Raw genomic sequence first — 144,179 nt, forward strand, 5'->3', positions numbered from 1 at the left:
CTCAAACTGCAGTTTGAGTGCTGTTTGCAATTTCTCTGCCCCTTTGTACGTTGCCTTGGGCTGACTGTTCTTTTCATGAATCTAAATAAATGTACATTCACATTACATTTACATTCACTCCATTAGTAAATGCTTTTAATCCAAAGCGATTGACAAGACTCTCAGCAACTGGTAAGTAGACTCTGGGCTACCAGCTCACATCACAGAGCACTAAACAGTAATCATATCATAATAGCACTATATGAAGTAGAAATTGGAGTAAGGGTCGTAGTACATGTGCTACTTAGGGATTATAGCACAACAAGGAGTGCACGTCACACTGAGGGCTTTAATGTGTCTCTACCACGAGGTGGTGAATAGGAGTCTAAGTAGGTTATTTTCTTGCCCGGACTTCTGAGGATCTGCACACTTCCGGATCCCACCGCTGCCACCAATGTAACCAGTTATTTTCTTGCCCGGTGCGGGATTCGATACGAGGTGTACTGCACCGCAAGCCGACATCACTAACCGCTCGGCTAAAGGGTCAGACCCGTTAGCTGGGGGCTAAGGTGTCTTATTAGTAGTTTACAGTCGATTTAAATTGCCACATATCAGCATAACAGGTAATTTCCCCTGATAAGAGCTTAATAGTAAACACCAATGATAATGATGTTTATAGTAGTGAGGGCACAACAGTCACAGCCGACGCCAACAGCCGTATTTAGATGATTCATAATAGCTGCAAAGTGCAACTATAGAGATCATTTAAGGTTTAAGGCCGGCCCGGAGGAGGGCCGCGTTTAGGTCTTTCTTGAAGGAAAATGTCCTCACTTTCAACTGATGTTTCACTGGTTTCGACAGTGTGGATAAATCTGCAGTGCCTGTCGGCAAAGCGGGACGTCAGAAGCGGAAGGACAGGAAGCGTCACAGGGAGAGACGCCTTTTCTTTTTCTTTTTTTTTTACGGGGAGCGAACACGTGACTCATCACCTGGCAACCGACTACAACAAAACCTCAGGAGCGGCCGGGTCCAGCTACAGTACACGGGCAGTACACTGTTGCGTTTTTTGACAAAATGGTGAAACAGACGATTCAGATATTTGCTCGTGTGAAGCCCACCAAGAAAACGTCGGCGGTAAGTAAGACAGTCGACGTGCTGCGTCGCTGAATTTCAAAAAAATAAATAAATCTTGACGATCAGGCCAAAAAAAAAAAAACCAATCATACAAAACGGTACTTCTCGTTACTTGCAACTAGCTACCTACCGCTAATTGTTTAGAAATAGGACGCGGGAGTGTGTTGAAGAGAGGAGCAGAGCAGTTAAAGTTGTTTGAGCTGGATTTATAAAAATCGGCAGTGAAGTCCAAAGGATGCTTCACTTTAAATCAGTCAGTTAATCAGCCAAGTCAGCCGAGCCATGAAATGAAGTGCGGTGCGGTTGACATGAGGTCATCGTGCACAGGTAAAAAGAGAGTTAATTGTAAAATTAGAATACACCGAGAATAAATAAGTTAGAACTAAAAAACAACTCTCCGTTAAGTTAAAGAAAAACGATATAAAACAATGATAAAACAGGATGGCATAAAACAAAATAAAACTGATTTGATTTGGACAGACAGACCCCATAATGATTATATTAGATTTAGAGCTAATAGATAAAAGTGGAAGGGGTTACCCAAGAAAGGTCAAAACAAAAGCACCACCTGCTTAATGGTGCCCCCCCCCCCACCTGTTTTATTATTGGAAGTGCTGTGTTACACTTTAGCTTACCTTCAAGCACATCTTGGTTGGCTGCAAGACCAGCCTCACCCGAGGCAGATACACCTGGCGACACAATCAGGTGCTCAGGTGCTTGGCAGCTGAACTAGAGCGCATGAGGGTTTCCATCAACGCCCAACCCTTCAACAACGAGGAAGGGCCCCGGCATTCCCCAGCTTTCGTTCGGGAGGGGGATAAACTGAAGGCCAACCCTTCACTTCCCGATTTAGGCTCACTAAACTCAGCCAGGGATTGGGAAATGCGGGTGGACTTGGACCAGAAGCTCATCTTCCCGACAGAGATCGCAACAACCACCTTGCAACCAGACCTCGTCCTCTGGTCCAGCTCTTGCCAGCTCACTTACATCACTGAGCTGACAGTCCCCTGGGAGGATGCAGTCGATGAAGCTGCGGTACGCCAACCTAGCAGCCGAAGCAGAGGACAGAGGCTGGAAGGTGAAGGTGCGCCCTGTGGAGGTGGGTTGTAGGGGCTTTGTTGCCAGCTCCACAGCAAAACCCCTGAGGGAACTAGGAGTCAGGGGGCAGGCCCACAGGAGAGTGATCAAAGAGCTAGCCGACACTGCTGAGAGGACTAGCCACTGGATCTGGATCAAAAGGAGAGACGCCATCTGGGCTGCCAGGGTGAACAGCTAACCACAGGTCACACACCCAGGACCGATCAACCTGTGGTGGGCCTGCCTCAGCAGAGGGTGTCTTGTGATAAAAGGCCCGAAACACCCTGTGATGCTGAGGTACACAACTGATGATGTGTCCTGGTGGTGGCAATGTCACCTTGGCAGACATCTCCAGTTTATTTCCCACCGAAACTGTTGCAGTGCAAACACTAGGGATTTTAACAACCAGTCCTTTTTTGAATCGAGTTTACTTAACGGAGATGATATTATTGCATTTAGACAGTCTGCTAGTTGAGAAGAATATTGCAAATTGTCACTCTGCTTTATTACATCTATTTGATCTAGTATTCTCATTATGTTTCAGTCTAGTTACTTTGCAGTTTTCTGTGGTGTACATATAGCGCACCGATGTGCTCCTGGGGACTGATATTCCCCATGTAAAGCACAGTTATGCTTTATATGAGTAAAGAGCCTATTTTCACGAGTGAGCCCCCCCCCCCCCACACACACACACGCACACACACTTTGTCTGGGTACACATGCTTATATAGGAAATAATCAAATTATGCAAAAGGTTTCACTTGTACTTCAGCACAAGTCGTTGTTAACCAGATAACTGGATGAGTACAGCAATCACCTGGGGGCTTTTTGAGAATCTGCTATCTGTGAGTAGACACCCCAACACTGTGATAGTATAAGGGCAATACTGCAGCCGTCGCGATACTGAGAAACAATCCAGTCACTCTGGCCTTATCTTTAATATCTCAGACGATGGAGACTTAATGATAAAATCAGTGTATGTGGGAAACATATGCCACAGCATATATTTGAGCTCAAAAAGACTGTGAGAGTGATCATAATCAGGAAAGCTCAGTTTAATTGTCCACCACTGTTCAAGCTGAGAGGGTATTGATTGTGGGTTCTACAGGTTATCCTCTGTATGCTGAGCGATGGCTTTGGCAGTAATGAGAGGTGGTTAATTCCCAACAGTGCCTCGGCAATGATACCAATCTCAGAGTAGCTCAATATAATGGAAAGTACATTTTAAAAAAAGACCATATTTTCCTCTTCCACTTTGCTGACATTCACTAAAATACATATGACCAAAATTGTATTTGAGACCTTAGGAAAATGTATTGTGTCCCATATTAAGTTGGGGCCACAAAAACCATGTGCATTATAGCACTAATAGTAGTCCATATTTTCAGGACACACAGTAGATAAATTAACATGTTGGTAGTCTAGATCCTCAGACATCCTTCTTTGGTCAATCAACAAGTTAGGCTACCCATACTCAGGATTTTTATATTTCCTTGATGCTCAAATGTTATGTGCCTAGTAGGCCTGGTTCCACTGTGGTGCTGACTCTGATGTTGTCTCTGGCTCCCTCAGGTGTACTCTGTGGACAACGAAGAGCAGACCGGGGCTTCTTTGGAGTTTGTGGTGCCTAAAGACCTCACAGATGGCTTCATTAACAACAAGAAAGAGAATTACAAGTTCAGGTGGGTGAAACCTGTGCCACTGCTTCCACAACAGTTTTCTTTACCTTTAGTTTCCAAATGAATCAAAATGGAAAGTAAAATGGGAAAATCAATAAGCCTCACAGCATAAAGGAATATACATAGCAAACTTATATTTAAACCCCCAAGGTTGCATAAGAACTCTTCCCATGAATAGTTCACCAGACAATTTTGTCTTTGCAAAGCCAAAACATCTGTTTTAGGCTGGTGGTGAAAGCTGCAGCCCTTCATACCCCTCTGGGCAGGGCCGTGCCACGCTTCCAAGCCCTAAATTCACAGTTAGGGAGTCAGACAGCAGTGGACACTGAGAGCCTTGTAAAACCACTGAGTCTTATAATAGGCTGTGGAGGTTCCCTTTTGCCCATATAGAAATAAAATTTCCACATTTAACACTCTTGTGGGGCAGATTCCTTTCAAATCACTCTCCTCTTTCTTTCGGATATTACATGACGGGGTGTGATTCCCCTTGAAGACAGAATGACTAAAATCTTCCTGTTCCATGGAATACTTAATGCCTTGTTCAGTACTGATGTGGGTAACTGTGTTAAGCTTTAGATGTTTGAAATGAGTAAGAAACTGAGCAACATATGTTTTAGCTGCATGCTTTGTTAATAGTGGGCTAAACAAATAGACCGGAGTAGGATGTAAGCAATTCTTTTATTTTTTTGCTGTTTTGTTTTTGCCTTTGAAGGGCCTTGATTTTGCATCCCCCTCAGCTGCTGGTCAGCTGTTTCTAACCTCAGGACTACTTACCACAGCACTGAAAAGTCAAAATGCTGTGAGGCATATGGGAAAGCACGTGTGTCATCGTGGTAAAGACTTTGTTCTTCTCCTTTGTGTCTAGATTCCAAAAGGTGTTTGATCAAATAGTCAAACAAGAGGAGATCTTTGAAACCATCGCCAAGCCAGTTGCAGACAGGTAAACTTACGGTAACTAGTGCTGCATTTTTCAAAATGGTAAAATATATATTTCCAATATTATTGTGATGTCAAAAAATGTAAATATATAGTATAATTGGAAATTATTCCTAGTAATACTTCAATTTGTCATTGATCTGTAACCTTTCGTCGAGTTTTGTTCTCTTCAAGTTACAAATGTGGAAACAGAGTTTCAATCACTTACACCCACAACTCCTTTCTCAGTGTTGTGGTCCAGCTAGGCCACACATACTGCACCAGTTAGTCTTGTTGACGGGAAGACAGTAAAGCTTCGCTTACACTTAAGACAGAAATTGAGGGAGCCTGCTCTGTGATTTTTGGCCTTTTTTCAACATTCAAACCACTAAGTGGACTGAACTGGCATGCAGGATGGCACACTCTGCCATCATAAAGCGTGTTAGAAGATTTTGTAGCCACAAAACAGTGCTATGCCATAGTCACTCATTTTGAGCGTTGTTTATTACTCTAGGCAATAAGGACTGTACACTGTAAATTGTACTCAAGCCTGGACACCAATCTTGTCTTTTAACTCAGCAGGGTATGCTAACAGTTGCCATCCAGTTCTGAGCTGATTCGATTTAAACCTCTGCAATGGAAGATGAGTACCTGATATCTAATTCCAGTGAAATACCTAACTTCAGCCAGCTCCCTTTCCATTGATATCAAAGTCATATATCTGTCTAGTTACTCATCCCAGTTTAATACCATGGACAGTTAAATCAGATTCTGTTTATTGATAAAATGTGTTTCTTATGGTAGCCACTTACAGAAGAGAATGAAGCAATCTGTAATTCAATTCTTCGCTCTTCCATCTGCCTCCATGATGGAATTCAGTTGCTTACTTCTCTAACCTCCAAGGTACCTCTGCACCTTATGGGAACTTGTATGGTGTCTGACAGAGCCTCACCCCTGCCCAGAGGTTAGTCTAAATTAGGACTGGCTTCCCAAAGGGAAAACAGCCAAGAGTAGAGGGAGATTTACTTGGAATTTCCTGTGATCAAATGTTGGTTGTCTTGCTGTTATCTGAGAAAGACTCTTTGTCTCCATCTCCCCCACTCTGTTACTCTGTCTTTCTGGCTCAGGAGTTCCATCTCCTCAACCCCCAATCCAGCCCCAATTCCACTTTTTAGTCATAATAGGTGCTATTTGGAGAATCCCACAAGTGCTTTGCATTATCTTTGCTTTTATAAAACAAGTAAACAACATAGTGAGACGTCTGGATCGGCTGACTAAGGACTCAGATATCTTTGATCTGATTCATATGGGTTCACAGCCCTGTGTACTGGGTTGGCATCCCCAGCTAACGGATTTACAATAACACCCCTTTTTTGTGGCATATGGCTGATATCAAGTTGATGTCAGCTACACTATATCTTGCCCGATCAGTTCGATCCAGACGTCTCAGGCTTTAATATGACTGTGACATACACAGCCTAAAGGGTACAAGTCATCATGTCTAGCCATGAACAATCTGTCCACATGGTCAGACATTTCTTAGTCTGCTGCCAGTTCTGTGTACCCTTTGCAGGATGCCCGTTTATAGTGTTTTAATGGAATGTTCTGAATTCCACAAGGTCTTAACCTTGTTAAACTAGTCTTACCACAGTGGCTGAGGCACAGGCGTGAGTAATTTCAACAGTGCAGCTCCCATTTCCTAGTGGACTAAGTTGCCTTGAACGACAATTAAAGGAATAGACTAGGTCCTAGGCCGCAATATCCTTGCCACAAAGGCTATTGAAAAAGATTATGGAAGACATTTGCGCTTGGGCTGACATAGGCTAAATTACATGAGAACCAGGACTCAAATAACGTATCCAGTTGGTTTCTTGATGCTATTTAGCTTGTGTTGATATTGAAACGATCCCAGTTACAGTAGCAAGTTTGGTCACCATAATCAAAAACAGAATCAAAATTGGACTGACATACAATGATTTTCCTAAAGCCCCCGTTGTCAGGAAACATTTGCATTCAGGTTTAGTCGGGAATGAATATGAAGAACTGCAATTTTACTGTTGGGACTATCAACGCCAACAATTCTATGCAAGCAAACACCTATCTCCTCAACTAGCAATAACTGTCTATTGGTACTCCGCTATACTTGGCATAGCTCTGAAGTTTATCCAGAAGCTTTAACTTATTCATTTGAACACCGATCTCTGTCTCTACTGTGGTGTAACCAAAACCATGCATTTCAACCCCAACACAGTAGTTTAAAAACAAACTAGGATTAATGGCTCTAATGGAGAAACAGCTGACATAATGATGCTTGGCTGGCAAGCTTGCCCTCAGTCTGCATTGTAGCCCCATTTCACAAAGCTGTATCTGGATGGGCACAGTAGTGTGAAATCTGCGGTCCATCTTTAGTGAAGGATGGTGGGGATGGGGGGGGGGGATAACAGGATAGAGCAGTGGCTAAACAAGAAGAAAAACGCCTCAAAGAATAAAATTGATGTGTGCCCAGAGATGGTGTGATGGTCAAGATTTGTTTACGCCTCTGTTGAACTTGTGTTATATCTAACTAAAAAAATCATTTTTTCCTGATACCTTTATTCAGTTTTACCATAATTACCATCTCGGTGTCTTTTGGATGATTTTAAATCCAGACTTGTCATTTCCATTTAAAATCTGCTCTGGAAAAACAGACATCTCAAGTGTCCTGGACAAGTATTGCCAGTCTCCAGGCAAGCTGAGGTGTAAACAGGAACAAGCATGGGGAAACGCCCAGGCCTCGGTGGCATGGCCCCGGCCGCATCATTAGCACTGACATTAAACCAAACACTGTGTCCTATCCCCTCTCTGCCAATCACCACCATGACTCATGCTGGATTAAGTGGCTGACCAATGGCCATCCAAAGTCAGAATAACCAACCTCTATTCTCGTGAGCGGACGTAATTTTTTATACAAACTGACATGGAGATTTTTCCTTTACTCGCTGCATGCAGGGTGTGGAATTGTACAGCACAAGGGGAGGGAAACCCACACACCGCTCAAATACAGGGTTTGCTATTCCATTAGAAATAGCTGGAGGCTGGACATTCTTTAGTTTGTTTATAATTTATCATGGAAAATACCATGTCAAGATGATACCCTATTTTCTTGAAATAGTCAAGTGAGAGTGCGTTTATTCTCACCTTTGATCCCGGTTCGTGTGTCTGGCTACTCTGTCATTTCACAATTTTTCCCTGGTTGTCTTCCAACACTATAGAACAGGAGAATTTTGCATGGCCAATTTATCATTTCTTTTCGTTTTCATATATTCAGCACCATCCTTTGGTTGTGCGTTTCATTCAAAAAGAGGCTAAGTACTCTCGAAAGAATGGGTCCCATGGCCCCTGTGCACGTGTGGTGTCCAGTTCAATGCCAAACCAAAATTCAACAGGCGCTGCCTATTTTGACTGGGTTTGGTCTCTTTCTTTCAATCAAACTCGTGAGACATTCTTCCCTCATCGGCAGATGTCTGTCGCCATAGCCGCTCTACGCTTGCTGCAGTCTTTTCCTGCGGATTTATAGTGTCAGGTTCAATTCGCTCAGACTTTTGGTGTCAGCTTTGGGCTCGAGCTGGTAGTCTACCCACACTCCTGCAAATTAATATGGTGAAGTCAAACCAAGGCACATTATGCAAATTAACAAGAAGTTGGTGATAGTTAGTACAGTTTTCTGCAACTTCTTTCCAGTGCATCTCGGTCTATGAAGGTACCATGGCTAAGGCTATATTTTTTTTCTTTTTTTTCTTTTGGATCTTTCCTCCTTTTTCTCCCCAATTGTACCATGGCCAATTACCCCGCTCTTCCGAACCATCCCGGTCGCTGCTCCACCCCCTCTGCTGATCCGGGTAGGGCTGCAGACTACCACATGCCTCCTCCAATACAAGTGGAATTGCCAGCCGCTTCTTTTCACCTGACAGTGAGGCATTTCGGCAGGGGGATGTAGCATGTGGGAGGATCATGCTATTCCCCCCAGTTCCCCCTCTGCCCCGAACAGGCGCCCGGCCCGACCGACCAGAGGAGGCGCTAGTGCAGCAACCAGGATACATACCCACATCCAGCTTCCCACCCGCAGACATGGCCGATTGCGTCTGTAGGAACACCCGTCCAAGCCAGATGTAACACGGGGATTCGAACCAGTGATCCCCTTGTTGGAAGGCAACAGAATAGACCGCTATGCTACCTGGATGCCCTAAGGCTATAATTTTAACAATTAAACAAACATTAATAACATTAAATATTAATAACATTTATGGTAACTAATAATTCTACTTTGAAAAGCTTTTTATAATGTAGTTCTGCATGGCTTAAGATCAATCAAATGTTTGTGCTTTGACACAAAGAGAAATTAAGCAAACCCACACATCCCTCAAACACAGGGGTGGTCATTACATTAGAAATAGACATTCGTGAATTTGTTTATATCTTTGTGTGAAAAGTATATATACAAACCTTTTCCATTTGTAGAGGCTGCAAAGACCAAGCAGAAATTGATGTTGATGTATTGGTGTCCTTGTGTATGTTTGTCTGGTCAGTGTGTTGGCAGGATACAATGGCACCATCTTTGCTTATGGCCAGACGGGAAGTGGGAAGACTTTTGTCATCACGGGAGGGGCAGAACACTACAGTGATCGTGGTATCATACCTCGCACCCTCTCCTACATATACCAGCGCTTCAGTCAGGTTGGCATAGCATGGCTTGCATCCCTATAAAAGGAAATCTGAAGAATTAGATATACATAAATATTTTTACTTAAACATGTATCTAAAATTTTTATCATAATTTTAAGACTGTATCTTCTCTGCACTATCATTTATTATCTCATTCTGACAATGCATGTGTTCTTACCTGTTGCCATAAATTGGTAAGGGTTTTAACCCTCAATTATGGAAGAGTCAATTATGACACTACCTAGAACGAATGGCATTGTACCAGGAGATTAAGATTTTAATGAGCCCATTTAATTTACTATAATTGTCAATCCACAGGATAGCAGTATGGTATATACCACCCACATCTCTTATCTGGAGATCTACAATGAGGTGGGCTATGACCTTCTGGACCCCCGTCATGAAGCATCTAATTTGGAGGATCTGCCGTCAGTATCTCCTTTCTTAGCCTTTGATGTCAGCATATAGGCATTCTAAACTAACATACTTTATTTTCAGGCCAGCTAATTGTGCTGTGTTTTTCTCCCTTAAGACATTTTACTCACGAGTAATTCATATAATTTCAATAGAAAAGACAAATCACCACTGGCTCCATTGTTCCTATTAAAACTTGTGGCTTCAGCCTTGCTGTATTCCCAAACTTCCATTTGTCAACCTGGTGTTGACTCACTGTGTGGTGAAACATGGAGACACTACTCTTAGTATTTACTGTTCTACTACGAGCTGCCAACTGACATAATGAGCCTGTGGGACAGCAATGAATGTGGTCATCATAATAATACATTGGATTTAAAGCGCCTTTCAGGAAACCCAAGGACACTGTACAGTAATATAGAACAACAAGAAACAGTAAAAAAAATAAATATATATATATATATATACAATAAACAGTAATATAAACATTAAAAGAATTATTTATGAATATTATATCTAAGAATAGTAAAATATATGTAAAGGAGCATGCTACACTGAGGGGAAAGCCAGCTTGGACAAGTCAGTTTTGAGTCTGTTTTTGAAGGTGGTGATGGAGTCCAAGTTGCAGGTTGCTGGGGGGAGATTTTTCCAGAGCTTGGGGGCAGCAACACTGAAAGCCCAGTCCTGCATGGTACAGAGTTTAGTTTTTGGAATGGTGAGGAGTCCAGTGTCAGTGGAACGGAGACTATGGGGAGGGGCGTGTATGTGGAGGAGGTTGGAGAGGTATGAGGGGGCAAGGCCATGGAGGGCCTTGTAGGTGAGGAGCAGGTTCTTATAGTCTATGCGGAGCCTATCCAGGGCTTTGCCTGACACCCAAAATAGTCTAGGCGAGATGTAACAAAAGCAGTATGATGAGGGTCTGTGAGGGATGGGTGGAGTCAAGAAATGTTACTGAGGAAAAAGAAGGCAGATTTGGTGACAGAATTGATGAGAGGCTCAAAGGATAGAGTTGAGGTCTAAGGCAACGCCTAGATCTCTGACCTCAGAGGATGGGAAGATGGAACAGCCATAAATGGACAGGACCATCTTCTACTTTATTGTGCAGAGCCTTTGGAGCCACCAACATCACCTTAGCTTTATGCTGTTGAACTTGAGTAAATTTGAAGCCATCCAGTTTTTGATGTCCTTAATAAAACCAATCAGAGATAGGGGAGGGAGTGGTGAGATGGGTTTGGAATGGATGTAAACTGTGTGTTGTCAGCATAGCAGTGGAAGTTTAAACTGTGATTTTAGTTAATTTGGCCGAGGGGCAGGGGCGGATCTACAGGGTGGCAAGGGGTGGCAGCTGCCACCTCTGGGACGCAGTCTTGCCAGCCCTGTTGCCACCCCATTTATAAATCAGATAATATGTTTTTAAAGTATATTTTATGTACATGCATGGTGAAGGTCAATGAGACCCGCACCAAACTCATCTCAAACAGAAGTCGCCGATTTAGAATCCCCCTCCCCCTCACAGGCACGGATCTACAGGGTGGCAAGGGGTGGCAGCTGCCACCTCTGGGACACAGTCTTGCCACCCCTTTGCCACCCCAGGAAAAAATCTCTAGATCCACCACTGCCCAGGGGTAACATGTATATGATGAACAGCAGGGGACCAAGCACAGAACCTTGAGGGGCACCTTGGTTGACAGGGGCTGGCGGGGATTTTGAGTCCCCAAGTGACACATACTGCTGTCGGTTAGTTAGGTAGGATCTGAACCAATCCAGTGCTATTCCAGTGATACCCAGATCTGTTTCCATGCGATCAATGAGAATGGTGTGAAAGATGGTGTCAAAGGCAAAGCAATGCAAGTTTATTTGTATAGCACCTTATCACAGAGCTCATTCAAAGTGCTTTACAGGCAAAAGATAAAAAAACGCATAACAAAGGCATAAAGGCAGCAGAGATGAGGATGTTAAGATAGCGGAAATCAGCGGCAATGAGGAAGCTGCTGTTAATAACTTTACAAGGGCCATTACTGTGCTATGCTTGGCCCAGAAACCCGATTGGAGAGGTTTTTATAGGTCATCGTTAGTCATGTGACACTGTAATTGGGTGGCAACAGCCCGCTCCAGAGTTTTAAGCAAGAAACAGGAGGTTGGAAATGGGCCTATAGTTGTCTAGGCAATTTTGGTCCAATCCTTGCTACATAAGGGTGGGAATGACTGCAGCCAGTTTAAGTGAGGGGGGAACAGCACCAGCCAGCAGAGATGAGTTCACAATACTCACCACAAGAGGGCACAGAGAAGGTAGACTTGACCAAGGAACATGGCATTGGATCCAGTAAGCAGGTGGTGGCTTTAGATCTGGTGATCAGCTCTTCAGTGTGGGCTGCATCAACAGGAGGGAAAGTGGAGAAATGGCAGTTTGGCAGGGGGGTTGAGAGGGCAGTGCTAGTCACACCCTGAGCTTAGGCCGTGATGGCAGATAATTGGAGTTGCTGGTAGATGAATTTGATTTTTGTGACTGAAAAATGTCCAGAAACACGTTGCAGCTTTGTACAAAGCTGGTGATGGGAATGGGATTCAGGGGCTGACATAGCCTGTTGATGGTGGAGAAGAGGAATCCAGGATTTCCTTTGCTGTTATTGATAAGGTTAGTATTGTTAATTGATTTGGCCTGAGAGACGGAATTCTTGTAGTCCTTGACATGATCCATGTAGGCCTCCAAGTGGACTGGAAGACCAGATTTAAAATTTTTTTTTTTTTATAAAGCCTCTCCAGTTGCCAGCAGAGTTCAATGAGTGCAGCACAGGGGTAAACCAAGGAGCAGACAGAGAAAAAGATGGTCTGATTTTTCAGACTTTTTCAGAGTCAAGGCTGGAGGTGAGGAGTGTGTCCTAGTGAGACACCAACTCCTCTGTTGAGGAGGTAAGAGGATCTGGGTTATTTTGTGTTTGAAGTTTATTTCTTAGAACAGTTGTGCTGGCTGATTTTAATGTTCCTTTATATAATGGTTTTTGTTAGGGGAACAGCCATATTACAGAGGATATCAAGATGGTCAGAGATGGTAACAGCCAGTCCACGCAGGTTGGAGGGGGCAAAACCCGTTGAGCAGACAATGTCCAGAACATGGATGCTGAGTGATGTTGAAACAGTCAAGGAGAGACAGAAACCCAGCAGCAAATGCACAACTGTTGGAGTCATCATGGATGTTAAAATCACCTAGCATGAGCGTAGTTGGTGACATGGAACAGGCAAGTGTAAGGACCTCTGAGAGAAACATAGAGGATGGTTTTGGAGGGCAATAGACAAGAACAATTAGCAGACGGTGAGGACCAACCAACCCAAAGGCCAGACATTCAAAAGATGGGGTAAAATTTCGAGAGGAGAAGTGACAGGGTGCTGGACAGCACTGGAGGGAAGAGCTAGCTGACTGTGTGGAGGAGTTTTTCATAGCTGGTGGCTGTTTCTGTCCGAGGCAATGTTTCTCGTCCATCCATTTCTTCTGGCTGTCTGTCTTACTTCTTGTCCCTGCCCCACCCTTATCTGATGAATGTCTCTCGATTTTCTCTTTCGCCTTTTTAAAAAAATATTATGTCTGTCTGTCTGTCTTGCCATTTTGCCAGAGTTTGTTAGAAAAAAAAATCACTGAACTGAACAAACCAGTCAGAGTCGACCCTACTGATGACTCTACTCATGTGCTGCAGTGGAAACAACTAATATTTTTTACCTGTTATTTGGATAAGCCCACCTTACTACTGGACATCATATTTTAAGTAGGATTAAATATTCGTATATATATATATATATATATATATATATTTATTTATTTATAGCTCAAAGTTGTTAAATTGCAGAACAAGCTTGTTTCGTGCTCAATGAACTCATCAGCTGCCTGATGAGTGCATTGAGCTCATCAGGCAGTGTGGCATTTTATATATACACTACCGTTCAAAAGTTTGGGGTCACATTGAAATGTCCATATTTTTGAAGGAAAAGCACTGTACTTTTCAATGAAGATAACTTTAAACTAGTCTTAACTTTAAAGAAATACACTCTATACATTGCTAATGTGGTAAATGACTATTCTAGCTGCAAATGTCTGGTTTTTGGTGCAATATCTACATAGGTGTATAGAGGCCCATTTCAAGCAACTATCACTCCAGTGTTCTAATGGTACAATGTGTTTGCTCATTGGCTCAGAAGGCTAATTGATGATTAGAAAACCCTTGTGCAATCATGTTCACACATCTGAAAACAGTTTAGCTCGTTACAGAAGCTACAAAACTGACCTTCCTTTGAGCAGATTGAGTTTCTGGAGCATCACATTTGTGGGGTCAATTAAACGCTCAAAATGGCCAGAAAAAGAGAACTTTCATCTGAAACTCGACAGTCTATTCTTGTTCTTAGAAATGAAGGCTATTCCATGCGAGAAATTGCTAAGAAATTGAAGATTTCCTACACCGGTGTGTACTACTCCCTTCAGAGGACAGCACAAACAGGCTCTAACCAGAGTAGAAAAAGAAGTGGGAGGCCGCGTTGCACAACTGAGCAAGAAGATAAGTACATTAGAGTCTCTAGTTTGAGAAACAGACGCCTCACAGGTCCCCAACTGGCATCTTCATTAAATAGTACCCGCAAAACACCAGTGTCAACATCTACAGTGAAGAGGCGGCTGCGGGATTCTGGGCTTCAGGGCAGAGTGGCAAAGAAAAAGCCATATCTGAGACTGACCAATGAAAGAAAAAGATTAAGATGGGCAAAAGAACACAGACATTGGACAGAGGAAGACTGGAAAAAAGTGTTGTGGACGGATGAATCCAAGTTTGAGGTGTTTGGATCAAAAAGAAGAACGTTTGTGAGACGCAGAACAAATGAAAAGATGCTGGAAGAATGCCTGACGCCATCTGTTAAGCATGGTGGAGGTAATGTGATGGTCTGGGGTTGCTTTGGTGCTGGTAAGGTGGGAGATTTGTACAGGGTAAAAGGGATTCTGAATAAGGAAGGCTATCACTCCATTTTGCAACGCCATGCCATACCCAGTGGACAGCGCTTGATTGGAGCCAATTTCATCCTACAACAGGACAATGACCCTAAACACACCTCCAAATTGTGCAAGAACTATTTAGAGCAGAAGCAGGCAGCTGGTATTCTATCGGTAATGGAGTGGCCAGCGCAGTCACCAGATCTGAACCCCATTGAGCTGTTGTGGGAGCAGCTTGACCGTATGGTACGCAAGAAGTGCCCATCCAACCAATCCAACTTGTGGGAGCTGCTTCTGGAAGCGTGGGGTGCAATTTCTCCAGATTACCTCAACAAATTAACAGCTAGAATGCCAAAGGTCTGCAATGCTGTAATTGCTGCAAATGGAGGATTCTTTGACGAAAGCAAAGTTTGATGTAAAAAAAATCTTATTTCAAATACAAATCATTATTTCTAACCTTGTCAATGTCTTGACTCTATTTTCTATTCATTTCACAACATATGGTGGTGAATAAGTGTGACTTTTCATGGAAAACACAAAATTGTTTGGGTGACCCCAAACTTTTGAACGGTAGTGTATATATACGTATATAAAATGGCACACTGATTTTATATATATATATAACATTTAGTTAGTCAAGTAAATTCTGTATAAGACAGTACAAGCATGTTTCATGCTATAAGCAATCATCAGCATGAAACATGCTTGTACTTTCTCATAGAGAATTTACTTGATTAGCTGGTAGGGAAAGTGCTCAACAAATAAGGAGCAAAATAATCCAGTGAGTTAAGTAAATTGATTTGACTCACTGGATTTTATATATATATATATATATATATATATATATATATATATATATATATATATATATATATATATACACACACACACACACACACACGTACTATATATGTAGGAAAAAACGTTTAATGCATATATATTCCATATACATTGATATTCCGCTCCTCATTAGTTGAGCACTTCTATCAACACCATTGATTGTTTCTGAGGGGGTAAAAAAATGCTCTGTGTATATATATATATATATATATATATATATATATATATATATAAAACCACCAATGTGTTACACAGATGCCTTAAAATGATATGAAATTGCTAAAAAGAAAAAAGAAAAAAAAATAACAAAATATATAGGAATTTCAAAAGGTAATGTAATACGTGGTTTCAGTTTGTCTCTACCCAGTGCATATTGAAAAATGCCAGTTGGGTGGAGTGGGGTGGGAAAGGGGGTGTTTATCTTAAGCAATGGGTATAGAGATGGCCATCGAACCCGACAGTCTGTTATCTTCTTTTAGTGTCTGACTTCTAATGTCACATTACCTAAAAAACTCCTTTACTGCATGACCAACTGGGGTGTGAACAGCATAGGTGAAACTTTAAAGTGAAAGAGGGTGGCACAACTACAATTTCTTTCATAAGAAGCATTTCAGTAAAGTTATCTTAATTGATGTTTAAATTGGCCAAGATGTGCAGTACTGATAGGTTTCATGAAGGCTTTCGGACATCTCTACAGCTCAAAATGTATGATTTGGGGTTTAATTAGGCTAAACTTTAGTTTTCTGATATATTTTTATTATTCTTCTGTGTTCATGCTTTGAAAGTAGACACAGGCACAAGTCTTGGTCCATTATGTTGCCATAAGGATTTTTGTCCTATATTTTTCTGTGCAAGTTCTAAAGTTGTTCTCCACTTTTGCAGGAGATCCAGCTCAAGGTTTAAGTACCCACAAATCACAGTCTTCTGTAAATAGACAGTGCCCACTGTTGACCATGCTGTGGCCATACTTGCTGATTCAAGGAGAAGCTGTGGCACTGACAAATCTCTTTTTCACTGTCTTGTCTGCTTCTTTCTTTCTGTCTTCTTCTCTATATCTTTCTCCAATCATTTCTCATTCTTCCCTAGCTCTCTGTCTTCTTTCCACTGTGCCGTCAGAATCACACCCTAAAATGACAGGAAGCGCCAGAACAAACCAAACAATGCATAAACTCTGTTATACAAAACATTCATTTGAGGTCTATATTGGTATACAACTTGGGTTTTGCTTGCTGTTCCTTTTTCACTCAGAGCTCCTCCCCATTGATAAATCTTGTCCTGTAATTTGTGTTGTGTTTGAAGATGTTTTCCATCCATCCTCCCTGTCAGCAATGTATGTTTTTGCTCAGCTGAAGCTGGGAGGTCTGGCTTAATGCATTGTAGCATCATGCCACAATGTGTCCGTTCTCGCTGCTGGTCTCCACCAATTTAGTGTGCCCGACCGCAAAAGTTCCCTCTTTTTCTACCAACCACATGAATCATTTCGAAAAACTTTCATGAACATGTGATTTTAAATTACGAGTAAAAACGGATTCTGTTTCCACCAGAAATGTTGTGTTTTTTAAAGAAAGTATTTGAATAATATTAGGGAAGGGGTTAGGGTAGATAGGAAAATGTGTATTCCACAGCACAGGCCTTTGATCACATGAAGACTGATTTTGTTTTATTAAGCTACACAATTGCCCATGTGTTAGCATAATTACCCCATGTGTTACCCAGTCATTCAGCCCCCTTTGACATCTCAATTCAGTAGCGTGCTGTCACTGCCCTGGTGGCATGGGAGAAATGATGTGGCAATATAACAACAGCCCTTTCAGTCCCTTCTGTCCAAGCCAGCTCTGCTTTATATTGCTTGATGTGGGGAGAGGCTAATCCCCAGTTTGTTTTTAGAAGTGAGCCCTGTCTATTATCAAGTTATGAGCCCCTGGACAGATAAAATGCACGTTTCAAACCAGGTCTCTGCACACACCGAGTTGCATATGTGATTTATTTGAGTTTCGGGCTGGGGAAGGCCAAGGCTATGGGAGAGAAATAGATGATGTAACGTAATTAGGTTTGTAGAATGACTACAATGTTGGATTATTTGGGTTTTGACCAGACTTGGGGGAATCTTACTCATTTATTATACATGATTTGAAGTGTAACTTTGTTTATTGTAGTGGCATGGCCCCAAAATCCTGGCATATGTTTGATTTTTTTTTTTTGTGTTATTTCTTTTCCAGTAAGGTAACAATTATGGAGGATCCAGACCAGAACATCCACCTCAGGAATCTGTCACTTCAACAGGCTGCAAATGAAGAGGAGGCACTCAGTCTGCTCTTTCTGGGCGATACCAATCGAGTGATTGCAGAAGTAAGGAGTGCAGAAACACAGATTTTCATAGGGATTCATCTTCAGAGATGGCAACGATTTGCAGTTGACGTTTGAGGGAGTAATGGCAATGCTTATCTACAACATCAATTAATATACTCGGCATTTATTGCAAGGACTTCTTAAAAAGGTTTTTTTTGTCATAAATGCAATATGCACCTTAAGATACTTCTATAATATAACTTTGGTACCACTGTGGTCTTTTTATGTTTTCCACAGCATAACCAAACATTCCCTTTGTAATTTCTGTTGATTTTGTGGCAGTTCTTTTCCATGCTCGGCCACTCAGACTCCCCACACCGACGAGACGTTCACGGTTGGGTGAGCTCAGCTCGGCAACCTGAGGTTTGGAAAAAAGAGCGGATCTCACCTTGTTTACTTTTGTCGAAAATTGGTTTATTTGTAAGTAAATAGCAGACTGTAAAAGTGAATGGGTTCATGAGGTTTGAATCAAGGAGCTACCCTTTATATTTGACAAGTATTTTGAATTCATCTTTTGATGTAACCAAGATGACCTTGCATGAAAAAAAAGTTTTTCAGCCCAAGAAGTGTTTTTTTTTTCTTCAACTCATTTTACCTCTCTATTGAAATGAAATGGACCCAACGCTGCTTTGTGTCATAAGTCCTGCAGCACAGGTAAAGGTATAATTACAAATTTGCCTCAACTATCAAGTACTCTCCTGATCTAAATAAGTTCTACTCCTTTGCCTAATTCCTTTGCTTGAACAATGTTATACTGTCTTCATGGAGACACACTCCCAGTGTCAATTGCTGTATAACCAGGGGAGCAATTATTTGTGGAAAACACACTCTTGTATATTTACATTGCACGATTGACCAAGCATTGTGGGAGTTGCGTGGTTCAGCAGGGATTCTTCAACAAAGTTTTTGTCCTGTGCAACAGTCCACCCACTTGTAGAATTTTGTTAACATAACCTTAGTGGGACTCACTCTGTTTCGAAAAAGTCTCCTTTGAGCTTCAGACAAACAAAGAACCATCAACACTGTCAATTCATCAATGCCAAAATCATCCCAGAACTGCTTGTTCCACATAGAATTGCAAGCAAGTTCACAGAATTGGTTTCTTTCTTCTTTTGCTCCCAGCCATATGGAAAAAATGGGGGGAAAAAAGCATATTCATCCACGCCATACCCCAAAGACCATGAGCTCATTTGCTTCGGGACCCTGACCTCCTCCTCCTTCTCTATTTTATTGGACAGGAAATGAAATAAATCTTCTCAACTCCTCATCCTTTCCTCAGCAGGAAACATTTCCACTCATCTGGTCCTCTCTTCCTGTCCCTCCACCTGTACATCCTTAACCTCTGTTAGGCTCACATGTAGGACCTTGGCTTGGTTTCACTCTCTCCACATCCCACCTTTTTCCCTTCCTAACTGTGCCACTTTGGTAGTTAAGGGGGTGGGTGGGGTTGAACACATTGCATGCGATCCATATAAAACGGCCCTCAACTACTCTTGAATTAGGGATTTCTCTTTTGGTTTCAGGGGGGTCAACCCCCCTCCCCCGTCCCTTTTAACCTTGCTGACTCACTGCAGTACCATGTGTGGTCAGCATATGGTCAGCGTTAGATCAACATGTGGAGGTCACCTCTCTGAAGAACAAAGGAAGCAGCTCTGATGAGGATATGCTGTCATACTGCTGTTTTAAAGGGGGTGAGAACGTGGCGAAAGAGAGGCTCAAGTGAGCGAGGAAGGAAAGGTGTGAGTATGGAGATGAGCAGAAGAGTTAGAAGTGGTGTTGAAGATCAAAATGAACAGACAAACTGGAAAGAAGCTAGGTTGGCGCATGGTTCTGAACTCGAAATGGTTGTAAATACAATTGATTTTCCATTGACTTCAAAACCATCTGCCAAGGTTAGTGGAATTCACTAACCTACCTGTTTTACCAGTATTTCGTTGCCAGTCTCCAACCCCAGCACCTTTTGATGAGGACCAAACTCTCAAATGTAGCAATTATTGTGGAAATTGGTTTATCAATACTAAACCATGGTCTAACCTTAACCCATCAAGCAACCCTGTTATGTACGTACTTGATGCCTTGTAATTGTGTAAGGGCGGCTTCACCTCACTTTGATAGTTACCCAGAGGAGCAATCGAAGAGAGGCGAAGAGTGAAAAGAATTTGTAGTGAGGCGAGGGATGACAGCGAATGGTTAAGATACTGAAAGATCTGTCATGAGCCGTCATGGCCCTGACAAGCAAGTGTTGGCACATTTACGCCAGGCACAAGTCAAGGTCAGAGCCCCTTTGTAGAGGCGTAAACTGGAATGTGTATGATCTTCCTTCCATGACAGCGGCTGAAGTGATTCATGCGCATGCATATCTTGGATCAATGGCCGTGGATTATCTCTTTTAAAGAAAACTCAAATCTCTTCCCGTCAGTAGCTAATTAAAGGCATGATATATTCTGTTATCGAGGATAACCTTTCTGCACTGATTAAAACCTATGGCCATTCACTCCTACTTTCTTTCATTTCATTTCAAACTGCCTGTGGTTGTTGCACAAACAGAAAAAAGAAAAAAAAGCTGAGCTTGTTGTAGCACACATAGCCTGTGACTATTCACCTCCTCTGTATATTTTAGCTCTCTGTGAAGACCGTGAGCGACCCATCCTGTCTGGTGATGAGTCACAATGCATTTCTATTTCTGTCCGCCCCTGGTGTCAACCTGACTTCAACTGTTACTGTCAACATCTGAAAACCCGACATCGGCTTTTATAAAGCTGCCGCCACATGTTTACTGCTCATCAGTCACACACGGCACAACTTGGATCTTCAGAGCAGCCAGAGAGAGAGAAAACAGGGTTTTTTTTTTTGTCTGAATATGGAAAGTACCCCGGATGACCAACAAAATCCCCATTATACTTTGGCGTCTACTGGATGCTTTGTTTTCTTGTCAGAGGATATTCTGTAACCGCCAGACTGATGAGAAAACTCATGCTTCTACGAGATAAGATGAGTGATCGGCAAATATCAAATGTTTATACCAGTCAGTTATGCTTGCCCCATATCCCTTTTTAAAAAAAAGATCAGTGTCTTAAAACCTGTTCCTACAGTGTGGCTCTCAGCATTTTTGTTTTTAACATTCTGTTTTCCCCGCTTCTTTTTATTTTCTCCTTTTTCCGTCTCCCATCCTGCAGACACCCATGAACCAAGCCTCCACACGGTCTCACTGTATTTTTACGGTGCATCTGTGCACACGTGAACCAGGCTCTGCAACCCTCCGACGCTCCAAGCTTCACCTGGTGGACCTGGCCGGTTCAGAGAGGGTGGGAAAGACAGGTGTTGGTGGACAGCTACTCACCGAGGCCAAGTACATCAACCTCTCCTTGCACTATCTGGAGCAGGTAGACACTTCTGGTTCTGAATTCAGACCCAGTTCTAATTGATGGCTCTCATTTATAGACAATATAGGAACAAGTGTTGAAATCTGTCGTTGAAATATTCTTATGTATGTACTGAAACACATTTCAGCAGTAAATCGTACTAATTTAAATGTCTTTTTAGGCACACTGCATGTATTTAACAAGTACAGGCCAGCATTATTAATATTCTTTTTCATTTTCAGAAAGATGCATAACAAAACTAAATTTCATTCAGGTCGCCTCATTTGGTACACTTCAGCTGAACTAATTTCACATCAAACTAGCTTTTCATTTTGATATATGGTAATCACACAGTCACTATATTAACTGTGAAACTGTAATCGCACCATCTCTCAGACGTTTAATTATGTTAGAATGAGTTTTGAAAGCTACCGCTGTCTGCCTCTCTTCAGTAGCTTTCGTACTGTATCTGTCTCTTCATTGTCTTCACGTCTCTCTGCCTTTTACCAGGTCATCATAGCTCTGTCAGAGAAGAACCGCTCCCACATCCCCTACAGGAACTCCATGATGACCTCTGTGCTGAGGGACAGCCTGGGGGGCAACTGCATGACCACCATGATCGCCACCATCTCGGTGGATAAGCGGAACCTTGAAGTAAGACAGGGCTGCAGAAAGCCACATTTTGATGAATTGTTCTCATAGTATGCAAAAAAAAATAAAAAAAATAAATGTGTTGATCATTTCAAATGGGGCTACGGTGTTTGATTTGCCAGTTTCCTAGCGTAGCTGTTGTTACTAGCCTCATTTGTCTCTGGGAACAGTTAGATACATATGTATTCACCTAAATCATCTACTGCAGGCTGTGGCTGCAGCTGTAGAAGCATTCTGTGTTCTTCTTAATCATCAGTGTTTATACGTATTCATCTTCATCATCCATAATTTTTCTTGTCCAAAATGAAAATGGGTTTCAACTCAGAAGGATGCATATAAGGTGTGGAATGTTAAGGCATCTTACATGGCCTAAATATATTACCTTGAGCCTTAGTACCAGCTCCTGGGCAATGAATGAAAAACTATTGTGTGCTATCACAGTAAAAAAAAATAAAATCCTGTGGTCTATATTTGCTAGTAACTAGAAGCAATACATGAATACATGAATGAATGTTTGTGTGTGTGTCAGCCCTGTGATGGCCCCGCAGCCTGTCCAGGGTGTCTCTCCGCTTGCAGCCCAATGACTGCTGGGATAGGCTCCAGCATCCCCGTATTTGGATAATGGATGGATGGACTGATGGATGGATGGATGGATGGATGAATGAATGAATGAATGAATGAATGATTAGTATGGAGAAATATCTCTGCCACACAGAAAAACAAACATTACAGACATTCTCAAACTGTATTGATGTTTGAATTGGTCTGATAAAGAATCTCTTTCAATCATTCTTTCTCTTCAGGAATCCATCTCTACGTGTCGCTTTGCCCAGCGTGTGGCCCTGATCAAGAACGAGGCTGTGATGAATGAGGAACTGGATCCAGCTTTGGTGAGACAGACAGACAGTTACAGTGTTAAACTATAGACGATACTATAGACGAACCACTCAATGACACCCCAACAGAACGAGTTGATTTGTTGTTTCGGAGCCAGGCCCACCTTGTGGGCAGACATTAAATTGATCAGTGGGTAGTCTGCAGTGATGATCAAACTACGAGTTCCAACTAAGTGTAGACTATGTCCTTGTGTGTTCCCTTTAGGTTTCTATTTCTACATTGCTTTTTCCAACATCAAATTGAGGAAAATAGCATTTTTCCACCTTCAGAACGTGGATGTGTGTCCGTTGCGTTGTATTTAGACAGCTGGTAGAGGTTGTTTGCATTCTCTCTCAGCCTTGTTTATGTAGCCCCTGGTTCTGTTATGGCACATTTTATCCAAGTACTTACAGCCTCTCTAAAGATGCATCCAGCTTGATACAGGTGTGCGTATGCTGTTATGCACACACACACACACACACACACACACACACACACACACACACACACACACACACACACACACACACACACACACACACACACACACACACACACACACGAATGCAAGCACCCAGATACAGAGATCAATTCATTCTGGCACCCAATGCCGCAGATGTGAAGAAACAAAGCTGGTCTGACTGTTCGTTCTCATAACTTTTTTTTTTATCTATTTCTTAACTCTGCATTCTTTCCCACGGAGACACACACACACACACATCTGTTTCTATTGATGTCTTTTTAATGGCGATGCTGAGATGATATGCACTTTTGGCTATGATAGTATGTGATACTGAAATGCAGTATTGTCCAGTTACTTTGTAATTTGAATCTTCTATCACTCTTTTTGGATTATGTAAGGCACAGATTTCGCTTGACATGACATGCACTTTTGCCTATGACATAATTACTATCTAGTACTCTCTGGTGACTGTTGGTGACACACAAATTTATCTGCTAATTGCTTTACTCTCTTGTAAGTCATTTTGGATGAAAGTGTCTGCTAAATGAGAAAATGTAATGTTTTTTTAGATGCTGTGAGCAGTTGAGCGCAACTCGCAGCGTGTGTGATGTCCCCAACACAGCAAGATGTACCATTTCCTCCTTCCCTTCCTCCTGGTACCTTTCACGCCCTCCCTTACCATAGTATGCAAGGAAAAGCAGACTTAGCAGTTGCTATCCATGCTCTTTGGGAGATATACAGTAGTAAATTATCACCGGAATACTCCCTTCCCTCCGTTCCACCGGGATCAGTAGCTACTGTATTACTGCACGGGGCTTGGCTGGCCACTTCCAAACCCTGCAGAGGTATTTTTAAGAGAGTCTGCGGCCGGCCCAGTAATTGTGCCGGTGTCTGGCTGCTCCCAATTGGGTCCGGCCCGGTTACAGCTCCGGGCAAACCCAGCTCCACGGGCAAAATCCCTGTCTCTGTTTATGACTTCTTGGAGTGTTTCATATTCCTGTTTTTTTTTTCCCCTCTGTGTCTCAAATTCTCTCTCTGTATAGCTCTGTCCTTCTCCCTGGGGTACAGGGGAAAAAAATGAAGGCAGCGTGCAGATTCAAATGATGTCATTCATCTCGGTCTGGAGTGACAGTCAAACTTGCGTTTCTGGCCTGCCATGTCTGACGACACACTGTCTGCGAAGTTTGCCTTCTCTGTTAATGGATTTGAAACCTGCAGTTTACCTTTCACAGTCCCGCAGTCATTGTTTGAGACCACACAGATCTTTCATTGACCTACACTGTAGCTTACAGGCTATAAAGTGCACTTTAAAAGAAGTGTTTCTTTGAAGGTACATCTATTTCAGGGGCCTGTGCAGCAGGAGCCCAGCAAGACCTGAGAAAAACATTAAACCAGTCGGTCATGGATGGAGAAGAATGAAGTGTTAAAAGTGACCCATATCAGACCAAAGTCGGCTGCAGAGTCCGGACCATATTACGTTGGTAGGTCCTCCAACAGCAATGAGACTGGGGTAATCCTGGTCCCCAATCCCGGTGGAGAGAGTCAGCAGTGGTTACGTCTGGTACGTCGACCATCTCACTGTAGCATTTCTCTGGCCCCAACTTTGCCAAATGTGCACTTAAGTGAAAAATGAGCAGATGAGCAGCCATGCTTGGTGGTTGTTGAGTTTAGCTGAATTGCAGTCTGCGACGCCATGTTTCCTTAAAGGGTCAAGGTAGTTGATCTGACAGTGTTGTCAAGCAGTAAAGCGGAGGCTGTGTGACCCTCCTGAACCTATACCCTCCACTGTCTCGTGTGTAGGCCCGCATACAGACACACATCATCCTGCCCAAGGAGACAGCCCAGATTAACGCATACCTGTGAGTCAAACAGAAGCCTGTCTCTAGCCCACCGGAGAGATGTGTTTGGGAAGTGGGTGTGAAAATTCCTGTGGTCAGTCGGTCTCCCTGCCCCCCCCCCATCATCTTCCCCTGTCTCGTCAAAGCAGCTTGTAGTTGTTAGGACCAAGGGGAAACAGCAGTGCTTTTTACTGTAGTAGTGGTAGGTACAGCGTAGGCACTCCTCACCCTTGGCTGTCCACAGTGTCTAAATTATACTAATTATACTTAACATAGAATATAGTTCATGTGTTATTTTGTTGTGAGGGATAAATGACCTCTATTTTGCAGAGTAAGGCAACATGCCTTCTAATCCCCCATTAAAAAGGGGCCCCATCGTAACACCTCATTTGTGAGTGGCGTGCTGTATAATACATGCATTTGAAGTTTAATGTGTAGTCTTACTGCAAAGCTGTGGGTGTTTTTCTGCACATGATGGTTTATCTGACAAAACAACAAGAGGCAACTTAATCCCCCCCCACTTTTCTCCCCAGTTGTACCTGGCTAATCACTGATCATGGTCCCACTCTGCCGATCTGGGGAGGGCTGCAGACTACCACATGCCTCCTCCGATGCATGTGGAGTCGCCAGCCGCTTCTTTTCACCTGATAATGAGGAGTTTCGCCAGGGGGACATAGCGTGTGGGAGGATCATGTTATCCGCCCAGTTCCCCCTCACCCCTGAACAGGTGCCCCAGTCGACCAGAGGAGGCGCTAGTGCAGCGACCAGGACACATACCCACATCTGGCTTCCCACCCGCAGACACGGCCAATTGTGTCTGTAGGGACACCCGACCAAGCCGGAGGTAACACAGGGATTCGTACCGGCGATCCCTATGTTGGTATGCAACGGAATAGACCACTACGCTACCCAGATGCCTGAGGCAAATTAATTTTGCATAATTGTTGGAACAGAGATTTGTGATGCCATGTGTCTGCTTAATATTCCTCCAATGAGTCACATAAATATTTTCAGCAGAGACCCGTGCAGGGTTTGAATCTCAAATGTCTTTACCAGCACTTCACTATCTTTGTTATTGCAAGTGCCACTGCAGCACTAGTTGAGCCCGACTGGATTTTTTTCTTTTCTCACTGCATTGCCCTGTCCTGGCTTGCTAAAATATGCTGACATCATCAGTCACGTGGCCTGACTCAGGTTTTATTCCAGGCATAAGGTAGCCTGTTGTGGTGCTGTGGTACCAGTGTGGGCCCGGTGCTCCGAAATAGACTCCAACCCAGTCCGCTGACCAGTGACTGGCGGTCGGCTTTTGAGGATGCAGCTGGGAGTATTACATCAGACCAAGGGTGTGTTGTTTCCGAAAAAGAAGTACTGGGAGAAGTTCTAGCGAGAGATGGTCAGCTATGATATTCAATGTCAAAAATATGATATGGGGTGGATTATGGATGAAATATGCCTTTAGCTGAGCGGCAACTGCCCAAAACCACATAGTAGGACTGTTTCTTCTCAAGAATACAGTAAGTTTACAATGTCTGACTAGAATGTGGCTCTAGATTTAGAAAAGGCGGTTACAAGGGGTAGTGTCATTTCACATTGCTAAATTAGCTTGCTCAAATTGACCTTTGACCTTGGGTTAACCCTTGCCGACCTCTGGGTTCTCTAGCAACTCTGTGTCAGGGGTGTCGGTGACTCTGGCACACAGTTGACACTTTTCGTTGTGTTTGTCTGCTGCTTGTTGAGACAATTCCAGTCTCGCAGTCTACTTTAGGATCATGTGGTGTGGTTGGGTCTTGTGGGAATAGTTAAACAGGAATTTATACTACAGAGAAATATGGCTCATTTGAGAAAGGAAACATGTGCCACTTCCTTCGTCAGCAGTTATGTTATTTTCATGGTGTGATCTGTGCGAGCGATTTTACAACTAGTTTGGATTCCTTCCAGTGAACACGTTGCCCATTAATCGCACCTTTGGCCATTTTGCCTCCACCGCTCATACATCTGAGCCCCTCTGTTCCACTACGATGGAAGATGGGTCATTCCTTTCTCAAATCAGGACCACTTTCATGACGATGCAGAAAACCCACGTCCATTTCACATATCTTGCACAGTTTACCACACGCCAAAGTCATGGAGACGTCAAGCCTCGGGTTTCACAGACACGGCGGCTTGTTCGCCACTAAGAGGTGTTTGCTTTGTCTCTCCCCACATTAAATGCGGCGTCTCACACTCAAGCTACGGCACATCGCACAAGCCATCGCCACTAAAAACATCGAACAAGATAATGATACCTTGCTGCTTTGCGACAAACTGAGGGCGTATGTGGAGCGGCCCCCCCCTCCAACCTCTTGACCCTCGGGTGGATGAAAAGCTAAAAATCTTGTCCTAATCAGGTGGTAATTTGTAAGTCATAAAAATATAAAGCTTTGCTGCAGAGACATGAAGGACACAAGCCTTCAGCTGTGGGGACAATATTTTAGTCAATCGATATAAAATCTGAAGCATCTCTAAAAAAACACACACACACAGTAAAACTAAGACCGCCAAATTGATGCGGCACATCTCAACTGCCATTCACGTTGTCAGGGAAAATCCTTTGTAGCCGCTCCTGCATACCACCACGTATGTGATCCATGACCTGGTCTTGCTTATCCTCTGTGGCCGCCGGCTCGAAAGACGCCGGCTCATCCCCCTCACACACTTGCCGTGGAGCCGTTTAGTCTCTGACCCCCCGTAAAGGCATCGAACCTTGGAGGATGAGACTGGGTGGACCGCGAATTCATCGCCCTAGATTAAAGGTTGCGTCCCAGACAGGCCGGGGACCAATCACGGTTCCTTTTAGAGGACTCGAACTTTCACGGCTCGGATAGCCGGGCTCCGAGTGTGATGTTCCAAGGTCTGTTTTAATCAAAAATAGCCATTTTAAAGAAACCGATGCTCCCGGGGCATCCTGGGTAGAAAGCTGAATAAATGCTCCGCCGTCTGGTTTCATCAGTCGAGTCATATTTTTGGCTCTTTTAAAACCGAGTCCTCTTTAATTGTCCACATTCACATCACCTCTCCTCAGATCACGAGTTCAACATTCAATCTCATTCTTGATATTACTGCTGCTTTATATATATATATATATAAATATGGCTATCTAAGTAATCTCTTTAAAAAGTGGTTTAAGAGGCTATGTCTGGGCTTGGTGAGATATGTCGCTTTTTTTATACATACAGTAACCGGATCCAGCCAGCGGTTACCGACGGCAACCAGCCCATTGGCTCAGCATGCGGGCCTTAACCAAACACGTGCAGACAGACAGAGGCAGGAGGTTTCATGTGTTTCTCTCCGCCACCGTCGTTGGTTAATGCTATTTTATGTTTCGGTGTGGTATCAAGAGCTTCCTGTGTTTTTCTCGCTGGAGCATCACGCTGTCTGGAACCGCTTAGATTCATCCCAAAATGTACCGGCAAGATGAGCCACGAGATCATATTCAGGAGGATTCTGTCATCAGCTGGCACCGGCGAAAACAGCCGCCGTGCCTGTGAGTGTGTGTCTGAGTATGTGTGCATGTGTATGCGTACTGTGTGTGCATGCTATACATTATTCATCGAACACTGCCCTTGAAATGACCCTGATGACCCTGCTCTGTGTGTGTGTGTGTGTGTGTGTGTGTGTGTGTGTGTGTCTGTGTGTGTGTGTCTGTGTCTGTGTCTGTGTCCACGTGTTTGTGTGTGAGTGTTTGCGTATTTGTGTGTGAGTGTTTGCATATGTGTGTCTGTTCACGTGCATGTATGTGTGTGTGACTGTGTCCACGTGTGAGTGTGTGCGTGTGTGTGTGTGTGTGTGTGTGTGTGTGTGTGTGTGTGTGTGTGTGTGTCCACGTGTTTGTGTGTGTGAGTGTTTGTGTGTGAGCGTTTGCATGTGTGTTTCTGTTAATGTGCATGTGTGTCTGTGTCTACATGTGTGTGTGCGTGTGTAAGCCTGTGCATGTGTGTGCACGTGTGCGTGTGTGTGTGTCTGTGTCCACGTGTGTGTGTGTCCACATGTGAGTGTGTGTGTGCGTGTCCGTGTGTGTGTGTGTGTGTGTGTGTGTGTGTGCTGGTGTCCGTGTGTGTGTGTCTGTGTCCACGTCTAAGTGCGTGCGTGTGTGTGTGTGTGAGAGTGTTTGCGTGTGAGCGTTTGCGTGTGTGTGTCTGTTCATGTGCATGTGTGTCTGTGTCCACATGTGTGTGGGCGTGTGTGCATGTGTGTGTGTCTGTGTCCACGTGTGTGTGTGTGTGTATGTGTGTGTCTGTCCACGTGTGTGTGTGTGTGTGTGTGTGTGTGTGTGTGCGCGTGTGTGTTTCAGCTGATAGCGGGTCTAAGGAGGGAGATTCAGTCTCTGAAGGAAGAGCTCTCCATGGTGACAGGAGAGCAGAGAGGGGACCGGCTAACTGAGGAGGAGATCCAGAAGTATGTGAGTTGCTGCACTTCAGCTTGCCGTCCTGTTATCCTGTCATTCTTTCACTCTGTCTGTCCATCAGCCTATTTGCTGTTTGCCTCAGTTGAAATAAGCATTGTTTTTCAGACGCAGGAGGCACGTAGATGTTACGGCTCGTGATGCTATCTCCAGATATGATGATGACAGATGGGACGAGGGAATAAAGTCAATGAGAGTTCTGAGTAATTTTAGAATGTTCCGGAGGCACTCACAGCAGGCCCTTGGACATGGGGTTGTTGGTTTTGTACGTGTGTGTGTGTGTGTGTGTGTGTGTGTGTGTGTGTGTGTGTGTGTGTGTGTGTGTGTGTGTGTGTGTGTGTGTGAAGATGATGATGATGATGTGAGCAGCAGTAGATTTCATTGAGCCAGTCATCTCAGGACAGTGAGGACGGGAATAAGTGCTGCGCTGGCCCCTGTCAGCCTGCCAAGATGTTTACAGTATGCCTCAGACCTAAAGAGAGCACAAGTCTTCTTTTGTTGGGGGGGGGGGGGTTGGTGTAGGTAGGGATGGAGGGGGCTGATTTGTGTCCGCGAAGCTAGAGACCAGGAGATTCTTGAGCGAATATGTTATATGATTTATGCCTATTTGGGGTTTGATGAAAGTGCCTGCATAGCGTATGCTGTCGGCTGTGCATCATGGCGGAGCGGCAGCCCCGTCCACTGAAGCTGGAGGTGAAGCTGAAGTTGTAGCCAATGTAACGGTCTTCCCCAAGGCTCTACAGTACCTCAGCCAGGACCCTTTTATTTCTGCTGCTCAATCAAATGGCGTAGGGGACCCAGTCAGTTTAGGGCCAGAGTTCAGACCAGAGGCTTCATCACAGACTTGGCGCGTCTCTGAACTCCAGCACTGATGTCTTTACCGCTCCCTGGCCCCCTCGGTCCGGCTTTTTATTATTTCCCCTCCACTTCACTGATTATGCCTTGTTTCCCCCCCGTTCGTGGTCAAACGCATGCAGAGGGATTTTAATGATGTCTGTTGTGACCACATTCACTGACACGCTGACTTTTATTTCGGTGTTTCCCCCCTTGGTTTATGCCTTGAGTCATCCCTAGTGCCGAATGATTGTAGATTTGAACATCTCCCAGTGCGTTTGCTGTCAAATTTCCAAAAAGTGAATACATTTTAAGATATCCAGATTTTGAATGTAAAGAAGCCTAAATTTTTTATTTTATTTTATTTTTTGATCTGAAGTATTGATGCGGTTCAGGATTCAGTTTCAGGTTTCAATCCTGTCTCATTCATCTGATGATCTCCAGTAGGTGTTCCATCTGAGGTTTTTTTTTTTTTTGAATATAACATCAGCTTGTTCATTTACTATACGCTACAAATCATCTCACACCTTGGAAAGACTATTTGGAAGCGGTTAAACTCTGGGATCTGAGAAATATGGCGGCTCTTTTCTCGCTAAATATTGTACATGGCATCGAAGGGCATTCTTTAAAATACAGCTTTGTATCAAAAAGCCCTGATGACTTGCAGGGCTATGAAACAAGAGCGCAGCGTTTGTTTTAAGTCCTCCCTCGTGTAAACGTAGCGTGCTCCCATCCCGGCGATGTTAGAGCTGCGAGTGAAGACCGCACGTCGTTAAGCCCACACCGGATCCGTCTGTATGTTTGCCCCCTGGTCTTTTCCAGTGGCTGCTCCCAGATCTTGAAGAACCAATGTTTGGACTATCATCTCATGATAGTTTATCAACAGACCAACCCAGTGAAGCTGGAACACATGTTAAAGTAAATAGTTTTTCTTTGACTGGACCCAAATTTCAAACACAAGAGGTTCTGCTCAAATATAGATCTTAACTGTTTGAGTGCTTATGGAGCTTGTGTGATGAAGAGGCACTACAAAATGAAGTGCGGCCTTAGATCAAACTTTGGAATGCTAATAGAAACTCTGCGTGTGTGTGCTTTTGTGCATGTGTGCTTTTGTGCCTGTGTGCATGTGTGTGTGTGTGTGTGTGTGTGTGTGTGTGTGTGTGTGTGTGTGTGTGTGTGTGTGTGTGTGTGTGTGTGTGTGTGTGTGTGTGTGCATCCAGATTGGAGGAGCTAGTTAAGGCCTTTCTGGATGACCCTGATCCTGAGGTGACACTGGCGTTGGGACCGGACTTGAGAAAGATCAACCACTGTTTCTCCTTGCTGAAGGTGAGGAGCATCTGTCCAATGAGCAATAATTTGTCCGAAACCAGCCTTCATTTCAGTCTGATTTTTCTTGATCTTCTTTCATTGAAAATTGGACAGGATGAGTTTCATATGTTTTGGCTGACGATTTACAGAGATCCCGTTTCATGTGACAAGACTCCAGTCACATCTGGAGCATTATCAGTGATGAAATAGACTATTAGAGTGCTTTGGTGAAAGAGGGGGAGGGAGAGGTTTTCAAGGGTGACGAGAATGGTCTCAATGAGAGAATAACAAGCAAGTCTCATCTATTCAGTTCTCCATCCCCACTAGCCAGCTGACACCCTCATTTTCTTAAATGGCTCCCCCTACTGTCCTTTTCCGGAAAGTGCACTACTCTGTCTGTTCATCAATCAAAGCTGGATGTCATTGGTCTATGATAACTTTCTGGTGAAGCTTTTAAGCCAGGTTCATATTAACCCTGAAAACTGGAATTCCAACCCTAAAACTAAAACCGATCTTGACCACACAGGAGATCAGGCAGAGATGGGGGGATTTTTTTTTTTCACAATCAATTGAGAAACATGCAGCAACTCTCCAGTGTGTGGCCAGGCCAGGAAATAAACACTTCAAGAGGAAAAACCCCTTAACTTTGTCCTATAAGATTCTGGTTTTCCCATCCTCAAACTTGAGTAAAACCAGAGTTTGCTGATTTTATTCCAATAGTTTAATCAATTAATTAAGAAAGAAATTTAATAATTGAACTGCTCATGCCATTGCTCCAGAGTGAGACCTGTGATGTTCTGAAAGGTGTTTAAATCTGGACTTCTTCATGATTCTAATAATCAGTGCCTATCAATAGCACTTCTTGTCTCAACAGCTCTTCACTGATTCATCTACATTACAGAACTTGTCAGTGGAAAGTAATTACAAACAAATTAACAGTTATTTTTAATCAGTTTATTTGGCCAGAATAAAGTGTTGGGTGTATTCATCCACCATTTTTAAGAATACCATATGCGGTTAAAAAAGCCCTGAAAAAGGGCGATTCTTGTGCTGGCTGGTTTCTAACATCTTGGTCAATACAGAGCTCATTGTATTAGAGCCGGGGATTTCCGATAAAATTCATGCCAGCTCCACATCCCTTCCATAGTTTGATTGTGTAATACTTTTATTTCTCTCAGAAGTGAGTTTCCCCAAAATACATTTGTAGCGGTGGTTTAGCATCATTTCTGCTTTGGTTCTACGACCAGCCCTTGTGTTGTTGCAGAACAACTGTAATTAGGATTACACAGATACTGTTGATGATGAACACCAATTCTCATTATTCTGTATTTTGACAGCTAATAAAAAAACAAATTTTGTGGTTGGGGGGTTCCATATTTTCAGTTGCAGCAGCTGGTGAGCCACCTTTGCCAAATGAACACGGGATAAACGCTGTAGCGCTCGTGCAGGGCGCCATTCCTGCGCGGTCTGTTGGTTGAGGTTGGAGCAGCCACCAGAAGCAATTCCAGATCCCATACCACTGTCTGTTTATGTCTCCCTCATTTTGTTATGATCCCTAAACTCCATCTCCTCCTCAGTTTACATTCCTCCGAGCATCATCCCAGTCACACTCTGTTGATTCTGCTGGAATTTGAATCTGGTTTAAATTTCATTTCATCTCTTCTGTTTTTGTCACTGGCCGTCTACTTCACCCCCATATTCAACTCACCGTCTGCGTGCCTCTATCTTTGTGGAACTCTGCTGCCAGTGTCCATATTACCACACCTCTGTGATGGCACAAATGGAAGGACATATTGTTAACTTGGGGAATCTCAGCTCAGATATATTCTCCTCTCCTGCATTTCCACGTATTCCCCCATGCATCTCCGGGAACAGCTTTATAGTAGTTCCTCTCCCACGCTTGTATGCCTTCCTGTTGCGTTGTCTTTATCTGGCTTCGCCATAAAGGCACACACTTCACACCTGTAGAACCACTCACCGAGAAAGGAAAGGATCCTTTCTTCCTCTCCTGAAGCTATTACCCCTAACATATTGAAACATATATCAGAAAAGATGACAGTTTGCCATAAAGGTCTGTATTTATAACTCCATCCACCATTGTAAGATAATATGACCTCACTAAACTGTACAACATCAACCCCATTTTGAAAACCTGATTATGTTATTTTTTTTCACAAGAGTCTGCATATCGAAGGAAACAGAAGCCATTCTTTGCACAAACTTTAAAACTCTGCCGTTCTTCCTGTGGTTTTCTGAGTAGGCGATGATCCGGGAGCGGCTGGCCAGCTGTCATGGGCGAGGTGGAGGCCAAGTGTCACCATCAGGGGCAGTGAGGCAAACAGAAAACCAAGATAGCCCCAGACCAGCGGACGTGAGCAAACTGAAGGAGATGCTAGCGCAGCGTGATAATGAGATGAGTATCCTTCGCCAAATTAGTGGACAGCTAAATTATGCTTTTCACACTATACTACAAACCAGAGGTTGCAGTGCAATGAAACATTTTCCACCACTGTGGTTCAGACATTGGTCCTACTGGTCTTATCTGGTTGGGTTCAGACTTCACTTAGTATCTGGTGAATGTAGAATATATGGAGGCCCATAATTAAAGCTATATTTTGGGGTTAAGCTAAATTCAAATTTTTTGGTGTATGTTAAACCAGAAGAATTTTATCACCCTTGCTGTTGATAGCAGAATAGTTAGCCTTTGTAAATGGAAAGATATTTAACCTGGAGTGAGGGTGCCAGTGTTATTTTAACATTTGTTCTCAGTGCTTCCACAAACATAGGGGTTATGTAATTTGAGGAGGGCTGAATTCATCACCAGTCACCACAAAACACACATGGAATGTTGATGTTGATTTAATATGTATCTTCAGATATATCTTTTTCTAATGACTGCATTAAATCATATTTACTATTAATCATAATTGCTCACTTTTAAAGATGATATTTATAATGGCTTTTGAGGACGGATCTCCCCCTTATGCCCCCACACCGTGGCTTGCCATTAGATCGCAGTGAATTAGTTGGAAAATTGAGATGTCTGCTTGATTATTTAGCCGCAGGTTAGTCATCTCTCCAAAATAAATAGGACATTATCATAAAGGCATCTCACCATAGTAGTTCTTGGAGCAAGTACATGTAATGTGAATTCCTCTCCTCTTTGCTTTACAGGTTCCTATTCAAAATAGCATGTGCTGTTTGTATACATAATGCAGGCAGCGCTGCCAGAATTGCTATCGGTCTTAGAAAGCACATATTTTGAATATCAGAAACCATGTTGTTAATATCTTTTATATTTTTATTATCATTATTTTATTTATTTTCACGATGAGAATTGTGTATATGAAATGGCAGTAAACTGTCTGCCCTGCAGGTAGGGTGGTCTGTCTGTGGGGCATAATGACATTTTCATAGTTTTGATGGAACAACCCTGTTGGGATGACATCACTTCCAACCAGATTTCAAATAACCATCTACATCCAGACTACTTGCAATGATCCGCCTACTACTTTCCATCTTTCCCATGTCTAGTGTGCCCCCTACCATTTCTGCTTAAATTGTTGCCGGGAGGCAACCAGCTCCGGTGCTGCAGGTCTATTGTCGCCAGACTGACGCTGGTTCTCTGTGGGGATAATTATGGGAGCGTTCCCCTGTTTCAACAAAGCTCCGGTGGAGACTGGGGTGTATCCTGTGTGTTCCATGAGAAGGGCAGACTCCAGTGGGATGCCTGGGAATGATTAGCTAGCCCTCTTAGAGCGATGACACATCCGCCACTATCATGAAACCTGATTGTAGAGCAACAGGGAGGAACTAACAAACACTGGTGGTGGTTCAAAGTAAAAACAGCTAACCGTGGCTCTCAGTAGCATCTACATTGGTTTTGCACATCTCGGAAGAGTAAGCCAATCCAGGCCCCGGTGGATGATTGATTGTAAAAATGTCACATGAAACATTTACTTACTCCTTTACAACAGTAAATATAAAGTGCTGCCTGGCAAAGCCCACATTGTAACACCATGGTAAATGTAGTCACGCTGCATGTCTACAGTTATGTCTTTATTAGGATAAAGTAACATAATTTTTGCTCGGCATCACTATTCTTAAACTTTGGTTAAGAATATATATAATGATTTCAGATGGTCATATGTGACCCTGTACAGCTCATTGTGCAGAGCATGGCAATAATACTGCCAGGATTAGAGATCTCATTCTCACTGGGGCTAGTAGTGCCTATGGTACTGCAAGGCACTTTGGATAGAAAGCCTTCTCCTAATGCCAAATATATATTCTCTGCATACACCACCTGTTTGGAACCACTGATGTAGTATTCAACTGCATACTGTAGTGCTTAGGAAAGTAAGGCTTTAGACTCTATGTTACGAAGATTTAGCCTTCACAGAGGTTATTGAAACCCACCACACAATATTTATTCAGTGTCTTACTTCACATCCCCCCAGATTCTTAAATATGGACTTATGCTTGGTGATTTGCCATCAAGTACCCTGGCAATAGTAAGCCATTCACTTTACTATATTTAAAGACATGTATGTTAGGATTAATACACCTGTCTGTGCCCCTGCCTGAGGCATGGTAAAAGAACTGGAATTGGTTTGATAAAGTATATCGTCATCATATTTATTTCTTCTTTTTCTCCTCCTTCTTCTTCTGCTTCACTAAAATGTGGAATAACTCGAAGCTCAGGTAGAGAAGATGAATGGTATTAATGACAAGCGTTGTGTTGTCCTAGTTTTTCATCTTTTGACTCTCGTGCACTGTTGATTGTATCAAGGGGTGAGATGTGGCTAAAGTAAATCATAATTGCCGATTTAATTCTGCACAAATAATTTGCGACAGCATGTTTACCGTAATTCAAGGGATCTCCTCAACCGCCTTGGCAACTGTTTGATAAGAACTCTCATGTCAAGACATTATTGCTGCGGATTCCCCATGGTCAAAATAATGCCCCAACATTTATTGCCACAGCTTAAAGGCCCCACATTCTTCTCTACCTCCTCTCAGAGTATTCCCTCAGGGTCAGAGCAGTGTTGGAATGGATGTACTGTACTAGAGCCTGTTTATTCACCTTGTTTTTTTTTAGATTATTTTTCAGCCTTTCTGCTTTATTGGACAGAAGGCAGTGGAGAGTGGGAGAAAAAACGAGGCAGAGAAGCAAAACATTTTATGTTTTCGTCAATCTGATGCCCTTTTGCAGGAGACACACTGGAGGCTTTAATCCTATTTTTTAACTGCATTTACTTGCTCAAATAATGATGGGTTTTGCTTTTTTTTTATCCGTCCTAAACATGCTCACAATTGATGTTTGCACAAAGGAGCGGTATCAAACATTCCAAGTAGGGATACACTAAAGGAAAATTAGGCCTATTTACCCGTCCTGACAATCCTATTGGAATCCAGATACGACTCTGAATTACCTACGTATTATTTTGTTTACAGATTCCATTTTAACCACCACATTGACTTGCTGACTGATCTAAATGGAGTTGTGAAGATAGGCCTAATGTTCGTGATGTGTCACGAATCAGCAAAATAATCTCAGTTACACTAATAAGTGACTGATTCCCCATCTTTGCATAATTTTGTGTTGTCATTGTATTTATACCGTGAGACAAAGCATCTCTGCAATCTGCTGTACATAGGTATACATACATTGGGGTTCTCCACAATGCAGGCACTGCTGCTGGAATTGAAATCTGTATTTAAAAGTGTGTAAAATCTAGAAGAGTGCACTCAGTAGAGGGCAGATCCTCGCTCGGATTTAGGCGAAAAACCAGCTGAGGAGTTAGCACTCAATTGTGGTATAAAACAGGTTTTTCAAAGATTTTGAATCACCACAACCATGAGAGGTACTTCATCATACAGCCATAACTCCACAAAAAATATTAGGCTGACAGGTTCAGAAAAGGTTTGCTATGCAACCATTTTGGTCTAACCCTAACAATGTCTTTACTTTCATGATATAATAAAGCTGGGTAAAAACGTTTACTGTCGCACATGCTTGACTCACACACTAAAGTTGACTCAGATCGGCAGTGACAAGAATAAGCAACACTTCCTGTTTCGACTGTAACCTAGAGGACGTTTTCCCTTTGTAACTTTTAGCATTTTTTGGATTAGCAAAATTATTTTAATAACTTTTGATCACGTCATTGCCTGATCAAAGTCAACCGCAGGTGTGAGTCATGCATGCGCACCATTGACCCAGATTGGGCAGCGACAGAGAGAAGCACTTATCGAGGGAGCTAGAGCGAATGAAGACAGGGAGCGGTGCTAGCAAGAACAAAACATTTTCGAAGGTTTTTAATCAACCACAAGATGTTCTTCATCATACAGTCATAACTGTGCACATTTTTTTTAAGCTGATAGGTCCAGTAGTTTGCGAGATTAGCCATGGACAGACACACACATGCGCGACCAAGCGCATAATCCCCTTCAGGCTATCTACCTGACAGGGGTAATGATAACTCATATTTTACACATTACATTTTACATAAGTTTGTCAAATGGGTGCCATTTTTAAATACATCTATGGATGCACATACTCGGACACATCATCAGTGATGTAACCTAGATTTATTGGGTGTTTCAGGTCTATTAACTATCAGACGTCCTCTTCCAGGCGATCAAGCCCCCAGCCTGTGTTCAAGTGGCATGCTACAGACACCGCTGGTCTCTCTTCAGCCAGAGCCATCTGGAGGCTTTCTCTGCTGCCTCGCTGCAGTTGTTGCTGATGGTTCTCCCCGTTCGGTCCTGTCATGCCCAGGGTTCCAAAGGTCTTGCTCAGGCATTGCCCTGCAAACCTCTTGCGGCCCACCTCGATCGGCATGCACCTGGGCTTCCACCCCTGCCTGCAACCAGCTCCTGGTATTTCACCCTCTTCCTCTCCTGTGCCTCTTCCATCCTTTCCTCCCAAGGTACAGTGAGCTCAAGCAGGACGATCTGCTTTGTGGCCTCAAGGACAAGGATTCTGTGTGGTCTAAACAAGGTCTGTATGATGTGGATGGGGATCTTCAGCTGCTTCTCCAGGTCAACTGTCATCACCCAGTCTCAAGTAGACCAGCAGAGTAGCACTTGGGGTTTTGCTTCAGCTTTTCTCCTACCCTGACAAACGTGATCGCCTTGGCAGTTGAGCGAAACCGCTTGCTGTCGCTGGTCCTCTTGCTGATTGCTTCAGCGATGGATTTGGGGACTTGGTCATGCCGCCAGTGATTGCGCCCCTCACCCAGCACCTTGGAACAGTGGCTCAAGATATGTTTAAGGGTCCCTCTCATGGAACACAAGGAGCAAGCTGCTGTCTCCACTTTACCCCATGTGAACAGGTTGGATGGGCTTGGGAGGATGTCGTCGACTCCTTGGATCAAGAACTTGATCCTTTGGAGATTCCCCTTCCAGATGTCCTCCCCGGTGACCTTCCATTCCATTACTTGCTACCACTTCATCCAGGCTCCTTGCTGCTTCATCGCCACTGCCTTGCTAGCTGATCAGTCTAAATCGCTCTTCTTGTCAATGGATCTGGGAAAAATAGTTTTAGTTATCAGATTTTGTATGTGTGTGGGTGCAGCTAAAGTAGAGTCGGACTAAAATAATTGGCAAATTGCTCATGAATGGCGTTTTCTCTGGTTGTAAGCCAACATGTCACCCCCACTAATACCAATGTCGGCACAAGTATCGACAATGAGGGGTCAACTGGCGTGTCTGCAGTGTTTTTTGGACTTTAGAATGACAGTGTTCCAGTTCTTTCAGTGGGAGTAGCATTTCATTTGAGAAAAGAATTCTCCTCTGGTTTGCTTATTGTCCAAGAGTCTGAAAGTTTAGAAAAAAAATTATTTCAGCTTCATCAACCACTTATCCTTTCACTCCCCTTTTCTGATGGATTTCTACCATACACTCTGGTAACATTTGATATGTCCTGTTATAACCTCTGCAGCCAGAGGTGGCTGATGACAGGTCTTGGTACCTGTCAGTCTGTTTGATGTGTGTATGTTGGCGTGCTGCAGCTCTCAACACTTGCTAGTTCTAAGGGTTGTGGGACATGACAGAGTGCAGATTTGCCAGTTTGTCTGATGGTTTATAATTTTAACTGGGTGGTAATGACAAAGACACTAAATCGATACTAGCTGTATGGCAGAATCAGATTTTAATTTCAAAGGTCATGAAAGGTTGACTGCAAGGATCAGTTGAAAACTGTGCATTGTGGGAATTGTAAACCTTTATAGGAAGCCTTAACACAGTTAAGGCCACTGACCAACATTTTTGTTGTAGCTCCATCAGAGCTTTTGAAAATGTCGATGAGTAAATCTCTTGTATTGTCTTGATAGGTGTTAATTCAAGAAGTCTAATGGTCAGAGTTGGCTTTTGACTATAGGATTTTCCCCCAACACCTACTTTAAGGTTCTTCCTTTCCTGACTGACTGACTGTCTGTGTATCTGTCTGTCTGTCTTTGTGTCCATCTGTCTGTGTGTCTGTCTGTCTGTCTGTCTATGCCTGTGTCTGTCTGTGTGTCTATCTGTGTGTGTGTGTGTGTGTGTCTGTCCATGTCTGTGTCTGTCTGTTTGTGTCTGTCTGTGTGTCTATCTGTCTGTGTCTATCTGTCTGTCTGTCTGTCTGTCTGTCTGTCTGTCTGTCTATGTCTGTGTCTGTCTGTGTGTCTATCTGTCTGTGTCTATTTGTGTGTGTGTGTCTGTCTGTCTGTCCATGTCTGTGTTTGTCTGTTTGCGTCTCTGTCTGTGTCTGTCTGTGTGTGTGTGTCTGTTTGTGTGCCTGTCTGTGTGTCTGTCTGTTTCTGTGTGTGTGTGTCTGTCTATCTGTTTGTGTGTCTATGTGTCTATCTCTGTCTGTCAGTCGGTTTGTGTCTGCCTGTCTATCTGTGTGTACGTGTCTGTCTGTGTGTCTGTCTGTCTGTGTCTATCTGTCTGTGTGTCTGTCTGTGTGTCTGTGTCTATCTGGCTGTCTGTGTGTGTGACTGTCTGTGTGTGTGTTTCAAGCTATGTAGTTGTTTACTGCCTAACACCATAAATTAGAATCTGATAAGAAAACCCTGGCAGCTTGTATTGTACAACATACCTTTTGTTTCACATTGCTGAGTATAGCATAGCATTTTTGAGATGAGCTGTTTTTTGTGGGTCTGGTATCTCTGCCTTTTTGGGCTGCATGATGGATAGGACACAAAAGAAAAAATAATTTTAACCCAATCACAGAAAGTTGAATCAGTTCATCTGGACAGGATGAACTCATTCAACTTTCTGTGATTTCCTTACCTGGATTGTTGAGCATGTATAAAGACATTTTACCCCAAGTCTTAAGCTGAGCTTGAGATCACAATATCTTGAGCCCGTGGCATGTGCACCAACCTGCAGATCCAACAGGGAGCACTCAGAGCCAGTGTTCATCACACATTTGAAGGTTATTGAAGTGTTCAACCGGCACAAAGTGGATATCAAATATCTTAACGATGGAAAAACCTGCTTCACAAGGGTTTAAAGTTATAGCTTCCATGAAACAAAGACACTGGGCCCACAAAAACAGTGATATTGTTCTTTATGACTTGGCTTGTATAGGTCATTTAGAATTGTGTTAAAGTTGTAGATTTTGGCAGTTCTTAAAAAGACTGTATGGTTGTATGGCTTTACGGTTTCACTGGAGACCGTAATTGGAGAGTTCCCTCATGTTATTGTTCTCATTGATATCCCCTTTATATCTTATGGCAGAATCATGGATTAATTTTTTTCTGTGCACTGAAAAGGGTTATTTATCATTTAAAATAATAGTTTGCTATTTCAACCAAGCAGGCTTAATTATCTGCTGACAAACCTATTAGTTTGGTCACAACTAATACCGTCTAGAGAGAATGGGGGGAATGGGTTTCGGGAAGAGAGTAATGTGTTGACCGTAAATTACTAGTTGTCATCCGGACATCAACTCTCTCCACTGTTAAGTAGAACAACAGGTATGGAATCAGCTTTTTCCATCGCCTCTGTGTAAATATCCTATAGACCTGTATGTGTTGATTCGGACAAAATAACTCGCATGCCTTGATTTATATGCGTAGGAAAACAACTGAAATATGGGATAGGTTGGCTGTCTTAACCTCAAGTGTGCAACCTCAGAAGATTTATTTTAGTCAGGCTTTGGTCCTAGATCTGTTTACCAGTGACGGGCTTTGTTGTGATCTAATGCTTTTGGGGTGGCAGGATGGCCTAGTGGTCAAAGTGTTAGAGAAAGAAACTGAGAAAAGAGAAAGCCTCTTTATTTTGTCATTGTATTCTTACAACAAAATTGTTCCCCGCATTTAACCCATCCTATTGTAAAGGAGCAGTGGGCAGCTGCAGCACACGAGGACCAACTGCTGTTCTTCTTTCCATTGCCTTGGTCAGGGGCACAGACAGGAGTATTAACCCTAACATGCAAGTCTTTTTGATGGTGGGGGGAAACCGGAGCCCCTGGAGGAAACCCATGCAGACACAGGGAGAACATGCAAACACCACACAGAAAGGACCTGGGATAGCCTGGCGTTCGAACCTGGGACCTTCTTGCTGTGAGGCAACAGTGCGAACCACTGGACCACCGTGCTGCCCTAGCTCTTAGCTCAGTGCCTAAAAATGTCAGTTCTACCAAGACATAGTAAAAACAGTCACTACCACAAAACATGCAGACATGATTATTCTACTGCGTTACCTACCATCACAGGGATTGCTGATTCGAATCCCCGTGTTATGTCGGTGTGATAATGCACCTTAAATAAACTCTGACTTGACTTGACTTGACCTCTGGCTTGGTCGGACGTCCCTACAGACACAATTGGCCATGTCTGCGGGTGGGAAGCCGGATGTGGGGTATGTGTCCTGGTCACTGCACTAGCGCCTCCTGGTCAGTCGGGGTACCTGTTCAGGGGGGAGGGGGAACTGGGGGGAATAGTGTGATCCTCCCACGTGCTACATCCCCCTGGTGAAACTCCTCAATGTCAGTTGAAAAGAAGCAGCTGGTGACTCCACATGTATCGGAGGAGATGTGGTAGTCTGCAGCCCTCCCTGGATTGGCAGAGGGGATAGAGCAGCGATCGGGACAGCTCGGAAGAGTGGGGTAATTAGCCGTATACAATTGGGAAGAAAAAAGGGGGGAAATTAAAAACAAAAACCAAAAAACTATTGCTCACACAATTACAGTTTTCCATTTATTGTTGCATTTGATATTACAAAAAAAAAACTCCTAGCTTTCCTATGTTGGGGAATGTTTGGGAACTACCCATGCTAATAAGGTTTTCTCCTACCTTACCTTACCTTACCTTACCTACCTTGGAAGAAGCAGTAAGCCTGTTATTCAGCAGGCATGTCAATCTAAATAATGCAAAGGTATTCAAAGGTATGGCGGCTAAAGATCAATTTGTAAATTGAATTGGACAGCAGAAAAGGTTTTCTTTTTATCAGTCCTTTGTTAAACATGTTGACGATAGTTATGAAAAGCATCAAGTCCAGCTGTTAGCAGTTTGAGTGTGAGAGAGTTGACTGAACACAGAATAATAGTTTGAAGTATGATGTGAAGCACGTGCAGCAAAGGAAACAATTACACTAAATTGTCTTAATGCACGGAGACACGTATGTTGAACTGAGACGTGTCACGGCATTAGAAGTGCGAACACAGTTTAAGCAGTGTGTCCTGCCTTCAACCCTCAGCCCATAGCCACTCAATTACTCTCAGATACTTGTGAATACACACTTACACTCGGACACAGTGAGACAAAGACTCGCACACACACACAAAGCTCGTTAGCGGGAGATTGCGTGGAATCTTGGCAGGGGTCTTCTCAGTCTCGCCGGTCCCACGTCTTTGCACTGATTCAACCCAGACCATGACATCTCTCCGAGCCTGTGATGTCGGAGGCTGAAATCATGTCAGCAACCTGCCATTATTAAAAACCTGTAGTCCCACTGCCTTCAGCTCACCATGGAAATCACTGTAGAATAGATGCTGTACCTTGAGCATTATTGGGAAAAAAAATCAACATTGCATTTTTTTTTTGCAACATGTATTGGAATATTAAAGAAAAAAAAGAAATTACATAATTTCATAACATGCAGCTTTTAGCTCAGTGTTCCGTTTGCAGGGGATTAATAAAAAAACCCAGTCTTTGCCAGGTTTTGTTTTCTATCAGGCTAGAATGGTTTTAGCCTAACATGACTGATGGACCCAATTTGTCTTACATTGCCCCCTTTGTAATGTGACTATGTTGCATATGTGTATTGTGAGGTCGTTAATGAAACAACATATTGTTCAGCCCTACTGTACATTAAGTGTATATTCAAATCAATTTTGCTTTGGTAGTTTGTGAGAACAGCCTCGTTCTTCTGCTGTCTTAAACCATTTATTTGCCTGAGCATGTTCCTGCTTTGGTGTTTAGGCTTGCTTTCTCCTCTCCAGATTGTAATGCATACTCAAATCTTATCCTATCGAAGTTTTCTGAATTGTAATGGTAGTATGGTGGGGGTCAGTGGTCAACCATAGCTACGTTAATGACCAGGTCATTCATTCAGTGTGTCTGCCCAAAGAAAAAGCGAGATGTCCTTAACCCTACAGGTGTCCTTGTTGGTATGCTGAAGAAGGAGAAGAAGAGGACCCAGGATGCCCTTGCTCACCTAGCTAGCATACCTAATAGCCACAGCCTACCCTCCCAATGTGCCCTGAGTTCATCTGCTGTGTCACCTACAAAGGATGAAAACACCAACAGCCTCCCTGATAACCAGGGAAGGACAACTACACTGTACAGAAAAAGAGGTAGATTTGCTTTTTTATCTTTTGTGGCATAATAGTGGTCTTTACAATTCCATTTCCAGAGGTACTGAATATGTTGCACATTGGACTGTGAAAGACTAAGAATCCATTTCGCCCTTCTCTGGCCCTCCAGACAAGCACTTGTATCTCATCCCTCCAATTTACGCTCAATAAATCAAGCCTCGACGACCGTTCCAAAATATTAAAACAAATAAAACGTTTAAGGGACATGAACTCCATTAAATGCGACACCCAGTCTGTGATAAATTGGACAGGGACTGAATAGGAAAGAGGGTCTGAAGCAGAGAGGAGAAAGGTGATCTGACTCGATTGGAATGTCGGCAGCTCCTTGCTTGTGGTCATGCTGATTTCCAATGAGCCTGGTGAGGTTGTCTCTCGAGACACGTTTAAATGCGTTACAAATCCCTGACTTCAGGATTTTACTGCTTGGTGAAGCGTCCTCCATCCCAGAAAACTCCCTACACTGCCCTATTTCTAAACAGTGTCATTTAGGAGTTTCCTTTTTGGAGGTCAAAGAAGAGGTGGTTCACGGCCGCTTTTGCCAGCAAAGCAATGGTAGACAGCACAATAAACCTTTAATATTTTTTTGCTGTTGAAGAGCTGATGAGTTCAAAGCCCTTAATCATTGGTGGGACATGAGGCAGAAACCTGGGGCCAAATATATTGTAATGCTAACACTAGACACAGTATTCAGGCCAAAAGTGGGATAGCAGACCCAAGTCCACTTCCAACTGCAGCAAACTAAGTTCTACCAAGAAGCACTTTCTCCTTTTCAGATGAAACCGAACAGCTGAATAGTTCATTTTCTTTCCTAATATGACATACACGTTTTTTATTCTTTTTATTTTTTAACACAATGTTTTGTCTACCTCATGTAAAGAAAGACGCTGGAAGTGGATTAAAGCCTTTCACATTCTCAATGAGGTCCACAAATGCCAGTAATAGGCTGTCAAGGCCACCGGGGCCTTCTCTACTGGCCCTGTCAAAATCCAAATCCTAATTTGTTTTTCATAGTTAAATTGAAGTGTGCCTGAAATGTGTCTGAATTAAATTACTTGTTTTCTCGTGGGGCTGAGCAGAGATTTCCTATATCAGAATGTCATCTAAACGCATCACAGCTCCTTGGACCAGCACCAGTGGTATTGCTAGCCTTTCATTGAAGCCCAAAGCTGCAAACTGATTACAGCTTTGAATGACCGTATCATTAGCCAATCAAATTTTGATGTGTAATGACAGAGTGCCCCAAGGGCCCTGCGATGTATCGGTGCTAGCCCCCGTTGTCGTCATCAACTTTGAGCTTGAGCCTTTGGCGGGTTGTGAGTGAACTAAGCTACACGGAATATGCAATGGCAGCCGCATCCACAGCTACTGATGATCTTGTTGCCAATCACTTCGTGTGCCTTTTTCAAGGCGGCCGTTTGGAGGCAAGAATGAAATAATTACTAGAGAAATACCTACACGAAGATGGGCTTATCAAGGCCAGCAAAGGTAATTGCACATTTAATTGTTCTAATTGAACTGAAGGCGGTGCACTGATACTATTGTAGCTATACTTAATTGAAGTTGCACAAATGACTGGTGAACAGTGTTACATCAACAGTGGAAACTTGTTTGTTGTTTTGGTGCCATGTGGTGTGCATGTTTAATCTGGTTGCTGAATGACAAAGGAAGATCTGATGGTGATGCTGCAATAGCTGCTATAGTGCACAATGGTGTGCATTGTGTTTGTTGAAGATCAGCTGCCTTGTTGGCGTTGATGCAGTAGTGAGTAGTGCATATAGTGTGTGACAGTGTATTTATATGTGGCTGTGTTGGCGGTATGAAAATTAAATGAAAGCCACTTTGACATTGTATTCTTACAACGAATTGTATTTTTACAATGAATTTGTTCTCAGCATTTAACACATCCTCTTGTATAGGAGCAGTGGGCAGCTGCAGCCCCCAGGGACCAGCTCCAGTTCTTCTTTCCATTGCCTTGGTCAGAGGCATAGACGGGAGTATTAACACTAACATGCACGTCTTATTGATGGTGGGAGGAAACTCACACAGGAGAACATGCAAACTCCACACAAAGGACCTTGGACGCCCTAGGGTTCAAACCCAGGACCTTCTTGCTGTGAGGCAACAGTGCTAACCACTGGGCCACCGTGCCGCCCATATGAGAAATTTGTGTGTGTGCGTGGGAAGGGGGGGGCAGCTCTTTACTGATTACCCTGACTGAAACCCCATGGTCATTTACTCTGGACGGACCTTGAGCCCTCAATTTGGTAGCCCTTGCAGAGTGCATGGGCTCCTTCCAAAAGGAGGGTGCATTGAAACTTTTGGACAGTGTTTTCTTCATGGTGTAGGGACAGGGGATTAGACCCAGTCTCCTGCCCCTTACAAGATATACTGTGGCACATTTTTTTTAAGCTGGCTAGGCTGCCTCAACCTTGAAGGGTCTACATGGCAGCTATATCTTTGAACATCATGGTGTGCATTACTAGATGGCAGTTTCTGCAAGGTGCCAGGAGGCTATGCCCCCCCCCCCAAGGTTAGTGTGCTGCAGCATGGGGCCTACCACTGGTCCTGCAGGCCTTGAGCAAGTCACCCTTTGAGCCTATGGCAGGGACAACCTTGAGAAATACAAACTAAAAACTGCTTTTCTTTTGGCAGTGGCAACAGCCATGCATGAGAGTGAACTCCACACACTTTCCATCAGTCCTACATGCCTTTGATGGAAAGCAGACTGGTTTGGGATGACACTGTGGCTGAATATCGCTTTCCTGTCAAAGGTTTTATCCCCAAGCCATATTAATCAGGCCATAGAACTGAAGGCATACTATTCTCACCCGTTTAGATCCAAGCTGGAGGAGAGGGCCAATTTGCTGTGCCCAGTCTGGGCATTGCAGCTGTACTTTGAGATAACGCAGGCACTCAGAACAGCCATTTGTCTGCTACAGGGGAAGGAACAAGGAAAAGGCATTGTCTAAACAATGGCGCTCCCGTTGGATTGTTGAGACAAACAGTCTTATGAGGTAGCGGTTAAACCTGTACCCTCAGAGGTTATCTGTCATTCGACCAGGGGTGTGGCAATGAAGGGGGTGTCACTATTGGAGCTCTGTGCAGTGGCATCCTAGACCCTGTCTTGCATGTTCTTGAGGTTCCATCACCTTAATGTGGCCACTGGATCCATGCTAGCATCAGCTATCCTGCCATTGGCATCTACAGTGGACCAGTAGGTGGGTATTGTTCCTTGTGACACATCTGGTATAAATCATCCAATTTGTTTACTGCCACTGGCAGCCAGGAAAGAATGAAACAGAATGGAAGTTATGAAGGTAACTATAATTCCGGTAATTCCTCGATGACTGCCAGTCACACTGGTCACTTAGAACCTTTCCGGGTGAGTAAATTCATAATATGATAAGGGTTATCGCAATTGGCTCACCCTTACAGGTACTCACCCTTGCACCATCTGTGAATGAGTGGCATCACTCTCCTTTCCCTCCCTTAAGGCACCGCCTGTCATGCCAGGAGCAAGAATAGGGGACCCCAATGTAGACAGCAGAGACAGATTGGGCTAGAACAAGGCTAGCGGGACCAGAACCAGCAGACTAGGAGACAGGCTGCTGGCTAGCAAGCCAGATAACCCCCAGCCAGAAGCTATTCACATCAGACACAGGCTTTGAAAGAGGCTTACATCGTCCCTGACACATTGAACCATCCGCTGGGTCCATATTTGGTTGGATCGTACTGTCACGCCAGGAGCAGGAATAGAGGACCCAAATGCAGACAGCAGAGACAGAGTGGGCTAGAATAAGGTTTATTAAGGCAAACAAAACTTACAATAACAGGAACGAAGATGCAAGCAGCATGGAAGGCTCGAGACAAGGCGTGAAGTACCCGGCTACCAAAAGTCCACACGTGTGTCTGTGTTATGAGCCACAGCAACCAGGGGGAATATATAACGTAGGGGAGCCAATCAGGGAGATTGGGCGCAGGTGCGCAGGACAGGGCAGGAACAGAAAAGCCAATCAGAGAAAGGGGAACAGGTGAGTAAAGCAGGGGCAATCAGGTAAATGGGGTAATCAGGGGCAATCAGGGTTACTCAGGCAAATGGGGCACGGTGAACAGAAACACCAATCGGGATGGGGAACAGGCGAGCTCCGATGGCTCAGACCACACAACTATGACACCTCCCTCCAAACTGGGCTGAGCTGAGTGGCTTCTGCATGTTTTCAAATGAGCCACCCCCCTTCCTTGATATTTCATCAATTTAAGCCCATGACATCTCGGGGGGGCTCGATGGTAGAACCAGCGTCCTTGTACTACCCCCGCTGTCGGCCATTCAACACTATGATGTTGTTCGCCCGTCACCAGTTGATTCTTCCGCCGCTCATTCTGCTTTATCCAGATCTACCGGGATGCCACCACTGCCTGTTTGGGGATGTTGGCTACCAGTCGCTTCCTAGAGGGGCCTTCAAACACAAGCAGTCCAAGAGCTCTCCAGAGCGACTTCGTAAAATTCTCATGTTCTTAGTTCTTCTGAACACTATCTGTATTTATCGTTCACGTTTGTCTTAATATTCAGTTAATTTGCCCTTATTTATTTTTGTTAGGCCTAATCAAAGATAGAGGAAGGTGGAAATAGTAGAAGAAGCATGAGGGAGATAAAGTCAGAACTCCCCCCACCCCACCAGATCAGGCTTGTACAATCCATTGCCCCCTACTGCCTCATTTACATGAGGGAAAAGAGGAGAGAAGAGAGAGAGCGAGAGAGAGAAAATAAATTATTTAAAATATCCATCCATCCATTTTCCGAACCACTTATCCAGCTCGCAGGGTCGCAGGGATGCTGGAGCCTATCCCAGCAGTCATTGGGCGGCAGGCGGGAGACACCCTGGACAGGCTGCCAGACTATCACACAGGGCCCACACACACATACATTAATACCTAGGGGCAATTTAATATGGCCAATTCCCCTGACCTACATATCTTTGGACTGTGTGAAAAAACCGGAGCCCCCAGAGGAAACCCACGCAGACACGAGGAGAACATGCAAACTCCACACAGAACGACCCGGGACAACCCCCAAGGTTGGACTACCCCGGGGCTCGAACCCAGGACCTTCTTATTGTGAGGCGACCACACTAACCACTGTGCCACCGTGCTGCCCCTATTTAAAATATATTTTTTTTAAAATCCCATGTCCATTTTTTTTTTGCAGTTTTTAGAACGTTTTTCTTTTTCTATCCCTGTCTTGATTGCTTCACCTTGGTTTTTATCCAGTGTCTTTAGTAGTTGCTTAAAAGGATGTCCATGTAGGTTTCTTGTGTTGAATCCAAGGGGGCTGGTTAGCTATTGTCATGTTTAACCTGCTCGTTTGGAGTGTTGTTTTTCTTCCTTTTTATCATGCAATTATCTTTATCTTGATTATTAAGAATTGGTAAGGTAATATAAGCTGGAGTTTCAGAGAGCTGGTTAGTCTGTAAGCAACTGGCAAGGCTAACATCTCAGGGGGGCTCAATGAAAGAACCAGCGTCCTGGTACTACCCCCGCTGTCCACCACTCAACTCTATGATGTTGTTAGCCTGTCACCAGGTTGGTTCTGCCACCGGTCATTCCACTTTATCCAGATCCACCGGCGTGCGGCCTCTGCCTGTTTGGTGATGTTGGCTACCAGCCGCTTCCTAGCCAGGCCTTCAATCCCAAGCAGACCAAGAACTCTCCAGAGCAACTGCTCTGCAAAGCCCCTGCAGCCGACTTCCACTCCACGAGAAGCTTCTGAGAGGCCAAATGTAGGCTACCATGTGGTATTTATAGTTGCGGCACGCAGGTAGCCTACATGTCACGCACGCAACTTTGTTTATGTAAGATTCCAACCGGAGTGCAAGGAGAACACATCCACTTTTTTACTGCCACTAGCAGTCATCCAATTCACAGAACCATAGTTACCTCTGTAACTTCCGTTATGAAGATAATAACATCTATGAAGACCTAGTGGTAAGTAGCACAGGATTTGCTCTGCACTGTCACCCAACTCCACACAACTTTTTGAGACACAGAGTTACAATAACTGCAAAAGACATTTAGATGAGGGAGGTCACCAGAAGTCAAGTCTATCAGGCTGTGGCAGAGATCCTCCCTCGTGGACGGGCAAGTATTTATTTTCCCATTTAATTTTGGTTAAGTAGAACCTTCGGTGTGATGATAAACCTGAGCCCTCGTAATGAGCGTGGTCATAGCCATTGGGTAAAGGGGCATGAGCCAGCGCCTCATCAACCTAAGCAGTGCTCCTGTCTTTTCTAACCACAGCTCCCTCATCCCATTCAACATTTTTGTGTAATGATGCCCAGTGCAGTAATAAGGCCAGTAGAGGGGTAATTGCAAGCAGGGTTTCTGAAAGAAGAGCCTATTAAAAAACAAACACATGTTTGAACTGGGTCCAGTACAAAATTAGGGAGAGAATACATCACTCATTCAGGGACAGCGTGGAGCACAGTGATGGATGGCTGTGGAGTAATGGTTTATGAAAACACTGATAAATGATGGGCCATATGCATTAGTCTCAAATAATAGTATGTGATTTAACATGGGTGAAGCAGAATCATCTGGGATGTCCCAGCAGACCATTTCTTTTCACCTTTCCCCACAGACTCTTATTTCATTGCCTTCTGTGGTGGGTCATGATGACCCCCATGGAATTTGTTTCCATCTGGTTGACCTGTGACTCTGAGGCATCCACTGCTCTCCAGCCACACAGCCCCGAGAGCCGACTTTCAGCTTGATGCAGTGTACAAGAGAATGAAGGAGATGGTTGATATGGATTTGATAAAGCTGGCCTGCTGTTCCCTTGTAGCCAATATTCATTTAGTTAGTTCCTTATTTGCATTTATTTAGGGGGCTCTTGTTGGGCATTGTTCATGATAAAAACTCGTGATCTTTGAAAGATGGCTAGTTTATTTGCTCTTGGGTTACTGCCTGTTCACAGTTGGGAATCACGAATAAAAGAATATTCTAAGAGAAAACTAAGGAAATTACTAAATATAAGAAAATATATGTAGATTGCTCAGAAATGGCCATAAACTAAATGGGTTGGACTGCAGGTAGCAATGTCTTCCACTTTAATATAATTCACTTAGTATTGTTGGACCTTTAAAGATCCAAATATATATTTGGATGATAATGTGAGTCATTTGTAACTTCTGCAGAACCATCCAGGCTGCCAACATAGCACTTAGAGTCTTTGAAAAAAAAATTACACATGGTTGTTTTTGGCAAGGGCACTTGAAAGGCAACAACTCCCCCTTTCAAATGACATTTTCAGAGCTGCTCCGTCTTGTGTTGAGTGATAGATATTTACGTATAGTGGCCTGCTCTTTGTGAATGGAAAACTGTTTACCTGTTGGAAAACAGGCCCTTGGATGATCATGATATTGGGATGATGGCTGCTGACTCTTTGCCACAGACGGCAAATCCTGTTTATAAGAGGCCACGGGCATGTATATGAGCAAACGTACACACTGGATGTTGAGGAATCAGCTTGGCCTTTTCCTATCACACTCTTGATTTATAACATCCTCTGTGATACACATCAAGTTGTATAACAGGCTTAGAAAACTGTGGACAGCCTCACAGAGTGACTTGTAATTCCTGTAAAGATGGTTAAAAAACGATGTTTTTTTCCTGTGGCAACATCTGAATATTTGCCGGAATACTTATTTGAGTCATATTGATGTACGTGGACCCTTGGTGTGAATTAAGCATTTAGGTATGTTAGCTTTTTCTATATTTACACGGAAAACATGTTTCCGTGGTTGTTTTCAGTGACTAACATCGTTCTTTTTTTAGTCGCATCATAAAATGGAATGCATGCATCAGTCCGATTGCATTCGCTGTGGGTGTTTGTTGGGCAGAGATTGCTACACACCAAATAATTCCTATCCCTTGAATGTGTTAGTATATTTTTCTATGGCATTTTTACAATGAGAAACAGCAAACAAACAATTTTACTAGATTTGTAGCTCGGTCCTACATTCCTCAAAGAATACAAGGAAGTCATTAACAGCTTCCTCAGGATGCAATGGAAATCTAATAGACTGAATAGACTTTTCCTATTGAAAAACAAAGCATATTAACCCCAGAAAGATTCTCCCAGGCACTGTGCAGGCCAAATCCATTTTATCAACTCCCAAGTGGTTTGTTACTGGTTACATGTCTACTCTGGAATGTTCATCCACTTTTCTCGTTCTTCGTGAGGAATTTCTGTCTGTCTTTGCTATGTTGCAACCAAGGCTGTCAACAACACGCACTTGAAACTGCATCAGCTGTTAACCAGCAGGAAAATCTTGATATTCTCCAGAAGTACTTCTGCACTTTTGGAATCAAAAGCATTTAAGAACACACTGAGCAGCTACGGGAAGACCATGGAGGAACTACTGGAGCTTGGAAGAGCATACCTGATGTTGTTTTCTTATTTCCAGGCACCCATTTCACAAAATTCTGAAAGTTTTTGCAAAATGATTTTTCATCTATCAATTTTTTTCCTAAATAGCCCTAAAGAAAAATGGTATAGCCTACAAGCTCACCTCTGGAACGCCCATTTCCCACAATCCATTTGTACATTCACAACCACATCTTATGGACATTAGATCATCGTTCTTCACCCTGCCCTAATTTAAAACAAATGCTCTACATTTATCCTTTGCTCATGCTCAGTGGGTCACTGGCTGTATGTTTTATTTTAGGTATAATCTGAGGGCCCTGGTCTTCTAGCCACCAGCTTTTCTGGTTACATTGAGGATAATTGCGGTTCTCCGGAGATTAACTGTAAATGTAATGATGGTGACCTTTCCATGGAAATCATTTATGCTGAGTCTGTATTTAAGTCTAGAATGAGTAGTAGCCTATATAATGGACATTAGTCTTTCCATAATACAGCCCTCTAAAGCAGCTTCTTAGGTTAGCTGCCACATAATAGAATGTCAATATGGAGTGAAATAGGTCTTTTCCATTATCTGATGGTTTGTGCTCGGAGTAATGTCCAGTGCACAATATGACAAGATTTTCTTTTCTACATGGACTCGGGTTTCAGCGCTCTGAAAAGCGCAGCCCTTTCCCTCCATTCTAGGATGACATTCTAAGGCTCTACTGTGCTTTTCCTTGAGCATAATTTATTGTCTTTTTCTTTTTTTTTTTTTTTTTACTCCTAAGCTCCCTGTATTGGTTTTATTGTTCTTGGGGAGGACTGATGGGCAGGCAAGGTGTCCCAGTTGTGTTTCAGGGTTATGGTGACTTGTGGTCGCCAGCTGGGACTGTCAGGAGATTTGAGAGTTACAGAGAGATGTCACATTTGACTGTATATTCTGCTAGCATGTAATGAGAAGTTCATTGTTCTAGCAGGCCCAGGGCACCATAGATCTCTGTGCTCTGAACTGAAATCCAAGACAACAGAGGCACCTTGGGGAGTACGCAGCAGGAAACATGTGATTTATGGATGATATTGATGGCTCTGGATCTTATAGGAATCTCTGACTTTATTATTAGATCTTTGCTTTTAAAGTCTTTAAGGCCTGAGTAGAATGTCGACTCCAAGCAGCTACTTAGTCTGGGAAATATCTGTCCTTTAATGCAATGCGAACCAGTCATAATGTGTTTTTCTTTTTTAGCAAAAATATGAAAGTGTGAGTGCTTACCGGCCTCTTATCCAGTCAGGCATTTTTTGTACTTGGGTGACAGCGTTTGATTGCCTGTTGCGTTTAATCAAAATTTATCACATATCCCATGGAGTGACCTCTTAGAATAAATCGATGGAACGATACAGCCATACTTCACCTCTCTGGTATGTAACTTCTAAAATATGTTGAAACAGCCACAATAGTCACGACACATTCCTTCTCTGTAAAACCTCAGTGGTTTGTCAGCATCTGAAGCATGGAAAAGGAGAATTAGGAAACTTGGCCAAAGCTGTATATGATCTCATTACCCCACAAATTATGTTAGTACAATATGGTATGATGTCACCACTTTCAGAGAGATATTCCTGGAATGCCCCTTTTTACAAGAGACAAATGGGATACCTTCCCTTCAAGTAGCCCTAAGATTTGTTGAGGTTGGCTGTTGCAACAAACGTCTGCAAGTTACCTCCTGGTTTCAATCTGGACATTCCAAAAATAATGAAACAAAACTCCTAATTAACTATCCTGCAATTAATTTGATACAAGTTACTCCTCTTGGACTGATTCTTCAGTTAGAATGAGCTTTGTCACACAAGTCCACAAATGTTAACAATGGGGTACATTTTTGGGAATGGTTAATTAGCAATTTATTGTGGAGCTATTGCTTTTCAATGGGATGGGGAATCCTGCAAAATTATGCTGGAGTTGTATGCTGTTGTTAAATAGAACGAGCGAAAAGGGTGTTTTATTTCGAACCTTTGGTGACATGGGAAATAGAAGATGGAAAAATAAAATGATAAGATATGTAACCTAACATCCTAAGGATCAATGTACTACTCCCCAAAACCATTGAAAGTGTTGTTTGAGATGAAGGACAGTATGGCTGAACTAGATTGATGAGCAAAAACTGAAACCTGGTGAGAATAGCAAGATTGATTATTCTGAAATTCTACATGCTGCATTTCTGAGGAATTGCCTGTCAACGTGATTCAAAGTGCAGGTATGTTTTTGGTTTCCTCTGGAAATAAGTAGTTGACTGCCATTATATTGAGCAAGCGCATCAGGTTTTTGAGTAAATTCAGACAGCAGGTAATGTCATTGTCTGTTTTAATATGTCACTGTCGCTCAACATGGCTGCCTTAGTCTTCCTCTCATACACCAGGTCTTCTTTACCTTTCTTTTACTATACAATAGTAATAATCATCATCATCGTCAATCATTACATTTATATAGCGCTTTTCTAGACACCCAAAGCACTTCACATTGAAGGGGGTAACTCGGCAGCCATTTTGCGTCAGAACAGTTGTCACACATCTGCTTGAGGTGGACAGGGAGGAATCATTGATGATTAGGTGATCAGATGGAGAGAGACAGATTGGGAATTTTTCCAGGACACAGTGGAACCCCCTACTCTTTGCGACAAGTGCCATGGGATCTTTAATGACCACAGTGAGTCAGGACCTCGGTTTAACATCTCATCCGAAGGACGGCATCTCCTACAGCAGTGTCCACTTCACTGCACTGGAGCATTGGGATTTGTTGTTTTTATTAGGCCCAGAGGGAAGACTGCTTCCTACTGGCCCACTAACACCACTTCTGGCAGCAACTCAGTCTTCCCAGGAGGTCTCCCATCCAAGTACTAGCCAAGCCCACACCTGCTTAGCTTCCGTCATTTGGCAGAGCCAGGGTGCATTTAGGTATGGCTGCCAGCCATTACAATACCCCACAATATAGCAGAATGAAATGTTACTTTAGTCACATTATCTGTTGGTGGTCTTCTTAAGGGGGACGTGAAGGCTACACGTCAATATTGCCACTTATTGTTTTTGTCTTGCTCTTTCGTCATCTTTTACAAAACGAGAGATGTAGTCAGTAGCAAACACCATCAAATGCATTTTCAAGTGATTCAGATGTTTAAAGGTGAAAAAAATACAGCATAAATGGCGTGTAACAACTTACCTAAGCTATGATGCATATTGGTTTATGAACTTCCTTCTAATCACTCTTGGCATGAGTGTTTTCTCTTGTTTTCTGTAATCTTAGAGTAGATGGAGTTGATTCTTAAACAAGTGTATGTATATATATATATATATATATATATATATATATATATATATATATATATATATATACACACACACTTAGAAGAAATACTAAATAAACAATGTTTTCAAGATGAGAAATAACTCAACAACCAACATGTCTATCCTAAATACTTACATCATCTAGTTGCCTTACTAGTAGCAAGTTGCTAGAGGTAATGCTGACCTATGCAAAATGGCTTTTTATAATTCTGTTTATGTCCTTGCTAAACCATGAATGGGTGGGTAATGGTCCTTAGGTTTTGTAATTAGTGATAGGTGGGAGGTCAACAATATCAGCGGGGTTCTTTAGCTCACATCTGGCTGCCAGATTGAAGTTGAGTACCTGTGGATGTGGGAAAATGGCCCAGCTCAGCTCTCATGAAACTGTACAAATCTGCACAGCGTGACCTGTCACATTATTATCATAGTCGGCACATTTGCACTTTTGATTTGTTATTACAAGTGTGTATTCTTGTTAGTATGGTAGTTTTTATTATAGATTTGATTTGCAATCTTAGCATTCGCCAGATCTGTAGATACTATGTCGCTTCTGATTAGTACAGCAAACCGTCTCATGCGGCAGATTTTGAGCAAATACACCAGGTATGACAGTGCACTTTCCTTTCTCTTCAGGTCCACTGATGTCCCTCGGGAAGCGAGAGGCGTTTGAGATTTTCAGGAGAGACCACGAGGACAGTTTAACTATCGAGGACAACAAAGCTGTACTCAAACAGAGGTTTGTGGCAAAGAGGAGATGCTGATGTATAGTTGGGAGTAATGGTAAATGACAATTTTAAAAAGACCCACCTTGGTATTTATCACAAATAAGCTAAACCTATGCAAGCATCTCCTGCAGTCAACATCATCATATCAACAAAGAAGGACAGTGGACTTTCATGGCACTTAATATTGGTTTAATCTGCATCACTTGGTTGATTGTATGGCATTGTTTTCTTTTCCTCAGTGTCCAATCCAACTTTTTTTGATATGGACAGAGATAGGGTGTAGGAGAGCCTTATTAAATGTGCATGTAATATATAAAGTCCACCAGCACATCTACCTCATTTATGAGCCACCATCATGAAACCTTGTTATTGCTGTTCCAACACCTGTTGTACATCGTAAAATAACAAACTTTGGAAAAGCTGAGTTTTTGTTCAACCTAAAATGCAATTAACAGTTTGGCCAAATTAACATGTCATGCAGTTAAAATACGAAGAAAAAACATAGCTTGGTAGTTCTCCAACTCTCTCGGAGCCACTAGTTTGGAGAGAACTATCATTATCGGTGTGAAAATTCTGAAATAATGCCTGGCCATACCGATCTATGTCTTGGCTTTTTTCATTGGGGAGTTTTAGTCCTTGCAGGAGCTGCAAGGTTTCAGTAGAGTCAGAGATCTTAAGATGAGTTGGGAGTCAATTTTATGTCCGTTTTTGCTTTTATTTTGAGTTGCTTGCAAACAAATATTGCCTCCAAAATAATTCATTAACCTTTATATGCAAGGCATCATTTTAAATTCCTAAATCCTCTCAATGGTACTTAAATCTTCATAATGGTAAACAAATCCAAAAGTGTTTGTGTCTCCCTGAGCCCACTATCAGTCAAATTTTATTAACCAGTATATTTTTTTTGGCTACCATATGTATATGAATGTTTTTTTGTTTTTTCGGTCAGGTTTGCTGAGGCCAAAGCGCTTGGGGAGCAAGTGAACATGGCCAGAACCAAAGTCAGTAAGTCATCTTGGATATCCATATAGCGCAGAAAACCTGTTCACATCACATGGATTCAATATGGAAGCAATCTTGCTCCACTTTCTCACTTCCATTTTGGAAAACTGTTGTTTCATGCAGCATGTAATAACAGCTGAACTTCTAATAGCATCACTTGCACTGTAACCATCTCGTACATAAACTTGCTCACTTTGAAATAAAACAAAGTGAATAGGCTTAGTGTTTGTGGTAAATGTTTGCAGTGCATTTGTGCAAAAGCAAGTGAATTAACTTTGTAAGTGTATGTGAACTATGGATGTGTAACATGACCCAAGGATGATAGCTCAGAATGCATGGTGTAAAATGCATCTCGGAAATTACTTGACACGTGGGAGCTGGGAAGACATAAAATTTTGCAGTTCATGGTCATCATTACCGTCATCATCATTATCCTAATAGCAAGTAATATTCTCCGGTGTGAGCCCTGAGGAACACTGTTTATTTACCGTAGCGATTTCCAAATCTCCAGAGACATAAGCCTACCTGCCTGGAAAACGTTAATGAATGGATCGCTGTCGGGGTCCCATTTCCCTGGAGCGTAGACGTGTCGTTCAGCACATTCCAGAACTTTTCCAGTACCAAGAGGGGTTCTGATTTCCACCCACCTACTCCTCTGACCTGTGCTCTTTATGGGACTTGGCTTTGGCTGTTTTATGGGAGCTCTGTAAGCACACCCCTGTGTTCTTCTGGGTAATGTCCCTGACAGGTAGGCTTACTGTGCCAGAATGAGGCCTGGCATAGTCCCTAGCTTCAGTCAGTGCCAACATTTGGTTCCAAGGAATCCACCCCAGCTTTTGGACAGGGGTTTTCTGGTGTAGTACTGTGTGCACATGCCTGTACTACTGTGTGTCAGCGCTTTGACACTATATGGTTCATTCACTGGTGTGTTGAGTGCTGAGTTTAAGATTTCATTTGTGTTTTGAAAGTTCGTACAAAATGATTGTTGATAGTTGTAAAGAGAGGATCAGGTCCCTCCATCGATATGGCTGTAACTGTCTAAAATATTTCTCTACTCTATGGTCAAGTTTAAGAGCAACCTCATCAGTGCAAAACATGAGCATATGTTATTAGGGCATTGCTGGTTTGCATTTATTCTTGGAAGCTATATTTCCCCGGACTGTATATGTTTGTGGCTCATATCAGAAGCCACTGAAATGGATAACTTTGCCTCACACCACTGCTTGGCATCATAGTTGCCTCGGATCACGCTTTGTGGTTTGGTGGCGTTCAGCTGTCGCCCTCTCAAGCATGCCAGTGTACACTTAGGGTATCAGCATCCAACTGTGGTGTCTTTGAAGCGCTGACTCAGCCATACATATGAGGTGTCTGTGGGTCAAACAGAAATCATCTATGATTTCAACACTGCATTAAGAATATTAACTCTTCAAATGTATTCTGCAGACATCATTCTTATATGAAAGATGTATGGGTACTGTATGGAGGAGGAAATTAGATTTGCTGTTGCCAAACTGTTGTGTACTGGATTCTAGAGTGTTTTGCGAGGTATTTGTGGTGCAAAACATATAGAAATGTTGAAATGATTTCGTATGTGAATTATTCAGCTGTCAAATAGAGAAAACAGAGAAGAAATATTTTGATGCTGTCACATGTTATTACAATATTAAGGGCATGGAGCTGCATTTTTCCTTCATGAGAGGCAATGTTTATAGTGGAAGGTTAGTTGCCTCTCCTGGCTGGAAAGTTGTACCATAATATATTCAACTCAGTGTGTTTCCGTGCCATTTTGGAAACTCTGCTTGGAAACTTTACACTACCTGTGCCTCATGGTTAATGTAGAACATGGAAAGGGTTAGCATAACACAGACAAAAGCTTCTTGCCGCTTTGTCTGATGGATGTGAGGGTCAGTAGTAGGGCTGAAAGGGAAAGGTGGCAGCCTGTGGAGACATTGGTACCTAAACATTTCCATGGTTACCAGTATTGTTCTTGGCCATCGTATATAGCTTTGGAATCTAATCCCACTAGACAAGCATATGTTCTGAGCCCTTAGGTCCAAAAAGCCCAGGGATATATATTTATTCAGAGGGACCCATAATGTACATCTTCTACAACATAGGAGGCATAGGTTCGTCGAAAAAGGAGCTGGGTCCCTCGATCTCTTCCCCAGATGTGAGGGGATTTATGCAGTGCTGTCCTAGCTGGAGCATCTGGTAACCTCTTTGGTATCCCACCATCAGCTTCTCTCCACCTCTGTTGCCATAGTGGCCCATTGATTTGGAGATGGATCACAAGTCGGGATACGTGGAACCTAAAATGTTATGTCACGACCAAATTTATTCATTTTTAAGTACAAGAGAAGGAACATTGAGTGTTGCCCTAAGAGTTCAAGGATGTCATGTTTTGTTTGCACAGGTTAGTTTTAAACACCCGAAATGTTACAAAGCCCACATGACTGCTTCATTGTGTGCAGTTGCTTGTCTTTATAGCCCTGACTATGGCTTTACATTGAGTCTGATCTCGTGAGCTTCTCATGATAGATGTCGTTTTCCTGCATTGTGGTCTTAGGCAGCACTAGAGGGAAACCCTTTGGGCCTTCAAGGTATTCAGTGAAGGCCTAATTCAGTGATGGCCTTATTTATAGCTTTCAAAAGTATTTTCTTTATTGTTGGCTGATCATTGAACAACATGAGCAAATGTCTAGGCCGTCAGAAGGCTGGTTGGCAGTTTTGCTCATGCATTTGTCTTAGTGGGAGAAATAACTAGGTTTGCGTAGTTTCAGCCTGTTGAGCTGGTGGTTTGAGCACAAGTTAACAGGTGCCAGAAGGCTGTTTTGTAATGGACTTATTTTATGTGGAATTAATGATGTAGAAGACTGACACTCACAGATAAATTGTCTTCTTTATCAATGGTCTTCTTTATCAATCTGACCATTGAAGGCCCAGTGCAAGACCCCACGGTCCTCTGGACAATACTATCTGAGAACACTTGAAGAACAGACCTACAAGAAAACAGCTAGGATGACTGCATCCCACTCTTAATTTAGGTGTAACAGCTTCATATTTTCTTACAGCTATCTTGTACTGCATTTGACAAGTTTGGTGCATTTGAGTGTTTTCTTTAGGTATCATTTTGATGTATTGTCTCACAAAATGTTGTTTGCAGCTGCTGCATTGTTAGTGGTCTCAATGTCAACTTGTATTTGTGTGCCTTGATGTTTGATATCCAGGATTTTCATGAGCCAACTGTGCACATCAACATTTGATTAACATTTTTAAGTCTCCATATTAACCTTAATCCGTGTACCACTACATAGAGGTTGAAAGGCCAATAAATTGATGGCACATGGATCAAGTGTTCTCTGTGGTATTTGTTTGGCATACTGCATTTAACCTCCAGACCACAGAAAACACCAACCATTTGCTGAGGATTGTAGTTGAAAACCAGCCCTTTATAATGGTAGCAAGTCTCCTGACACCATGGGGGAAACCCACAAACTTTGGAAGGATTGTGTTGTTGAGCCTTGGAATGGAAACAGAAGAGTTGAAGGGTAATGAAGTATCGCAGTAAGCCTGCCACATGCCATCACTAGTTGACATGTACCCAAATTTATAATTATGGAATAGTCCTTAACTGTAAAGGAAGGAAATTGTGGTAAATTCGCTGAATTCGGTCAGTTAGGGCTAGTGATCATCAACTTGCTGTCCTGACAAAGAGACTGTTATCTTAGATATACGACTGATAAGAAGTATTGTTTTTGGGTCATATACACAGAATATGATATTATCTTTGAGAAGCAGTTTATTCTCATTATGTTTACTTCTCATCACATTAGCATGATGTTGATGGAGATTATTAGAAATACAGTGTGTGTGTGGGGGGGGGGGCTCAGCATGTGCAATGTTCATTAATTTTCCTGGGTATTTGCCTTAAACACAGCACCTGATTACTGAGTGAACATTACTTGACATTAAATAGTCACATGCAGTAGCTCCCCCCTTGCATTTGCAAACCAAAGATGATGAATTTCCCCATTACACAACTAGTTCAGTTCACCTATGTGCCCACTTGGAGAGTAAATGGAAAGTTTATGCAGATCAAAAATTCAGCACTTGTGCAAAAAATGTACCATACTGTGCATGCGTATACATAGGCCATACATTATCTAGATCTGTTTTTGCTCAAAGCTTTGCCAGTGTGATCAATTTGAGCATAATTTTACCTGCTATAACTGTGTACTAAGACTTTGACTAATTGCACAGACTACAGATACTCAGCATGATAGTTTGTTGGCGTTGGGTATCCTAAATAATGGTTTTATATATACATGGCTGCTATAAACCGCACTAGTATCCGTTTAACCCCTAGTGATTTTCTTTCTGGCTTTACCCTGCTCCCTGCACTTTCTCACTCTGTCAGCATGGCCAGGTCAGTTGCGGTTCAAACCACTCAGTGGTGCTGCTAAGTGTCTCTTAATCCTGTTATTTTATTAGGAAAGGAAGAAACCATACATCAGACACAGGTCTGTGTAGATCAGGTTTGAGAGGGTGGTGTCTCTATTTTGTGCCTCCTGGGTCCACTCCGTAATGGATGCTGAACATCCTGGTGTCTAGAGAGGACTTGGGCCGGTCCTCTGAGCAGATTCTGAGCTACCCTAAAAGAGTCAAAAGTTAAGAGAACCCTCCTAAACCACTGGCAAATCACTTAGATTATACACGTCCTCGTTAGTCATTCGTAACATTTCACGCCATTCGTTGTTGTCATCACTGTCTACCATAACCAGAATGTGTTGCATTTTGACACACAGTCTCTGTGAGGAGTTTGGTTAGGTAATGTCTGTATGCCGCATGGAGAGGAGTGTGAACAAATTTTTCTCCAGATTATTTTGGACGTATGCAATGAAGGCCGCCGCAAATGCTTGTCCAAAGTCTGTAATAATAATTATGTAATGATAGTCTGAAACTTAATGGATCCCTGGTTAGGTGGTTTGTAGACGCGTGCGCTTGAACCCAGGTTCTTCAGTTCAAGGGCAGTCATTTCCCCCCCCCCCCCCCCCTTGCCGCATGCTTCTTTTGGCTGTTTATGCTGTGAAAACTACCACACACGTGAGTCATTTAAAACAGCAACACGTAGGCCTAACATGTTGATGCTGTGTTGCTTATCTATACTTCAAGACAACAACAGCTCAAAAAGTATTTCATGTTAGAATGAGAGGTGTTGCTTAAAATGTAGGTAGATCCTAAGCACTCCATCTGGATTCCTCATCTCAGGACCTTGCACACAGGCTTTTAGATTGGTGTTGGTATCATGTTACAGAAACATCTACAGTACAGCAAGTTCCACACGTGTATGAGACCTCGGGGACTGTGGTGAAAACTCACCAGAGAAAGCTACTGCCATTTTAGGACTCTTTTTTATCTTTCCTGTACTCCCTCCTTCTCATAGTTATGGTAGTCATCCCACAAAACTCCCTATTCACACCTACAGCTAATTTACTCGAAACCCCGAAATAGGGTCTGTCTCCTGTTTTCCTCATGTCATTCTTAAATGTTTCCATACTATCTGTCAGGGTTTTCTTTTTTCCATGCGAAGCCCATCAGTGGTGTGGAAAGCATAGAAAATATAGGTTCTAATAAGGGTTTTCATTGATTTACATTGCAGTTGTCCGACATCACGTAGGGCTTCTGCAGCACAAATCTCACAGGCCTTCGTAATTATCTACTTACTGTAGATTAACTTTGGGGAACGGAGGCGGAGAAAACGGAAGAGTAGACACAAATGACTAACCCATGTGTTGACCCTGTATTGCTGCCACAGGAGAGGTGATGACCCAACCTCGGGTGTATCCAAATTGCCTCCCTCGTGTTCCTTCCTGGAGCATCGCTGGAGGCCCCCAGACTCCTTTATGAAGACTGTCAAAGTGTTTAACCCAGCAGCACATCCTGCCCAAAGTCAGTCCTCCACGATGATCTCAATCACATGTTCATCCCCTGTGAGAAACCACGGTGGTGTTTAGTTCGATTATGAGCAATTTGTTTGCCTAGAAGCACCGCGGACATAAATGAAGGAGTTTTAATATTTGCCGTCGGCTGTACTGATGCGCATTAGACAAGGCTTTCTTGTCTGGGCCAGGCAGCACCGTTAGCCGTTTCATTTCTCTGCTTTTTCCACAGTGAAAGGCATATCATGGCTGGTGAATGATGGAAGTTACTTGTTTGAATCCTACCCTAACAAAGGAGATTAAAGCTGTTTAATTGCTGAATTCAGTGGTTGTGGTTAATTTGAGAGGACTCCTTCACAGCAGTGCTGCTTCACCAATGATCTGTCTGTGGTACGTGGATGGCTCCTGTGGGAAAACGTTAAGGAGCATGGCATATTCTTAATTAAGGGGCATTATTGTATTTAATCACATGGAAATCTGTCGTTGAAGTTCAAGTTCACTTTATTACCATATACATATAAAAAGTACCATGTACCTTCAAATGCAATGAAAATGCATATGCATATGCCCTGGCTCTTTCAGCCCTTAAAACTATATATAAGGAAATAATAAATATAACAAAAATAATAAATCAGAAATCAGAAATCCATCCATCCATCCATCCATCATCCAAACCGCTTATCCTACTCAGGGTCACGGGATGCTGGAGCCTATCCCAACAGTCATTGGGCGGCAGGTGGGGAGACACCCTGGACAGGCTGCCAGGCCATCACAGGGCCGACACATTCACACCTAGGGACAATTTAGTATGGCCGAGTCACCTGACCTACATGTCTTTGGACTGTGGGAGGAAACCAGAGCACCCAGAGGAAACCCACGCAGACACGGGGAGAGCATGCAAACTCCACACAGATGACGACCTGGGATGACCCCCAAGGTTAGACTACCCCAGGGCTCGAACCCAGGATCTTCTTGCTGTGAGGCGACCGCGCTAACCACTGCGCCACAGAAATCAGAAATCCCACAAAATAAATCAATAAAAGTTATGCAAGGCACCTACTGTCTACTGTTCATTATTCTGATGGCCTGGGGGTAAAAACTGTCTTTGAGGTGGCTGGTCGGAGCTCTGATGCTCTGTAAGTACTGAGGGAATTAGAATCATGTTTATTGGCCGTGTAGGTTTGCACAAACATGGAATTTGACTCCGGTTTCGTGGCTCTCTCAGTGTACTTAACATAAAATAACAGCACTACAACACAACAATCTTCAGATATACACAAAAGGATTGACTTATACACACGAAATAAGAGGTGATAAAGTGCAACAGTGCAGAGACTATATCAGAGATGCTGAAATAGATGTTAGGTTACTTACATACATGCCTGAGGTAGCTGGACATGACAGAGCAGACAGAAAGGAGTGAGAACAGACCATGTGCTGGGTGGCTGCTGTCCTCCATGATACTTAAGGCCTTCCTTCTGCAACGGGTGGTGTTAATGTCCTGAAGTTGTGGCCATGCTGTTCCTATGGTCTTTGAAGCCGTTTTTACTATCCTTCTCAGTCTTTCGTGGTTCTGTTCAGTCAGGTTGCCAAACCACACCAGTATGCTTCCAGTAAGGATGCTTTCTATGGTAGTCTGGTAGAAGTTGACCAAGGATTTTTTTTCCTTCACTCTGTCTCTCTCTCAGATGAGTTAAAGAAGCAATTGGAGATTCGTAGGAGGCAGAAAGCAGCTCATGGTGAGTTCAAACGGTAAAGGTATTTCACCAGAGCAAATCTGACCAAACACCTTCTGTAACATAGAAACATTGAGAGTATGATAACATAACTGTAACATAGAAAGTCCAGCTGGTCCATCTTCTCCGACCAACAGTTTGAATATGATGCATCCATCACCTTTGGTAATGAAAGGTAACCCATCAACTGGAATTAACAAGCAGACCAATCTTTAGGTTCAGAGCTGGCAAAATAATTCAGTTTCCTCTTTAACTTAAGTCAAACAGAGAATGATGAAGGCTGGGGGACTGACATAGCCAGTGCATGGATATGCAAAACTGTCACAACTTAAAATTGACTCTTGTCATCATCATCAGTTTGATATTTAGCACAACTCATCTGAAGGGGATGGATGGAAATGTTTGTACACATTGAGGGGCTGTACATTAGTGCAGTAGCGCCCACTTCAAAAGTCTTTACAGCAGGCCTCAATGTCTCAATAACAGAGTGACCAAAGACTGGGTGGCACGACTCCTCGACTCCTTTATTTGCTCTCTCCTGCCTGTTTTGATCAGTGACATAAACGCTTTGACGAGGAAATCTGGTTCTAAGTACACAAACATCTCCCTTCAGTTCAGACGCCAAAAGGCCTGTCTTGTTATTTGGAGTCCCGCATCAGAGGGTACTTCACAACAGCCTGGCTCCCATTATCCAGGGCCAGTATTAGTGTAGTTGTTGTCAAACAAGAAATGCACAGATTAAAACGCATCGCACAAGCCTTTGCACTAGCCACAGGCATTCTGGAGGAAAGTGTATTTATGTAGCTGTGCCCTATTTGTGACCTGTTTCTTTTGTATGTTCCTCTTTATTTTAGGTATAATGGGGAATTACACAGAGGTAGAAAAGACGGACGGTGTTGAAGAAAACCTATGCAAACAGATCGAGGAGGAAAAAAAGACGTGAGTGTAGCACACACACACACACACACACACATATATATATATATATATATTTGAATCCATCACCATGACATACATTGTTCACACTATGTCCCAAGAGACTCCTCAGTTGGACTGGACACAGCAGATTGTTCAGATCCAGATGAGAGATAAATTTTGGTGCTGTTAATGTCTCCCGTCAGTTACAAGAGCACCTTTGGGTGTCTGAAGGCGTTGAGGACAGAGATTGAACATCTGCAGCTGTTGTTGGAGAGGGCAAAGCTCAAACTGCAGAAAGACTTCCAGCAGTGGTGGAATCAGGAGACTTGCGGTCTTCAGGTGACTGACCTTATCTTGTTGTAGTTGTCTATGTGACAACTAGATGTTAAGCTGTTGTGAGCATGCGACGATGACCTGCATGTCAGAAACATGGCAGTTTCATTACTGTGAGGACATTTTTGCATTTTATGGAAGTTGGCCAATACAGACAGGCGTGAGTATGTAAGTTGATATGCATGTCTCTCACTTGGCTTTGAAGGCTCTTGCGGTATCAGAGTGACCCTTGTGACCTCTGTTTAACATCATGCAGAAAGGGCCTTTGTGGGGAGACATGTAGGAGGCTGATAGATGAAAACACATTTCACAGAAATCCATCTGACCCGAACAAGGGCCTGGAGACCAGCCTCACAACGGAGACAACAACACCATCAACATTTAGGACCCTAACAAGGACAATATGTTCTTCTGACTGTTCTCTGTCACACAATGAGGAATTAGTATTGAGCCAGTCTGTGTTTTTTTCTGTCAAAAATGGCATTGGTGCAGGATGCACAAAGTTTTAGTTTAAAACCAAGGTGTGAATTGTATAAACAAAACTGTAATTCTGGCATGCCTGCAATAGGTTTTAGCATAAGTAGATTCTTTAAGTTGACTTTTAACAAAGTGTAAAACAGTGTATACACACACACACACATACACACATACACACACAGACACATCGATAACAACCTTGATCAGCTGGAGTGCATGTTTGGCGCCAACCACAAAGAAGATGTTAAGCAGCGACATCTGACCAGCAGACTGCACTGGCCTTGGCGCTTTGCTTTTGATCTTATGAATGGAGTAATGCATCCTTCTTAGCTAGTTTCAGGAACTTCTTTCTGAATCACAAATATTAGAATCAGGAAGTCTGACAGACAGGCCTTGCGTGTACAGTTGGCTTTACTCCTGCCAATAAGCAGTTAGTTTATGCACATCCAGTGGTTTTGACCAACATTTCATTGCCGTTGTGCTGGGAAATAGCAGACATATAAATGATTTTCAGACACGTCACATGCTGTATCATTTACTGTCAATTCTCACCAGGTATCAGAGTCAGAGGCCACATTCACATGTACACCAGCATGGCCAAGCCAGAACTTGCGGCTCCCTTCGCCTGGCACTCAGGGAAACGGGTGAGACCCATTCTCAGTCAGTCATTCAGTTGTTATCAATAGTCCTTTACTGGCTGTCTGTCCATCTAGCTAGCTAGTTATGTATTTATCCAGCTAGCTGGCTGGCTAACTATCTGTTCATCACTCCAACTGTTTTTTCCATCCATCCATCCATCCATCCATCCATCCATCCATCCATCCATCCATCCACCCATCCATCATAATCAGGCCACTGGCTATATCTAAAGTCATCTGCACTAAACCCAGTAGGGGACTAGCTTGATTTGTGGTGTAATCAGACCCCACTTTTCGTTCCTGTAAGTCTTACTATGTTCAGCTTTGCAGAGTTGTTTCATACCCCAATCAAGTCACAAGGAACAACCCTTCATGTGTTAATACTTATTCAGCCCTTATAAAGATATTTCACCATTTCGTCATCAACACTTGAACTGGACTTCTTATAAATTATAATATACATTTCAAGTGATTTACTAGCATAAATCTGCTGGCTGTCAGGGCTTTTTTCCAGTTGAACATAAAACCCCCCAACATTTATTGTTTAATCAAAGTTTGAACAAAGCATTTGAAAGAAGAACATCATGAACTGATAAGAGTAGAGTTTCCAGGCTTGGAAGAATCCCTTACAGTCATCGTAAAATGTGATATTACTACTCTGGTGACTTTATCCATCTCATGATTTACTATTTTTTGCTGTCTGCCTGTAGGGAAACGTTGAGTAATAGGAATGCTGAATGTGTATGACATTAGCAAAAGTCTTAAACTACATGGTGACCATATGACGGTGTCAGAACGAGGACTAGGACATTTGTTTTCATGAACATTTGCAGTTGTTGACTTTTGCTACAACTCAGTTTTCAGAGAGTAGACGAATACAAGCTACTCAATAATATAGCTCCCTCTTGTGGTTTAAATAAGCAGTAGTTGTGACACAGGGTGATACCCCTCCAAACGAAAATAGCTTTAAAAGAAAAGTAACATGGAATATAGAGTCCTCACTCACTCAGTCCTGATGATGCCATATAATATGCATTATATATGTATGCATATCTAATAATGTAACTGCATTGTAATTCATCTGAATATTGTCGGGCAGCACAGTGGCACAGTGGTTAGCGAGGTTGCCTCACAGCAAGAAGGTTCTGGGTTCGAGTCCCGGGGTAGTCCAACCCTAGTGGGTCATCCCAGGTGGATGACCCACCTGGGATGCAAACTCCTCTGTGTGGAGTTTGCATGTTCTCCCCGTGTCTGTGTGGGTTTCCTCCAGAGGCTCCGGTTTCCTCCCACAGTCCAATGACATGTAGGTCAGGTGAATTGGCCATACTAAAATTTTCCCGAGGTATGTGTGTGTGTGTGTGTGTGTGTGTGTGTGTGTGTGTGTGTGTGTGTGTGTGTGTGTGTGTGTGTGTGTGTACGTGTGTCAGCCCTGTGATGGCCTGGCGGCCTCTCGAGGGTGTCTCCCCACCTGCCACCCAATAACTGCTGGAATAGGCTCCAGCATCCCCGCGACCCTGAGAGCAGGATAAGCGGTTAAGATAATGGATGGATGGATGGATGGATGGATGGATGAACATTGTCCTATACTTTACTTTCAGACATGCAAATTGCTTGAGGGACATTGCAAATGAATAGCTTTGCTTTTTCATTGCACAGCACACCTAGTGGGAATACTGTAGTGAGAGACCTGTCAATACGAAGAGATGCAGACCAAGAAGTCTCCCCTCCCTCGGCACATGACCTCAGGTCAGAGTTGGCCTGTGCTCCACTGAGTTCTATTGTGTGTGTGTGTGTTTTGTTTTTGTTTTTTTGTCACAATGTTTGATCATTTTTTCATGTCCTGACCTTAACCTTGAAATCTCTCTAAATTTCAGGAGCTTTGTGCCCAGAAGCTTGCCTACCTGGACAACTGTTGATATGCCACCAGACAGGAAAGAGGCTACTGCCTTCACACCTTTATCAGAGATGAGGTAGATGAAGGCCAGGCACCTGTCTGTGTGTTTGTGTGTGCACATGTGCATGCGTGTACCAGTGTGTATGCCGCGTATTTTTGTGTAACATGTGTTTTTTGCGCAAATAACAAGTATGTGTATTTGAGATTTAAACATGTACCTCTTATTTATTGGGTCATTAAAACACAGTGGTAGCATGTGTTCGCGGTATCCAGTCGATCCAATCACACAACTTAGAACTGCATCTTTCAAGCACCTACGTATCAGCGTGGCCGTAACTTTTTTACTCGTTTGTGAAGTAATGTCTGCAGACTCCATTAAATAATCAAAGACCCGTGGTGCTGTTTAAACATCTTTTCTAAAGCTCGCTTCTTAGTGCCAGAATTCAACACATAATGCATCACGTCTCTTGTATTCCTCTCCTGCAACCACTTAGACTAACAGAGTCAGTATTGTTTTATACATAGGTTGTTCTAAGTCAACTCTTACCCGTTAAGTAGTCGGCATGAAGTAGTAGGTGTGTAGCTTGTTAGCTTTAAAGCTTTTGCCCTGAGAAACAGTGAACGCTTCAGACAGAGTGGATTTAGGGGCCTTCAAGCTTTATGTACTACCAGTAAAACCCACGCTACCTCACCTCTCTCTCCACCAGGCAGAGATGTAGACTTATATCAGGATCTCAGCTGGATTTATTAGATGGTAGTCTGCTTTTGGAATAGATTACATCATTTCCCTCCATCGCGTGCACAATAGGATTACTACTGTAAATTACTCTGCTATAAAGTCCATAGTAGTGTTTTTTTTTTTAGGGTGTATGCGTGTGCAGCTTGGCCTCTGTCGACAGTAGCATACCAGAGCTAAGTGTGTGTACATTTCAGGCCCCTCTCCAACTCTGAGCTCTCATCTTCCTCCATTCCCCTGACTGGCGACCAGCAGACAGATGCAGACATCCTGGCCTTTGTCAGAGCCAGGCAAAACCTGCTCACCAGAACAGGTGGCGTGTACACACACACACACACACACACGCACACACACACGGATGTGCACACACACACGCACCCACACACACACATGGATTTACACACACACACATGCATGCACACACACACACATACGCATTCAAATACGCATGCACACACAGGCACACACACACACACGTGCACATGCGCGCACACGCACACGTGCACATGCGCGCACACACGCACACACACACACACACACACACACACGGATGCACACACACATACATGCATACGCATGCACGCACACAGACACGCACACGCACACACACACGGATGCACACATACACACACACGGATGCACACACACACACACACACGGATGCACACACACATGCACACACACACACACACACGCACACATGCGCGTGCACACACAGCATGCACACACACATGCACGCACACACACAGTCACGCACACACACATACGCATACACGCACGCACACACACACACACACACACACATGCGCACACACACACATGCTCACACGCACATACGCATGCACACACACACACACACAGCTCACACATACAATTTAGATTGTATACATACTGTATCCAACACTGCCTCCTTGTGGTGTGGGGATACAGTACAACAAAGTGTGACTTAAGTGAGAGCGCTGAAGAAAAACAGTTCACAGGCGCAAATGTCTGTGTCACGTGTTTTGCATTTTGATCACAGTGTAAAGTGGTCATTTTGCCCATAGAAATGAGCTGACAGGGAAAATGAGCAGCTGAAAATCAGTTACTCTTCCCATCACAATTCAACTCCACTGAGTATGTGGTTAAGTCTGCCAGGACTGTATCACGAGCAGGAGAGTCGTGAGCGATGAGTTTTTTGCAACCCTGTTATTGGTTCTGTCATGCCAAGAAAGATCACTCGAGTCCTGGAAAAGTAAACCGACTCTGTTTTTAAATAGTCCTTCTGGAAGCGAACATGTTATGTTTAACTAATAAACTTCCCAGATGGTATCCCTTCAGGATGGCTGCCTGCAGAGTGGACTCCCTCCAGATTCACTGTCCCACATCCTGCACCTCCTTGTTTACTACAGATAGGCCTCCGTGTGCACACAAAACACTCTGCACCCTCTGAGGCCTATCACCACCAGTCTGCTCAATGAGCCGTGTTGTGCTGCTCTCTGTAATCCTCTCAGCTGCTTCACCGGCTCCCTTTCCTCGAGAAAACTCTGTCTCCAGCAGTAGTGTCTTTTGTTCTTCCTTATCTCACTCTCTCTCCTTGTCTTTTCCTCTCTGTGTCTCTCTCCCCTGACCTGTGTGGAGCTGTTTGCTCTGGCACCACTTCGAAGTGGACTTGGCTGCCTCCAATCACTATGCACTGTGGTTTATCATTACACAGATGATATGTCCGGAGCGGCCGGGGGTCTCGTGGACAGACAGATGGCCACATGAAGTGGGTTTCCGTCTACCTGTTTTTATACGCACTTTTAATTAGCGCTTAAAAAAACCTGAATGGAATCACTATGTGGAAAAAAAACAGCTACATATCGCAAAAAAAAAGAAAAGAAAAGGTTTTTATGCATGGCTGAGGTGGAAAAGTTGGTGTGTCGATAAAGAGAACATGTGATGAAGGGTGATGGAAACTTGCTCAAAATTTGTGCAACTTTGGATTGGAAACATGGACATGGAATGTCTGAAAGACACAACCAAACCAAAAAGCATCTTCGGGTGCAAAGTCAAAGAAATCAGACTGGATAAGAATGGAAGTTTAGGGCATCTGGGTAGTGTAGCGGTCTATTCCGTTGCCTACCAAAACAGGGATCGCTGGTTTGAGTCCCCGTGTTACCTCTGGCTTGGGGGGGCATCCCTACAGACACAATTGGCCATGTCTGTGGGTGGGAAGCCAGATGTGGGTATGTGTCTTGGTCGCTGCACTAGCGCCTCCTCTGGTCAGTCAGAGTGCCTGTTTGGGGGGAGGGGGAACTGGGGAGAATAGCGTGATCCTCCCATGCACTACGTCCCCCTGGTGAAACTCCTCACTGTCAAGTGAAAAGAAGTGGCTGGCAACTCCACATGTATCAGAGGAGGAGGCATGTGGTAGTCTGCAGCCCTCCCTGGATTGGCAGAGGGGTGGAGCAGCGACTGGGACGGCTCGGAGAGTAGGGTGATTGACCAGGTACAACTGGGGAGTAAAAGGGGGGGGGATGCTTGGTGCGTTGGTGTTCCCAGACATATGGTGGACTTCACTCTGGTGCAATGGTCATTCCAGCCCTCATTAAATAAGCCACTGCATGCCTTGTATGCCGTCTCTGGACTTCATGTAATACAGTAATAAACAACTGATAAAGAGTTGTTATTACCACTTACAATAGCTAGCTAATCTACGTGCCATCTCTCCATTTCCTTCGGCTGACACTCTTGATTAATCGTTTTGCTCCTTCAGAATTTTCACACAACAGTAGTTGATGGAAACACAACGATTCGCATTTTCTTTTGCCAACCTTTTGGAAACTTGCTCAAAATTTGCGCAACTTTGGATTGGAAACATGGACATGGTATGTCCCAAAGACGCAAGCAGACCAAAAAGCATCTTCGGGTGCAGAGTCAAAGAAATCAAAATGGAGGAGAAGAACTGAAGTTTAATGTTTGACTTTTAACACTTAGCGTTTCAATTAAACAGTCGAAACAGAGAGACAAATGGACGAGCACAGAAATTCACCAACAAAAACTCTTTTTTCTTTCTTTCATTCCCTCACTCTCGTTTCCTTCCCTCTCATCTCCTCATCTCTCTCGCTCTCCCCCCTCCCCAGTCAAAGAGGATTCATCTCAAGTTACATGGAGTGGGAACTCAGGTGGGGCAGGAAAGCCCTCCCGTCAGTTGTTTGGAAACCTCATCAGGGGAGATCCCTGTTAGCAGAACACTCTCAGGCTCCCAGTTCGTGTTAAGCAGTGAAAGGCGATGACAGTCTCGGAGGTGTTGTCGTACAAAATGTGTTAAAGTGGGGTTCCCACTCTTGTCATTCATTTTCATAGTCACGTGCCATTTATATGAAATAGATTTGTGAGTAAAATGAAAGGTGAATTTCAGTGAGAGTCTTTATGCAACAAATCCGGGTTACTTAAACTCATCCTCAGGGGACTTTATTTCCTTACTTTTCAAATGATGAAATATGTCACTTTCTGCACCTATTCTGAACACGAACTGGAGTCTGACACTTACAGTGATAATGTTATGTCGATTTTTTTTTTTGTGTTGAAATGTCAAAAGTATTATCCATTGCAAAGGTCTTGATACGCACCCAAGTGAGGCGTTACACAAGTTTGATTTGACTCAATCGACAAGAGTTGAGTCACTTTCCATATCATTTGTATGTATGTAAGCAAACTGGTGAATGCCCCATGTCCTCTCCCTTTGTCACTTTCCCTCTTTCTCATTCTGAAATTGTGTGTGTGTGTGTGTGTGTGTGTGTGTGTGTGTGCGTGCGTGCGTGCGTGCGTGTGCGCTTGTACATGGTCATTGGTGTTTGTTTTTCAGGACCAGCTAAGCAGTGATCTGGCAATATGGAAATAATTCAAGTTCAGAAATCCTCCTCTTCTGGCTGCCTGTCTCCTCTCTGCATCCCTTAGGTGAGGGAAGACTATTTCTGGAAAAAAAACAAAAACGTAACCGATATATTCATGACAATCGCTGGGCTGGAGAAGTGTGAGACAGATCGGTAACACTAAACTCCGACTGGGCAGCTGTGGTCTTACACATATTCTGCATGATGTCATGCTCTCTTTCTTTCTCTCTTTTTCTGCCTCGCTCTTTCTCGCTCATGCAAACACACACACACACACACACACACACACACACACACACACACACACACACACACACACACACGCGCGCGCGCTTCTACACACACCTACTCATTAACCTGCTGCGGCCAGTGACGTGACAGCCAGTCATATCACATAAATCACAGCCAATGCCGGTCATTTGATCTGAACAAATGTTTTCCTAAGATATCAGAGCCACCGTAACTGACCTGGACCCGAAAAGACTAGCTACCTCCAAACAAGCCCGCTTTGTGTTTAAAGAAGGGATGAATCACGACATTCTAAGTGATACTGCAATGTGTGCATTGTGACACATTTATTTCGGGTGCATTTCGTTTGAAATCCATGTTGGTCGGCTCTCGGCTGATTAGTGTTTGGGTTCAATGACATCCGAGTGACAAGTTCACTTGCTGTACTTTATTGTAAGTGTTCATCTACTGTACATCTGTGACAAAATGTTGTAATTTGGAGTGGTTGTTGAACATATTCATACCTTGCTGGTGTATTCTGTCCCTTCGGAAACAATGATCAGCTGTTTTTATGCTTGTGACTAGATAATAGTTCTGCACTCTAAAAGGGTCATTGTATAACATAAATCAGATAACTTCAAAATACTGACATGAAAATGAACTTTTCATACGTTACATCATAGACGCTGAGGAAACTTATTTCAAACATATATTTTCTAATAGAAAAGGTGAAAACAGGTCAAATTACACTTCAGACTGTGGGCCAACATGTCAAAAATTATTAGAATTAAATCACTGAGGGCGTCCGGGTAGCATGGCGGTCTATTCTGTTGCCTACCAACACGGAGACCGCTGGTTCAAATCCCCGTGTTACCTCCGGCTTGGTCGGGGCATCCTTACAGACACAATTGGCCGTGTCTGCAGGTGGGAAGCCAGAAGTGGGTATGTGTCCTGGTCGCTGCACTAGCGCCTCCTCTGGTCGGTCGGCGCGCCTGTTCAGGGGGGAAGGGGAATTGGGGGGAATAGCATGATCCTCCCACCCGCTACGTCCCCCTGGTGAAACTCCTCACTGTCAGGTGAAAAGAAGTGGCTGGCAACGCCACATGTATCGGAGGCATGTGGTAGTCTGTAGCCCTCCCCGGATCGGCGGAGGGGGTGGAGCAGCGACCGGGATGACTTGGAAGAGTGGGGTAATTGGCCAAGTACAATCGGGAGAAAAAAGGGGGGGGACCCATAAATTTTCTAAATTGGAAAGGTGAAAAAAGGTCAAATTACACTTGAGACTGTGGGGAAACGTGTCAAAAAGGATTAGAATTAGATCACTGTGCACATAGTCGCTCCAGGTTGAAGTGCATGTAGAGGATGAAGAGGACCTGTTCGATTAGGATGATGAGCACTCATAGTTAGCTCCAGTGATGGGTCACTCATTTTGATCAATGTAGCCCATTCTGTCCAACTGATCTGCATTAAAAGCTATTGTCATATGATGCACTGTCTGCGGAAGGGATCCAGTTTTGCATATGAGGCAGTGCAGCAAGAGATTATAATGAGTGTACATGGTTCACTCCCTTTGTGATTAAATGTCCAGGACCTGCAATAGTGCTGCAGCATTAAATGCTCCCACTACTATTCCATTAACTCATGTTGCAAGCAAACACTTTGGCACCGGGGATCCTCCTGGTTTATTTCCCCAAGGGGTTCATTTATAATACATTTTATTTGTATCGCACCTTTCATTGTCAGAGACGATCTCAAAGTGCTTGACAGTGCACTAACACAATAAAAACAGACAGCAACAAAAATACTGCATGGTTGAACGAAAAGCTTTTCTGAATAAGTGTTTTAAGGCCTGCTTTAAAGGAGGCCAGAGTCTGGGGAGCCCTTAGGTGGTCCAGGAGGGCGTTCCAGAGACAGGGAGGGCGGCAGTTCAAAACACTTGGTCTCCCGATGAGCAGAGCTTCATCCTGGTTGTGTGGAGGAGCGAGCTGCTGCCAGACCACAGGTTGCAGAAGGGATTGTGGGAAGTGAACAGTTCTTTGAGGTACGGAGGAAATTCAAAATTTGAAAATTACCAGAGAAAATGAACTTTGTAAAGTGATTCATCATTAACTTGGACCATGAACAGCATATAAAGGGCTGCGTGTGAGATATGTCGGCTGCCTCCAGTTTGAGGAGTATAAATCTAGTAGTTGATGCTCACTAAGTCAAACTGCCACTTTCATATTACGTTACCAGTATTGTCTGGCCTACATCAATCACCAGCTGTATATTCCAGCAGGTTACATTTAGTTACTAAAGGCTTTATTAAGGGGATGACACAGTTACTCTAATTAGGATCTGAAAACTTTTCATGATGTCGAGTTATGACAGGAAAGAATGGAGGATTTTTAAGTCTTGGGTCGTTTATATAAAATTTCTTTCCTGACTGAAAAAGGTTTTAAAACAAATTATGCATCAATATTAGAACGTTTCAGTGTATTCTGATGTTAACCCTGTTGCCAGAGAGCTAAAGCTCCGCACCCAGACATCCAGCAGACATCTTGTGGTCTTATAAGCAGCCTCTTTGCATTTCTTAAGAGTCAATTTGCTTGACAGATGACAAGGAGCCAAGATATTTGCATCCAGGTAGTTGCCTTGTTATTTATCAGTCACATTTTCCACCTTCCTAATAAAAGGCTTGCATTTTGAATCTTCCTCGAATTGGCCACCGTGTGTCCTGAAATATATACAGTTCTGTTAAAGACTCTTAAGGTTTACATCCTACAGTGAATAGCAGTGTCCCCAAATTAAGATCAAACTATTAGTGGGCTATTTTCTTTGTTAGGGAATTGTTTGGGGATGACCCATAAGAGTTTGTGTCTTCGTTTGATGGCTGGGAGAGCTGGTGCTGGATCGGCTGGGAGAGCTTGGTCTGCTGCGTCCTGTGGGCCCAGGGACCACGGCCCTGCCCAGAGCTGTGCCCGAAAAGGAAACACTGAGGGCGGCCTGACAGGACGCGGAAGCAAGGCAGGCTAAGCTAACTGCTAGCCCATGCAGACCAGCAGTTCCGATATCACCGAGGGCAGTCTGGTGGCGGCCTCGCCTGGTGTTGACTGTGTTTTTGGAGTCATCGTGTGGAGTGTGGGGAGGTGTGTCAAGGGTGTCTGGCTGGGAGAGCTGGCGTTGGACTGGGGAGCCTGGTCTGCTGTGTCCGGTGGGCCCAAGGACCATGGCTCTGCCCGGAGCTGTGCCCAAAGAGGAAACACAGAGGGCGGTCTGACAGGACACCGAAGCAGGGCAGGCTAAGCTAATTGCTAGCCCATGCAGACCGGCAGTTCTGACAGTCATCCTGGCTGGCGTTCATACCCTTGGACAGTGATTTTTTGTAGTTTGGATGTACGTATGTGTTCTTGTAGTTTTTGGATATGTTTCTTTGTCTTTATATATACCAAGTCCAATTGCACTTGATTCAACTCCTTTGGATAACCGTGACCTGGATGAATGAGAACATTCACAGACATGTTTTTGTCTTGTGTTGCACTGCTGTGCTGTAGGCTGGGGGAAACGATATTTCGTTTCATTTCATGTAGGCAAGCATATGAAATGACAAATAAAGTGTTCCTGATTCCTGACAACACTTGAATTTTGAGATGAGTTCGCCTGAATGATGTCACCCCTCATGAATTTAGAAGACGGTTGGAAAATCCTTCACAATAGATTTCCTCAGACATCCGGCAGCTCTCTCCTTAAATCGAAACTTGGCAAATTTCAGCAAAAGTTGAACAGTTATGCACACTTAAAAACTCTTGCACTGTGGCCCCACCCCACCAAAAAGAGAACATCCCTATAAATTTAGATTTCTTTTCTTGTCAATAAATCATTTTGCAACCGGTTACTGAAGACACTTATTTTGACATTACTGCTGCTACACCTTATGTTCCCCTACCATCCTCCCTCACAATCAGCCATTTTTTCCAGCTATACTAGCTCAATATGTACCAAAGCCATTGACGTTTGCTAAATTTCCCCCATCGAACTCCTCCTGATGCCTCAATTTATGACTCATGATCAAGTGGTGCTCTCTGCACCTCTCCAAAATGTCAGTTCTTTCCTCCCGCTTTGACCGTAAACATGTCTGGCTGCCGAACGTGTGGAAAAGGTCAGAGGATTGATCCAGCAGATGTGTCAGTGCATAAAAAAGTTTTTTTATCTTCACATCAGAGACCCTAAAGGCATTCAGAGTCCATTGATCTCTTCACTGACTCGCCAAGTCCCCGGGCTGATTTCACAGCTCACCACAACAACACCGCCAGGTATAAACTTGAAGGGGTCTCGCCTTGTAATTAGCAGCTGTACATAACGATGAAGAAATCAGTAAAGGGAGACACTTATGAGCTCCTGCAACATGCTTTTTATCATTAATTAACATTAGCAGACGACTTAGATATATTAATAACCGCCTTATAATATTAAAATAATACTAGCATTGCACAAAAAAAATGAAAAGAACATTTCAAAATAAAATTGAATCAGAATTTAAGCTTGACATCTCTGAAGGAGTCCTAAATGGTTAAGGTTAGGGAAAATGCGTTGGTCTACACAGTCTAATCAAAGTGCTGCATTAATAAGATGGTTATTAGTGTTTCTATGCAGTCTGGTAGTGTTAACGACTGTGCTGTAAGAGCTTGTAAGTGCCCTATTATTTATCTATTAATATCTGTGAGCGACTACAGCAGTAAAGTCTTTCTTTGGAAGGCAGTTTCTCTTTTGTTCCTTTATATGAGCATTTTCTCTCTTCCCCCCCCCTTTATTACTGACTTTATTTTTTTTTAAAAACAAAACAAGAATTGGTTGTACAACAGATATTTTTTTCCCAAAAGGTGCAAGCATTTCAAACAGTACAATAACAAACTGCATTTCAAACCTAAAATTTTCACAAATTTGAAAAAATTGCAATGAATAAAATGAAGTCCAAATTTCTGAATGAGTAGCATATTGTGACTCTAATTCCTTAAACGTCTGTGAATACTTGTACATAAAGGTTATTGAGGGTCTGTATCTCAAAGTTTGTCAAAGGGCATTATGAATCTCGGTTCCCCTGCACAGCTCATCAGGAGGATATCGTGACGTTAATGTCCCCAGTCACACAGGTGCGTAATATATATATAGCATATAGCATTTCCTCTTAAGATATGGCATGTGGACTTGGAAAACCAACTTTTTTTGGGGGGGGGGGGTATGAGCAACAGTTCACGTCAGCATTGTCCGTGATAAGTAAAACGAGTCCATAGGAAAAGGACACAAAAATCAATGTTCTGCACTTGCCTGTTCTTGTACAACCACCAGCAGTCAGGTGAAATATTAACTTTTGTTCTGCAGACAAGATGCTGCTTTCGCTTCCTTGTTAGTGGAAACAGGTGGAGAAATGGTAAAAAAAAAAAAGTAGGGCTTTGTGTGTGTGTGTGTGTGTGTGTGTGTGTGTGTGTGTGTGTGTGTGTGTGTGCACGCGTGCACTTGTGTGCGCAAGTGTGTCCACTTAGGAGATGTCACGCTAATGGCGAAGAGGAGCTTGAACGTTACCAAAGCAACTCATAAATCAACGTACGACATCTGTGCTACTCTTTTGCGACCAATCAGAAGTCACATTTAAGTCTTAATCTTTTTTACCACTGGTTGAGATGTGCGGTGAGGAGTCACACCGACTTGTACCCACACTCACACAATCTCATTTCCACAACAGCTGTTTGCTGTCAGTATTGTTTTGATCAAAAAACGGAACTGCGTCCCATGAATTACTTTCGAAGACGCTCGTGTCTCTCTTCGGACCTTTTTCGACTCACAGTTGAGGTAAAATACCGTCTGCAGTGATGGAAGACTGCTGTGATGTGCTACCCATGAAGCGTGCGTGTTTTATCCACACTATGTTCAGTAGTTCTCACTGAACCTGATGACTTCCCGTCAACCTTTGAAAGCCGCCACACCTCTCTTCATCGATTAAGTTTTTTGGATTCGAGCGTTAATAGTATCTCTCCGCCAGCCGTTCCATCCTTTTTGGTTTTGGAGGAGGTTGATGGAGAAGTTCCAGGTGGCCCGCTTCAAGGTGAGCTGGACGGTGCTCCTGGCTCCGGCCTACTTCACGTACCTGCTGGCGGGGGCCACCGTCTTCCAGATACTGGAACGAGAGGCAGAGAGCAACAACCGCAACCACTTCCAGCTGGAGAAGCTCCTCTTCCTGGCTAACTACACCTGCCTGGATGGACCAGCCCTGGAGAAGTTTGTCCAGGTAGCAGTTTGTTTCTCTGTATCTTGTAACTTTGCTGTCAAGTTTTATTTGCCATGAGCATAATTCCTAACTGGAAATTGCATGAGAACCTTTTATCTGGGGAAAGAGGCTAAACTGATCTGGCTGTCTTTAACATGTCAACGTCCTGGATATTTTCATCGAGTGGCAGCAGGACGAGTGTAGTTTTTTTTGCAGTTATAGCAATATTTCTCTCTTACAAAACAAAGACGACGCTGAGGTTTTTGGCTAAGATGGATTTATGGATGTATTATTCCACTCATTCGATCATATGGATTTGTTAATTTAGTGATAGGAAACTTTTGTCATCAATGAACAAATGTGGCATGATTATTGGATTGTCTGACTTTTATGAGCACAACTAACACTGTAAATAGCCCCACTGGGAAACCGACAGATTAGTTTTATGATTAGTATATTCAGTACCAAGCAATTACTATCACAGCGAGCAAACTAAATCAATCAATACCTTTTTCTCAGCACCCAAATTGTTTGTATAGGTAATTCATGCGAAACTCGTATCTCAAGCTGAATGTGTCTGTAATTGTACTTCCTTATATTTGACACTCACAATTCATCTGAAATTCACATTATTAGGGAACTGTGAGTAATCATATTTGGATGTTTTGAACTTAATACTTAGACTTGAACTTGTGCAGGTGATTTTGGATGCTTGGGAAAAAGGAGTGAATCCATCTGGCAACTCAACCAACCCCAGTAACTGGGATTTCAGCAGCTCCTTCTTTTTTGCCGGCACAGTGGTCACAACTATAGGTAAGCAACTCCGGTCTTGACATGCAATACGTGACATGATATTCTGTCTTTTTCTGTTTGTTGTTTGTTTGTTTGTTTGTTTGTTTGAATGAGTTGTTGTTTTACTTCTATCACCGTTAAAGGTTCAACAGATTATCTTCTTGTCCACAGGTTATGGTAATCTGTCCCCCAGCACTGTGTGTGGCCAGGTGTTCTGTGTTTTCTATGCGCTGTGCGGGATCCCTCTGAACCTGGCCTTCCTCAACATGCTAGGGAAAGCCCTTTCTCTCCACCTCGGGCGGCTGGAGAGGGGCATGGTCTCACTTGTTCCACATAAGGTCTGATGGAAGTCCATTAAATATCATACGAGTCATATGGTAGACAACGTATTTGATAGTGTCGGACTCAAAGCTGCTACAAGGAGTTTTTCACTGATTATATATCAGTTTCAGTTTAATTTTGATGCCTCTATATGATGACGCCAAATTAGACCATCAGCAAGAATAACAGATATTGCTATATAGTGATTCCAAATGCATGTTTCTGGGTCAGATTCTCTGCAAAATTTTATTTAATGGTTTATGGCACACAGAGGGCACGTAGCCACAATTAGACATACATTACCTAATCGCAGTAGCGTACCGTGGGGGTTCAGTAAGGGCCTTCAGTAACGAACTGCACCCCCCCCCCCCCACACACACACACACACACACATTTCTCACATGGGTGCTGATACAACCAACACAGCCACATACAAAATACAGTGTCATGCACTATATGCACTACTGGATCAACACCAACAAGACAGCTGATCCTCAACAACCACGACACACACCACAATGCACTATAGCAGCATCAGCATCGGATCGTCCTTTATGTCACTCAGCAACAGGATTGCACATGCACACCAAATGGCACAAAAACAATGAGAAGAGTGAACTCAGTAAACTGCAGATCTCCGCCAGGCGCATCTCCCCTTCTCCGGTGCTCGGACTTGGCAACAAACCGCCCATTTTTTTGGCCTTTCCATCCTTTGTGTGCGCGCGTGTGTGTGTAATGAATGTCGGTGAACAACTTTCATTCATTCTAAAGCAACAAAAAAACAAAACAAACAACAACAGTAAGAAAACATAGCTCAGTCATGGAAATTGTCTTATTGTAGCTACTGAGATGATTTCCAGTTGCGACTGTGATGACCCTAATCCCCCTCATGACGTCAGTAAAACAAACATGGCGGTGAGGTGAATAAACATTGTTCCTCCAGTTCTCCTGAGCTGAGATCCGCAGCGAATGATTTGCTGATTTGCAAAATACGATAGACATCTCATTTACTTTCAACGCTCGTACCCGAATACATATTGGACACTGTCGCTGCCCCATCGAAATCAACCGTGTGCATGCCTGCGGCGCAAACATTTTCAGAAGGTTTTTAATCACTGCAATCACGCGAGGTTCTTCATCATACAGCCATGACTGTGCACAAAAAAAAATACTGGGCTGATAGGTCCAGTAGTTTGTGAGATTAGCCGCGGAAACACACACACACACACACGCATGCAGCCAAACGCATAATCTCTTCCAGGCTAACGACTGGCAGAGAAAACAAACACATTTCCACAGTTGATGCAGTGTTCACCAGTCACTTGCGCAACTTCAACAAATTCAATATTATCAATGCACCGCCTTAAATTCAGTAAGAAAAATGTGCAAACCAACCTGGAGTTGAAATTCCACCTCACTTGAGACCTGTGGCAGCCTTCTCTCGCAAAATTCATCCAGTAATTTAGTATGTTTAGGACAACGTGTAAAAAATGCAGACAATCCTACCAGATTCGCAAAAAACACAAAGTGGCTCAGCAAAAACATCGTCAGTAGCTGGGAATGCGGTGGCCATTATGCTTAGTTCGCTCACAACCCGCCAAAGGCTCAAAATCAAAGTTGATGATGATACTGGGGTTAGTACCGTGATGGCCTGGTGGCCTGTCCAGGGTGTCTCCCCGCCTGCCATGCAATGACTGCTGGAAATAGGCTCCAGCATCCCCGTGACCCTAAGAGCAGGATAAGCGGTTAAGATACTGGATGGATGGATGGGTCTATTTGATTTAGGCGTGCCAGCACATCAATCAGCATTGACAGACAGACAGACAGACAAAGCCAACACTAATACTGTACTAGTACTGTCAACACTGGTTCTTTGGCACACCTAAATCAAATGGGCCTGTCATTATCAAATGGACTTATCAAATGGACTATTAGCTGCAGCTGTGTTTATCCTGCTATGCTAACATCACTTGGTCCCAAGCTTAGCCCAGCACTCAGAAATATTATTTTCATCTGTGGTCCAGTTCCTAACTGGACGCAATGCAAACGAGCAAACATCAGATTCTTTGTTTTTCCCAGTGAAGATGTCCCAACCTGCGCCAATGTGTCAGTGAACAGGCATTTCCCGCCTTTATTAGATAGCAATAGTTGAGAGAGACAGGAAAACAAAAGAGGCAAGATTGAGATGGCTTGGACATGTGTGGAGGAGAGATGCTGGGTATATTGGGAGAAGGATGCTGAATATGGAGCTGTCAGGGAAGAGGAGAAGAGGAAGGCCAAAGAGGAGGTTTATGGATGTGGTGAGAGAGGACATGCAGGTGGTTGGTGTGACAGAGGAAGATGTAGAGGACAGGAAGAGATGGAAGCGGATGATCCGCTGTGGCGCCCCCTAACGGGAGCAGCCGAAAGTAGTAGTGGTAGTAGCTGAGAGAGACAGGAAGGGCGGGGGAGCGAGAGGGGATGACATGTAGCGAAGGGCCCGGGCCAGATTCGAACCCAGGCCACCGCGGTAAGGACTCAGCCTTATGTGATACGCGCTCTACCAGGTGAACCACTGGGGCGCCCCCTTCTTGCGAAGTTTTGCACATTTGCTCCACCTCCAACTTATTTTCATTGGTCAAAATCAATGCTGACGTCCTTGACGTTTCCGTTTCTCCTCCAGTCAGCAGTAACACCAGCCATTATCCATCCATCCATTATCCAAACCGTTTACCCTGCTCTCAGGGTCTCGCAGAGGGAGAAATCACAAGTGGTGCCAAAAAAAAACAAATCTCATCCCCTCCTCGTGCTGCGACATCGCTCATAGTATATCTGGGCAATTTTTTGCATTCTATTCACTAGGGTTCACTCGCTGTGTGTTAGGAAGAGGTGTTAGATGGTGGCAAACTCACAAACATGGTTTAAGGTTCAGTTGGTCTTTAACAACGGAGGTCTCAGTAGCTAGATCTCAGGTTCAACTGTATTTTTTGGTTCAGTGGTGGGGAAGATGCTGACACAACAGCGCTGGTGAATCTTTCATTTTGAGGGGATCTCTGGGATGTATAATAGTCTATGACCAATGCGGTTATTAGCATCACTATAGTAAACGATAAACTAAATAGAAAACAGCAATCTTCAGGATTGTAGCCTTAAATGAAAATTAAAGTATTTTTTACCGAAGCCCTGTTTTCCTCTCATTCGGAGTCAAACAGATTCAGTATTGAGCAAGCTAGCACCAGCCGACTGCTGTTCATCAACCTGCAAATGTAATCCCTCAGGCCAAATCCCTCATCCCCTAAAGGAGCTCTTTTTTGGCACTAACATTGCAGGTTGTACCAAATGTGTTTTTTGTCATGTTCTGACCCTGCAGCAATCAGTCGAAGCTCTGGCTGTGAGTTTGTTCTTCATCACGGGCAGCCTGCTGTTTTTGGTCATCCCTCCGCTGCTGTTCAGTTATGTGGAAGGCTGGTCGTATGGTGAGGGCTTCTATTACGCCTTCATCACCCTCAGCACCATTGGTTTTGGAGATTATGTTGTAGGTAAGTCGGGATAACAACAGACACTTTACATAGAAACAAAGACAGTGGCCAGTGCACTCACTCCTGTTGTACGCCACAATTTCTTTTGGTCAGTTTTGCCTTTTTTAAAACTTTGATGGACAGAAAGCAGGTAGTATATCTCAGTAGCTTGTAGTTGTTATGCTTCTTGTTGTTATTATTAGTAGTAGTAGTATATGTACCCAGATCTATTAATATAAGTAATATGATTATTATTAATGATATCTATAATTACACGGAAATGTAATGTTCTTGTAGGGACGGATCCAGACAAGCACTACATCTCTGTCTACCGGAGCCTAGCGGGCGTGTGGATCATCTTCGCCCTGGCTTGGCTCGCTCTCATCCTGAATATGGGAGCCAGAATAGTGGCACATGCCATTGGCATGACACATCCAGGCTTTAAGAAACAAGAGGAGGAAGAGGATGTGTCATCCATAAAACTGGAAGACAGTTTGGCACAAGGGACCATTCAGTCGAAGATCTAAGAGTGGCTCTTCGGGAACGTGGACTGCAAATGGACTGTCTTTACTTGGGTTTCGCAGCTGAAAGTATTAAACGATTATTACGAAGAATTAGCCCAAGACTCTCTAATTTGTTCAGTTTGGCTGCTTTGTACATACTGTGATATACACACAAAAAAAAATGGGCATCTTTTCATCTGCGATGTTTTTGAAAGCTTTTCCACTGCTGTACATTTATTCACTCTGTTGTCTGACACTTGTATCTATGTTTTAACATGTCCAAAAAAAAATGTACATCGTTGGCTGGGAAAATGCTATATATTGTTACAGGTCATCTAACTCATTAGTCTAGCCTTCATATGCGAACAGCTAGAAAAGACTGTTGTACTCACCTTAACAAGAGCATTTGGCTAACGCACCAAGGTATTCAACGAGTTTGGTGAATAAGGAAGAAATGTTGTAATACCCACTTTGAAACAACATATGAATTTTAAGTCTGTGGTACATGTACGTTTTACAGTATGTCATTCATTACCATGTTGTTGTATTGTAACTGTGAGCATCTTATCACAAGCAACTGTGAGATTTGAATTGGTAACTTCATGATCTGTGTGTGTGTGTGTGTGTGTGTGTGCGCTCGCATCTATATGTGTGTTCGCGTGGACAAGCGCTTGTGCATGTCATGTCAACAGCTGTGTTTGTGTACTGACGGGAAACTCAGTGAATTGACCATGAAGAGCTATCTAAAACAAACACATTAATCAAGATGGTGATGTTAGGACCGACACGGGGACCTGAAAGCACACATTATGCAGGTCTGGTCCCCGGAAAGATAGTAGGAACCAAGGAAGATTACTTCTGTGTGTTGCATGTGTCTAAAATGTTCACATTGACTGGTCAGGCATCAAAGTGGAAGGGAATGTAAATGTAAATGGTAGGGAAGCTTAAAAAGGCAAGGGCTTTCACTTTACACCTTTTACTTGTTTACTTGTTTGTGTAAAAACAAGAGTATTAGTCTCATCTCTCGTCTGTGCTTTCTACTGCATCAGTTGGAAGTATGTTGTGTCGGTAGCTATTAGAGTACCCTACAGTTCGTTATGACTGTAGGGTCATTCGTTGTTTAAAAGCCTCTGAAATCCAGCACAACCCTCACTGGCTTTAACCAGACCTCTGCAAGGACAACATCTGAACCAAGAGGCGACCAGGGAGACATTTAAGAAGCCTACAGACAGTGACTCTTTTACTGCTCTGGTCATATTTTCACAGCAAAAACTGGGCTTTAATCGAATTCATTGTCGTCCTCCTTTGCTGATTTTGCCCCACCATATTTGCATGGCAGGCCACAGCTGAGGTGAAACACAAGAGCAGGCGAAGATTCATTTGCCTGTAACATATGGAAAGGGCAGAGGCCAGGCAGGTGAACCCTCACTCGTCTCTTTCCCTATAACTTGCCGCAGCCGAGATTAGAAAGCCTGGCCGCGGCACTAAGATGGGAATCATGGAAATTGTAAGCTTGGCACGGGTCCCCTCCATCCTGATGATGGGGGTGGTTTATGTGGTCTATGTGCTGATCGGGGGGGTAATCTTCTGGAAGCTGGAGGGACAACTTGGAAAGGAGGATATTAGTCGCATACTGGCGGATAAAAAGCAGTTGTTGAAGACCTACACCTGTCTTAACCAGGATGGCCTTGACTCCGTGATTGAGGTGAGTCACAAAAGAGTGAGTCGTCAAAGGAGGTTTGTGTTTCGTTTTTTTTTTTTTATTCAAAGGATGAGTATGAATTTACAGCCAGAGGGCCATGTGAAATGTGTTGTGTTTAGTGACATGTACTGTATTTGATTAATTTCCAAACGCTCCAAATGGGATCCATTTGGTTTTCCCTCACCATGCACTGTTCCATGACTTTTGCTATACAGCCTCTGCCTAGTTTAATACAATTTAGCATTGTAATGCAGTCTTAGCGCTGATTCCCCATTTTCAATAGCCAATAGTTAGCTTGCAACTACAGTCTATCTATACATGTCTGAACAATCTTTTTAAAGCCTACATGCAGAACTCATGTTTAGCTGTCATATGCTGTCAATCCTTGTATAAAAAGCGTCTTTGATCCAATAGATCATTTCAGTGAACAAAGATAATCTGGGGACGAAATTGACGAGAATAAGAAAAAAGAAAAGAAAAAAAGAAAAATTGGGCGGCATGGTGGTGCAGTGGTTAGCGCTGTTGCCTCACAGCAAGAAGGCCCTGGGTTCAAACCCCGGGGTTGTCCAACCTTGGGGGTCATCCCAGGTCACCTTCTATGTGGAGTTTGCATGTTCTCCTTCATGTCTGCGGTGGGTTTTCTCCGGGTGCTCCGGTTTCCCCCACCATCAAAAAGACATGCATGTTAGGGTTAATACTCCTGCCTGTGCCCTTGACCGAGGCATGGCAAGACGAACTGGAGTTGGTCCCTGGGTGCTGCACGGCGGCTGTCCACCGCTCCTAGCTACACAGCGAGGATGGGTTACATGCAGAGCATAATTTCCCTATGGGGATCAATAAAGTATCTCGAAATAAAAAAAAAAATCAAACAATTCTGAATATGGAGCTGCCAGGGAAAAGCAAAAGAGGAAGGCCAAAGAGGAGGTTTATGGATGCAGTGAGAGAGGACATGCAGGTGGCTGGTGTGACAGAGGAAGATGCAGAGGACAGGAAGAGATGGAAACGGATGATCCGCTGTGGCGACCCCTAACGGGAACAGCCGAAAGTAGTAGTAGTCGTAAACAATTCTTAAGTAGCTGGTGACTGTTGTTAGTTGAAGAAATCTATTAACCAAGAACCTCACACGGGGTCTTTTTAAACAATTTCAGATAAACCTTGTCAAAAAGCAATCAGACGCTTGGGAAAACTAAAGTACTGTTGTTTTTAAATCACAAGGAGGCAATTTATATCATGCAAATGTCAGCTTCTGCGGCCTTCGAACACTGTAAAAGCTGCTTTGCCTATGTGCATAACCCTGACTGAACTTACACAGGAGCAAAAGGAAACTAAGTTACACAAGCTGTTCCACTGAAAAGATGATGAGACGCATCAAGAATTTTTCACAAGTTTCCTGGCAAAAAGACTGCCCCAATATCCCATGTTCCTACTTATTTATCTAGAAAAACCCCTGATACCTTGTTCAAAAGTGATTCAACAGCTTCAGGGCCATTAGGTAACTACGTTGCACTACATGTTTGCAATCATCAGGGTAGATCTGGCTTTCCAAAAGCCTAGAGTAATGTGACCCGGAGGCCTACATGAAGTACCATAGATCTACATGGTGGCTGACAACAAAAAGCAGACTGCCAGAGGTGACGGTGTTTTCTCCTGGAGGCAATTAACAACTGACTGATGAGAAGCAAAACAAAACAAGGGAGTATGGTCAAAACTACGAGTCTCACATCTAACGGACAAATGGATAAGAAAAAGTGGGTTTAAATTTCTTTAAAAACATTTTTTTTCTATTTTCCTTTGTCAAGGAAATCTCTGAATAACTTAAAATTCATATTAGCTTTCACCTTTAGAATTAGATGTGAGGTTGTCTGCATCAGTGTTGGTTTGTTAACTGACAGGACTTGCATAACCAGCCCATTATGTCAGTGCCTAGACAGTTAGTATTTCTGAAGTGCATGTCACATTCAGGATGAATGCAAGATTTTTATGTAACAGTATATGTCAACACAAAGCACTCTGAAACAGTGCCAAGATGAATCTTCACTACATCATCATAACAGCTAGCTGTGGTCCATTTACTTAGACAGCCACAGTGTGTCCAACAACCCATAAAAATTGTCTGAATTTGTCCTGGAGATACATTACTCAGAGTTGTGAATTATGGTTTTGAGGCCTGGATTTAAGCCCTTGGTGGGTGGCTATTCTTTCTTTGGAATCGTAGTCAACAATAATGATTGACAAACTTTACTGTAGAGTGGAAGCTTTACTGAAGTTAAAGTAGTATAATACTCTCAGAAATCGTTTTGAACTACTAGCCCCAAGCATTATGGGTAATGTAGTTCCCTTACACACAACTTATTAACTTACAGTTTTAACCCGTTTCCTTCAATAAATCTAATTAAGAATAAATCAATCATATTATCATTTATAAGAATTAATCATATCTAAAGAAAGCTGCACAATACATTCTTTAATAAAAGTTACAATATCCTCATCCCACCGGAGTCCTCTCCCCCACATCTCTTGCAAAAGGCATTTAACCCTTATGGTAAAAGGTTTCAGAAAGCCTATCGGGTCAATATGTGAGCAGTGTTGCAGAATGCTTCTCTTGATGTTCTCCGTCTTCGTCAATTCGTCCAGCAGAGGCCTCAAATTAAATACTCGTGATTTTCTGTCCACCACACCAAGCCAAGTACCACTGCTCCTAGCTACACAGAGATACTTGGAGCACTGCTCCATGTATCTCTTGCTCCTCTGGGGTCCAATTGATGTCTCCTTTAACCTTTCCTTCAGTGCTGGACAGTTTGTCATCATTTACAAAGATCTGTCCCTGCAGCAGACATAATTTCCTTTGCACCTGTCATCACAGAGATGGCTTCTTCAACATTACTGACACTTGCAATGAAATCATCCACATACAGTGACTTTTCTTGATCTCTACAACTTATTGTTGTTCTTCTTTATGTTGTCTGAGATGCTTCCTTACCATAACTGCCAACAGAAATGGGCTTGAGGAAACTCCAAACACCATTCTGGTCATCCTCAGCATGCATAGCTTCTTACTAGCATCTTCTGTGGGCAGAGCAGTGAGCCACAGAAATCTCACTGCATCTCTGTCTGTTTCTGCAAGTGAAATCTGGAGAAATGCCTTCTTGATTTCTGCCATAAAGGCAAACTCATGCAGTCTGAATCTGATCAGTATGCCAAGCAGATCTGGATTGAGGTTAGGGCCCATCAGCAGGCAGTTGTTCACTGAGGGACAACCATTCTTATGTGATGAGGCATCAAACACTACTCTCATTTTGTTGTCATCTTGGAGCACAGCATGGTGAGGTAAGTAGTGTTTGACATTGAATGCTGAGGACTCGCTCTCTGTCACATCTTCAGCAACACCCTGATTTAAGTAGTCCTCCACAACCTCATTGCACCAAAGGAGAAACACTACATCTGTCTGCAACCTTCTCTTCAGGCCTTCAAATGTTTTCTTGGCATTCCTGTAGTTGTCCAGGAGCTTTGGTATGTCATGCTGCCATGGCAACTCCACCTTATAACATCCTTTCCTGAACCGTGTTGTTTTCTCAAACTTCTTCAGCACCTCTAGTCATTCTGTCCCTTGTGATACCCAATCTCACAAAAGGCCTTCAGCTGATTTGAGATCAGTGTGTCTTCATCAGTGTGTATGTGCATGCATGTTGCTTCAGCAACACTTCAGAAACTTGTTTGGGTTGACCCTTTGTGTGGGTTGACTCTAGAGAGGGTCTTTCTCACATCATCTGCGGTCACCTGCAGAACCTGGTCATCCATCAGGGATGTAGTCTTCACCACCGACACATTGTTCAGTCTCTCATATCGTGCGTAGAAGTCATTCAGTGCATCTGGCAGGGTGGGGGCATCGCCACAGGTCTGAGGAGGAGGCTTGGAGTCAGTGAGGGCCTGGATGCCCTTCAACAAGCGCCATACATCTCTGCTATCAGCGAAGTGGCTGTTGATTCTTGTACATATTGTCTTTTTGCCTCCCTGATGCCACACGACAGGTTGGCCCTTGCTGTCTTGAGGGCTGCCTTATCACTGGATCTGAATACAGCATTCCGGGTCCTCAACAGTGCCCGGACTTCTGCTGTCAGCCAGGGCTTCTGGTTGGGCCGTGAAGAGATGGCTTTGGTGACTGTGACATTGTCTATATATTTATTGATGTAGGCTGTCACTGTCACTGTGTATTCCTCCAGCACAATGTGTTCACCAGAGGAGGCTGCCACTTTGAAAATGCCCCAGTCGGTGCTCTCATGCAGTCCTGAAGAGCTGAAATAGACCCCTCTGGCGAGACCCTGATCTGTTGCTGAACCGGTTTGGCAAGTTTCAGAAGTGGCCTGTATGCTGGAATTCGCATAACAGATATGTGGTCTGAGTTTCCAAGGTGGGGGCGGGGGAATGCTTGTATGCGTTCTTCTCATTAGTGTAAATGAATTCCAGTTTGTTGTTTTCCCTGGTGGCAAATTTTACATGTTGATAAAATTTAGGAAATGCAGTCTTTAGGTTTGCATGATTAAAATCCCCAGCAATAATGAAAAATCCATCGGGGTACATGGTTTGTTGTTTGCTGATGCCATTGTGTAGTTTACGCAGTGCCTCTGAGGCATTAGCAAGTACACGACCACAATAACAACAACAGTGAATTCTCTCGGCAGATTGTATGGCCGGCACTTGGCAATTGTGAACTCCACGAGTGGAGAGCAGTGTTTGGAGACCATCACAGTGTTTGCACACCATTGCTTGTTAATAATATAAACACACAAGCCGCCACCACCACGGGTTTTACCAGACAAACATAATGCTCCGTCAGTTCGGTAGCATGCTAGCCCGTCTAGCTGTATGGCTGTGTCCGGAATGTTGCTGTGAAGCCAGGTTTCAGTGAAGACAAAAATACAACAGTCCTTAGTTTCAAGTTGGACGGTTTGGAGACAAAGCAAGAGAGGCAAGCTTGAGAGGGCTTGGACATGTGTGGAAGAAAGATGCTGGGTATACCAGGAAGAAGGATGCTGAATATGGAGCTGCCAGGGAAGAGGAAAAGAGGAAGGCCAAAGAGGAGGTTTATGGATGTGGTGAGGGAGGACATGCAGGTGGCTGGTGTGACAGAGGAAGATGCAGAAGACAGGAAGAGATGGAAGCAGATGATCCGCTGTGGGACCCCTAACGGGAGCAGCCAAAAGTAGTAGTAGTAGTAGTAGTAGTAGTAGTTTCACGCTGGGATGCCTGTCGAAGCCGTATGCAGTCCAGTTTATTTTCCAGAGAGCATACATTTGCAAGTAAAATGGACGGAAGAGCTGGTCTGGAGGGGTTAGCCTTTAGCCTAGCACGGAGGCCTCCGCGCGCACACGGGGCATCGTGGTGCAAGAGGACTACCGCCTCCGGTGCTTTCTCAAGCGGGTAGCTGCAGGGGGATGTCCTGTAGCTATGGGGCCTGGGTCGCGTAGTAAGCCGAGAAAACGCAGATCGTCCAAATAAGCTGGTATCTGATTGTGCGTGATCATATTTCCAATGTCCACAAGTTCTTTACGGTTGTAATTGTGTTTCCCAGTACAGTTGACGCTCTCTCTCGCAGTATCAGAAACATTGGACAACAAAAACACAGAGTTGTTTGGTCCAAGTGAGGTCGCACGTGCCGCCATCTTGAATCCTGATCTCGGTAACTCGGTAACAAGGTTAAAAAGTATGTCCTTTTCACATATACATAATTTGTCTCTAGTTTTCAGGGGAAAGAAATTAGAATATGTATTGTTGGAATAACGAGCACATGTGAAATTTGATTCAAAACCCAAATTAGGGTATTTTACAATGAATGCACTGCCACTATAGGTGCCATGCAAGGCACATGCTTCTCAGGGGTTTGTTTTTATTGAATGGGACAGTTGTGATATTGGGCTATACAAATAAAGTTGACTTGACCTGACAGTTCTTTTGATTTGTAAGATTGAATTTGTATTTGGGTTTCAGGTAATTCAAGATGCATCCAAGGCTGGGATGAGTATAAAAGGAAACCATACTACTGATGGCTTCTGGAGGTTTACCAGCTCAGCTGTGTTTGCTGCCACTGTGGTCACAACTATAGGTGTGACCTTGAGAGCTGTATCGAATCCTGAATATTTCATGATTTTCATTACCTTGCCAGTATTTATATATTCATGGGACTTGAAGGGACATTCACTAGCAAGGACCACACTATCAACAAGATGTGTTTAAATGATTTATTAAAGAAAAATGATTGATGTGTGTAGTTCTTCCGCTTAATGACTGCATTGTGGGGAAGCTTCTTAGAGCGTCCACCATAGCACCCGAGCAATGAAGGACCCCCCTCAGGAGCATACGAAGGGGAGGAAGCAGAGGAAGAAACAGGAAGAGGGAAAATGGTGGGGGGGGGGTACAAGAGAGAGAGGAAGAGAGGGTTAGGTGGGTATTTATAGGAATGCCGGAAGTGGCGCAGTTGAGGTTTGGTCCTGCTACTGAAACTTCGCTAGATAAGCTTCAACAGCGGTGTTATTGCATGTGTCAGCCCATTTAGTACCAAACAGGTATACTTTTTGTTACTGCTGACCATTTTCCAAAGCATGCTGTAGCTTTGTACATTCGTGAATAACTGCCCAATTGCCTTTTTGTCAAATGTTAAGGTGATAAACGCACCTTATAATTCACAGCTCTTCTGCCTAACATTCATGTCACCATTAAGAAGTCGTTGATATTTGAATTTCATTCTCTTTTCTTGGGACTGTTTTCTGGTGGAGAGATATATTCTGTTGTGTGGGTGTCTTCAAATGTGTTGTGGCTGATCGGACGAATGAAATCAATTCCTGCTTTCTAACTTTGACAAACAAATAAAGGCGACTGAACCTTCTGAATGTCCACTATGATGGATTACCTATCTCAAGCAAGTTTCAAATCTCTGCAAGTAGATTTTCATACCTAATGAATGGAAACCAGTGGCGGCCTGAAAGGTAGGAAAAAATGTATTCAGCAAAGCTAAACACTACAGCATGCTTTGGAAAATGGTGGAAAGCAATTTAAAATATATGAAATTTGTAGTAAATGGGCTAAAACATGCAAAAAGGCCGGTATGTCCCTTTAAATACCTCATATTATGTGTAGTCAGGTTTCTATCTATATCTGTCTTGAGTATATCACATTTCTATCCAATTAAATAATGTCTGATGTGTTCCAGGCTATGGGAACATGAGCCCCAGGAGCACGGCTGGTCAGATTTTCTGCGTGTTCTTCGCTCTGTTTGGTATCCCGCTCAACGTGGTGGTGCTCAACAGGGTGGGCAAATACATGCTAGTAATAGAGAGGAGCCTCTGCGACTTCCTCCAGGGAAAGACCAAACACAGGGTGAGGAGCACATTTTTTAAGTCTACAATCTGATATTAAAGAAACAAGTTTGAAATATTTGAGGTCTAAACCTCCTTTTATACTCACTGCTCATGTAGTACATACTAGGTGGGGTTCATCTTCACAGTCACTCATCCTTTTCTTCATACTGGACACACAGCTCCGTCTTGCCATCTACAGTTCAATGCAATTAAAGGGGGACCAATCCGCAATCGTTGTTCGGTGCAAAACACTCCACGGTTCAGCCAAAGCTTAAATGAGCAGTGTTTTTAAAAGCTTGGTCTATTTATTTATTTATTTTACAGGTGGTTGTTTTCTACTGTGTCACTTCCTGCAGCACAGCCTACAAGAGATGACCAGCAGGAGTCACTCTGCAGCAGCACAGCACAGCAAACTCTTAGAGGGAATTTAGCAATTAAGATAATTGTCCAATTTTAAAATGACCACTCAAATTCACTGTGGTAGACTGCTGTAGCATCATGTTTGCTTTGGCTGAACCGTGGAGGGTTGTTTTGTTTTTTGGGGGGTTTTTTTGTCCTCAACTGGACTCCAGATGGCAGGCTAGAGCTGATTGTCCAGTATGAGGACTAGTACGGATGACTGTGAAAATGAAACCTACCTATGAACTACATGAGCGGTGAATATAACATAAGGATTGAATAGAAAAAATTACAAACTACTCCTTTAAAGTAAGATATTAGGGTATGTTTTTGTATCATTTTATTATTTGTATAATTTTATGATTTAGTTTAGATCAGAGGAATGGTGTGGTTGAAGCTGTGACTGTGCATACAGTGTGGCTCTTACTCGAGTTATTTAAAACTGCAGGTAAATGTGATAAATGATCCACATCTCTGAAGGAAGTTAGATTTATACTCCTAACTATATTTTTGAATCTTATGTATATGATCATTTGATCACAGCCTAAACATTAAATCAAGCCTCTCAATCAAACAGTTCATCCGGTGTCCTTGGAGTGACAGTTTGAGTTTTTCTCCTTCTTGACAACATGCTGCTGTGCTCTTGTCAGACTTGCAGCAGGTCTTGTTTTCCCTCTGTAGTGATACGCTGACGATGGCAGTTTGTGAATTAGTGATACATGGTGGTCAGTCTTACGCCTGCTGACTCCTCCTCCTCTTCTTCTTCCTACTCCTCCAGCGTTGCGCCCGGTTCTTCGTTCACCTGGTGTCTTACCTGTGTGGCACAGCTCTCTTCTTCATCGTGCCCATGATTTTGTTTAAGGAACATGAGGGCTGGACGTACGCCCAGGCCATCTACTACTGCTTCATCACCCTCAGCACCATTGGCTTCGGAGACTACGTGGCAGGTGGAGTGCAGCGACTGACCTGAGGCAGCAACCAGCTTGGTCGGGCTTCCCTACAGGCACAATTGGCCATGTCTGTGGGTGGGAGGACGGATGTGGGTATGTATCCTGGTCGCTGCACTAGTGCCTCCTCTGGTCGGTCGGGGGTGCCTGTTCGTGGGGGGGCAGGAACTGGGTGGAATAGCGTGATCCTCCCATGCGCTACGTGCCCCTGGGGAAACTCCTCACTGTCAGGTGAAAAGAAGCGGCTGGCGACTCCACATGTATCGGAGGAGGCATGTGGTAGTCTGCAACCCTCCCCGGATCGGCAGAGGGGGTGGAGCAGCGACCGGGACGGCTCGGAAGAGTGGGGCAATTGGCCAAGTACAATTGGGGAGAAAAAGGGGCAAAAAAATCCACACAAAAAATTATTATTCACTCTGTGGCGTATGATTTACCTGGAAAGGTAAATTACTGTCTTGGCTATGCCAGCGAATGAACCTATCAAAGAGGGCATTTGTCTGCATGCAGATCTTCAGGGTTGCAAAATGTTGTAAATGTACCTGACGTTCCTCACCATGGTATTGCGTGTGTCTCGCCTTTGTAGACAATAATCCAGATAAAGTCTATCCAGAGTGGTACAGCTTCATCATGGCCTCGTGGATCTTCTTTGGCCTCGCCTGGTTAGCCCTCATCATTAACCACACCACCGACACACTGGAGCGGGTCAATGGCCACCTCAAACGACGGTGGGGCGGCCTTGAGACGAGCAACGAGTCGGGCCAGCCAGAGCGTGACAACCGTGAGACTCGCGGGCAGGCCGAAGAGGAAAGCAAGAAGCCCCCTGACAACTAAGCAAACGACATAATAAGGTAATGCGGCCGGCAAATTTGACCTAGTTATAGATTTAAGCCCCAAATGTGTTTAGGACAGGAAACTACAGTGCAAATACTGGAATTTGAGTAAACCACATGAAACACTTGAAAGCTTTAGAGGTGCTTATTTTGGCATCGCCGTGACTGAGATTTTACGAAGAACAACTGCATGGTCAATTCATACTCCCCCCCCCCCCCCCCCCACACACACACACACAACTTCCACAATCACAAACAAACAACACTCACAGAAGACATTTCTGCTGGCTTATTTATGTTTGTTTGCTTGACAACATGGATATGATATATTAATCAATTTCCCTACCAATATTCAGACTCCATTAATCTGATTATCCTGGAATATGAACATAAATCCTCCATTCCATCACACGATTAGCTAGCTACCTGGTCAAAAATGACTTGTTAGGATTAAACCAAGGGAAGAGTATTTAATCAACATTATGTTTGCGCCTATTGTCAGTCTATTGTATAATGCTGAGTGACAAATTTAAATGACTCGAGGAATGTTGTTCTGTTTCTTTACAACCTGGGTCTTATTGTAGTAGTTTTTGCCATCATGCATGTCAGTTATTTATTTTTCTCCCCCCCTTTTCTCCCCAATTGTACTTGGCCAATTACCCCATTCTTCTGAGCCGTCCCAGTCGCTGCTCCACCCCCTCTGCCGATCCGGGGAGGGCTGCAGACTACCACACGCCTCCTCTGATACATGTGGAGTCGCCGGCCGCTTCTTTTCACCTGACAGTGAGGAGTTTCACCGGAGGGGCGTAGCACGATCACACTATTCCCCCAGTTCCCCCTCCGCCCCCGAACAGGCGCCCCGACTGACCAGAGGAGGTGCTAGTGCAGCGACCAGGACACATACCCATATCCGGCTTCCCACCCGCAGACACGGACAATCGTGTCTGTAGGGGCGCCCGACCAAGCCTGAGGTAACACAGGGACTCAAACCGGCGATCCTCGCGTTGGTAGGCAACGGAATAGACCACCACGCCACCCGGACGCCCATGCATGTCAGTTAATGATATCACTTCACTCACTGGCTTCATTGTGGAGAGTTTGGACATGGGACCACCAACAGGCTCAGCTTTACAGTGGTGTCTCACAGGGCAACGGAGCAGGAGCATCAGATGCGTTTCAACAAGTGCAGTTTAACCTGTCTAGCTAAACCATGTATATGGAAGTGAAAACAAAAGTGAAAGTTAAATGTTATTACCAGAAATTTCCAGTATTACCAATGGTCGGTCACGTTGCTGAGCTACTTTTGGATTCAACTTGGATAAATGACCAGCCTGTACTTACCTTACTACTTAGGTAGTAGTACTCGCTGACTAACTAACCGAGAAGTCATAATGGGAACTCATGCACATAGTCTAATTGAAACACTTAGTAGTAGCAGTAGTAAGAGTAGTAGTAGTAGTAGTAGCAGTAGTAGTAGTAGTAGTAGTAGTAGTAGTAGCAGTAGTAGTAGCAGTAGTAGTAGTAGCAGTAGGACAGGTTTAAGGCCCATGTTCAGTTGCCCCATAATACACTGTCCTAAAACGAGTCTTGCGGTGGTCTTATGAACAAAATCTCCAAAATGAAGCCGGAGAGTAAAATGATGTTTCGTAATTGACACAAGCAACAAAATTTACAAAAATAAGACCTGGGTTGTAAAACAACTTGAGTTATCCTCTAAGTCACACACTCCTCCAAGTGACCACAGACCAACTTGGCAAATGTTTTGTTGTTTGGCAAATGACCAATGAAGCCAAAGGAAGAAGCAGATCATACACTGGGGCTTTATTAAATAAGGTAATTGTGATATCTACAATTACCACTGTGTTAAATGAAAAAGAAAGCATAAACAAAATGATTTGTTCCATCAATTACAGCGGAGGTCAACAGGGCTGTGTGTAATTTCTGATTGAGCGCTGACCTCTTTTGTTGGGTGATGTAACGTCGACAAGCACATTCAGACAGAAGGGGGTTAGGCAAACATCCAGCGTGTGTGCCAGCGTCTGCTGAGTTCAGACCCCTCCATTACACACAGGTTCGCTGCCATCGCTGCAGTTTGCTGAGGGTTGAGTGCGAGCCAAGTCTTTTGGCTCGCAGGCCTTCAAACAGCAAAAACACTCTGCTGGCACGGCTCCGGTGTTACTGAATGCAGAAAGCGGGGGAGTGAGAGGGGCATGACTCATTATCTCTGCATCAGTCATCGCCACTCATTAATCCTGACGGTTAGTTGTCACTCATATCAGGCCTCGGGAAAACCAAACTATTACATGTGAGCCCTTTAAATTGTTTGATTTCGTTTATTAAAGGTGTGGCTTCTCTTTAGTTTGTGTCACCGTTTGTTTCTGGAAAAGCCTCTCTGACGCGTCACGAGCTGCAGCGAGCCTTTACGTCCGTCCAGAAAGCATCGCTTAGCTGTTGTCGCTGCTAAAATGGTGGCAGAATTCAACAGAGTAATACCTAGTTTGTTCAGTTACTACCGTCCAGGTAGCATAGCGGTCTATTCCGTTGCCTACCAACACGGGGATCGCCGGTTCGAATCCCCGTGCTGCCTCCGCCTTGGTCGGGCGTCCCTACAGACACAATTGGCCGTGTCTGCGGGTGGGGAGCCGTATGTGGGTGTGTGTCCTGGTCGCTGCACTAGCGCCTCCTCTGGTCAGTCGAGGCGCCTGTTCGGAGGAGGGGGGGGGACTAGTGTGATCCTCCCACGCGCTACGTCCCCCTCGAGAAACTCCTTTACTGTCAGGTGAAAAGAAGCAGCTGGCGACTACATGTTTCGGAGGAGGCATGGGGTAGTCTGCAGCCCTCCCCGGATCGGCAGAGGCCGTGGGGCAGTGACTGGGACGGCTCAGGGGAACGGGGTGATTGGCCAGGTACAATTGGGGAGAAAAAGCGGGGGGGGGATATCGCCTGCCACTTAACCCCAGCAGCGACTATAAAAACTAACGTCAGCAAAGTAACACCGGGCGTAGTTTTTGGATGTTGAAAGGATTCCCACTAAGTTTTGAATGAGAACTGTTGGAAAGCTGAGCTCATCTCATGGAATTGCAGGGAATGATGCACTGTTTGCTACGAAGGCCGTCTCTCCACTCGCTGTACACGACTTTCTCAGGAAAACAGCCGATCCAAAAATGGATGTCTCCATAATGTTGATATGTGTATAGCATATTGTATATCATGTATGCATTGTGTCTCTGTGCAGCAGTATGCAGGGCAGTGCTCGGTCAGCTTTGGTTTGTACCCACTAGGTGGTGGACTTGTGTAACTGTGAGTACCTGTGACATGTTCCCATTCAAATCCCGAAGCACATCAACAGCTGTGTCCCCTTCCCTGATATTCCAACCATGTAAATATTTATTTTAACCCCAATCTGCTCGCAAGATCATATTTATATGAGGATTTCCAAGAAAAAAGGAAAACATACTTCAGAGAGACATTTAGATGTGATGTGCAGGCCCAAACACCACAAATTAACTGCAGTGGGAAAATGATTAAACAAATCTCTCTAATGTTGTTTTTTCTGATGTTTTTACTTTTTGCATTATTAAAAATAATGCACACACTCGATGCCAAATTCACCATTTGACTTTCTTGTTATGTACCTAAACGCAAAGGGTGAAGACATGCGTATATAATAGTGCCACATAAAACATTGCAAGTTGAAAAAGAAATGAAATGAGGTGATATGAAGTAGGGAATCAGTGGTAGGAGGGAGAGAAAGCAAGAGAAAGGGAGAAAGGGGAAGAGGGAGGGGAGGGAGAAAGAGAGATGGGGGGGTGATGCCGGAGAGATTGGAACACAGCTTGAGGGCATGCTGTAGGTGAAATGAGAGGAGGACAAGTGCAAAGTTAGTGATTATGAAAGAGGAACAAAAATGGGATTTTTTTGTTTATTTCTCTGCACAGACAGGGGTGGGAGGCTGGTTTGGCGGGGGGTGGGAGGGAAAAAGAGAAAGGAGTGACAGTTCTATAACAAAAGGCCACATACCCGTTTGGCTACGGTTCAATGATAGCTCAGTATGTGTAAGAGGTCCAGAAGCTCCAACAGGCCCCGTCCCAGTTACCTTGGCATTCATTCCCGAGGGAGACATGACCAGGGGTTAATCTGAGGAGGGGAGTGAACAAAGGGATGCCACCTCCACTGTTAAACAAACTGAGAAAAACCAAAACCCTTTTTTTCGGGGAGATGACACTGCCACCCCCTCACTGGTACTAGGTGATATATCTCAGTCTAGGAGTATTAGTACGTGCAAAGAGATCCATCATAAATCCCTGCAATGGGACGTGCAGCATGTGTTGTTTTTTTGGTTGGAAGTCTGTGAAGTGTATGTTCTGCAATGTTCTGTGGACACTGTAGAGAATGACTATTGTAATCAAATGAATGCTTAACACGGTTAAAAGTAAAATGAGTAAAGAATTAGAAAAAAAATGTGCTGTGTTATAATATACATTATCCAATCATAAAACTAAACCATAAATCCAGAGACGTGTTTTCTCTCTAAGCTCTCAGAGGGTTTTAAAATGCGTTTGGTGAAAGAACATCTTTCATGGTGAAGCTCATGTAGGCCTATGACTACAGCTTAAAAGATGATTGTGGTTTCGGGAAGTGACCCCGTCCCCTCCACCTTGTCCCCACCATCCCCACTGGGCAGCTTTTTACAAACCGACCACATCACTTTATACAGAAATGTATACTGTACCTGGGCCGGTGTGATGGAAGAAATGTCAAATACGAGAACCAAAACATTAACCGGGTCTTTTGCTCATTTGCTGATGCTCGCATGGTCACTACCAAGGAATCTCAGTTTCACCTAGACCAGGGCTGGGCGATGATACGGACAAAATGAAATATCGCGATATTTCTGGACCAAATACTTCGATATCGATATTGTGGGGATGACTACCGGTGCTTTCACAGACCATTTACAAAATCAGATTTTTGATAAGTAATCATCAGTAATGCCTATATAATAACTAAGTGGGTTACGTCAAATAACAGAACGGTTAGAACAGTCTGCTAAGATCAGAAAAGGACATCGCTGTACTGTAATGCAGCCTTTAAAACCGGGAAAAGACAACGCTTACCATATCACGATACCCCAAATCCCAGACGATATCTCGTCTCATATCACGATATCGATATTATATCAATATATTGGCCGGCCCTAACCTAGACTCCTAACAGACCAACAAAGAAACCCCACATCTGAGCATCACATAACGTGTCCCCTAATTAAACCTCGAGGGTGCGAGGGCTACACTTACTGTAAGCTTTCCTTTCTTCCCCCCGCCGAGCTGACGTGCATCTGCACACAGACGACGGTAACGCGCATCAAAACGCACATGGCTCCACATTCACGTTTGCAGGGTGTTCATTCATGCGGTCACGTGGAAAGGGAAATCAGATTCTCTATCTGTAAACGATGAGCTCGGTTATGCACGCTTAAAAGCAACACGCACACGTTTCCCGCTCGCACAGAACACAAACACGCGCATTTCTTGTACACGTGCGCGCGCTCGTTTCATAGACAGACGATCGAAGAGCGGCCTTGGCTCGCGCCGTGTTTTGAAGCGGCTGGTGTCATCACGTGGCCGTGCCTCAAAAGTATCCATTATGTCCACTATTTACCGCGCTCCGCCTCACATGCTGACTCAGGAAACAGCACTTCAGGGATGATCCGCTGAAACCGGCTGCTTTCCGAGATCTAACAAGCGTCAAAACAAGAACCCCAGCCAGCTCAGGCACTTCATTTAACATCCTCTCAAAGGAGGCCCTCCTGCTTGAGTATTCCTATCTGCTGGGAAGTTTCTGGACCGATAAACAACGGCGTGTCCTGAAAATTGGTCTGTTTCACCCAGTGGTGGATCTAGAGCTTTTTTTCCTGGGGTGGCAAAGGGGTGGCAAGACTGTGTCCCAGAGGTGGCAGCTGCCACCCCTTTGCCACCCTGTAGATCCGCGCCTGTGAGGGGGAGGGCGATTCTAAATCGGCGACTTCTGTTTGAGATGAGTTTGGTGCGGGTCTCGTTGACCTTCACCATGCATGTACATAAAATATACTTTAAAAACATATTATCTGATTTATAAATGGGGTGGCAAGACTGTGTCCCAGAGGTGGCAGCTGCCACCCCTTGCCACCCTGTAGATCCGCCCCTGGTTTCACCAAATAAAAGGCCGAAGGCGCTGGTGCACCATGGCAAAGTACAGTTGCACAAAATGTCGTGTGACGGTTGATCAAGACTTGCGTTATCTCCCAAGCGAAGACATTTTGGTTATCGGGCTCACGGGGGCCTTTACTGAAGCAGCTCTTCCTCCGTCACCGTATTTGGTCTCTTTCTTTCTGGACTACACGAATTCAGTCCGATTTTGACTCGATTTTGTCGTCGCCGACAAATTTCCAGCGTCGGGCCCGATTAGGAACGTCGCGAGCGACGAGCGGGCGTCCGCTCCTGGAGGGAGAACCTGGAGGGAGAACCTGGACAGAGTCAAAGAATAAACAAACGGTGGCGAGAAATAGAGGAGGCGCTTCAGCAACCCGGCGAATAACGGGTTAAGCTATGCTAGTGTAACCGGTTATTTTCTTGCCCGGTGCGGGATTCGATACGGGGTGTACTGCACCACAAGGCGACATCACTAACCACTCGGCTAAAGGGTCAGACCCATTAGCTAGGGGCTAACGTGTCTTATTACTAGTTTACAGTCGTCACCCTCCCCGAAAGCGCGCCCTCGCGCTTTGTTATTCCCGCGCTCCGAAGAGACTTCTGAGGATCTGCACACTTCCGGATCCCACCGCTGCCACCAATGTAACCGGTTATGTTCTTGCCCGGTGCGGGATTCGATACGAGGTGTACTGCACCACAAGGCGACATCGCTAACCGCTCCCATACTCCACATGTATGGGAGGAGGCATGTGGTAGTCAGCAGCCCTCCCCCGATCCGCAGAGGGGACAGCTTGGGAGAAAGGGGTAATTGGCCAAGTACAATATGGGAGGAGAAAAAAAACCAAACAAGCAAAAGAATGTATGGCAGTATGATTGGCTAATCTCACAGGATGACCATTGTGAAAGACAAAAATATGGCGAGGTCTGATCCCGGCATAAAAGAAAGTGAAGGGGGGAAAAAGGATGACTCAGGGTTTCCTTCAAGTATGAGCACGCGTGTGGTGTTTTGCTCAATGCACCTTTACATCCAAGTGCCAACGAAGAAAGCTGTATTACGTAATAGTCCAGACTGAAGTCGTGGAGGAAAGATAAGGGTGGGTAAAAAAAAACCTCACTGACATCATTTGGATTCTTTAATGTCCATCTGACCCCAACAGCAATTTACAACATGATATCTCTGACCCATATTGTTACCTCGTCTGCTGGTAAAACAACCCTGCACCCGATTTCACCACCACGTTTCTGTGGTGATCAATCATTGACAGGCGAAGACAGATATGCTGGGCGTGATGGCGACGTTAGAATAGGAGCAGATGGCCCGGGGTGTAAGATACCTCCGAGATAAGGGTACACTGAACTGCAATTAAGACATCTAGCTGTAATAAAGGGCAAACATGTTTTGCTGATAACTGAGGAATTATCACGGGGTTATCAGTAAACTTGGACTCCACCCTGCTGTTAGGAAAATTGTGTGAGGGACAAAAATCATCAGTAAACACATACTTAATAACCACACAGAGAACGTCCTACTTTATGTCCACCCCCTCAGTTTTCCATTTGTTTCTCTGCTTTCAGTTGTTGGCTCTCAGTTTAGTCAATTGACATGTTTGTCTTATGCGTGTCTTTCTCCATCCCACTCATTGGATCCAAACTACCAACTCTGAGCCAATGGCAGGACAAGACGCACATCCTGCCTCTCAAGTACTGTAATATGTGTACTACTTTCTCTTGTGCACACACACACACACACACACAGTTCTCAATTTCCCTCTCCCTTTCAGTCATCAAGCCCTCGTCTGTGTCAGTCTCCTTGTTTTTCTACTCACAATTGAACTCTTGACCTCTGTGTTGTTGATGAACATTTATTTTTGGGCCATTCTGGCCGGGTCACTCGAGAGGCATCGGTCGACTTCAACTCTCACCAAATTCCTGCACGGCTTTTTAACGGGCTACAACTTAGACACGCATATGCTGGGGGGGGGGGGGGGAGAGACACAGGCTGGCGACTCAGACCAAGCATGTGCTTTCATCTCAGATGAGAAGCTGAAGTGTTAAAGGTTCAGTGATGTGAAACGATCGCGTAGCGCAGATTAACCTGAAAGGGGAGTCAACCGGTTGGTGGTCAACCAAAGACATTTATTGTTGCCCTTTCAGGCTGAACAGACTCTGCACCTTACCAGGATCAGGGACACTTCATTTGTCATTTCACCTCAAGCACTTGCGTACATGAGATGAAACGAAATGCCTTTTCCCCCAGCCCACAGCAGTACAACACAAACACAAAAACACATCCAAAAACTACTGCAACATACATATCCAAACGAACACATAGTACATCAAAACTGAACAAAACAAAATCACTGTCCAGGGGAACGAACGCCAGCCAGGATGACTGTGGGAACCGCCGGCCTGCGTGGGCTAGCAGCTAGCTTAGCCCGCCCCGCTTCCGCGTCCTGTCAGACCGCCCTCGGTGTTTCCTCCTCGGGCGCAGCTCCAGGCAGGGGCCGTGGTCCCCGGGCCCACCGGACGAAGCAGACCAAGCTCTCCCAGCCGATCTATGTATATAAACGTGTGTGTGTGTGTGTGTGTGTGTGTGTGTGTGTGTGTGTGTGTGTGTGTGTGTGTGTGTGTGTGTGGATAAATGTCAGTTGACACAGTAGAAATAAAGGTGGGGTAAACGCACTAAATACAGCTAGCTTTAGCCTGCCTGGGTCTCCAGGATATGTGCTGTGTAGCACTCATCTTGGTCTGTATGTGAGACAAGTGGGAGTGGTGGTCCAAGGGGGATTTTCTCCTCTTGTCCACGTTTTAGCTCCACCTGAAGACACGACTATCATCAGTCATCACACAAATTCAAACAATGCATGATACATAAAACATTAACATGCCATCCAAATATCCTCAACATTCAAGGTGACAAAGAGAACATTTTTTCATGTGAGACTTAAACGGGTTCTGTCCCCAGTTTTAGTCCAACCCCACCGACGTATTCATTCAATTCCACTGGCAACCATTTTAAAAATGTTTCATTTGCGTTGCTAACACATTTTCTAAATTATCTTTATTATTAATCTGTTTGTCTACTCTTTTTTATTATTATTACTGTAACCGGTTATTTTCTTGCCCGGTGCGGGATTCGATACGGGGTGTACTGCACCACAAGGCGACATCACTAACCGCTCGGCTAAGGGGTCAGACCCGCCTAGCTAACGGGTCTGATTAGTAGTTTACACTACCTTCTTTTTATCTGTGCACTTTCTCTTATTGTATGTATTGTGTTGTATCTTATTATTATTATTGTAGTGTATCGTGCATGGATAAGTAGACACGTTGGTCCTTTACTAACAGGATCGTTAGTCGACTAGTTAACGTTGTCGCTTGCGGAGAGAGAGACAGGGGTTCGCGTCCCCGCTGGGGCGACGGTCTCCCGGATTGCTCCCCGAATTCGCTACAGTATTGCATTGCATTTTAATGCGCAAAACGTATTATAACGATCACGGATGGATAGGCTCGGTAGCCCTTGTCTAACGGGTCGGACCCTTTAGTCGAGCGGTCAGCGATGTCTCCCGCGGTGCGGGCGATACGGGTTCGCGTCCTGGCCGCGGCAGTTCCTGTGGTTGCCCTCTGAATTTGCCACATTGGTGTCAGAAGGGGGATGGTGAAGTACTCGGAAGCGCGTGCGCCCAGAGGCGTGAAGGAGCTGTTACGTCCCCGCGCTTCCCGAAGGACGGTGGGGTAGCTTAACGTGCATGGATGGGTGAACGCCTCGGTCCTTGACTAGTCGACCGGTTAACGTCGTCGCTCGCGGAGTGGGAGACACGGGTTCGCGTCCCGGCTGTGGCGACGGTCTCCCAGACTACCCCCCCCCCGGATTCGCTACAGTATGATAAACTTTGATTGATTAATTGCTCGATTGATTGATTCTGTATCAGTAGGCTTGAGCGTTCAACAAAGCGAGCAACTTTAGCAGCACACAGAGAGACAACAGTTTGCATTCATTCACCTTGAATGACTTGTGACTGAAATACATTACAAGCCGGATATTTTCCAAGTATAATTACGCTCGTTAAAAGTGAAAATAACAACTGCTTTACCTCAACATGCACCCAAACGCCAGCGAGACTCCCGGCGCCCGATGATTTCATGTCTGTTAATTTAAATATGCTCGAACTCATTACACACGAACAAACCTATCAGTGTACCGGCGAGTCGTAAAACCCGGGGGTGTAAATACAGGTGTGTGTGTCTCGCCAACCACCACGTGTTCTCCTTGTGACAGCTAGAGCCCACAGACAAGCTTATTGTGGAGCGGGGAGGATGTGAGATGCCTTTTTAGCGGCGACAGGCTTGTGGGTCGATCAAGGCGGAGGTGGGAATATCAGCGACCAAACTAGAACTTTTGAAACATTCGCATCACCCGTGGCCTGTAAAAGGACCGACTGTTTCTGCCCATCTGCCCTGCCTGCTGCCCTCGCCTCGCACGTGAGGGAATGTCACACCGAACACGTGTGTGTGTGTGTGTGTGTGTGTGTGTGTGTGTGTGTGTTTGTGTGATGAGTCAAGATAAAGAGGCTTGTGTGTCGTATGTGCTTATGTTTGTGTGTGTGTGTGTGTGTGTGTGTGTGTGTGTGTGTGTGTGTGTGTGTGTGTGTGTGTGTGTGTGTGATGGTTGTGGTGGGGGTTGTTCGTGCATGTATGTACGTATCTGCGCGTGTCTGCTTTTGCGGTCAGTGTACTTACACATGTGACGTCATTCTGTGTTTTTGGACATTCGTCCATATGTCCCCCCTCCCCCCCGCCCCCCGTGCGTCTGCTGTTGTGGATACGTAGTAAACGGGATGAACCCTGGGGGACAGGGGGGGCTTTCCCCATGACCTTGACTGACACAACAACGAAAAAACACCCCCCAGCAAGGACGGAGTTGGACAGACGTTAGATATTGCGCCTGGACCGTGCAGCGACCTGCCCGAAGCGGTCAAGTCCCCCTCAGCTGAGTATACTAGTACAACATATACTTACAAACAGGCGCCCAGAGGGGGACCTACACATGCTCACAGACAGATACATATGAATACACACTGACAATGCAGATCCCTATCCATTGCCAACTGTTTACTTCAAATGTCCTAAAAAAAAAAATTTTTTTTTTAGCTTTTCATTTTTTTGATAATTTTTGTAAAATTTTTGTCAAATGTGTAATTTGTGACATCGGGCTATACAAATAAAACTGACTTGACTTTTACCTAGCATGGAAGTGTTTGTTGGCATGCGTGTGTGCTTCTTCAGCATCACGTTGCCTCAGACTTGTTGATCATATCTGGGAGCTGACGTGAAATGAAATACATAAACAGATCAGCCAACTGAGAAAGCCCTGGCTTTGACTGTCGGCCCTCTGGGCAGCGACACTCCTTTCCGATGTTGCAGTACTCAGGCATTTCTTGTCAAGGAAAAGAGATGACATTTACAGTACTTGCATTCTTCCACCCACTGTTTCGGTGAAATCCACCCGGGGAGCTTCATTTCACAAAGCTCTTGCCTGACTCTTTGGCCTTTTGCCGTCCCGTTCATACTGAACAGCCTAAACAACAATCTGAAGAATGAACAAGACTGATAGCTCGTTACCCATCTTCCCCGTCTCTGTACACTAAGATCTATTTTAGTAGACTGCAGCTGCTTTCAAACGGCACATTATCGGCAGGATAGCGTTTTAGGATTTATAAAAGGCCACTCCTTTTTGCAAAACATAAACTTTTGAAATGTGCAGAGAAAAGGTGTTTGCAACCTAAGTGCAGTTATGAGAATGAAAAGGTTCTCCTTGCCTTGACCTCTTGGGTAGCGACCATACATTTTAGCACCTTTGAGTCATTAGGTTTGTTTACACGCCCGCAGATAATACACTCGACTGCAAAGATTAGCAGTCACACAAAGGGCATGGCTGACCACGAGGCATCGATATAAAAAATGGCCCTACTGTTTAGCCCCCTGTCTGTGCATCTCTCCAACTTGATATTGTAACGAATTCGGGGAGCAGTCCGGGAACCCTCACAGCCGGGACGCGAACCCGTGTCACCCACTACGCAAGCGACAACGTTAACCGGTCGACCAACGTGTCTATTCAGCCATGCACGTTACAATATGTACAAGCCTGGATGCATTTTTTTTTCTTTGATGACACAACTTTGCCGTGCACAACACTGTTAGTTTGAAAAAATGCACGTCATTTTGAAAAGGTCGTTGCCCCCCCCTCCCCAAAATGTGATGACCCGCCAAGAAAAGTAGTCAGTCATGTGACCCATAGTGTATTATCACCATAAGCATATGCAAGAATATTCAAACTCTGCAACCACATTGCCAAGTCAATTTAATTTGTTATAGCCCAATATCACAAATTACAAATTTGCCTCAAGGGGCTCCGTTATGTCTCCATTATGTTTCCAATAAACAGTTAAAACCAACAGCTAATACCAATTTCCACGTTGTGATTTGTAAAATATTGTTAATGTTTTACAGTCCCTACCAAACACCACGTCGGGATTCACAAGGTTGTGTCAGTGTGTAATTTCCTCAGCTCGACTCTTTCTCAATGTCTCTAATTCAACGTGAAGCGAGCACTTTCGTTTCCAAATAATTGCTGGTGAAATCACGTTTCAGTTTTCATAGCAGCCTTTACTGGATCACAATCACCGTATTGGTTAATCAAACTGCTGTGATGTCACTGTTGTTTATGTAGTCTCACTGTCGCTCCACGAACCCTGACGGTGCACATCAGGGTTTGTCCAGGCAACTGAGCCCTGGGGCACAAACAGGTGTAAACTACTAATGAGACACATTAGTCCCTAGTAAACGGGTGTGGCCCTTTAGCCGAGCGGTTAGTGATGTCGCCTTGTGGCGCAGTACATCCAGTATCGAATCCCGCACCGGGCAAGAAAGTAACCGGCTATACAGGTTTTCCCAGATAGCCGAGATTTGGTTGATGCCTTAATGGGGCGACGGGGCAAGATGAATGAACGATTCAGCAGTTTTCAAAAATTCTCATAAGCATTTTTTTTGTGCTTCGTTTCTCAAGTGGGGGTTAGTTAACGGTCAACGGAACACGCTTTTAATAGCCACGCACTTAAATAACATCTTATTTGGGAAACGTCATGCGGCACATTATAATTGTAACTTTACCACTTGAAACACACAATTACGCCTCAAAGACAGACTATAAAGAGAGAACTACATATTCAAGTCAGCTACTTCATATTTCCCTATATTATTATCCAAAAGTTATGCCTGAAATGGGTCATCTGAAACTGAGGCACACTATCTGGGACAATATGGGAGACTGTTCCAGATGTGTTGTATTCAAAATATGTTTCCTCATGGATATCAGGTGTACATAGTTCAGAAAAGCTGATTACAGATGGTCATTTTGGCTCTGGTTGTAGCGTTTTTAGATCAAATGAATGGGTAAAAACTACTTAAAGGCGCCATGTATGAGATTTCGTGCATATTAATACAGCAGTAAGCAACTACCTGCTATGTGAAGTGACGGCGTCCTGAGCGGAGAATGAGGTCTCACTGCCTCTCTGTGTGAGTTGTAATCGCTCTGTTCTTTGTGAAACCGAGCTATTTTGTCGCTCGGTGCGGGATTCGATGCGCAGTGTACTGCGCCACAAGGCGGCATCGCTAACCGCTCGACCACGGGGACCCCGACCGCCTGGACACCGAGTCTTTTGTAGCTTACAGTAGCCACCCTCTCCCGGGAACGCGCCCTCGCGCTTTGTTATTCCCGCGCTCCGACGAGACTTCCGAGGAGCTGCCAACGCCTCCGGACACTTCCGGATCCCGCCGCTGCCGCCCCTGTAACCGAGCTATTTTCTCGCCCGTTGCGGGATTCGTCCGAGGTATACTGCACGACAAGGCGATATCAACGGCCGCTCGACTAGAGGGGCCCGGCTGACCCGACCCCCCCCCCCCGGCCGGTGAGTCTTTTGTGGTTTACATTGGTTTTGGAAGCCGGTCCGGCCGCGCGTGCATGTTCGGTAGCTAGCATTAGCAGGATAGCTAGCAAGCTAATAATTACGTTACCTGGATTAAGGTCGCTCAGCAGATGGACGAAATGGCTCCGTACCAAGCTGAATATGTTACTAATGTTAATGAAATGCTGTAAAAGTCAATATTCCAACCGAAACGAACGAAATAATAACCAAGAACGCGAAGGGAGGGGAGGCGGTTCGTTTTGGTTTGGTCTGAGATGCTGGTGCTGCACCTTTAAAATTAGAGATGCCCCAAATGTAAGATCTGTCTGAAGAGGCAGAGATCTTTTTCTAGGAATCGTAGTTCAGATTTCCTCTCATACCATCTATGTGTGGTAGATTTAGACGAGATAACGTGCGTTACTTGATCTACTAGTTCAGCGGTGGCTAACCATGTGCCATGGAGAGACATGGGTATGCAGGTTTTCATTCCAACCCTACTCCACACCAGGGGATTTCACTGATTAGCAACCCTTCAACCAAAGAGGAAGAATTTATCAGTGAAATCACCTTGTGTGGAGTCAGGCTGGAATGCCATCCATCCATTGTCTGAACCGCTTTTCCCGCTCTTGGGGTCGCAGGGATGCTGGGGCCAATTCCAGCAGTCATTGGGTGGTAGATGGGGAGACACCCTGGACAGGACACACACACACACACACACACACACACACACACACACACACACACACACACACACACACACACACACACACACACACACACACACACACACAGTCAATTTAGTATGGCCAATTCACCTGACCTACATGTCTTTGGACTGTGGGAGGAAACCAAAGCCCCCGGAGGAAACCCACGCAGACACGGGGAGAACATGCAAACTCCACACAGAGGACGACCCAGGATGACCCACCAAGGTTGGACTACCCCGGGGCTCAAACCCAGTACCTTCTTACTGTGAGGTGACCACGCTAACCACTGCACCACCGTGCCACCCCTGGCTGGAATGAAAACCTGCAGACACATGGCTCTCCATGGCACACGGTTAGCCATCCCTGTACTAGTTAGTCATAAGGGTTGGAGAATTAAGAAAATCCTATTAATCACTGGTATGTGCACTCGTATAACCTTCCTATAGCTATGATATCACATTGAAAATGTCTTCTCCATTAGGAAGGGCTTTGTTTTTTTAAAACCTACTTAGTGCTTAGGTTCAAGAAGAAAGGCTTGATAAAAATATTAATGTACAAATTTACAGTATCTTGCCCTCAAGCTTGAAACTTGTGACTGTTGTGTATTATGATACTGGAAAAAAAATAACAAAAACGCTTGCTGTGTTGAGAACAAGATAGCATTTGTTGCAGAGTAATTATGCATACGGCAATGAGGAATAATGCAATTGAAACTCGGCCTTGCATTACGTGGGCCATATTTTTTTTGTAAAGGGAACAGCCTTGATGAGAATCTAGTGCTGCGTTGACAGAAGTGACCTCTGGACTTTGATCTGCCGTTAACAGAGGAGTGTGTTTTTGATTTCATAGGCTTTATTCAGGGAAGACAAGGCCATGCCTATGCTGGGCAAATGATCTTTGTTTCAGGAACAGCTGATCTGTGCACAACAAAGTCAATGATATAACAAGCAAACAAAAAAATCCCTCCCCAACTGATGACACGGCTTTGCTAACCACACAATATTTCCTTTCCTGTCTTGCAGAAGCTGTGACAAGCAGCAACATAAGGAATATAAAAAACAACAAAAAAAAAACAACCCTGAGCCGTCTGCTCCTCCGATGACTCGCTCAGAGAAGAAAACACAGAAGTTCACAGCTTCAGGTCGTATATGCATCGTAAGTTACGATGACGTGAGTCACGAAAATAATTTGAAGAATAGAGAGAATTATTTATTTAATATTCAAAATGTCAAAACATGCCCAGGGCCCCTTCCCTGTTTATACAGTACAGCCCCCTGCAGATAGATAGATAGATTGACAGACAGATAATTGTCTTTTTTGCTGCAGCCTGACCATTAAAATACAAGTTAGCCTCTATACATGCAGTATAGAAATCCATTCACTTACATGTATTTGTACACGGGTACAAATACTTATTACAAACATTTGTACATGATTATTATTCCCTTGTATTATTTTCCCCCCACTTCACTGAAGTTTAAGCACACTGCATTGCATTTCAATGCATAAAATGTGTTAAACTTTGATTTAATTTGATTTGATGACTTTCAGCGGGACATGCGTGGGTGTACGGATATCAATAAAGACTTTTAGCGGGGCATTTTGTTTGAATCTGCTACGGCAGAGGGGACGAAACTTCTGCTAAAGCAGACGTCTCTCCGGGCTTGTCAAAAATGAGCTCTTCGTTTCTAGCGAGCTGAATTTAAAAGTGGGTGTTTAACGTGGATGTCTTAACTGCGCTCTTCCTTATCCACTTCTGTAAAACAATGATGATGTGAGTGGATTTTTCCGCTGCATATTGTTGTAGGACGCACTCATACTGTACTGTATGCACAGACCTTTGTGCACTGCTGCGGAAACACTCATATATTTCTGTTCCGTTGTGTAAGCTAACATTTGTCACTAACCTTCGTACTACCAACAGAGACCCATGGGAAAATTTAAACGTGATTTGCCTCTAAATCTAAAAAACCTTTTAAGACGTACCTGTATTTGAATTGGCTATCTTCTATTTCATCTTTGCTGGGCTCTGATTCAAAAAGTCAAGGAGATCTGGTTTTCTTTTTTGTGCTAAGTCAAGGGCCTTACGAGCCTTTTGTTTACATGCGGGCTAATGTTCCACTAATGGGGTGACTAATAAGGCAAATCTGGTTAAAAGTGCATCTACTAATTAACTGATACTGAATAGTCTATCTGTTCCAAATTAGGTTTTAAAATTATTTCGAGCCTAAGCAAATTTTTACACCTTTGATAATCTGCTAATCGGAGGAAAAGCCATTTACGTGCGTGAAGTACTAGAAAACATAAATGCTGCGGTTTGTTCACCAAGCGTAAGTGATAAATGGACTGCATTTTCTATAGCGCTTTTCTAAATGCAACAGCCACTCAAGCGCTTTACAATCGATGAATACCTCACATTCACACACTCGCACTAGCGCACACACACCATACACACACACACACACACACACACACACTCTCAAACACTGATGACAGTGTCAGACATGCAAGGTAACAACCAACTCATTGGGAGCAGTTGGGGGTTTGATGTCTTGGTCACCTTGACATTTTTTGCCACGAGAAGCCGAGGATCGAACTGGCAACCCCTCCAGTTAGCAGATGACCTGCTCTACCTCCGAACCACTGACTTCCAAGTGATGTTTGGGACTTTCCGAAAAAGCCTAAAAATATAACATGAGTTATGCAAAACTAGCCTATGGGGGGAAAACATAGTCTGGTTAAAAGTTTAGAAGGTTTCCAGAATAGATGATCCCAGCCACAGTTGTGTGGCTGGGTACAACAGCTCAGACGCATGTTCGTTTAAGAACAGAGACATTCATATCAATAGGTTTTATTTCAATCACATGCTTTGGGCATGTAACATCATATAAATGGGTTTCTTGTAAAGTGTGCCTTTGAAATATTCATCCTGAAGGAATTTATTTAGCATGACGAAATATTGTGCATGTAAATGCCTCGTGTGTTTAAACATGTTTGAAAATTACAAATTGACCATGTATAGATTTGAAAATAATCTGAAATTCTTTATCTCATACTGGGTTCTGGTTCATTTGTCCACCCGTGCAATGCAGGTTAAGCCAAGTCATTTATCACTCCGTATAGTACACTATAAAAGACCCTGTTCATATTCAATGACTTTGCTAGTGTTTGGCTTTGTTTCCAGTGTGATGCTAGTGGTAATCTCATATTCCACATTTCCATTTGCTAGTTAAGTGTGGCTGGTCCTTAAAAGAACTCAATTCATTCATGGCTCCGTCTTTAAAATGTCCCAACACGCTGGTAAATTCAATAGCCCCATACATGGAGGACTCTTTCAGCAGTCTGGCTCAAATTCGGCAAGCCATCTTAGTTTTCATGGACCTGAAAACATAACTTAAGGTGTCCACAGTGGAGTGGCTGCTGCGACCGTGTAATCAGAGTAGGGTTTCCCATTTCTGCTTTGTTCAGTGGCCTTCAGCAGCAAAACCAATTCTCGATTGTTATGTTGTTGTGTTACTAAGCAATATAGGAGGATAAAACTGAGAGAGATTATGTTCCACAGTTGGACAAAGTACAGAGCCGGGCTTTGTTATGCAGGACAGAGGGATCATGCAGAGCTATAAAATAGGTTTCACTTTACCACAAAAATGGGCTCGGTAATGATAAAAACACAATAGTCTCCAAAGGCATTCTGAAAAGAAAAAACCCAAGCACACCATTGACTTGCTATTAATTCAACAATAGCATATACAAGTATAAAACACACGGAGAGGCAAATTCATCAGATGGTTTGTGTGTGCATATTGGACTAACAGGCCCTGAGGAAGACAAAGAAGACTCGCAGTTCCAAAAAGCTACTTTGACCTCTGTGGTGAGGTGACTCGTATGAGGCTTAATAGCAAAACCAGAACGTGTCTTAACTGGAACACCTTCTATGATTTATGATTTGCCTATCCTAGTCTTGCTAAACTCACCCTCGAATTTTATAGATTTTAAAAATCATGTCTTTGGGTAGCGCAAAGCTGAAATGTGCAAGATCCAGAAAGGAGAGAAAATACTTCAGCACAATTGTTGTTTGCATTGTTCAAACATCATTCTTAAATGATGTGATGTATGAACCATTGAGACTGAATGACTGTTGCAAACAATTGGATTACACATCCAGGGGTATGACTAGTTAAAATATAAAAGGTAGCAAAGCTATTTCCTCAAATGTTGTTGTTGGGGGGTTTTTTTGTTTGTTTTTTGTTTTTGCCAAGGTTGTTTTTGGAATCTCATCATTCTTCTTGCCTCACTTACACCTGCAACAGCAACTTCCCAAAATGACTCACCCTCTACTGACAGTTGCACGCCACCTATCACTTCCTTCTTCTTTGCTCTTAATCCAAGTGGGAAGCAAGTCACAGAGAAACCTTCTAAATATCTTGATCTTAAGGGCTCTATCTCTCTGACACTTCGAGATACATTAAATTATAACCATCCCACTTATAGTTATCCTGATCGATCATACATCTCCAAGTTTTCCCCCTACAAACTTTCCGACCCCATGTGGGTTCTTGAAAATTCTGTCTTCTCTTGCCCCGACTATCATTCCAATGAGATACGTCTCCTCTGTTCTCAATGACTGACTAGAATCACTTGAGTAATTTGATGTATTTATTCCTTTTTTTTATTTTCAAACCCTCTTGTATCCTCATTTTCATTTGCAACTTTGCTCCTCAAGTCCGACACCATTTCCGCCATTGTCCCTCCTTCTTCTTTCATTACCCACAGTTAATATTGTGATGTTAAACACGGAGTTACCATCCATCCATTATTCGAACCACTTATCCCGCTCTTAGGGTCACGGGGATGCTGGAGCCTATCCAGCAGTCATTGGGCAGCAGGTGGGGACACACCCTGGACAGGCCATAGACATATTGCTGCCAATTTTAACATCATTAGTGAAAATGTGATTACAGATTGTAATTTCTGCTTCCGGTGTAGGAAGATGGCGGCGCAAATTCACGTTTGCAGTGGCCTCACCCAGTACTGGTGTGGGAAGATGGCGGCGTGAATTCATGTTTGTGGCGGCCTCACCCAGTACCGTCCATGCAGTGTCTTTGTCCATGTCTGCGTAAAAGTTTGTCTTCATTTGATGGCTGGGAGAGCTGGCGCTGGATTGGCTGGGAGAGCTTGGTCTGCTGCGTCCTTTTGGCCCAGGGACCACAGCCCTGCCTGTAGCTGTGCCTAAAGAGTTAACACCGAGGGCAGTCTGACAGGACATGGAGGGAGGGCAGGCTAAGCTAACCGCTAGCCTATGCAGACCAGCAGTTCCGAACACACCGAGGGGGGTCTGGCGGTGGCCTCGCCTGGCGTTGACTGTGTTTTTAGTGTCGTCGTGTGGAGTGCAGGGATGTGTGTCGAAGGTGTCTGGCTGGGAGAGCTAGCGTTGGATCGGCTGACAGAGCTTGGTCTGCTGTGTCCTGTGGGCCCATGGACCACGGCCCTGCCGGAGCTGCGCCCGAAGAGGAAACACCGAGGGCGGTCTTACAGGACATGGAAGCGGGGCAGGCTAAGCTAACTGCTAGCCCATGCAGACCAGTAGTTCCGGCAGTCATCCTGCCTGGCATTCATTTTCTTGGATAGTGAGTTTATATGTTTATTTATTTATTTTTAGTTTAGATATATATGTTAGTTTGGATATATGTGTTCTTGTAGTTTTTGGATGTGTTTTTGTCTTTGTGTTGCACTGCTGTGGGCTGGGGAAACGATGTTTCGTTTCATTTCATGTGCACAAGTGCATGAAATGAAATGACAAAATGTTTCTGATTCTGAGATAGCTTGCCTCTAACAGACTGCTGTTATAAATTTGAACTTTGTTGTTTGGTGGAAAAGTAAACATGACTCCCATTCCAAAATATCGAGTTCGTGTTCTGACAAGTGGGAAGAATGTCGTGAAATGGAAAAAAAAAACATGTGCAACACAGCAAGGTTAGCTAGTGATACTTCACCCCTGGCTAGCAGCACCTCTGGAGTTAGCTGTAATGTCCTAGTGGACAACTGTCATGATTATACTGCAAGAGATGAACTGAAAATCGGTGAAGATGAGTTTTGAAGATGAGTTTTCCGATCTGAGAATTATACCAAGCAAACCACCTCCAAGCAAGAGGGGAAAAACCAAAACCGACAACCCTCCTGACGTTGTCTCCAAAAGAAAAAAAGCCCACTCCATCTGTGAGGAAATCAACTCCATGAAAGGAAAAGTTACGCAGTTTGAGCAACTTTACCAGGAAGACAAAAAGCACACTGACATCTTGGAAACATGACTCACTGAGTTGGAGAGGTATTCTCAGCACTGGAACCTTCGGCTCAGCAATGTACCGGAGAAGATGGAGAACCCACAGGTGTGAATGGAGGTGATAAATGTGCCAAGCTATCTTACCAAAGGATAAGAAGTGCCTACCAGAAGTGATTGACACAGTCCACCATCTTGGGGCAAAGAATGTAAATGGGCCCAGAAGTATTATTTATTATCCATTTCTCATCCCGGGTTCACAAAGCAGGGATCTGGATGGCAGCCAAAAACTCACGGTACCTGCGTGATAATGGCCTGTGCTTTGCTGAGGACCTCTGCAGAATCGACAGGGGAAATCGGAAAAAGATGTGGCCGGTGGTGGAAGCAGCCTGAAAGGAGGGAAAGTTGGCCTTCTTTGTGGGAGGATGTGGTTTTCATTGAAAATAGAGAGATTTCCCCTCCAACCTCATAGTATGTAGGTATAGAGTAATGGATGATTAACTATAATAGGTAATATTTGCATTTCAGGTAGTGGAAAAACTATGCCACCTGTTTGTTTTAATTGTTCCTACACTGAATGCAATTAAGTTGAATAATCTAATAGATATTTTGTTTGAATAATTAATGAAATTGAAGACAAATTGAGTTGAATTATTTTTCCATTGTCCATTTGAGTTATGACAAGAGACTAGTGCATTTCTCCACTTTAGAAATACAAGCTCAAGAATGGAACACAATTTTTTTATTTTTATTTTTATTTTGAAAAGACAAATTTTAATGGCATTAAAGACGTTCGATAGTTTTCTGGGACTCCTTAATTTCAGTCCCTTTTTCAGACCATGGGAGTAAAAAGGATATCACACTCTCCCTTAGCCGGGATAAAAGCCAAATACGTTTATTTTTCTAAATTTTCTTTATTTTTATGGTAATTTATACTAAAGGGGCTTAATGGCTGCCTCATGTTTGCTCTTTATATTCACATAGTGAATCGCCCAATGACTGCCAGGGTAGGCTCCAGCATCCCTGTGCCCGAGTGGGATAAGCGGTTTGGATATTGAATGAATTAATGTTCACATAGTCGTGACAGTAATTGACTGCAATTCTCTGTGCTTTTTGCAATAGCTCATGGTATGTTACCCGCGACGTATTTTATCGTCTACTTATTCATAGTTGAAATTGTCTTTATATTTTGTTCCTCGTAATGCCAGCGGTTCAAGGGACAATGGGAAGCGCAAAGCTTTATTCTTGTTTGCAAGGAATAAAAAACGGATTTCTTTTTCCAAGAGACTCTACAGTTAATGAGGTTAATTGCTGGAGGTCACATGGGTCAGAAGGCTCAGCAGGTATGGGCATATTGGAAAACAACTTCACAGGTAAAAATACTATACTCAGATATTGATGCAAAAGGTCATTATTTATGCCAAGTAATTGAATTTAACAATGTTATTAAAAGTATCACTAATATTAATGGATATAACACTAAATCGGATAGCGAAGACTTGTTTGACACTGTAGAACAAGTTATTGTGGTTGGACAAGTTTCCTAATGGCTTCCTTTTAATTGGTGGTTACTTTAATATTGCTCTTGATAATGTGGTTTACAGGTTGCCATCAAGGCAAAATACCAACTTTAAGTGCTTATTTAAAGCTTTTCATGGAAAGATTTAATTTTCTATTTATTTGGAGAGAAAAGTCTCCTAATGACAGAGTATACACATGGTCTAACAATAGAAGATCCTCCCAATCTAGAGTGATTGGCTTGTTTCCAAAAGCCTTAACAGATCACAAAGCTAGTCATATTCCTTTATTCCCCTCATCTTGTCGTAGCCATACCCCATACTAGGGACGTCGCAATATACCGATATTAAAGATAACCAGGATATTTTAAAATATGAAATATTGATATGGTGTTAATAATACACATATGAAACCATCGTGTAAATAATCCAGCAGCTCTTAAATCATTTCCATTTCTTTCCGTTCTCACTTTGTCTCCCCCCCCCCCCCCACACACACACACTTGCTTGCTGGTTATCCATTGTGTCCGATGATGACCATCTTCTCCTATTTGTGAGTCCTTTGGCGGCTGAATAGTCCGATCCTGGATGCACAGTTGCGTTTGCAGACCAGGCATGTAAAAGTGGTGCTGGGGGGGGTAGCTTTGCGAGCATGCCTCTTCGCACACTTTGCTACACGGTGATGTGTGCGCTAGTTTTCCATATACTTCACTCCCTCTGAGACATGAGCGCGCCAGCTGGTGCAGCAGGAAGCAAGTTCCTTCAAAGAAGAGGGGTTGATCTGGCATCTTTTCAGTGTGGTCTTCATTTGGTCTTTGAACCCCGTCTTCTGCCCACCAGGAGTGCGTTGACCAAGGTGTAGTTGGCCGTAGAGGACTTTACGTGGGAGTCATTCGCTGGTCATGCGAATAACATGCCCAAGCCACCTGAGTTGATGATGGTGTAGGGTAGACGCCACGCTGCAGCTGCCTGCCCGCTCCAACACCTCTGTGTGTGACACTCTGTCCTCCCAAGTAATGCCGAGGATCCTCTGGAGACATTTCACATGGAAGGCCTCCAGGCTTCTGAGATGGTGGCTGTAGATGGTTCATGCCTCACATCCATAGAGTATTGTGGAGATGCACACTGCCCTGTAAACAAGCACTTTGGTGTGGAGACTGAGGTTGCTGTTCTGGGAAACCTTTCTCTTTAGACGACCAAAAGATGTTGAGGGTTGTTTGAGGCAGTGCTGAATCTCATCGTCCATTGTGCAGGTGTCAGATAGCATGCTTCCTCGATATTTGAAGGCAGGAACAGTGGCTAGTTGTTGCCCTTCTGCTGTGTAGGTTGTTGGGTGGCTTGGGAGGCCGGCAGTCATCTGACAGATTACCTCTGTCTTTTGGGTGTTGATAATCGGTACCATTCTCCTGTATGGCGTTACAACTGCCGACAGAGTGTTTTGTAGGGCTTCTTGTGTGTGGGCTACCAGGGCACAATCGTTGCTCAGTACTGTTCTCGGAGGTCAACTTGGTTGTTGCCTGAAACCTCCTGATGTTGAATAGGTTACCATCGAGCCTGAAGTCAATGGTGACGCCAGCCTGCTTCTCCGTCCTCCTTCGTAACAGTGTTGTAACAGAGACTAAGAAGATATTGAACAAGACTGGGGCTAGCACACAGCCTTGTCTGACTCCAGTCTACACACCAAAGGGCTCAGAACTGTGGTTCCCCACTACCACTCGGGCCGTCATTCCTGAGTGAAACTGTTCAAGGATGGTGAGAAACTTGGGTATACATCCAAATTTCCTCAGGACTTGCCACAGCAGGGCCCAGTTAACTGTATCAAATGCCAGTGAGAGGTCTATAAATGCTATATTTACACTCACCGGCCACTTTATTAGGCACACCTGTCCAACAGCTCGTTTACGCAAATTTCTAATCAGCCAATCACTTGGCAGCAACTCAATGCATTTAGGCATGTAGACATGGCCAAGACGATCTGCTGCAGTTCAAACCGAGCATCAGAATGGGGAAGAAAGGTGATGTAAGTGACTTTGAACGTGGCATGGTTGTTGGTGCCAGACGGGCTGGTCTGAGTATTTCAGAAACTGCTGATCTACCGGGATTTTCACGCACAACCATCTCTAGGGTTTACAGAGAATGGTCCGAAAAAGAGAAAATATCCAGTGAGCGGCAGTTCTGTGGGCGGAAATGCCTTGTTGATGCCAGAGATCAGAGGAGAATGGCCAGACTGGTTCGAGCTGATAGAAAGGCAACAGTAACTCAAATAACCACTCATTACAACCGAGGTATGCAGAAGAGCATCTCTGAACGCACAACACGTCGAACCTTGAGGCAGATGGGCTACAGCAGCAGAAGACCACACCGGGTGCCACTCCTGTCAGCTAAGAACAGGAAACTGAGGCTCCAATTCACACAGGCTCACCAAAATTGGACAATAGAAGATTGGAAAAACGTTGCCTGGTCTGATGAGTCTCGATTTCTGCTGCGACATTCGGATGGTAGGGTCAGAATTTGGCGTCAACAACATGAAAGCATAGATCCATCCTGCCTTGTATCAACGGTTCAGGCTGGTGGTGGTGGTGTAATGGTGTGGGGGATATTTTCTTGGCACACTTTGGGCCCCTTAGTACCAATTGAGCATCGTATCAACGCCACAGCCTACCTGAGTATTGTTGCTGACCATGTCCATCCCTTTATGACCACAGTGTTCCCATCCTCTGATGGCTACTTCCAGCAGGATAATGCGCCATGTCATAAAGCTCGAATCATCTCAGACTGGTTTCTTGAACATGACAATGAGTTCACTGTACTCAAATGGCCTCCACCGTCACCAGATCTCAATCCAATAGAGCACCTTTGGGATGTGGTGGACCGGGAGATTCGCATCATGGATGTGCAGCCGACAAATCCGCAGCAACTGCGTGATGCTATCATGTCAATATGGACCAAACTCTCTGAGGAATGTTTCCAGTACCTTGTTGAATCTATGCCACGAAGGATTAAGGCAGTTCTGAAGGCAAAAGGGGGTCCAACCCGGTACTAGCAAGGTGTACCTAATAAAGTGGCCAGTGAGTGTATATATCCTTGTGCTGTTCTTGGCATTTCTCCTGGAGCTGGCGTGTGAAAAAGATCATGTCAATGGCCCCTCTATCCTTTCGGAAGCCGCATTGTGACTCTGGTATGACCTGTTCGGCTATTGCGAGTGTTAGTCTGCGGAGCATGATCTTGGCTAGAACCTTTCTGGCAATGGCCAGTAGTGAAATACCCCTACTGTTGGAGCAGATGGATTTGTCTCCTTTGTTTTTATAAATGGTCACAATGTTGGCGTCTTTCCACTGTTGGGGGACATACTGAGAGTTGTTCTATCAGCAGACCTAATGGGTGTCAGGGAGCAGTTTCTGGGGCCATCTATGGCCTTAACTGCGTCATAGAAACCATGCATGTCGTTCCTGTCTGCATGCGCCTGGATTTCGTTGGCTTTCAAAATCCACCTCTCATTTTGCAAATTTCGCAGAGTTGCTTGGGCCTCAGAGCGGAGGTCTTGCCATTTTTTCTTGAGAGGTTAGGATAGTGGGTTGCTGAGGGTGGCTCTGTGTGCCTTATGCATGTTGTCCAGGAGGGTGGAGATCGTTATGGCATTGTCATCAAACCAGTCCTGATGTTTCTTGGTTTTGAAGCCAATGGATTGGGCTGCATTGTCAAAGAGGGTGGTGCTCAGAGAGATCCACTTCTCATCCATCCCAGACTCTTAGTTGATCAGCTGTTCAATGTCAACTAACTTGTCGGCTAGAGAATGACGGAAGGTATTTTGGGTGTCGTTGTTGGAGAGTCTGGCACAGTGAAGTGGTTTCTGTTTTGGCCTAGGTTGGCGTCTCAAGGGTCGGACATGCACTCTGACTTTTGTCAGGATCATGCGATGGTCTGTCCAGCAGTCTGCTCCTCGCATAGCTCTTGCAAGGAGCGCGTCTTTAAGATCAGCCCTCCTCATGATAGCATAATGAATCAGGTGCCAGTGTTTTGATCTGGGATGCATCCAACATGCCTTGTATTTAATCTTTTGTTGGAAAAAGGTGTTTGTGATGGTGAGGTCATGTTCTGAGCACAGGCTAAGAGGTCTTATGCCATTGGGGTTGACTTTTCCAATGCCATGGGCGCCAATCACTCCATTCCAGCTTTGAATGTTCTTCCCAACTCGTGTATTAAAATCACCAAGCATAATGACTTTGTCGCTCCTTGGGATGTTGATGAGTAAATCATCGAGTGCCTGACAGAAGCAATCTTTCTCTTCATCATGGGATGGTAAAGTTGGTGCACAGGAACTTGCCCTGTGCCGTTGGTGTGCAGAGTTCCAACTAAGAGCTCCCAGCTCATTCAGACCTGCTCCCGTCACTGGATACTCCATCGCCGCCAGACTTTGTGAGGTCGGGGACTCAGGTAGCAGAAGAAGATACCTGCGCAGAGATGGTTTTTAAAGTGACATGGGGGGTGCCCTTCTCCCAACGCCACATGACTTGATTGTAGAGGAGATGGTTCTAATGTCAAGGGGGATCCCTAGATGACTGGCACCTCCTCACAACTGCAGGAGGCTGCTGGAAATCCAGTTTTTCGGAAACCGCCTCGAAGCGTGCCGCCGCAGCTTGCTTTTCTGTTGGGGTAAGCTCCCTTAGCTTTATGTCTTCACAGACTCACCCACAAGGCAGCGGGGCAGTGGTTGATAGGTGCCAGGGCATGTCCACCAGGGTGGGCCTGCACACCATATCTCTGGGGCCCACTACTGCTCCGAGATCCCACGCCAAGTTAGCCTGGGGCCACAAGACCCCAGTTACCATGTGTGGCCGCAGGGAGGCCTGGCAGGAGTCTTGGTGAAGGAGAGGCTATGTACTGGCAAGGGAAGGCTTACATGCTAGGATGCTTCCCTATTCGCCACAAAGGCTGGCCAGCGGCAGCAAGCTAAAGGCAGGAGGGATGCAAGCGGGTTGGAAGAACACATGCACCTTCTCTCCAACTACACGCTGCTACACTACACGCATCACAACACCCTGTGGGCAGCCACACCCACACAAAGAGGAAAAAATTACGTAAGGACGTGATCAGTGGACATTAAATCACAGTATCTCAGAGTGGTTAGTTGTCAGCCTGTGGTCTCACACAAGCTCTCTGTCTCCTGCTCCCTGCAAGGGATTTTGTTTCAGTTGACCTTGTATTGATGGCAGATGTTAGGCCTTGTGGATCTTTTATTTATCAGCTCATCTGGTTGCCTTTTCACTATCCATTAAGTGTAATTGTTCTTTTTGTATGCTTTTGTACAGTTATGTTTACAGACTCTCTCCACCTCCTTACACTCATAGTATTTTGAATGTAATTCATTTCCCAAAAAAGAGACAAAATGCATCAAAGTTTAAGATGAATTTGACTGATACCATTATTATTATTATTATTATTATTAAAAAAAATTATAGATATCGCGGTAATATCGTTATTGTGAATTCTTTTGGCCACGATAATCTTGTAGTGAAAATGTAATATTGTGACAGCTCTACTTCGAAATTGGAAATTAAATAATTGTTTTAAAATATGTACCTTTAAAAAGATGAATAAACAGATTGATTCAGCAGTACTGGAATGGGACTCAAACTGAAAAAAAGTATTGTATTAATTGGGAACTTATGAAATTTGAAATTACCAAGTACCTGAGGAAATACAGTTCTGATCTAGCCAAGTCAAGGAGACTAGATGAAGAGAATGTAATATCTACCATCACCTCTCTTTCCCAAAACCCAGCTGAGTCTTTCAATGAATGAAAAAGAAACTAGCTGAATGCTGAATATCAAAATAAACTTGATTTTATATATATATACACAGACTCCGCTCCTCATTAGTTGAGCACTCACAACACCATTGACGGTTTGGGGGGGGGGGGGTGAAACGCTATATATATATTCCAAGTAAATTCTTTATGAGACAGTACAAGCCTGTTTCATGCCATAAGCGACAGCTGATGATTGCTTATGGCATGAAACAGGCTTGTACTGTCTCATAAAGAATTTACTTGAATCACTGGATTATTTTGCTCCTTATTTGTGTTTCTTTTAACGTTTTATATATATATATATATATATATACATATGTGTGTGTGTGTACGTGTGTGTGTGTGTGTGTGTGTGTTTAAAGTGGAGGGTGCCTTCATTAGATCGAGACAAAAATGAATTGAAGAGGGGTAACAAAATACTGCATATTTCTTTAAATTAGAATAATTTCACTTGAAAGTTAACTCTATCAACTCTATCAAACAATTTAGAATTGGCAATGATGTATGTGATGACCCTAAACAAATGTCTACATATTGTAGTTTCTACAGCAAGTTGTATACATCTCAATATTGTGGAAAGCGTGCAGCCTTTTTCTTAGAATCAGTCAGGGTTAATCCCATTAATAGTATATAACAAGAGTCCTGTGATCTCCACTGACTCTACAAGAGATTATTGATTCCATCAAAAGCCTTAAGCATAACAAATCTCCTGGGATGGAATTACATCAGAATTTTGCAGAGCATTTGCGGAACAATCAGACCCATTTTTACTGAACGTTTTCACAAAAAGTATATCTATTGAACCCTCCCTCCTACATTAGTACAACGATTAATCACACGTATTCCGAAACCTAAAAAAGATGTACTGCTCATTGATAATTGGCATCCTATTTTTCTTCTGAATAATGATTACAAGGTGTTAGCAACTGGCTTTGCCAAATGGCTTAAGTCAGTTTTGGATACTTTCACAGACGAATCGCAATCTGGGTTCAAGACAAATTGGCACATATCAAATAGTATTAGACTGGTACTAAATATTTTTAGATTACTCTGAACTAATCAATGATAACAGTTTCATCCTCTTTTTAGATTTATACAAGGCTTTTGATTAAGTTGAACACATTTATTTCCAATTCACTAGGAAAACTTGGTTTTGGCCATTATTTTAGCAAAGCTATTCACACTTTATATGCTAATAGTAACAGCTCTGTTGAATTAAACTCTTGCACAATGCCACGATTTTATGTAAAATGGGGGATCAGACAGGGTTTCCCAATTTTTCCTTACGTCTTCCGTCTCATCACCCAGCTTTTAATCAATTGTGTTAAAACAAGCACTTTGAAAGGCATTACAGTAGCTGAACAAGTCGTCAATGTTATTTGTATAGCCCAATATCACAAATTACAAAGAAATTATTAGCCAGCAAGCAGATGACATTGCTCTTTTTTTTAAAAGACTCTGCTCAGGTATCTTGTGCTCTAGATTTAATTCATGTATTCTCTAAGGCTTCTGGACTGTACTTGAATATAAATAAATGTGAAATATTGGCAGTGAAAGACTGTTATTCACTCAATATAAAACATTCCTGTCAAACATACAGTTACATACTTGGGGATCTCTATCAGTAAGGATTAAAAAAAACTAGAAGTATTTTAAATTTTACCCCAATCATAGAAAAAGCCTAGAGCAGATTTAACCAGTGACTTCTAAGAGATCTGTCTTTGAAAGGTAGAACTTTAATAACAAAAGCAGAAGGCATTTCTAGGCTTACCAATGCTAGCCTCTCATTACGTATCGATAATAAAACAATCAAAAACATAGACCTGGTACTTTTCAAATTTCTTTGGAAAAATAAAATGCATTACATAAAAAAAACAGTCGTCATGAATACATATGAGAATGGGGGCCTCAATTTTCTGGATTTCAATGCTTCGAACAACACCTTTAAGATTAATTGGATCAAGTAACTCTTAAAAAAATCCAAATTCAATGTGGAATTGTATTTCTAATATCTTCTTCTTTCGGCTTGTTCCCTGTTTTTCAAGGGTCGTCACAGCGGATTTTATAGGTTCCATTGGTACCATGTGAGGGCACAGCATTTCTAATATATATATACACTACCGTTCAAAAGTTTGGGATCACCCAAACAATTTATTGTTTTCCATGAAAAGTCACACTTATTCACCACCATATGTTGTGAAATGAATAGAAAATAGAGTCAAGACATTGACAAGGTTAGAAATAATGATTTGTATTTGAAATAAGATTTTTTTTACATCAAACTTTGCTTTCGTCAAAGAATCCTCCATTTGCAGCAATTACAGCATTGCAGACCTTTGGCATTCTAGCTGTTAATTTGTTGAGGTAATCTGGAGAAATTGCACCCCACGCTTCCAGAAGCAGCTCCCACAAGTTGGATTGGTTGGATGGGCACTTCTTGCGTACCATACGGTCAAGCTGCTCCCACAACAGCTCAATGGGGTTCAGATCTGGTGACTGCGCTGGCCACTCCATTACCGATAGAATACCAGCTGCCTGCTTCTGCTCTAAATAGTTCTTGCACAATTTGGAGGTGTGTTTAGGGTCATTGTCCTGTTGTAGGATGAAATTGGCTCCAATCAAGCGCTGTCCACTGGGTATGGCATGGCGTTGCAAAATGGAGTGATAGCCTTCCTTATTCAGAATCCCTTTTACCCTGTACAAATCTCCCACCTTACCAGCACCAAAGCAACCCCAGACCATCACATTACCTCCACCATGCTTAACAGATGGCGTCAGGCATTCTTCCAGCATCTTTTCATTTGTTCTGCGTCTCACAAACGTTCTTCTTTGTGATCCAAACACCTCAAACTTGGATTCATCCGTCCACAACACTTTTTTCCAGTCTTCCTCTGTCCAATGTCTGTGTTCTTTTGCCCATCTTAATCTTTTTCTTTTATTGGTCAGTCTCAGATATGGCTTTTTCTTTGCCACTCTGCCCTGAAGCCCAGAATCCCGCAGCCGCCTCTTCACTGTAGATGTTGACACTGGTGTTTTGCGGGTACTATTTAATGAAGATGCCAGTTGGGGACCTGTGAGGCGTCTGTTTCTCAAACTAGAGACTCTAATGTACTTATCTCCTTGCTCAGTTGTGCAACGCGGCCTCCCACTTCTTTTTCTACTCTGGTTAGAGCCTGTTTGTGCTGTCCTCTGAAGGGAGTAGTACACACCGGTGTAGGAAATCTTCAATTTCTTAGCAATTTCTCGCATGGAATAGCCTTCATTTCTAAGAACAAGAATAGACTGTCGAGTTTCAGATGAAAGTTCTCTTTTTCTGGCCATTTTGAGCGTTTAATTGACCCCACAAATGTGATGCTCCAGAAACTCAATCTGCTCAAAGGAAGGTCAGTTTTGTAGCTTCTGTAACGAGCTAAACTGTTTTCAGATGTGTGAACATGATTGCACAAGGGTTTTCTAATCATCAATTAGCCTTCTGAGCCAATGAGCAAACACATTGTACCATTAGAACACTGGAGTGATAGTTGCTTGAAATGGGCCTCTATACACCTATGTAGATATTGCACCAAAAACCAGACATTTGCAGCTAGATTAGTCATTTACCACATTAGCAATGTATAGAGTGTATTTCTTTAAAGTTAAGACTAGTTTAAAGTTATCTTCATTGAAAAGTACAGTGCTTTTCCTTCAAAAATATGGACATTTCAATGTGATCCCAAACTTTTGAACGGTAGTGTATATATATAAAGTCCAGTGAGTCAAGTAAATTCTTTGAGACAGTACAAGCCTGTTTCATGCCATAAGCAATCACCAGCATATATATATATATATATATATAGTATTTATAACTAGTAAGTGACCCGCAACCAAGTTGCGGTGATCATGATGTTTATTAGCTATCCACCCGTCTAAATCTCCCTCCTCTTCATTCTGCCAGCTAACCGCCTTCCCCCTGCCCCTAAACTCCCCCACTCCAACTCCCTCCCCCCAAATGCTCAGAATCATCTGAAAATGCCGTGAAGTGGTTTTTAGCCATTTTTAGAAAAATGCGTATTTTGAATAAATATGCATAATTATTATAATTATATTTTAATTTTCTGCTATTTTTCTGGTCCTCTCTGAGACAATGCCTACCACCTCCAAAAAGAATTAGGATCATAAATGCTTTAGTTTTCGGTCCCGCTATCTACACTAACACACACACACTAACACCACACACACACACATTCCGAAAATATATGAGTAGAAGGTCCGAAAGTACCCACACCTGTACGACACGTCACAGAGAGGATACACACCACCGTCTCTTCAGTTTATTGTCTTGTAGAGCCAGCAAGCAAGAGCATCTCATCCTCGTCGTCAGTGTCGGACGCCATGACAGAAGAGTGTAAACAACACGCAAGCATTGTGGGTAATGTAGTGTTTCACGGACGGTTTTACAGGAAACTACAAGGCGGAAGTGCGCTCGACTATGGAAGCCCAAATGACTGCGGACATTCCTCGTGGAGTCCACTCCACATGCGTTCCGTCCGACTATGTTTGGGCCTTTAAATCTGATTCATCAGATAAGACACGCGGACACTTCCACGCGCGCAACAGCGGCCAACTTTATTGTTCGTCAGACCCGCCAAAACCCGAACCGCCCGCACGCGCTGATTTACATTCAAAAACAGAAAACTTTATTGAGTTCACTTCACGTGACAGCCGCCATATACGCCCGTGCTCGACCCATGCAAATGCGACTCTGACGTCGTGGCTTATTTCACGGACGCTTTGTATTTCCAACGCTGCTCGCGGTCTCCGACCGCCATCCAGCAACCCGTTAAGAACGCGAGGTTTGTGCGAACGGCGGAAAGAGCCGAGGCGTGACGTCGCCAGAGCCCGCCATCTTGTTGAACTGCTCAGGATTCTGAAGGGATTCCACATGTTTTATGCATATTCCGCATGTTATGCATATTTTTAATGTTCTGCTATTTTGTATAGGTGCCCCCGATCATCCCCAATAACCTCCAAAAAGAATCAAGGCCCCAAGTGCTTTTGTTTGGCCTTTATAGACTCCCACACAGACACACACCGGACACACGTTGTGAAAATACGGGAGTCGATCATATATTCTCTGAGTTTGGTGGATTACAGTTGCTATTAGTGTGCAATTTTAACACTGAAAAGATTCACTTTTATAACTCCCACAAACAAGCTGGTCTATGATATACAAGCACAATTTTTCACCGTCTCACTGTTCTACATGGAATTATAGAGATATACTTTACAAAGAAAATCTCTATTTTTCAAGAAATGGTTCAATAATAACATTGTTTGGGTGAGTCAATTATTCAGTAGTAATGGTGTTTTATTCAGTTATCAGAAATTTCTTCAACATTATCCGATACCTGTAACTCCTGAACAGTTTGCTGTAGTCTTTGATGCCATCCCATCTGGTGTGTCTGTGATACTGAAGGATTCTACATCAGCTTCTGTTCTTGATGTTCCTTCTGCTGATGTAGCTGACTCACCAGTTGGAAAAGTCTTGCCTTGACCCATCTGGTTGAAATATTTCCATCCAGCCCCAAGTTAAATTTTAATTTAACTTAATTAAATCCAAAATTGATATTGATTGAAGCTGTGCCTTCTGTGATTTTCATATGGAGACTGTTGTCCATCTGTTTTGTAAATTTATACATACCCGTAAACAGTGGCAAGAAATTTGTAGATTTATCTTGGTTAAAAATATCTGTAACTTTGCGCTTCCACATCAACGTTGCCATCATATTGGACCGGGCAAGACTGCCTGTAAACACATACAAGTAAAGTGTGGTTTTTCTGGGTAAAAAGCACTATAACGTTTACATTTCTCAACTGATTTCAGTGAGTCATTTTCATAGTCAAGGGGTTATGATCTACGTTGAGTACAAAAACAGTTTTGTATCCAGTTACTTAGAATCTCGATAGTTAGGCTATAATCATTGCTAGAGGCTCAAGAGAGGAGTGTGTATCAGTGTTAGGCTTACATCAGCTGAATTAATTGGTGGAAATAATTCAGTGTCATAAGGAATTATAAAAACATGTTTGTCAAGCGTGGACTTGGCTTATTTTCCTTGGTTAATACTTGTGGAGATGTCCCAATATAACATAATTTAATGTACATGAAATGTGTAGAGAGTATTTTACATTGTGAAAATGGCTTTTTCTGTCTACCTCCCCATCATTTTGGCTTTTCTTGTGCTCCAGGTCAGAACACAGCTCATTCACTTTGCAGTATGTGGTACGGTGGCCCAGTGGTCAGCACTGATGCCTTTCAGTAAGAAGGTCTTGGGTTTGAACCCCAGGCTGTCCCAGGTCCTTTCTGTGTGGAGTTTGCATGTTCTCCCTGTGTCCTTGTGGGTTTCCTCCAGGTGCTCCGATTTCCTCCCACCATCAAAAAGGCATGCATGTTAGGTTAATACTCCTGTCTGTGCCCCTGAGCAAGGCAATGGAAAGAAGAACTGGAGTTGGTCCCTGGGCGCTGCAGCTGCCCACTGCTCCTACACAATAGGATGGGTTAAATGCAGCGAACGAATTCATTGTGAGAATACAGTTCGTTGTAAGAACACAATGTTGAATAAAGTGGCTTTCAATAAAGTGGCTTTCACACTGAAATAAAATTGCAGTAGTGCATCTTTAAGTACTATAATTGAGAAAATTTTAACAAAATTGGCAAATAAAAATCAAATCGTGAGACACTGGCAGTCAGTCTGCTTTCTATATTTTTATAGCAGTGAAAAGATACAGATATACTGCAAGACACACAGAAACAGACAAAGACAATAATAAGATAAAATGATTGATCCCCTGAGGGGAAATTCAGGTGTTACAGCAGTATAACCTTTACATGATATGGCAAAAAATAGTAAAAATATAGTACAGTGTAAATAGCATGGAATATAAGTGAAATATAGGATAAAGTGTGATGTAGTGGTAGTACAACAATATACAGTATAATATATTATTATTAAGAGCCTATACTACTATACTACACCTTATTGTAGTTATGAGTATATAATAATAATAATAATAATAGTATATGTAGTATAATATTGTAGTTAATAAGATAAAAATAGTAAATGAAATAGTAGTGAATAATATATAATACTATAGTACAATATTGTAGTAAAGTAGCACAATAATATATATATAATAAATACAAATATTATAATGTCTATATTGTGTAATTATACTTAAAATATTGCAAGAGTCAGTCCTCAATATGACACTGATTCAAATAAGGACAACTAAGTGGGTAAGACATTTTAACCGGTTAAAAAAGTGAAGGGCTTTCCTTTTCCATTTAAAAATATGGGATGAAAAGCAGCATATTAATACTAAACAACACAACAGACTGACGTTGCGCAACACTCAAGGGCCATTTGAGATTTTATTAAGTTATGGCATTTTGACAAATGGATCATTTTCCACCACATAATTCAGTTCCTCTAAACCTAACGTTGATACACAGCCTCTAGCAGCGATTATAGTGTAGTGATACACAAATGAGGGTAGATTCAGCAGGGGCTGCTGCTCCTTTAAGGCAGACATTCAGAGTGCTGACGTAGGCACGGCTTAGGGCTTCCGGGGTGGAGCCATGTTTGCAGCAGCCTAGCGGTTAGCTGGTTGCCTCGAGAGATTGTGCTGTATCAGTGTTGTTCTGTGTGGCAAGTAAACGGAATTGACTCGACTCGATCTCTCTGTCTCCTCATTCCAAGGCTGCACTGGCCAATGCTGCTGCGCTGGCCAATGCTGCTTTGCTGGCGCACCCGTCCCCCACTGCCCCGATTGCCCTCACGACCAACGCCTCTGACTATGCGGTTGGGGCAGTGTGCGAGCAGACGATGGGCGGCGCCTGGCAGCCCCTTGCCTTCTTTAGCAAACAGCTTAAGGACAACGAGCAGAAGTACAGCACCTTCGACTGGGAGCTCCCGGGTCGTTTCCTCGCCTCCCGACACTTCAGGTTCCTGTTGGAAGGCTGCCATTTCACTGCCTTCGTCGACCACAGGCCGCTGACTTTTGCCATGGCCAAGACCTCCGAGCCGTGGTCTTGGCGCCAACAGCGTCAGCTCTCTGCCATCTCGGAGTTTACCATGGACATCCGGCACGTGGCTGGCAAGGACAACTTGATCGCTGACTGCCTCTCCCGGGGGTGGCAGGGTCTGTTCACTTGGGACTCGATTACGCTGCCATGGCTACAGACCAAGCCGCTGACGCGGACATCCAGTCCTATCGGACGGCCGCGACGGGGCTGCGGTTGGAGGATTTGGTGTTTGACAGCACCAACACCACGCTCCTCTGCGACATTTCCATGGGCCAGCCCCACCCCATGGCGCCCACCAGCTGGCGGCGCCGTGTTTTTGACGTTATCCATGGCCTTTCCCACCCGGGTGTGAAGGCGTCCACTAAGCTGGTGGGGGCTAAGTTCGTCTGGCCCAGCCTCAGGAAGGACGTTAAAGCCTGGGCTGACTCCTGCGTGGCGTGCCAGCATTCCAAAGTACACCGTCATACCAAAGCCCCCGTGGCGCCTTTCCTGGTGCCCGAGAGGCGTTTTGACCATGTGAATGTGGACCTGGTGGGCCCCCTGCCCTCCTCCCACGGGTTCACTCACCTTCTCACCATGGTGGACAGGACCACCAGGTGGCCGGAAGCTGTTCCCCTGTCATCGACCACGTCTACTGAGGTGGCCCGGGCGTTCATCGGGTCCTGGGTGGCCCGTTTTGGCACGCCGGCTGACCTCACCTCTGACAGGGGTCCGCAGTTCACGTCAGAGCTCTAGACTGCAGTCGTGGAGGGGCTGGGGATGAAGCTCCACTGCACCACAGCATACAACCCGCAGGGCAACATACTTTGTGAGCGGTTCCATCGGTCTATGAAGGCCGCTCTTCGTGCCAGCCTCACGGACAGCAACTGGGTCGATCGCCTCCCGTGGGTCATGCTCGGCCTTTGCTCTGCCCCCAAGGAAGACCTCCAGTCCTCGTCTGCCGAGCTGGTTTACGGCCAGCCACTGCGTGTCCCGGTTGAGTTTCTCCCGGACGCTGTGGTCTGCAGCTTCTCATCGGGCTGTGGCCCGGGACAGTGCCAACACGTTCGCTCCGATCCCTACATCTCACCACTGCCTCCCTCAGTCCTACGTACCCAAGGATCTGCTGTCGGCCAGGTACGTCTTCATCCACCACGACAGCCACCGTCCCCTCCTACAGCCCCCCTACGACGGGCCCTTCCGCGTCCTGGAAGCGGGGCCTAAGAACTTTGTGGTGGACATGGGGGGGCAAGCCGGAGCGGGTCTCGGTGGACCGTCTCAAGCCTGCCCATTTGGACCTGGGTGGGCCAGTCGAACTGGCCCTGCCCTCACGGCGTGGACGCCCCCCTACTCAGGCCCCTGGCCCAGCCTCGGCCCCTGCCAGGGCTCCGGCTCTGTCCCCTGCTCCTGCCCCCGCCCCCATACCCATTCAGCGCAGCCGTTATGGCCGCCTGGTCCGCCCCCCGAGACGCATTTTTTCATGATGGTGAATTCTGGGGGGCCTGTGTGGTGATACACAAATGAGGGTAGATTCACCAGGGGCTGCTGCTCCTTTAAGGCGGACATTCGGAGTGCTGACGTAGGCACGGCTTAGGGTTTCCGGGGTAAGCCATGTTTGCAGCAGCCTAGCGGTTAGCTGGTTGCCACGAGAGATTGTGCTGTATCGGTGTTGTTTTGTGTGGCGAATAAACGGAATTGACTCGACTCGATCTTTCCGTCTCATTCCTGCACTCCCACAATAGCCTAACTATCGAGATTCTAAGTTACTAGAGACAAAAATGTGTTTTACTCCACGTAGATCATAAAACATTGAATATAAAAACGACCCACTGAAATGTGTTGAGAAATGTAAAATGTAAACGTTATAGTGCTTTCTATCCAGAAAAACCACACCCCCCCCCCACTTTGTATTTTTTTATAGTCCGGTCTTGCCCGGTCCAACATGGCAGTGACAATGATGTAAGATACAGCAGCCAATGAGAGGTCTATGTCTATGGGGGATACCAGGGGAAGCCCAGAAGCGTTAAAAAAAACAACTGGTAAACAAGCATGTCCGGCCCTGTGCTTGAGTGTGCTGGTATGCCTACATTTCCAAAGAAGCACTACATTAACAAGGATTTAAGATGGTACATAAGATTGTATATGCATAAGATGGTTTAGTCATGCATTCATTCATTCAATGAAAGCATATGCTAAATTACACATCTAGTTTATTCATCAACCTTTTTTTTCCCCTTAATGCAATTTTGACAAGAAAGGGTAAATTGATTTTTTTTTTTTTGACTATAATCTTTCGTCCACTGTAAAGCAAGAGCCCGGAAGACGTTCAATCAGACAGCCGGTCCCTTAAGTGCCTTGGCCGTGAAGAAAGTAAAAAACGTAAAATAAAAAGGCCCATACCCACAATTGTACGAAACAAGTTTCGGCGTCGTCAAGGTAACGTGATATGTCGCAAAGTGCTGTCCTATTCCTACTTAAACCATTTCGAGCCCATTCAGCCTGTCACACTCAAGTATTTACAGGGTGACTTCAGTTACGTCCGGACATTGGGATTGGGCCAAATTCTCCAGTGTGCAGACACCCTAAACGGGTTTATTGGCCGTGTGCAGCGCCAACATGACGTCACAGCATTCACGTAAGTGGTCCAGGGGCTTTCACTGAGTGGCTGAAGAAGTGTCAATGGCGGCATTCATGAAATTGTCGACGACGGCAAAAAAAAACAAAAACTTTTTTGCTTAAAAATTGACTTTTGGATACATTTGTTTGAGTTCTTTATTTTCAATAATTTACATGAATTGTTAATTCATGTCATTATCTATCTTCCTAACCATATTTTTACCAAGCGGTTTACTTTCCATTTGATTCCTATGAATTCATTTGAAAATGCATTTTTTTCGCCTCGGTTCGGGAACAAAGGCAAACAATATGAATCCTATCAGACCAGTTTTGTTAATTTTTCCAACTGTCGCTGAGGATATCCTCCAGACATTTTAAAGATTAAATATATCTGTATGAATCTTTCCTATTCTTCAATTCAGTGCCCAATGTACTTTGAAGGAGACAGTTGTCAGAATGGGATGAATGTTTTTCCTGTTGACTCATGAATAACATATCAGTGCTTACTCAGATAAAGTTATGACACTTCAAATGATATAATTCATGAAAGGATCTTATTGACAAGACTATTGTAGATGAGAAGGAACCCACAGTCCACAGACATTTTTACAGATATAGATATTTGGGTCTGGGAGGGATCTTTAACCATGTTAGCAAACACATCAAGGGGCTCCTTGTAAGATACCAGCCAGGTTTGAAATTAGCCAACTGATTGTACAGGTTTCCTTCCCGTCAAGAAGCCCAGAAAACAATGGAACAAGGAAACGGTTTCTTGTGCCTTCCATTACAGGGAAATCACACAATCCAAAAATAAATCTTAAGAGGAAAGTGTATGGTGGTACTCAGCAAACAGGAAGGACGTAGTATGAGCGCTCTATGGTTTCGTGAACGGCGCTAATATGGATGCCTGTTGTACTGAACGTTAGCTTTACAATACAGAGCTACTTCTTGAGGCATCTCGTACTGCAGCAGGAACAGTCTCCAAAATTGCTCTAAAGCAACTGGTCTCCATGCCAACAGGGAAACTGACAGAAGCATAAACTGCCAGAGTCTGTGTTACTCCCTCTATCATCAACCACATTATAAGACACCAAACGACGATAAAGAAACCAGAACACTGCTGCAAGCTTGGTTTGCAACCTTCCAAGATGTGCACACATCTCACTTCTCTTTGTGTCCTTACGTTTGCTCCTGGTTTCAGCCCAAATTAAGTTTAAAACCTCCTAAACTTTACTAGCATGTACACTCATTCTCTTCATTCTACCTCTGGGAGATGTAGATCTTCTATGTATGCCCACTTCAAAAGGGCCGAGCTGTAGGTCCAGACTTTTCTCCTACTGGGCCCCAAAATGGCAGCATGAATGCCCATCTTCCATTAGGGTTGCAGACTTGCTTATTTAATTCAAGAAAGGTCTAAAAATGTTCCTTTTACAGGCCTGCCTTTATTCATAGATGGTCCTTAACGGCTGTGATATGTGTTTGTGATGATGTCCAGTTTTTTTGGAATTCTGTGTTATTTGCGCCACTATTAATGATCAACCTATTGCACACTTGAACTATTTGCACTTAACATGACATGCACTCATGGTTATGATATTACTATTCAGTGCTGTGAGGTGGTGTGCTCATCAATACTTAAATTCCATCACTCCTTATAGAAGTAATGTGAATGAATGCATGTACTTTCTCCAAATTCACGTGGCCACCATGATAGAACGTCTACGAATTGTTCTAAAAGGATATTACGGTTTTGTAGATATCAACACGTTGCTCTTTTCATCTCTTTATGTAAAGCATGACTAACGGTTTACAAAGACAGCTGTACTGAATTTACACCTTGACCTTTTTTCCTGTGAACAACACTAAGCCCTCGTGGTGACAGCAGTCTGAGCAAAGCTGTTAACCCTGAGTTGCTTTGGCTGACTTAAGCAAACTTTTAAGACATACTGTGGAGTTGTAAGCACCAGCCAGGTATGTGAGCTGATACTCTTCAGGTATTTTAGGATAACACCCTTTTTTATCAAGTGCTTGAAGCAACAAAAAAAAACCTGTGTAAACGATGAGGATTCATCCATAACAGGTTTTTACACTCTGTGAATGAGTTCCCTGAATATGCATCTTAAGATGGCTGTGCTCTCATAGTTGTTTGCAAGTGAATGATGTGCATTATCTCTAATTATGCAAATGCTTGCAGAAATCAAAAGCACTGATGTTTCATTTCTGCAAGTTGAGCAGGTAATGACCTAGTAAAGGGTGCATTATATTTGTGTAATAAATTTGATTACATCATATATCTGTGTGTAAATGTGTGTGTCTATGTGCTCTTAACAAGAAAGAAAGAAAGAAAGAAAGAAAGAGAAAGAAAGAAGAGAAAAGAAAGAAAGCCCCTTTATTTTGTCATTATATTCTTACAACAAATTGTATTCTTACAACACATTTGTTCCCTGCATTTAACCCATCCTATTGTACAGGAGCAGTGGGCAGCTGCAGCACCCGGGGACCAACTCCAGTTCTTCTTTCCATTGCCTTGCTCAGGGGCACAGACAGGAGTATTAACCCTAACATGCATGTCTTTTTGATGGTGGGAGGAAACCGGAGCACCTGGAGGAAACCGGAGCAGACACAGGAAGAACATGCAAACTCCACACAGAAAGGACCTGGGACGGCCTGGGGTTCGAACCCAGGACCTTCATGCTGTGAGTTAACAGTGCTAACCACTGGGCCAACAAATATCTGATAACAGCTATCGACTATCAACCTTAAAAATGTTCTACCACATTACTGAAGGTCATTTTTCCTTGCTGTATATTCTTTCCTTCCCGTAAGCTGCACGCTGGAAAAATATTTCCATAACTACAGTAAATGGACCGTAACTTTACCTGTTTCAAGATAACACAATCACTGTGAGAAACATAGTGCTGCAAATGAAGATGACTTTGACTTTGGGAATGACTTTGGGAGGTGGTTTCTGGATAATGATGTTTTCAAAGACATTTAAAACTTGAAAAGAGATCCAGCGGTTATGCTTATTTATCTTGTTGCTATTGGCAAGTAAGGAACAGTACAATTAGCAAGATAATGATAATATAAGGATATAAACATACAAATTATTGAAATTGAAGAGGTCATACAACCAAGCTATCTGTTTCCAAAAAGTCAGTTTTTGAGCAGAATTCCCTTTATCATAGGTGATTTCATGAATGCCATCAACTTTTTTAACCACTCCGAGAAATCCCCTGATCACCGTCGTAAATGCTCTGATATCACGTTGGCTCAGCACATGGTGAGTAAGCTTTGAAACACTGGGATCGGAGGCCATTACATCAACCATTTTTTACACTATTTTCCTGCACCGAAGGACACTTTTCATCTTAATTCGTACTCGCTGCCTTCCGAGTCACTTTCCGCCATCTTCTAAATGTGCAAGTTGAATTCAAATAACCTGTTTTGACTCCTCTGTATTTAAAAGTGACACCAGTGGAGTTTCTCAGCGCTGAGCCTACCCGGTGCTCTTCCAGCTAGCAGGCTGCCTTGCGCCTCCTAGTGGCATTATAACGGCCATAAAAAATGTTCACAACTTTCTTACGGATAGGCAAAAATGTCTGAAACTTTTCTTATGGGCTTTCAGTATTACAAGCCACCAGCCCATGCATCTGTTTATGTTACATTTTCCATCCCTTAAAGCATAGAGTGAACAACATAGAGAAGGCTAGACCGAAATTCAAGATTTATGGCTTAAGTGTCAGCTTTTGATTTTATTTGACAATTTCAAACTTTTCAGGATTTTCAGGCTTTTTGAGATTCCCTAACTGCCCTGGGAGGTACGTGGGTTCACCCTTGTCAAGTCAGATGGAGGTTTACTATCTAGTTTTATAGATGGAGGTTTTATCTAGATGGAGGTTAGGCTAAGATGCTGGAATGCACTGCTGGGCCCTCTTTAGGGGATTTTGCCTGAACTCAATAAGCCCTAAAGACATACATACACACAACCCTATAGTAGCTAGTTTAGTAACTTGTGCTACCTATGAAGTTGGCTTGAATTCATAATGGCAGCGTCTGATGTCCTCCATAGTAACAGTAACTTTATTACAACGGGTCACAATGTGTATGTATAGCACAAGGATTGTTATATCATATCCTGTGTATTGCTAGAAACTCACTCAGCCAATGAAACTAGCATTCGTGCAACTACAGTAGATACTGCCACTCTTTATCTGATGGGGCTCTTCTGGCCATCTTATCTGGTCTGGCCTGACCAACCGGAAGACCCCCCACCCCCACCCCCACTGCCAGGGGGGTTTATTTTCAATAGACCACCATGATGGCCCTCACCAGATCTCCGTTTCTTTTGTTTGACCCTCTGCAGCATTATACAATGGGGACCCCATTTGTTAATGTTTGTAGACACAAATATTTTGCTCATGACAAAATGAGAGCTGCAGAATTGCTTTGTCACATTTGTTCATGCATTTTCTTGTGATCACATGGCGAAATAAATGATAGCACAGTTGCTTTATAAGGACACTATTTAATAGTGTCCTTATAAAGCAAGTTCTGAAAGTACCTCCTAATAGTATTAGGAGGTACTTTCCGATCTTTAAGCACTTGCCTGGTTCGAACTGCAAAACCTTCACACGAGCCACAAAAGTTCAATACTTGCTGTCTAAACACTTCAAAAGGAATGCTGAAGTGGGAAGAGGTATTCCAATTAAAACATGGGTTTGCAGAAAGATACATGGTTTTAGCAAGCAGAGCTTTCACTGTTGTCTGTACAAGAACTCAAGCGTCCTTCATTAAAGCCAAGATCCCAGAGATAGCCATTATCTACAATCTACTGACACTTGTGATGACACATGGTTGTTGACTTAGCGTGTGAGCAATTTAAGATCCATTTTAAATGAAGCGGGCACCAACATGGTATCAATCAGGTTATGCATAATAGAGATTTCATATATTTGCTTTTGTAAAGAGGTGTAAGAAAAACAATGAGGATAACTGCAGGGAATGATTGAAATTAACAAGAATTTTATCTGAACATTCAGCCTCACTGTGTATGTAAACTTATGGTAGCCATGTTTGTAGTGGCAGTCTCCAAGATTCCAGTTGCATTCCTTTTTTGGCATACATTTCCCCAGGAGTCAATTTGAAACCGCTAACTAGCTGGTCCACCACATCACCCTAAAACACCTAGTGGCATGGTGGCCCATTGGTTAGCGCTGTCACCTCACAGCAAGAACTTCCTGGGTTCGAACTCCAGGGTTGTCGGACCGACCTTGGGGGTCATCCCAGGTCCTTTCTGTGTGGAGTTTGCATGTTCTCCCCATGTCTGCGGTGGGTTTTCTCCGGGTGCTTTGGTTTCCCCCACCATCAAAAAGACATGCATGTTAGGGTTGATACTCCTGTCTGTGCCCTTGACCGAGGCATAGCAAGACGAACTAGGGTTGGTCCCCGGGTGCTGCACGGCGGCTGTCCACTGTTCCTAGCTACATCGCGAGGATGGGTTAAATGCAGAGAAGAGTTTCCCCACAGGGATTAATAAAGTATATAAAAATTTAAAAAAATAAAAATAAACAAAACACATCATTACCAGTGTAACATTTGGGATATCTGGTGGAAATGCAAAATGTTTGTATTTCTCCATATTACTGCAAACGCAAGGGTTTTCATCTGTGGCCGATACGCTGAATCGTCATTATGTCACCTCAATCGGCGTAAGATAGGGACATAACAAACATTTATTTGCGACTCATCAAGATTGCCACTTAAAAGTCTTTTAAAAAGGATATAATTTGCATATCGACCAACTAAAAGTAAAAATTACAGTAATAAAACATGAACTATTACTGGGCTTAGTGTGAGATGGAACAATTTGAATAAATAATTAGATAGAACAACTGACTTAAGTATTGCACAACCTCTACCCTAAAACCAGTTACGGGTGGGTGTGACAGTGAAAACAAAGCGTAGCGTCACTTTTTCTATTTCCTTAGATGTGGTGATCTGATGTAACCTGCAGCACTTATCTGGTCAAACACAGTAAGCATGTTATCATGGGTTATCACTTTTGCCAATCTTTAGGGGCACAGTTTGCACTACATGTAGTTATTGTTGAATGAACATGCACGTTACAGAGCATCATCTTGAAGTGAGAGGAGAATAAGAAAGAGGTGATTTGGAAATAAATCTTAAATGCGAAATAAAAGCTTTTGGTGAAATCTGTTCTGTGCCGAACAGGATGGTGATTGAATCATAGCCAAAACATCCGTAAACTAAATCACCTGTCTGTCCAACCCCATCTTCTTCTTCTGTACCATAACGTTGTTGAGCCAATTCTTCTGTATGCTGCCATCTGTTTTCTCCATATGCTTACAGTCGCTAAAAAAATAAACTCTTAAAGCTAACTCATTTAGCCAGCAAACTCATTGGTAGTCCTACTCCCAACCTATACGATTGTGTCACTTCATCCCTGATCCGCAAAGCGCTCACAATCTTACATAACCCAGACCCGCCACTCTACCAGCACGTTACCTTCTTCGCCTTCTGGATGCAGGTACAGACTACCCATGTGCAGAAAGGCCCATTTTAGCAAGAGCTTTGTTCCTACAGCCATATGAGCTTTAAATAAGCAACCACAAGAAATCCAGTCTATGGTGTATAGAATGTCAATCTATGTCTTTGTCTCTGTTGTGTGACCCCTGTAATTAAGTGTCCCTGTAAATCCTGTATTTTGTATAATTCTGTATAATTCTGTATGTCTTACTTGTTTGTGCTATGTATGCACCTACTATGGAAAATAATTTCCTCCTTGAGGACAAATAAACAATCAATCTACTCTGAATCTTTTTTGTTTTCTTACTTCATCCAGTTCTTCACAGTTCTAGATAAATTACAACCTTTTAACAAGACGATTTGAAGGTGTTCCTTCTGCACTTGTCAATTTATTTTTCATCTGTGACTGCTATTGAGATCAGTGATGTTTTGCACTCATTCAGATTCTGTATTTTGTGTGATGTTTTTGTTTTGTCCCTTATGTAACTCAGACCTGTACTCATAGACTCCTGCTTGAAGGAGGTTTTGGGAGCAGTTGGATTTCCACACACAGGGTTCACCACCGAGAGAGGTGCCGTTGGGGTGATGAAGGATAGAGATGGAAATGTGCTGACAAGTGAGGACAGTGTGTTGAGGAGGTGAAAGGAGTACTTTGAGGGGCTGATGAATGAAGAAAAAGAGAGAGAAGGTTGGATGATATGGGGACAGTGGGTCAGGAAGTGTGGTGGATTAGCAAAGATGAAGTGAGGGCAGCTATGAATCCGATAAAGGGTGGAAAAGTGGTTGGTCCAGATAATATACCTGTGAAGTCATGGAGATGTTTAGGAGAGATGGCAGTGGAGTTCCCACCCCCCTTTTTTTCTTCCCAATTGTATCCGGCCAATTACCCCATTCTTCCGAGCTGGCCCAGTTGCTGCTTCACCCCCTCTGCCGATCCGGGGAAGGCTACAGACTACCACGTCTTCTCTGATACATGTGGAGTCGCCAGCCACTTCTTTTCACATAACCATGAGGAGTTTTGCCATGGGGACATACCTCGTGGGAGGATCATGCTATTCCC

At 43.7% G+C, this 144,179-nt stretch overlaps 3 protein-coding genes across 3 annotated transcripts; all 3 read left to right on the forward strand.

Annotated features, from left to right (window-relative positions):
* Positions 1-1,053: 1,053 nt before the first annotated feature.
* kif6 (kinesin family member 6) lies at positions 1,054-73,987 on the forward strand. Its single transcript, XM_056295348.1, has 24 exons — positions 1,054-1,113; positions 3,763-3,872; positions 4,735-4,809; positions 9,350-9,497; positions 9,804-9,913; positions 17,925-18,054; positions 21,231-21,437; positions 21,927-22,070; positions 22,871-22,957; positions 29,575-29,678; positions 31,740-31,845; positions 34,088-34,244; positions 44,420-44,617; positions 57,012-57,114; positions 58,053-58,108; positions 65,733-65,783; positions 66,635-66,719; positions 66,902-67,037; positions 68,064-68,152; positions 69,803-69,892; positions 70,021-70,116; positions 70,231-70,235; positions 70,958-71,089; positions 73,884-73,987. The coding sequence occupies exons 1-24, from the start codon at positions 1,054-1,056 to the stop codon at positions 73,985-73,987; spliced, it is 2,583 nt and encodes an 860-aa protein (XP_056151323.1).
* Positions 73,988-80,896: 6,909 nt separating this feature from the next.
* Positions 80,897-87,237, forward strand: LOC130126218 (potassium channel subfamily K member 16-like). Its single transcript, XM_056295626.1, has 5 exons — positions 80,897-81,126; positions 81,804-81,918; positions 82,069-82,235; positions 85,568-85,736; positions 86,013-87,237. Exons 1-5 carry the CDS (start codon positions 80,914-80,916, stop codon positions 86,240-86,242), a joined length of 894 nt encoding a protein of 297 aa, XP_056151601.1. The 5' UTR covers positions 80,897-80,913; the 3' UTR covers positions 86,243-87,237.
* A 470-nt stretch (positions 87,238-87,707) lies between these two features.
* kcnk17 (potassium channel, subfamily K, member 17) lies at positions 87,708-97,449 on the forward strand. The gene is made up of 5 exons (XM_056295349.1): positions 87,708-87,923; positions 93,906-94,020; positions 95,125-95,291; positions 96,450-96,618; positions 97,202-97,449. The coding sequence occupies exons 1-5, from the start codon at positions 87,708-87,710 to the stop codon at positions 97,447-97,449; spliced, it is 915 nt and encodes a 304-aa protein (XP_056151324.1).
* The last annotated feature ends 46,730 nt before the right edge of the window (positions 97,450-144,179 follow it).

The sequence above is a fragment of the Lampris incognitus genome, chromosome 16, assembly GCF_029633865.1.
Source record: "Lampris incognitus isolate fLamInc1 chromosome 16, fLamInc1.hap2, whole genome shotgun sequence".
NCBI classification, from domain to species: domain Eukaryota; kingdom Metazoa; phylum Chordata; class Actinopteri; order Lampriformes; family Lampridae; genus Lampris; species Lampris incognitus.

Coding starts and splice junctions, on each gene's coding strand:
- kif6 (XM_056295348.1), top strand. CDS start 1,054: ATGGTGAAACAGACGATTCAGATATTTGCTCGTGTGAAGCCCACCAAG. Junction 9,498..9,803: donor TATACCAGCGCTTCAGTCAG/GTTGGCATAGCA, acceptor GTCAATCCACAG/GATAGCAGTATGGTATATAC. Junction 29,679..31,739: donor ACTGAGGAGGAGATCCAGAA/GTATGTGAGTTG, acceptor GTGTGCATCCAG/ATTGGAGGAGCTAGTTAAGG.
- LOC130126218 (XM_056295626.1), top strand. CDS start 80,914: ATGGAGAAGTTCCAGGTGGCCCGCTTCAAGGTGAGCTGGACGGTGCTC. Junction 81,127..81,803: donor CCCTGGAGAAGTTTGTCCAG/GTAGCAGTTTGT, acceptor GAACTTGTGCAG/GTGATTTTGGATGCTTGGGA. Junction 85,737..86,012: donor TTTTGGAGATTATGTTGTAG/GTAAGTCGGGAT, acceptor ATGTTCTTGTAG/GGACGGATCCAGACAAGCAC.
- kcnk17 (XM_056295349.1), top strand. CDS start 87,708: ATGGGAATCATGGAAATTGTAAGCTTGGCACGGGTCCCCTCCATCCTG. Junction 87,924..93,905: donor GCCTTGACTCCGTGATTGAG/GTGAGTCACAAA, acceptor TTTGGGTTTCAG/GTAATTCAAGATGCATCCAA. Junction 96,619..97,201: donor CTTCGGAGACTACGTGGCAG/GTGGAGTGCAGC, acceptor TCGCCTTTGTAG/ACAATAATCCAGATAAAGTC.